The 144,179-nt window shown below is 37.2% G+C and overlaps 2 protein-coding genes across 7 annotated transcripts; one reads left to right on the top strand and one right to left on the bottom strand.

The window, feature by feature from the left end:
- Window positions 1–16,321: 16,321 nt before the first annotated feature.
- LOC311187408 (protein SET-like) lies at window positions 16,322–17,101 on the bottom strand (the record flags this gene model as incomplete). Its single annotated transcript, XM_084258786.1, has 1 exon — window positions 16,322–17,101. The coding sequence occupies one exon, from the start codon at window positions 17,099–17,101 to the stop codon at window positions 16,322–16,324; it is 780 nt and encodes a 259-aa protein (XP_084114912.1).
- A 21,973-nt stretch (window positions 17,102–39,074) lies between these two features.
- LRCH2 (leucine rich repeats and calponin homology domain containing 2) lies at window positions 39,075–114,128 on the top strand (the record flags this gene model as incomplete). Of its 6 annotated transcripts, XM_084258324.1 has the most annotated exons (22): window positions 39,075–39,438; window positions 63,193–63,337; window positions 64,084–64,210; window positions 69,301–69,406; window positions 69,490–69,626; window positions 78,402–78,535; window positions 82,944–83,031; window positions 83,327–83,438; window positions 83,642–83,739; window positions 83,834–83,892; window positions 85,480–85,587; window positions 89,469–89,546; window positions 91,058–91,123; window positions 97,949–97,997; window positions 98,076–98,192; window positions 101,463–101,507; window positions 103,514–103,564; window positions 106,200–106,257; window positions 107,017–107,129; window positions 107,311–107,448; window positions 107,603–107,680; window positions 113,796–114,128. In XM_084258324.1, the coding sequence occupies 22 exons, from the start codon at window positions 39,090–39,092 to the stop codon at window positions 113,913–113,915; spliced, it is 2,376 nt and encodes a 791-aa protein (XP_084114450.1). In that variant the 3' UTR covers window positions 113,916–114,128. The 6 variants fall into 6 exon arrangements, with proteins under 6 accessions (XP_084114450.1, XP_084114452.1, XP_084114451.1 ...); XM_084258326.1 differs by lacking the exon at window positions 89,469–89,546 and having other exon boundaries at window positions 39,090–39,438; XM_084258325.1 differs by lacking the exon at window positions 103,514–103,564 and having other exon boundaries at window positions 39,090–39,438.
- Between the last annotated feature and the right edge of the window lie 30,051 nt (window positions 114,129–144,179).

The following is a 144,179-nucleotide window of genomic DNA, read 5'->3' as shown; positions in this document are numbered from 1 at the left end:
AATTATGACTCAGCAGGACTGAAGAATTCAAGTCTATATTTTTTTAAAAGTTCTCCAAGTAACTGATGTTTACCGGTCAAGATTGCAAATAACTCCTATGGGCAACAGAGAAACTTCAAAGAACAAAGAAGTGAGATTATGAAATTGATGGTTTGGGGAAATATCAACCTGTGATTGCTAGTTCATTGCAGAAAAAAAGTGAGATTACAAAAAGGAAGACTATTTGGGGGTAGACACAGGAATTCCAAGAGTCCAAGCATGAAGAGATGAAAGTTTATATTAGTGATATCACGTAAAATATAAAAGACAAAGCTCAGCTCCAATGGGAACACTGACTGCAGGAGACTTCAGAGCCTTCCCCTCTTGCTTTTCCTCCACAGCTCATAGTATTCTCAGTGAAGCACTACTTATCAAAGACACTTATCCCCAAGTCACTAAGGAAATGAGACCAAACAGAGGAGGAGCAAAAATGCTTAGAAAGATGTTCTTAAAATTATAGTAGGGGAAAAAAAATTATAGTAGGGGAGGGCATCCCTGGTGGTGCAAGGGGTTCAGATGCAGCACTATGAAGCTATATGCAGCCACTTCAGTGCGAGTCTGATCCCCAGACATGGAGGTGACCCAAATGGTGCAGCAGACCTCTCCTGTCTCCTGCCTGCTGCTCCCCTCAGCAGTGTATTTCAGTAGATCTGCCTGTTCTGTTCCCCACTCTGTCTCGGGTGAAACCTCTCACCTCCCCCCGCCCGCATCTCTGGCCTGCACCCCAGCTCTTGTATGCATAAATAGATAAATCTTTAAAAAATTATAGTAAGGGAGATGCCATTCCTAGAATTCTCAGTTTGATCCTTGAAATATATTATTGCATAAAATATTATAACAGTCATTATAAATAGTAGTTGCAATCCAAATTTCAGTAAACCAAATAGACTTTTTTGCATTGCCCTAGAAACCTATTCAACCTTAACAATGTTTCTAAGGTGGACATATTTTTTTGCATCCAGCAAGTGGCATACAAATGAACTAACCGAACTTTCATCAGTTTTTCAACTATGATTTGATTCAGTCTTTTTCAAACCAGTCTCTCCAATATCTCCCTACCTATAATCATCTTCTTAAACAACAGTGCTTCCTACATCACTAAATCTCCTATTGTCCAAGTTACACAAATAATTACTTCCCTCAGTGTCCAAGAACTTGACATTATCTACTGTTTACCCCACCTTTCACTTCATTGCACTCAAAAGTATATAGGAGGTAGATAAACTTCTTCAACTTCTACAAAAACCCCACAAAAGGTATCTACAAAAACCCCACAACTAAAATGGTGATCAAGTAGTGAAAGACTGAACTCCTTCCTCCTAAGATCACAAACAAGTTAAGGCTATCCACTATCAACACATTGATTTAATAATACACTAGAAATTTTAGTTGGGACAATTATTCAAGAAAAAAAAAGCAATCTGACTTTGAAATGAGTAAAATTATCTCTTTTCTCAGATGCCATGATCCCTAAGGACACGCACACACAAATTAAAGCTAATAACAAGTTTATAAGATTGCAGGATACAAGATCAATACAGAAAAATAAATTCTATTTCTAAGCACTAGCAATGAAATATTCAAAAATGCAAGATCAGGAAATAATTCCACCAAGAAGACCATTCAATAGGGAAAAGCATAGTCTTTTTAATAATGTTGGAATAACTGGCCAGATATATACATGTGAAAGAATGAAGTGGGATTCTACCTCATACCATATGCAAGAAATTAACTCAAAATAGATCAAAGATGCAATAATAAGTTAAAACTAGAAAACTCTTAGAAATGGGTAAATCTTGGTATCTTAGATAACACACCAAAAGTGAGCAAAAGAGAAAATGATAAATTGTACTTCATCAAATTTTAAAACATTTGTGCTTCAAAGGACACTATCTAGAAAATGAACAAACCCACAGAATAGGAGAAAATATTTGTAATTTTTATATCTGAGAAGGGTCCAATAGTTGAAATATATACAACTCAACAATAAAAAGAACCCCCTTGCATTTCAAAAATCCACCCTCCCAGCTCTGAATCCTCACCCTCATTTCTCAAGTCCATTCTCCTTACTCCATACTGCATTTAAGGTCCTCCCTAGCTGCAATGTTCTGCTCATTTCTGAGGTCTGCCCTTCCTGCTTGCTCTCATTTCCAGGTTTCGCTCTCCCTGCTTTCCCTATGCCCCACTTCTAATCATTTCCCTTACTTCCGCTCCAGGTCACAAATATAAGGAGCAAGCCCCTGCTACTCTCTCATTTCTAAAGTCTGTGTCCTTCCTCTCCCTTCCCATTTATAATTTCAACCCTCAAATGCTCTGTGCCCTTCCATTTCTAGGTTCCTGTATTCATGCACCCCCTCATTCCTAAGGTCCTCCATCCCTACACGACTTCCATTTTTGTCTTGGGTCCTTGCTTCTCTTCACCCTGCATTTCTAATGTCTGGTTACCTTACTCTTTTCCTCCATCGCTAAGGTTCACCTTCTGTGCTCTACTTCCCTCCTACATTTTTATTTATGTATTTTTAAGATTTATTTATTTATGCATACAAGAACTGGGGTACAGGCCAGAGGTGGGGGGGTGAGAAGATTCACCAGAGACAGAGCGGGGAACAGAACAGGTAGAGTGATGAAATACACTGCTGAGGGGAGCAGCGGGCGAGACAGGAGAGGTCTGCCGCGCCATGTGGGTTGCTCCCTGGCCGGGGATTGAACTCGTGCTGCAGAGGCTGTGGATTGCTTCATAGTGCTGTACTTAGCCCCTCGAGCCACCAGGGAGGCCCTCCCTCCTACATTTTTAAAGTCTGGTCCCCTGCCCTCCTACCCTACCCCTTCATTTCTAAAGCCCGCTCCCCCCTCCCTCCACCTGCTCTGTTCTTATTTCGGTTCTGGCTCAGCTCCTCCCCCTCAGTTCTCCTCTCTATTTCATAGGTATGATCTCCCTGTTCCTCCCCACCTTACGTCTATTTCTGCACCCCAGCCCCCGCGGTGTTTCTAAGTTGGGCTTTCCGGCCGTCATCTCAAGGTGTGAGCTCTTGGCACTGCTCTTCCCATGCCAAGTAGCACCGTGCTACTTCCGGTCCCGCCAATCGAAAGTCGTTGTCGTTTCTCTGTTCCTCCCTCTCATTTCTAACGTCAATCGTGCAGTTTTGCTCTTTCCCCCTCTTCTAAAAATTTCTTCTTCCGGCCTCTCCTGGTCTTCCCCGCCCCCACCATTTTGAAAATTGCCCACTCACGCGCCCCTCCCCCTCTCGTACTTAAAAAGTCAGCCCCTTGGGCCTCTCCCCTCCTGTTTATTTCTTAAACCGATGATAATCAGCCAAGCGATCAGTCCAAGAAAAATCCACTTCTTCTGGGCGTGGTGGCAGGTAAGGATCTTGGCTTATTTTTGCTAAGGTTCCGCTCCTACTCGCTTCCGGATGGCTCCGTGTGCGGGTCTGAGGTAAAGGGACCAGCGGGCGCCCCCCGGAGTGGGGGTGGGGGAAAGGTGGTCTAGAGGGCATAAGAGCCCACCCACAAGCAAGCCAAACCCCTCATAGTTCAGTTTCGATGCGGATTACCAACTACTGTCCCCCGAACAGGCGCAGGCTCACGACTCTACCTCAGCCGAGCCCTTCACATCTCGCGCCCACTCTGCGGGGATCAGCGGCTGAGGGGCGATGATGGCACCAAACATGTGGCTCCACGTGTGAGGAGGTGCCAGGACTGGCAGTTAGTACTCGCCAGGATGAAAAACAGGGCGATCGCAGGCCTATTCCCCCCACCCGCCCCTCTCGGCAGCCCTTCCTCCCCATTCATTTAGGTGGGCGGGGGCCATTCCCACCTCAGAGGGCCGGGAACATGGGGGCAAAGGGCCCGGCCCCAGCCTAACTAACCCCTGTTGGGGGGGCGGTGGGCGCGGAGCCCAGATTGGGAGCGTCCCCGCCCCGGCGCCTCACAGCGCCGGTGCCCCAGGCTGCCGCGGGGTGGGAATCGGGATCTACATACCTAGAGACATATCTAGAAAGGTCACCTTTGCCCCAGTCTTAGGATCTGTCATCACTTTTCCAGAAACTGCGCCGCTGGAAGACGAAGCCATTTTGTCAGGGTCCCTGCACCATGCCCGACCTAGACTCGAGTGGCGCCCCTCACCGCTCTCCAGGGTGCCAAAGTAACTCGTCACCCAATCACAGCCTTTCCCTTAATCCCGGTGGGCGGCGCTTGGCATGATCCCCCAATCAGAGACTCGGCTGCACACGCAAAGTCAACAGCGATTCACGCACGTCTTTCCCGCTTTTTCTTAAAAAAAAAAAAAAAAAAAAAAGTGTCTCTTCCCCAGCGCAACCCCACCCGGTCAGTCACAGCGTTCTTTCTGTGACCATTTGGACCCGTGCCTTTCAAGAGCTCTTAAAGACACCCATTTCTCTTCTTTGTTGTGGGCAATGCTGGCTAATAAAAACCTCATGTTCTTGATATTGTGGACTGGTTCTCTGCTGCCCTCAATTTTGAAGAATTACCAGAAATCGAGCAGTTAGGGTCTGCCCACGGCTTGCAGTGCCACATGCTTTTCTGGTCAAATCCCTAAAAGATATGTCCAAGACATTTCTCAAGAAAAATGTAAGCCATCCTGTAATGGCCTCAATATTGCTTGGTTTATTCTTCTTTAAAATATTAGAGGAATTCTATGTGCCGCTCATTCTCCAGAGGAATTACAAATCAAATTAATAAATTTTGAAAGCTGAAAACGTGTTCAAGTTGTCACAGAAATCACAACATAAATGCTAGAAGAAATTTTAAAATACAAATTATTTAAGTATTGGTTATATTTACATCATTGCTTAGTAGCAGGGACCAAAAGATTAATAAATAAATTCTTCTCTCAAAGAGCTTCCCCGGTAGCACAGGGGCTAAAGTCTCAGCTATGGCCAGCCACTGTGGCATAAGTTCAGTCTTGCCTGCTGCTCCCCTCAGCAGTGTATTTCATCAGTCTGCCTGTTTTGTTCCCCACTCTGTCTCTGGTGAATCCTCTCACTCAATCCCCAACTCTGACCTACACCCCAGTTCTTTTTTTTTTTAAGATTTATTTATTTATTCATACAAGAGCTGGGTTACAGACCAGAGGTGTGGGGGTGGGGGTGAGAGGATTCACTGGAGACAGAGTGGGGAACAGAACAAGCAGATTGACTGAAATACACTGCTGAGCAGCGGCCATGACAGGAGAGGTCTGCTGTGCCAAGTGTGTTAGTTTCCTGGCGGGGGATGGACCTCATACACAGTGGATGGCAATAGCTTGGTAGCGCTAAGAGTTTAACCCCGGCGCCACCAGGGAGGTCACCACAGCAGTTCTTACATGCATAAATAAATGAAAATAAATCTTAAAAAAAATCTTTTCTCAAGACAGTTGCCTGAAGACAAAAAAATACATGCAAAATATTAATTTACATAGTATAATTCTTTCCATCAAGGAATACTGAGCTCCCTATTTTGTTATACACACACACACATACTCACACACACATATACTCACACACACAAATACACACACAGATGCATTATATATGAAACTTAAAGGAGAATATCCATCCAAGGCATCAAGAAAAAATTCACTTAAGTCTTGATAAATCAGGGAACAATTGTAGGGGTAGTTAGGATATTTCCTGGCAGAGTTATCAGCACTGCCAGCTTACTCAGGAAAATTCAAGCCATTCTGTGTGCTGGAATAATAAAAGAGATGTCTAAAGAGACCAGCAGAGATTATAGAGGGACTTTTATATTATGTGAAGGGTTTGAAGCATTTTTTTTTCCTATTAGATTTGCTGACTTATGGAGTGAGAAGGGAAGAGAATCAAAGACAAAACTCCAAAGAAATTACATAGGAAATTGAGTAAAAAGTATTTGCAACAGAGAACTATGGAAAGCACCAGGAAAGTGGTATTCAGGAAAGAAAGGGAAAAGTCCAAGAGAAATCTACTTGCAAACATTGTCAAATATTACTGTAGTGTCAAATTAGCTAAGAACTGAATAATTCATTAAATTTAGTAATTAAGAATTGTTTACTTTTCAACCTTTAGCAGAGTTGCAATATACCATAAATAGAGCATTGATCAATCAATTTTTATTTAACAAACATATATAGCATTTACTATGTTAGGCACTGTCCTCAGAACTTTACACATATTTACTCATTTAATCCCCACAACAACAGCTCCATTAAATAAGAACTAGTATCATTTCCTTTTCACATATAAGGAAATAAAGGCACAGAATCATTAGAAAATTTGGTCAAAGACACAGCTTATAAATTGTGGAGCTAGTACACACAAACCAAACCAGTCTATTTCTAGAAATCATGCTTTTAACCACGATTTACACAAGGCAGAATAGAGTGGGGTTTGTTTTTAATGGAAAGGATTCAATTAAACACATGTGTAGGTAATGGGAAAGGAGGTAGGGAAAAGGGAGGCATTAAGTATAAAGGAAAGAGAATAGGAAATAATCAATGGACACAGTCCCTATCTTAGAGGAGATGGCAAGGAAGGAATTGAGAGTGCAATAGGAAGAACTAACGTGGAATAGGGGAGGAAATAAAAGTATAACCAAGGTAGAATCTTCATAAATGAAAAATTTCCTATGTATTACACAAGCTTTCCCAGGCCTCACCTTCAGCTTGTGAGTAGTAACAGGAGTTACCCTGATAGCAAATTTCAGTGGTTTCTAGTTCCATATATTTTTTTTAAGATTTATTTATTTGTTTGTTTGTTTATACAAGCACTGGGTACAGTCAGAAGCGGGGAAGGGTGAGAGAACTCACCAGAGCCAGGGCAGGGAGCAGAGCAGGAAGAAGGACCGAAGTACACTGCTGAGGGGAGCAGCAGGCGCCTCAGGAGAGGTCTGCGCGCCACGTGGAACCCTCGCAGGTGGCCTGGGATCGAACCGGCGCTGCAGAGGCTGCAGGCAGCTTCGCCGCCCAGCGCTCAAACTCTGCGCCATCAGGGAGGCCCTATATATATATTTTTTAAGATTTATTTATTTATGCATACAAGAGCTGGGGTACAGGCCAGAGATGGGGGGGGTGAGAGGACTCACCAGAGACAGAGTGGGGAACAGAACAGGCAGATTAACCGAAGTACACTGCTGCCCTCAGCAGTGAGCGAGTCAGGAGAGGTCTGCTGTGCCATGTGGGTTGCTCCCTGGCTGGCTGGGGATCAAGGCTGCAGATTGCTTCATAGTGCAGTGCTTAACCCCTTAAGCCACCAGGGAGGCCCTCCATATATTCTGAGGTATATCCAGCTCTCTAAAAAATGTTTCCCCTAATAAATTCTAGGGGTCTTTCATATATGTACCCACAAACAATCCAGATAACTTCCATATATAATTGGCTATTTTTCCCCTTTTTCTTCCTCCTTTTGTTGTTACCATAATGTCTTCCAGACTCCACATCTCCTGCTGCAAATAGGGGATGGGAACCCTCAAAGAAATCAAAACCACATGCTGAAGTAGAAAAGAGCCCCAATCTCGGGCCTCCCTGGTGGCATAAGGGGTTAGGCACAGTGCTATGAAGCTTTCCACAGCCACTGCAGCACGAGTTCGATCCCCAGCCAGGGAGATACCCACATGACACAGCAGACATCTCCTGTCTCGCCCGCTGCTCACCTCAGCAGTGTATTTCAATCTGCCTGTTCTGTTCCCCACTCTGTCTCTGGCCTGTACCCCAGTTCTTGTATGCATAAATAAATCTTAAAAAAAATCCTTTGGGTCACATCTATCAATATTAGAGAGAAAACAAAGTGGTGCTTCTAGGCCCGCATCTCAAAGAGTTTTACAGGAATACTTTTTCTTTTTTTTAAATTTTTGTATAGAAGAACTGGGGTGTAAGTCAGAGGTGTGAGGGGAGGGGGGCAGATCACAGTATTCACCAGAGACAGAGTAGGGAGCAGAACAGGTGGATTTACCAAAATACACTGCTGAGGGGAGCAGGGATGAAACAGGAGAGGTCTGCTATGCCATATGTGGGTCAGCTTCCTGGAAGGGGATCAAACTCAGGCCAAAGCAGTGATAGCGCTGAGACTTAACCCCGAGGCCACCAGGGAGACCCCCCCTTCTCTTTTTTTTAATTTGCAGCTTCCCTTTCCCCTAGGTTTCAGAACTAGTTGTAATAGCAACTGGATCAGAAGACAACTTTGAGACTGAGACCTCGCTCTCTAAAATTGCTTTGCATATAAAACTGCTGCTCTTCTCTGACAAATAAGATTTTGTTATTTAATGAGGCTGGCTTTTCATAATTTTTTTGTTTTGTAGGAAAAGTTGTCTGCCTTCATTCAAAAGGCTTGATTTAGGGTTAGAGTCCCCTGGTACGTAAACATTAATGTACAGCTCAAAATGTTGTTTCTCCAAATCAGCTGCAGAACAAATCGATATATTTCAGTCCAGGATATTTTGGTTGGAAATACCAGAAGCCCATTCTAACTAGGTTAAACAGAAAGGAGGAATTTAGTAAAATGCAGTGCAGGAAGACAGTATAAAGTATAGTTTACTCTCTAACAGACTAGAACTGACTGATTTGTTAGATATACTATACTAGCAGCACGGGGGTTAAAGTCTCAGCATTATCAAGCTATTTCCAGCCACTGCAACATGAGTTTGACCTCCAGCCAAGGAGCTAACCCACATGGTGCAGCAGACCTCTCCTGTCTTGCTCACTGCTCCCCTCAGCAGTGTATTTTAGTAGATTGGCCTGTTCTGCTCCCCACTCTGTCTCTGGTGAATCTGCTCACCCCACACACCTCTGGCCTACACCCCAATTCTTGCATACTTAAATAAATAAGTCTTTAAAAAATATATTTTCTTCCTCCGACTGCTAAGACACCAGCTTTCCTTCTACCTACTGACAGCTATATGTTCCTCATTTCCCTGACCTCTAATTGGTACTCAGACTTTAGCAAATACCAGTCATCTGGAGGACTTATTAAAACACAGCTTGCTGGGCTTCACCCATGGAATCTCTGATTCAGTAATCAGGAAGGGATAATGCACAAAAATGTACACTCCAACAAGCTGATGTTGCTAAGCTAAGGGAACCACACTTTGAGAACTTTAAACTTCTGAGCTAAAACCCAGTCTTTAAACAATTTCACCTTTTGTACACACTGCCTATTTAATCTCATTCAATTTTTTTGTTTGTTTGTTTTTAATTCAGGTAACATTGGTTTACAAACAACAATGACAACAACAACAAAAAAACTTATGGGTTGGCATAGTTACTCTTTTCACAATCTGCTTTAACTAAATACATCTAACTACATGAGTCTTGTTAGGAGGCACAGCTTGTTACCCACTACAGATAAAAAAACAGGCCCAAATATGCAAAAACATATGACCTTGACTTGACCAGTCAGACATACTCACCCTACATGGAATCTGCCATGAGCAAATTCCTCAGCAGATTCCCTGACAGAGCAGGGACAGTGTAGAGTTCATTCTAGACAAAATAATCAGTTTCTAGGGGCAGCAATTACAGTGGTGCAAATTTCAGTATCAGTGTATGGCTGTGGTGTCAGAATAATTTTGAGATGTGATTTTAGCTGCAATTCTGAATTTCTACCGTCTCTTGGTTTCTGCCCTTTATCTTGAGCATGATTCTCTAGAGTCCATAGCTATTCCTTGAGCTACCCAAGAGAATTTCAACAAATTCCTTCCATACTTAAAACAACTAGAGTTTGACACATTCAATTGAGAACCCTGTTCCTACTGGTATCAATAGAAGTATCCAGTATAAGGGAAAAACATTAAGATTTACTTCAGTATTAAGCACCATGTGTTGACTAATGAACTAATTGAAACCAGGGAAAGTCAACTAAATTTCTGAGGAGCTTTAATGATGTCGTGTAAAACATGATTGTAGAAATTGTGGATATGAACAGAAATAAAGAGACCACAATTGTTTTCAAACAATCCTATGGAAGAGAATGAATTTATTATTTGGTCTGGCACTAGAGGGCAGCACTATCCCAAGTGGATGGAGTTACAGGAAAAGATTTCTGCACTATACATTCTAATAATTAAAAGTGTAATAATGGGACAAAAATATAACAACAGAATAAATTGTCTTAAATTGATGTACTTGACAGTGGAAATATTTAAAAAGAAACTAGGTTATTTCAATGGGTTAGATTGTATGGGTGAGATTCAGTGACCTCTAAAGTAAATTCCTTCTATGGGCCTCCCTGGTGGCGCAAGTGGTTAAGACGCAACCTGTGAAGCTGTCCGCAGCCACTGCAGCAAGAGTTCAATGCCCGGCCAGGGAGCTACCCACATGGCGCAGCAGACCTCTCCTGTCTCGCCCGCTGCTCCCCTCAGCAGTGTATTTCAGTCAATCCGCCTGTTCTGTTCCCCACTCTGTCTTTGGTGAATCCTCTCACCTCCCCGCATCTCTGGCCTGTACCCCAGCTCTTGTTTGCATAAATAAATAAATCTTTAAAAAAAAATAAAAAAAAATAAAGTAAATTCCTTCTAAAGCTGAGATGATAGGAAAAACAAATACATGATGATTCTGGCCAGTTACTTCAGTAACACGACATATAAACCATTTTAAGTCTCTCAGACTTTTAAAATAGTAATTAGGCATGATAATAACAGAATAAAAAGGTAATCATGCTCACTGAGAGGTGATAACAACACAGATTTTTGTACTTAGAATGAAGATTAGGCACTATATTTCATTTTTAAAAACTTACATATAGTTAGCTATCATTTCCTCAGAAGATTTCCCTGGCAAAGTAAAATAACAAATTGCTTTGACTTAAGGTTAAGTTCCTTAGGGAAAGAGCTGTTAGTTTGTTCTTAACAGATTTTTTTTTTAAGATTATTTATTTATTCATTTATTTATTTATTTATACAAGAACTGGGCTGTAGGCCAGAGGAGCGGGTGGGCGGGGGTAATTCACCAGACAGAGAGTGGAGTAAAACAGATAGACCTACTGAAATACACAGCTGAGAGGAGCAGAGCGCCAGACAGGAGAGGTCTGCTGTGCCATGTGGGTCAGCTCCCTGGCTGGGGATCAAACTCATGCTGTAGTGGTTGGTGATAGCGTGACAGTGCTGAGACTTTAAACCCTGCACCACTAGGGAAGCCCATGACAGATTTTTGACTACCATTTATTGATATTATCGTGTGATTTTATTTTTTTTAAGATATATTTCATTTATACATACAAGAGCTGGGGTATAGGCCAGAGGTGCGGGGGGTGAGAGGATTGACCAGAGACAGAGTGGGGAGCAGAACAGGCAGGCTGACTGAAATACACTGCTGAGCAGTGGGCAAGACTGGAGAGGTTTGCTGTACCACGTGGGTCACCTCCCTGGCTGGGGATCGAACTCAAGTTGCAGTGGCTGCAGATAGCTTCATAGCGCTAAGACTTAATCACTTGCACCACTAGGGAGACCCCATCGTGTGATTTTGAATCCTTCAGTCTTAGATTTGGTGGGTTACATTGATTTTTAAACCACCCTATTTAATAGAACACAATTCAAACATTTTAATTCCTTGAAATGATTTCCTTAGAAATTAGTTGCTGAATTTTCTCCAAGAAAAAATGTGAATTGTGATAATGTAGAAATTATGTTTGTATATACATTTCAAATGAGGTTTTTAAGGAGATTTGTTTAAAGGCTAATATTTCCAAAAATATTACTAGTTATATTGTTAGGGTTTTTTTTTAGTTTTTTCTCTGAAGTAATCTTTTTTTTTGTGTGTGTGTATTAAGTAGCCAAACACATTTCCAAATATTTTACAATATGAACATATAGTCATATAGAGGCTTAGTAACTTTTAAAGAGACAAATATAAATTTTATAGTAAAGTCTCTTAACTTTTATCAAAACCCATGTTCTAAATTACACAATGAGTGTTTCTGTAGAAAGTAAATTATCAATTACTTCCTCTGACAGATTCTACATCCTGTTACAATTCTAGGTTACAGACCTGGCTAAGGGTAGATAGCAAACAGAATAGAAATAAATGGTGCAAACATTTAATACTTTTGTAGATTTCTGCATTCCAGTTTTTTTTTTTTTTTATTTCTTAAGACATCTCCCTTAGAACATTAGTGGTATGGGAATTTAAACCAAAAAATCAAGAGAAATAATCTAGAAAACCTAAATGAGGGACCAGGAAAAAGAATAACTGTAAGAAAGAAAAAAATCAAAATCAACAAACAACTATAAACCAGACACACACTATGGGGGGGCGGGGAAAGGAGGGATTGGGGTCAAAATAAGGGGGTGCAATTTGTATGGGGAATATAAAAATAAAAAGAAAAATAAAAGAATTGGGTCATTAATGGTTACTGTGGCTACTAGGGAACACACTTGAATTTCCAGAACTTTTCTTTATGTGCTTGTAACAGGGTCCCCAGGAAAAGGGGAGGTTCCAGGTTCCCTGCCCCACCCAAGGGAGGGTGTGCTGAGCAGGGAGAAGCAGCTGGAGAGAAGACTGGGAAGGGAAGGAAGGAGTATAAGGAGACCTGGAGGAGGCACATGGAGCAGAGAGACATGTAAAGAAGCTGCAGTTGCTTTTTGGTCTTGGACTGGTTGAAAGAGACGTGGGTGAGAGACCCATGGGGAGGTTAACAATGGCAGTGCTGATCTTGATTTTGATTTTGCTCTTTTCCTTCCAGACTTGTCTGGCTGTTTCTGACCCTTTTCTATGGGTGCCTACCACAAGGTGCTTTAGATTTGTGGCGGCAGGCTTTCGGGCCTTGGAGGTCCTACTTTGGGCCAACCCTGTGTGGCTGGGCATTTACCCACGAGGGGATGGGTAACTTTGGGTGCTTGATTTGGAAACCCTATTCATCCCCATTCTTCCCCTTTTCTGTATTGCACACTAATTGTCTTCAAGTTCCTTTCCATTGAAGGTCTTATGCACTGGAGTATAGTTTGTCTTGATGCAGGGAATGACAGAACCAATTTAGAGCGGGCAGGTTTGGGGGTTTTGGGGTGTCCCTCTCCCTATCCTGTAACATGCTAAATTCAAAACTAAATTTAAAGAAAGCTTCTTTTTAGGGTCAATGAACAGCAAAGCAAAAGCTACTATCTCTGTCTATTTGTGTGTCTTTCCTTTTAAGTGGTAATATTGGAATATATAAATTGTAACTATATAATTTCTAAATTTGGAAATTAACCCAGAGATTTTTTTTTAAAGATTTACTTATTTATGCATATGCATACAAGATCTGGGGCACAGGCCAGAGGTGGGGTGGTGGTGGTGGTGGTGGTGCTAAGAGGATTCCCCAGAGACAGAGTGGGGAACAGAACAGGCAGATGTACTGAAATACACTGCTCAGAGGAGCAGTGGGCGAAACAGGAGAGGTGTTTCACCATGTGGGTCACCTCTCTGGCTGTGGCTGGCTATAGCATGATAGAGGTGTCTTTAACCCCTGCACCACCAGGGAGGCCCCAACCAATGTAATTTTTAATGACTTTTTGTTTGAAAAATTGCTGTTTTTGTTTTGCTTCTCCAGACTTAAGCCTTTTTTGAGCCAATTATGACCTGCAGCAATGGTAAATTTCATCTTTTTGTGAGCAGAACTGAAACATTTGCTTTTCTGACACTCCCAAAAATGTGAAAACTTTTAGTATTTCTTCTCATGGCAATGCTTACATGCTTAAATTCAATAACTTTGTCTATAATAGACTATTGGAAACATGGCAATATATCATATTTGATACCAGATTGCCTGCAAAAATTCAGACTGAGCCTTCAAAGACAAGATAGCTTTTATGCCTGGTTTTCAGGGTTCCAGGTCTATCAGGAAAGGGTTAAAAAGGTCACCCCTTGGCATACTCAGAAAACTTCAGGACATTTTGGGCACCTTGAGGAGAGGAACTTACCAAGACAGTAATTATAGGCAATGTCTGATGATGAGAAAGGACATTAAGAGCTCAATCTTAGATTCCTTATGAAAAGTTTCAGCAAAACAAATTTTTCAAAGTACATGATTGTATTTTGTTCCTACTGTGCTTATGCAAAAAAAAAAAAAAAGGGCCAGATTTATTGGAACTAGGCTTAGCTTACTTAATAATTTACTGTAATTATTTGGTAGAAGTGCAGTGAAAGTGAAAAAAAAATACTCCAGTAATATCTTTGTGGGCACCAGATTCTATTCCTTAAATTATTTTTTGAGGCTTTTTATTTGTGAACTGGACTGAATCCTGAATTTTTCCAATATCTGGCTTTGATTTTCTGAACTACCATTTTCCAGTTTTTCCTCCAATGTTTTTGGCTTGGATTGATTGAAAACTAAAATTGTGTTTTCCAGAAATTTATGAGCTGCAAAGGGAACTTTTATTAACCTCAGAGAGATCACTGAGATAGCTGTTTCTAACTATTGCTATTTTCCTAAATACTTGATGGCATCACACTGCCAACAGGAAATCACTGCTGTCACTTCACCCCATCTTCACTCTGGCATCTAGAACTTTCAACTGGTTGCCCTCAGAACTCCTGACTGGACTTGGGTTTGTTTCAATCTTTAACCTTTATTCATTTCCTTAGAAATGCCTCATTATGCTTGCCAAAAAATAGATACAGCTCTTTAATTGGATGCTCTCAACTATCTAACACAGTGATGATAGGTAAAAATCACTATAACTGACTGAGACTGAATTAAAACTTTTTGAAAAAAATGTTTGCGCAGAAACCCAACAGTACCAGAAGGGCAACAAGTTAAAGATTGAGATCATAAGAGGGAGAAAAGTAGGCATGATATGACACACCTCTTTAGGTAAAGTACAGGTAAAAGATGTAAGCATTACCCTCACATTGGACAGAAGTTGCAACACTGGAAGAACGCAATATATTGTAAAATTTTCTGGGATTGCCTCACCTACCCCCACCCATCCAGTAGGCAGTACGCAAAACTATCTTCACAGGCTCCATCTGGTATGCAGGTAATCTGCTGCCTGGAGGTAGAGCCAGGCTCTTCACCTCCACTGATGATCAAGGAATTCATAAAGATTCAATAGCAGTACCCAGCCTTTGAGTCCCTGCAGTGTGTTCTTTAGGAAAGGAATTGTTCCTGCATTGCCTTCCTCTAGCATCAGCATTTATCTTTATATTGGCACATCTTAGAACTAGAAGCCCCTCCTGTCAAGAATTTACATTCTTAATGTCAGTGACTCTGTTCTTACCTATATAAAATTCAAACTTGTGTTTATTGGAACAGCTCTCACAGGGTATTAGATGATCTCAGAGATTATCTAATAAACTACTTGTTGAACAATCATTAAGACTTTTATATCCAGTTAATAATTGTATGATATGTGAATGACATCTACAATCTTTCTTAAAAAGGCGTGGAAGTGTTTTGGTAGGGAAGACTTCATAGGACAAATGTGAATCTAAAAATAACAGTTTTTCTGATTAAGTAAAGAAGTATCACCCACATTTTTAAAATAATAAAATATATATTTATCCCTTCCATTATCCAGTGAGATATATATATATTTTAAACACTTGTTAATATTTAACATTCCTGGTTTTTTGTGTACACATTTAATTTTATTGAAACAAATCAACATGTACATTTTTAACATTTAAAACTGAGCATCATCTTTCCTTTCCAGTGAAACAGAAAGAAAATTTAAAAATAAACAAGAACAAAATTACAACAGAGAATGTCAATTCCAAAGACAATCCTATGGGTTCTGCTGATTCTCCCATTGAGAGGCAGGGCCAAAGTCATTGAGACAGTTTACTTTTAAAAGTATCATCTTAAATCGCAATGGTATCTGTTAAACATCACAATTAAACATGCCAAAGGAGAAGCCATGTTGTCAAAATGCCCACTTACCCACCCAGCTATCTCAAAACAACCCTTTGCTGACCTTCTAGAATCCCATTTTTTTAAGTTTTTTTTTTTTTTTTGAAACTAGACTGATACATGTTGGTAAATGCTAACTGTCCATATTCACATATAAGCAATGTACTCAATATACAGACAAAGGAGGGGAAAGCATAGCATCATCCGGCTACCAAAAGTTTGGGAGGATTTTCTTTTTTTTCCCACAGAGAATGGTGTTGCTGATTCCATAAAGTTTTTGCTGAGACAGGAAGGGATAAAAATGAATTGAGAACAGATACAAGTAGAGATTATTTTCCCACTGTATTCTGCACCCCCCCACCCCAATTGAGAACCATGGTATAAAGGAGTGAAAAGAGACTTCAAAAACAGGGCAACTGAGCACAATGAGGGGGGTGAAGGGGAGAGAATGTAACTTATGAATTAAAAAAGGTTGGAATCTATGTGTTCCATTAGTCATCTTCTCCTTCCTCCCCCTCATTGTCTTCTTCATCCTCATCCCTTTCTTCATCAGTGTCTTCCAATCCTTCCTCATCATCTTCTCCTTCTTCATCCATATCAGGAACCAAGTAGTATGGTAATGGATTTGGCCAAATATCATCTTTGATAATTTCTCCTAACTCATCTGCACCTGCATCAGAATGGTCAGTAAACCAAGTAAAGAAGCTCTCTGGTTCCTCATGCTGTCTCTTTCTGCTGGCTTTATTCTGCATTTGACTTGAACGTTTCGTCAAATCTTTTCCCGATTTCCACTTGATTTCACTAGACTTTGAACATGGATCACCACTGTCATTCAGATAAAATTCTTTGAAGAGGACTTTATTTTTGAAGTAAGGATTTTCATCAAAATAAAAATCTACTCTGTAACCTGACTTAATATCTTCAAATTCTGTCACTTCAACTCTGGCTAAATAATACAGCACCTCTTCATCCTCTTCTCCAAGCAGTGCAGATACTTGTGGATGATTGACAAATGTTGTTACCCAAAAATTTGGGATTCTGGTGACCAATTCTGACCTCTTCTTTAAAAATGGCTGGCGGAGTTTGTTATATTTCTGTTCTATTTTCAAAATCTCCTCACTAGCTTGTTCATTAAGTCTGTCTATTTCATTTTGTACTTCATCAATAATATGCTCAATTGCTTCTTGCTGCTCTTTTTCTGTGGTCTTGCCAGTACCCTCATGGTTGGAACTGAGCTCCTTTTTACTGACTTTGGCTGATGGTGCCCACATGGTGCTGCTAGGAGGTCAGAGTGGGAGCAGGGAGGAGAGAAGAGAAGGCAAAGGTGGCAGATAGCAGCTTTTGCTTACCCCACATAGCTGGTATTCCCTCTCCCTCCACCCCACACACTGTCCAAGAGGCCTGGTGACAAGGAAGGGGCTGAGTGGTATGCTTACTGAGGGCAGGCAACAGGCAGGTGTGCTGGCAGGGTCTGCAGGCTGGAGGTGGTTGACAGGTTGACAAGTTGGTTGACAGGCTGGCTGGCAGGCAGGTTGGTAGCAGCTAACAGGCAAAGGGGGGGACAGGCAGGTAGGTGATTTGGTTGGCAGCTGAGTGGCCTCACTCACTCTCTGGGCTGGTGGGGCCCCTCCCTCCCTCACACTGGGCTGTCTGGCAGGCACCCTCACTCATGCTGGGCTGGTTGACTGGTACCTCCTATCACGCTAGAGGTCTGGCTGCTAGCGACTGCAGGCTGGACAGCGGGCAGGCAGGTGGGCAAGCGAGCAGGCAGGTAGGCTGGCAGGCAGGCAGGTGTATAAGCAGGCAGGATGGTGTCCTCACACACGAGCTTGGGCTGTTGGGACCCCTTTCTCCCTCCCTCCCCCTGGTTAGGCTAGCAGGCACCCTAACTCTGGCTGCCTCCCTCAGTGATCTACCAGCAGGCAGGCAGGCGATGCCCTCACTCACGCTCCCTGGGCTGGTGGGGCCCCTCCCCACCCTCCCGCTCCACGGGCAGGCGGGCTCCCTCCCTCCCGCCCGCGGGGCGAGCTGGCTGTGCCCTCACTCACGCTGGCGGTCTGGCCGCTCGCGACGACCGGCAGGCGGGCTCCCTCACCCTCCCCTCCGGCCGGGATGGCGGGCTCCCTAGCTCTCGAGCGCTCGCCGAGCTGGCGGGCTCTCTCCCTCACGCCGGGCGGGCAGGCGGGCTCTCTCCCTCACGCTCGCGGGGCTGCCCGCGCCCCCGCCCCCGCCCCGTGCCCGCTCGCCCGTTGGGCGGGCTCCCTCCTTCCCGCCCGCTCGCCCGTTGGGCGGGCTCCCTCCTTCCCACCCGCTCGCCCGGCGGGCGGGCTCCCTCCCTCACGCGGGGCGGGCCGGCGGGCTCCCTCATCAACTCACGCCGGGCGGGCGGGCGGCCGGCTCCTTCGCTGGGCGCTGCGCTCGCGGACCGGCGCTCTAGCTCGCGGCTCGGCGCTCGAACTCGCTGCTCGGCGCTCCAACTCGCTGCCGGCGCTCTAGCTGGCCGCTGGGCGCTCCAGCTCGCTGCTCCGGCGCTCTAGCCGCCCGCTCCGCGCCCCAGCCCCAACTCGCTGCTCGCCGCCCCGCCGCCTCGCCCTCCGCCCCGGCGCCTCGCCGCCGCCTGCGTCTTTTGATGTATAGATTATTTTTGGTTAAAAAATACTTCTTTTTAAGTAGCGTGAAACAGATTGCGTAGATCCTTTCTAAATCTTGATCGTTTGCTCTTTATTTTATTTTTTTAATTACATTTTTTTGGAAGACACCTAGGTTTCTAGCACTGTATGTGATTCAGAGGAGCAGGGTCACCACTCCTGGGGTGTATGTCACCCCACCCCACCCCAGCCCACCCCACCCCCAAGGCACCCAGGGTCCTCCACCTTGGGCCTTTGGGCCCCTCGCCCACGTAGCTTCCCTCCCCGCCCCCCACTTCCCTTCTGGTAGCCCCTAGTCCATATTCAGATTTCAAGGGATTGTGTTGGTTTAGTTTTGTCTGTTCCTTTGTTTTGTTTCTCCCTGTATAAGTCACACCATCTGGTATTTGTCTTTCTCCCTCTGACTTATTTTCTTAGCATATGCCATTAAATAGTCTTTTAGAGCTGCAGAGTGTTTCATTGCATAAGCATTTCATAATTTATTTAGCCATTCTCTTTTTATTGGTCATTTAGGCTCATTTCAATTTCATGCGACACAAGAAATAATGCTGTGATGAACATATGCATACAACATTTTTATGCACTTCTCTGATTATTTTTTAGGATCAATTTCATAAATTGGGGCAACCATGTCAGAAAATATCCAATATTGTGAAAGTATTAGGGGGAAAAGGATGTCCTAAAGCTAATTCCATACAGGCTTTGTGGACTCCACCCCCACCCCAGGCCAAAGCCAAAGACACTGGGAACTCCAAATCCCATCACCACCAAAGGGAAGGTGGCTGGAACCTGAGGGTGGGGTTAAGTAGCCAGGTGTTGTATAAAGGCAGACACGTGGGCTTTAGAGGGGTTCCCCCATTTTGGCTCCCCACCAGCTCGCAGCATCCGGCCAGCTCTGAGAGTGCCTTTGGGATTCCACGTCAGCGGATCGGGTAGGACGCATTAAAGACTTTATTTCCCTATTTTCACCCTGAGTTGTACATTTCCTTAATTCCCTTTCCCTTGTAAATAAACCTTTTATTAACTTTTTGTGTGTGTCTGTAGTGGAGTATTAATAAGTCCCTTTTAAGCGCGCGGGTGAGGACCCACAGCCAGACAACCTGTTTTATTTTATATCGGGGTTGCCCTATAACAAAAGTACTTTAAAATACTTTCACCAAAATATGCTTAAGTAAGTATAAACCGCTGCGCCACCGGGGAGGCCCAATAAATCTGTTTTTAACAAAGTAAAAACTAAATATGTAGAACACACCATTTGCAAATTAGTGAAATCTGCATACCAGTAGAAAATCAGTATCAGTAATTGTTTTGCCATGACATTAATTTAAAAAGTAATGCCACTGAGTTAGAAAATCCTGCATTCAAAATACAGAGAATGATGTACAAATGGCCAATTAGCACAGGAGACAGTGAACATCACTAATGATCAGATAAATGCAAATAGGGGCCTCCCTGGTGGTACAAGGGGTTAAGCAACAACACTATGAAGCAATCTGCAGCCACTGCAGCACGAGTTTGATCTCTGCCCAGGGAGCTAACCCACTTGGCACAGCAGACCTCTCCTGTCTTGCCCACTGCTCCCCTCAGCAGTGTATTTCAGTAAGTCCGCCTGTTCTGCTCCCCACTCTGTCTCTGGTGAAACCTCTCATCTACCCCCCCACCCCTGCACCTCTGCCTTGCACCCCAGCTCTTATATGCATAAATAAATAAATCTTTAAAAAAGACAAACGCAGATAAAAATTACTGAGATATTACCGCATATCCATTAGGACAGTACTTTTTAAAAACGCGTTGGTGAAGTTGTAGAGAAATTGTAACTCTTATGCATTGTTGTGATTGTAAAATGGACAATTGTTATGCAAAACAGCACAGATTAAAGATCAAACTACTATATGATCCAGCAATGCCACTTCTGTGTATATAACCAAAAGAATTAAAAGTAGAGTTTTGAAGAAATATTTGCATTTCCATGTTCATAGTGGCACTATTTATTATAACCAGGAGGTGGAGGCAACCCAAAAGTCCATCAACAGATAAATGGATAAACAAATGTCATATATTGGGCATCCCTGGTGGCCTAGGTGTTAAGTCTCAGCGCTATGTCACTTCAGCCTGTGTTCGATCCCCCGCCAGGGAGCTAACCCACATATGGTACAGCAGACTTCTCTTGTCTTGCCCACTGCTCCCCTCAGCAGTGTATTTCAGTAGAGCCACCTGTTCTGCTCCCCACTCTGTCTCTGGTGAATCCTCTTATACCACCCCCACCTCTGGCCTGTGCCCCAGTTCTTCAACGTAAAATTTTAAAAAAATGTGGTATATACATACAATGGAATGTCATTCTGCCTTAAAAAGGAAGGAAGTTCTGTTACATGCTACAATGTAAATCAGCTATGAGGGTATTATGCTAAGTGAAATTAACCAGTCACGAAAGGACAAATACTGTATGATTCTACTTATATGAGATACCTAGAGTAGTTGATTCATAGAGACAGTAGAATGGTGGCAATCAGAGAGTGGTGGGGAGAGAGTAAAGGGGAGTAGTTTAACAAGTATGTAATGTTACAGATTTGAAAATGAAAAAGTTCTGGATATCTGTTGCATAACAATGGGTAGCCAGAATTGTTTGGGACAGTTCTTCCCACTGGAAACAGAAGAAAGACTTTATATAAAGAAAGTTTGGAGGCAAACAAATTGATATTTTCTATCTTATAAATTTTTGATATCTATAGCCTAGAACTTAATTGCTGTGATTGGTTGTCCTTAGCATATTTTTTTTAAGATTTATTTATTCATGCATACAAGAGCTGGGGCATAGGCCAGAGATTCAGGGGGGTGAGAAGATTCACCAGAGACACAGTAGGAAACAGAACAGGTAGAATGACTGAAATACACTGCTGAGCAGAGCAGTGGGCGAGCAGGAGAGGTCTGCTGCGCCATGTGGGTTTCTCTCTGGCCAGGATCGAACTCATGCTGCAGAGCCTGCGGATTGCTTCACAGTGCTGTGCTTAACCCCTTGCGCCACCAGGGAGGCCCTGTCCTTAGCATTTTGACTTCCTAACCTTGAGGAATTTATAAGCTCACATTTTGGTTTGCTTCGGAAGAGAAGGCTAGGCTTCCCCAAGATGTTCAGAGCAGTGAGCTGTGTGCAGAGAGGGCAGTGAGTTGTTAGCAGTGTGCAGAGAGCAATGTGCAGTGTGCTGTGAGTTGTGTGCAGTGCAAGTGAGCTGTGTGCAGTGCACAGTGAGTTTGTACAGTGCAAGTGAGTAGTATGCATTGTGCAGTGATCTATGTGGGGTGTGCAGTGCACCGTTAATTGTGTGCAGTGCACAGTGAATTGTGTGCAGAGATCTGTTTGCAGTGCAGAGTGACCTATCGGTGCTCTGTGAGCTATGTGCAGTGCTGTGTGCAGTGGTTATTTGATGGTCATGCTAAAGTGTGACCGTCATTTGGTGGTCATGCTAATGTCTCTTGTATTTTATTCATATTATGTTTGCTGGAACAATCCGCACATCTTAAAGTCATAATGGCTTTTCATGAGCAACATTCTTCACAGGTTCTCATCTGTTTAAAGGTACTATCAAAAAATAAAAATAAAGGTATTTTCTTAGCTTCTTTTCTCTTTCAACTACATTGGACATGGTGCCTGTCCCCCCCCCACCCCCCCACCTCTGGCATTTTTTTTTTATCATTAGTTTTGAAGGTTCATGAATTCCATTATTTTATTTATTTATTTTAAAATTTATTTTTATGTATTTATGCATATAAGAACTGGCGTGCAGGCCAGAGTTACAGGTGTGAGAGGATTCACCAGAGACAGAGTGGGGAGTGGAACAGGTGGATCTACTGAAATACACTGCTGAGAGCAGCAGGTGAGACAGGAGGGTTAGCTCCCTGGCTGGAGATTGAACTCATGCCTCAATGGCTGGGGATAGCTTGATAGTGCTGAGACTTTAACCCCTGTGTCACCAGGGAGGCCCCAAGTTTCATTATTTTATATAGTTCAAGCAGAGAGAAGATAATTGAGTTCCTTCCTATAAAGTCCAGAAAAATATGCATTTCTTTTGTTTTCTTTCTTTTTTGGTCCCTGTCTTCACTGTGGTGAGCAGGAATCGTTTGTGGAAGATCCCCCTGTGCTCACACACTCTGACATGCAGGTGGTGAATTGTTTAGCATTTGTCATGTAGCCTGACCTGCACCAACACCCAGTGTTGGGACCAGGGCACATTTCTTCTGTCATAACTGTGTGGAGAAAGAGCACAAAACTGAATTTGGAAAGTGAAAAAAATAATAAAAATGTCTAAGTATCACATATTTAGATTCTTTTCAATCTACTTCGCTTATTGGAAATCTTACCACTTCAACCCAGCTTCCATTGTGTAATTGGGATATTTGTTGTCTTGCACTTAGAATTAAAAAAATGAAACATCACAATAGACCTGTTGTCAGAGATTTTTTTCTATTTGTTGACAACACAAACACACATGTTCACTTCCTATAAGGAGACTATGGAAGAGTGATAATTGTTCAAAATGATAATTGAAAAAAATGTACCACGTATGTTCAAGTATAAAAACAGATTAAATTTAGGTTTTTGTTAATCCAATTCCATTGAATTTGTTTTTATCAATTCAGTCAAGGAAACCAGTATATATATATATATATTTTTTTTTTTTTAAAAAAGGTTTATTTTACTTACGCAAACAAGAGCTGGGGTATAGGCCAGAGGTGGGGGCTGGAGGGGGGCTGGGGTGGATTCACCAGAGACAGAGGGGGGAGCAGAACAGCCAGTTTGACTGAAATACACTGCTGAGGGGAGCAGCGGACAAGACGGGAGAGGTGTGCCATGCCATGTGGGTTAGCTCCCTGGCTGGAAATCTAAATGTGCTGCTGTAGCTGCTGCTAATATCATGTCATAGTGCTGAGACTTAACCCCTTGTGCTACCAGGGAGCCCCAAGAAAACCAATATCCTTTTATTTTTAAAGATTTATTTATTGATGCATACAAGAACTGGGGTACAAGCCAGAGATGTGGGGGGTGAGAAGATTCACCAGAGACAGGGTGGGGAACAGAACAGGCAGATGTACTGAAATACGCTGCTCAGGGGAGCAGGGGTGAGATGGGAGAAGTCTGCTGCGGGAGAAGTCTGCTGCGCCATGTGGTTTAGCTCCCTGGCCTGGATTGAGAGCTTCCCTCAGTGGCTGGTTATAGCTTGATAGTGCTGAGACTTTAACCCCTGAGGCCCCAACATCTATTCTTTAAAATGTACACAATACATTTCAAAAACCCTAAAGAACTAAGAGTTTCATAGTCTTAATTTTAACTAAATATATCCTGAGTTTCTGATAGGTCTTACCCACACTAAGGTATATTCAAAAGCTGGTTCTCAGGGATTAGTTATGTTTCACTGATTTCACCCACTGATTAATGTACCAAATAAAGGTCATTTGCTTTCAAGCAGGGCAATGAAGTATTTCCATGCTTTTAACCAATTTTTCAAATTGTAATATGAAACCTGCCAGGAAAGGATTGTAAGTGGGAACCAACACAGATTTCTTTAGTTTCAACCCACTGCATTAAATCTTCCTTTACCTCAATTGAGTTAGCTTGTTAATGCTCAAAGGATAACCAAAAAAATGTCATAAGTTTGAAGTTAAAAATGCAGCCACTTTTTATTTCTCTAAAATAAACAATACAAATAAATGGCGTTTGAGGATATCAATAGAAGTTTTTTCCCTTATTCTTTTATTAACATTTCTATGATTTGTATATACTCCTTGCATTTTGAAAGACTTTTAAATTTTCCATGCTATACTATAACCACTAGCTATGTTTTTTAATACTTAAAAAAATTGGACTGCTGTTTATTAAAACAAATTGGTTAGTGTGTGTGTGTTCATATATAAAAATGTATAGCATATGTATATATATATATACACATATATTCATCTGATAACATGTTCCTAACAGCATAGAATGGTTTAACCTTGTTTTGAAGTTCAGAAACTGAACATTACCTATGTACTGTGGCTGATATTTTAATGTGTAAGCCTTTTAATGAATTTCCAAACCACTCTATGGGTGTTACCATGGACACTAAGAGGCACTCCACTGCCAAATCAGATGGATAGAAAATGGTTCTTTTTATATATTTCAGGTATCTGCAGACTTCCAGAACTAGCTCTGTCACACATAAGTGGGACTTAGCCTTAATATATCAGAGATTTTCTGACAGCATTTCAGCTACACATTTTTGTTTCATTCTTTTGTATTCTGCATCAGTTAGTATTTTGTCTTTGTGAAAGATGTTACAGTGAAGACATATGATAATTCCCTAAATGTTAGTTACTTCTGACAATAAGGCCTGTATTCAGGATTGGACTGGCAGGCAGATAAAGGAAGGAGAGAATTGCTCTGTGCGTCCCCTCCACAAGAAGACCTATTAAGTATTGGGAAGAAAGACTTATTTCTGCTTATACTCTTTCACTTGGTAAGTATATTCTTGTATTTTTGTTGGTATTGCTATACATATCCTAAAATAATGAATTTAAAATCTATTTATATTCATGGGAGGGTAGTTTCTGGTAGGGATTCATTATATAATTCAGTTGATGGACTTATGAAACCTATTCTTCTATGAAGAGATTTGATATAATTATGTTATTATTTTTACCATAACATGTATTTTGCCTTCCAGAATCTCCTTTAATTAAATTCTATGGAATGAACTTGGAACAAAATAAGGTTACCTCTCTACTTATTATACAGTAATAACATACTTCCATATATAACCAACTATTTTCCAAATATTTAAAACATTTGTATTTATGAATTACAATTTTACATCTGTAATAGCGCTCTAAAACTGATGTGTGGTGTTCAAGTAACCAAGATACTATAAAAAATGTGTGTCTTTTTCTCATTCTAGTCATTTAACTATTTTTAATTTTGGACATATGAAAAATTTATTTCTATTAGGCCTACACTAATTTAAATCCCCTTTCTTTGAACTACTCTACATCTCTTGAGAGACCAAGCCATTAAATAATTCAATGAAATGTTATATAACATTATTCTATGTCTTCTCATATCAATTATCTTAGGTCACTTGCTCAGAATTTCACCTACATTGGCAAGACCATTGTTTGTTTTCATCTCTGTAGCAAATGCCCAACAGATACATTAGGAAAATAGGAAGACAGCTGGTAAACAGACTCATTCCCTGCCCCAGGGCTAACAAAGCAATTCAGCAAATCCATCTTTCCCTAGTTCATTTCACATTATCACTATTTCCAAATCTGCTTTTTGCCCTCTAAAGATTTGAGCATGTCTAGTACATAAAAGAAGCTGAAACCAAACTTTTACTTTATCAAGTTGGATATTAGTTGACAGGGTTTTGTTACTAAATTCTGCAATATGCTTTCCTATTTTTGATTAGTTCATCTTCCTTTTCTTTTTAGTTATATCCTACAACTCCACTTTCAAAAGCTATTATTTTAAAGGTTGTAGACAATGTATTGCCTGATACTCTGAATTATACATTTATACATTCTAAGCATTTAATTTTGATACAACATTAGACTTTTTAAATGACATTTTCATGATTCTTTTTCATTTGGATAATCAGAATCACTGTTACAGAAATACAAAGAATGTTGAGATCATTAGTAAGTGTTAGATTAACTGGCAATCTCCTGCAAAAGAAGAGAAAAGCCAGGGTTAGTGGTGTCCAGCCAGGACTGTAAATTACATTGAACAGGGAGATAATGTGAAGCTCTAGAAGCAAGAACAAGTCATCAGGATAATAATGACAGCCATAATTTGTGTACCTTCACTATGCTCTAGGAATTATACTTGTTACATAATTATTCCTTTCAGTACTAATAACAACACTAGGGTAGTTATGTGCCAGAGTCCCTATTTTAATGGATTTATTATTCAATCACAAATATTAATGGAGTGATTAATAATAATGCACCATGCCCTAAGTATATCATAGTTAACAAGACTCTTATCCTCATGGACCTTACGATCTTGTAGTGATAAATCACTGAGTATTATAAAGGTTGTATAATTAGCTCCATATCAGTCTATGTGAGGCTGCATCCACTTCTTTACCTTCTACTTTATATTAATGCTGTCTATGGCATCATCAGATAGTCACAGGTTGTTCCTGTTCAAAATCAACTTGCCATGTTCGCATTCCCCCATAAAGCCTACTGGTCTTGTTTCCTCTCTCAGCCATCCAACTCCTCAAGCCATAAATCTAAAAGTCACCTTTGACTCTTGCCTCTCCTTAACTCTTGCATCCTACCTATCATCAATATCTATCAATGATATGTTTTGATTACTTTAAGATTTATTTTATTTATTTATGCAAACAAGAGCTGAGGTGTAGGCTAGAGGTGCTGGGGGTGAGAGGATTCACCAGAGACAGTGGGGAGCAGAATGGGCGGATTGAATGAAATACACGGCTAAGGGGAGCAACGTGTGAGACAAGAGATATCTGCTGTACCATGTGGGTCAGCTACCTGGCTGGGGATGGAACTTGTGCTGCAGTGGCTGCAGATAGCTTCATAGTGCTGAGACTAAGCCCCTTATGCCACCAGGGAGGCCCTGCTTTAATTTTTTTTTAAAGATTTATTTATTTATGCATACAAGAACAGGGATACAGGCCAGGGGTGTGGGGGGTGAGAGGATTCACCAGAGACAGAGTGGGGAACAGAACAGACAGATTGACTGAAATACACTGCTGAGGGGAGCAGTGGAAGAGTCAGGAGGAGTCTGCTGCTCCATGTGGGCCACCTCCCTGGCCGGGAATCCAACTCGTGCTGCAGTAGCTGCCGATAACTTCATAGTACTGGGTCTTAACCCCTTGCACCACCAGGGAGGCCCCTAACAATTTACTTCTCTTCATTTCCAATATCAGTAAACTGGTCTTAGCAATATTTCCTTCTTCTGGACTCTTGATAAAGGCCTTTGTTACTGGTATCTGGACCTCTAGTCTTACCTCCTCTTCAATACTTTCTATGCACTAAAGATTGTTTGTTTACTTTTGCATACTGAAATTTTGATCCTATTACTCTCTTTCTCAAAACCTTTCAATGGTTTAATGTTGCTTTGGGGATAAAATATAAACTCCTTATTATGAGCTACATGTCCTAGAGAATAGGACATTTGAACCCTGTATGCCATTTCATTCTCATCTTATGCATCCTGGCATTTTTTCCCCAGCCATTTTGACCTAGCTTCATTTTCCTAAAATGAGAGTGGACATGGTGTCTTTTGCCTTGCACACTTTGCACAAGCTCCTCTCTTTGCCTTGTTAATTCCTGCTAATCTAATCTCTGTGTTCTCAGCTTAGACATACTTTCTCCAGAATGCTTTCCCTGACTCCCAGATCCATTTAGGTAACACTTGTCTACGTTCTCTCAGCACCCTTTATTTCCTCCACCACAGCACTCTGTAAGTGTACTTTTACTTTTTCCTCATTACACTATAAATTACATGAAGTCAAGGACATTGCTGCCTGTGGACCATTGTCAATCTACAAACTAACACTTTTCAGCATACAGTAGTTGCCTACTAAATAAAGTAAAGTGCTAAATGAAAAATAAATGAAGAAAAGATCAAAGAGTCCAGGACTATCAACTTTGGAAGTCATGGCATAATTTGATTGGTGTGAAGTTTTTTTCATATAAACTCATCAAATGTATGAATTCAAAGAGATTCAAATTTACTGTGTTCAACCTCCCACTCAATATAAGAATTCCTGCAGCATAATTCCTTAAAGAGTCCTCTATTCTCTTTATACAAACACTCCATGGGGTGGAATATTCTCTATTTTGCAAGACAAGTACCCCTATTTCTGACTGTGTTCAATTTTTTTTAAGTCTTCTAGTATTTGAACATTTTTCTGCTATAGCTTTCATCCATAGTTAACAATCAGCTTCCTTGAGCAACACAAAATTAGTCTTCCTTTTTCCATATAAGAAATCTTCCAAATAGTTGAAGCCATTATTATGTACTTTCTAAAGCATTAGCTTTCAGGCTTTAATGTCCAACAGAATTTCCTAAGGGAACATGTTTAACAAGTAGTTTTCCTGGTCCTATCCCCCTGAGAGTGATTCACTAGGTCTAGGATGGGTCTCAATAATCTGAAACTTTAACAAGTTCCAGATAAATCTGATGCAGGTAGGCCATAGGCTACTTGTGAAGAAACACTGCCCATGCAAACATATTTTTAAGTTGTCCCTCTAAACGGTGTTTATAAAACTCGATCTTCAAAATTGCTGTATATTTGTATCTGTTCTCTTCAAGTATAGACCCCACACTAAAACCAACATTCAGGTGCATTTTGACTAACAAAAAATGATATTATTTCCTTTAATCTGATTTATGTACTTCTACTGAAGTTGCACACATTTTTGCCATCAATTTTTAGTAGCTGTGTCACATTATTGATTCTGTAATTTTGTTGTTAACAAAAGCCTTTTAGGACAGGAATGAATTACAGAGAACAGATGATCCAAAGGTCACAGATAAGCAAGCAAGCAAGAGGAAATCAGATGAGGTGACAGTAAAAGTAGACATATCTTGAATAGGGGTCACAACGTGTAGTACTCCCACCAAAAGAGGCACACAGACTTCTCAACAACTAAGTTCTCTTTTCCCACAGAGCATGAAAATCCTCACTGCCAACCATTTGCAAGAACTGCTGCTCACAGTCACTCATCCTCCCCCTAAAGTCAGCAGATTAAAAATCTGTTCTGCCTCTTATTAGAAAGCTGGTAGACCTACTGCCCCTCCTCTTAACCCACACTAAGAATCAACATTTTGTAATTAGCCTTTCCCACCACAACCACTGCCACATCAGAAGGAGGTAAAACCTTGGCACGCTCATTTAGAAACATTTTTGATGTCTTAGAGACTATTGAGGGTACCTTGGCATATTTGTGAAAGATGACCTAAAACCCTAAAAATAGCTGTGAGTAAAAGTCTCCCACATGCACACAATTTGAATAGGTCTGGCAAGATGCTTTTAAGCTCATAAAAGTGTCATAGAAAGTTATGAATTGGTTTTACATGCTTCAATACACCCGGTATACAGATTAGTACTTTCTGTTATGACATCAGGCTTTGTGCCCTCTACTCCAAACAGCAGGAAAAATTTATGAGCCAGAAAACCTTCCTTGAATTTGGCCTTAGGGCACCAAGCAGTGGAATTTAATTGCTCACATGGCTGGAGTGTGAGGCTCCCAGAAATCAGGAGGTTGGCAGTGGTCACATTGAGAGAAATTAGTTGTGTCTTCCGATGGAACTCAGGGTAAGTCTGAAAGGGACTCAGGGCTGCAAATAAAATTTTGAAACATGTATTTTGTGTTAAGTGCAAGTATGGAGAGATGATCCCAACAATGTTGCAGAAAAAGGAGAATTTAAGAAGTGATTCTGAGAAAAAAGGATCATGCTATTGCAGATGTTAGAATTAAATGATTTCAATTCTCACATATATGTGTGTCTCAAAAGAAGTTGGAACCAGAGTCTTATAGGTGGTACCCAGGAGCCAAATAAAAGGGGTAAGCCCGAGGCTTATTTGGTAGTTATCTTTATGTTCCTGTATTCATAGAATAAATATTTTGAGTACCTACTAAGTGGAAGAACACAAATGTGGGGGCCTGCCTGGTGGCACAAGGGGTTAAGATACAGCCTATGAAGCTATCTGCAGCCACTACAGCACGAGTTCAATCCCCAGCCAGCCAGGGAGCAACCCACATGGCACAGCAGACCTCTCCGGTCTCGCCTGCTACTCCCCTCAGCAGTGTACTTCGGTCAATCGGCCTGTTCTGTTCTCCAATTGGTCTCTGGTGAATCCTCTCACCCCTCACACCTCTGGCCTGTACCCCAGCTCTTGTATATATAAATAAATAAATCTTTAAAAAAAAAGAACACAAATGTGAATTTGGCAGTCCCTGCCTTTTAGGAGTTCATATCTGAGTGAAAGGAAAAAAGAGGAAAGGTGATAATGTACTATAATAACAACTATAGATCTATAAGCAGAGAGTATTCTGAGAACATAGTGAACTAGAACGAAGTCAACAGATGAGAAGTTGAAGAAAGATTTTTTTTTAAAGATTTATTTATTTATTTATGCACACAAGGGCTGGGGTACAGGCCAGAGATACAAGGGGGGAGGGGTGAGAGGGTTCACCAGAGACAGAGGGGGGAGCAGAACAGGCAGACGGACTGAAATACACTGCTGAGGGGAGCAGTGGGCAAGGCAGGAGAGGTCTGCTGTGTCATGTGTGTAGCTCCCTGGCCAGGGATCGAACTCGAGCTGCAGTGGCTGCGGATAGCTTCATGGGTTGCATCTTAACCCTTTGCACCACCAGGGAGGCCCTGAAGAAAGAATTTTTTAACTAAAATTTTTTTTTAAATTGAGGTAACATTAGTATCCTCCCCATTCAGTATCACCACCATAGGGCAACCACCACCAAATCACCCATAGTAGGTCTCCATAGTCCACTGTACTTCCTTTCCTCTTTGTTCCTATCCCTTCCCTAACCCCTTCCCCCTCTGGCTGCTTCAGTTCTATAGTCAGCTTTCAAGGATTAGTTTTTAAGTTTTTCTTTATGTGGCCCTTAGTTTGGTTTCTCTATATGCCACATATTAATGGCACCATCCGGTAATTAAAAGAAGGAATTTTTTGGAAAATAGATGCTTGAACTGAATCCTGAAGGATGAGTAGGAGTTACCCAGAGGAAAGGATTTGGAGACAGTCAACAGGAACAGGATGATATGTGGCAGGAAATGTAAGTAGCTCAGTAAGCTGAGACTAGAGCAACAAGTACAAATCAAGCTAATGGTGAGAAAGGAGACCAGAGAAATAGACAGGAAACAAATCATCAAAGGCCCTGTATGCCATGCTAAGGCAGCTGGACTTTTGCAAGAAACTGGGAAACTGAAAAGTAACCACTTTTGAATGGTCACTCTGGTAGCAGCATGGAGAATAGAAAGGATCATAGGCAAGAGCAGAAGCAGGGAGACCAATTAGGGGGGCATTATTATAGTCTAAGAGAGATCACTAGGATCTGAAGAAAAGGGATGCATTGGAGATGGCAGGAAGTGGATGGATTTGAGATTGTTGGGGAAGAATTTTCCTGTTTTGATTTGCTATAAGACATAGTTTGACCTTGACTTCACAATGGTTGGTGTGGTGGCAGCAGAAAAAGGGCAATGGGATGGTGTGATGCAGCATTATAAAAGCTTATTTTAGATAAGGTATTTGTTGAATTTCTTTCTGAAAATGTTTTTTTTTCCCCCACAAAATACTTTTTCTTTTTAGTTTGCAGGAGTTACCATTTACTAGAGATTGGTTACTTAGGGTTAGTTAATAACTCATGTTAAGTTTGCTCTAGGCAACTGTGCAGTGGAAATGAAGCAAGTTAGGGTAAGGGGAGGGAAAAAACTCTGCCAGCTGTCTCTTTTTCCTGTCTCCAAATGCACAAATACCCTCTAAGCAATCCTACACACAAAAAAGCTTTCTGTGCCAGAAATCTGTTTATTTTGCAAAAGAAGACCATATGGAATACAATTGATGCTGACATTCAGTTCAGAGTGTATAAGAACAATAAGAATTAACAAGAATAAATGTGAAATTATTTGTGCATAGTACTGAATCACAGCAAATTAGGTTTAAATATTAAAGAAAGTTTTAAATGTTACAGATTGATGTAGTCATTTAGAAATGAATCTGGTGTAAAAAGAAAACCAGAAGAAGCAGTATATCAGATTATGAAATGAGGTTATAATAGAGCACAATCATACAAAGCACAATAATGAAATGGAACTTAGAATTCTCAATACTGAAAATCGATCAGGAATAATTAGATGATACATTATGGTTGAATAAGAATAGAAAAGATTCCAGGTTTCAATTATATTAATGTGACAATGTAATTATTCTTAAATGTGGATGTGAAAAGAGACTTAAATGTTAAATTAATACTAGATATCAATCAAATGTCAGGGAAACAAGGAATAGAACTAGTGACTTTGAGGGAAATAAATGTCTAATCTCTTTCCAAGTCTTATCGAGTTCTCCTATAAAATCTCTCTTAAATTTATCTCTTAAACATTTCTAATACTATTATCTCAGTCTATAATAGCAGCTAATCTACCCTACTCTAGTTTCCCTCTGCTTAAAAATCATTGAGTGTAGGGCCTCCCCGGTGGCGCAGCGGTTGAGCGCTGGGTTGCGAAGCTACCTGCGGCCTCTGCGGCCCCGGTTCGATCCCCGGTTGCTCCCCAGCCACCGGAGGAGGGTCCCGCATGGCGCGCAGACCTCTCCTGCCGCCCGCTGCTCCCCTCAGCAGTGTACTTCGGTCCTTCTGCCTGCTCTGCTCCCCGCTCTGGCTCTGGTGAATTCTCTCACCCTCCCACGCTTCTGACTCTACCCAGTGCATGTATAAACAAACAAATAAACAAAAACAAATAAATAAAATAAAAATATATGCCTCTTTAAAAAAAAAAAGAAACTACCTTTTAAAAATCATTGAGTGTAATGATGCCAAATTCTCTCTGAGAATTTGTCTCTTGAATCAAAACACCATCGTTCCTGACATCAAGACCTTCCATTACCCAGTTCCATGTTGCCTGTGTAAGCTTAATCTCCATCCACCGTCCTTCCCCACCCTGGTCCATTAACTTCCTTTTGCTCTGGCCAGGTTATGTTACATACTCTCCCTGAAATACTACATGCTCCTTTTTGTCTTTGTACCTTCCTGAGGTGTCTCATACTTCCTGTTCTGTCTGCCACATTATCTACCCTTTGAGACTCAGATCTATTTCTAACCCCTCCGTAAAGATTCCCCTAACTCTCTTACCTTTCTTTTTTTTTTTTTTTTAAAAAGATTTATTTATGCACACAAGAACTGGGGTATAGGCCAGAGGTGTAGGAGGTGAGAGGAATCATCAGCTACAGAGCCGGGAACAGAACAGGCAGATAGACTGAAGTACACTGCTGAAGGGAGCAGCAGGTGAAGCAGGAGAGGTCTGCTGCACCATGTGGGTCATCTCCCTGTCTGGGGATTGAACTCCTGCTGCAGTGGCTGCAAGAGGATAGCTTCATAGTGCTGTGCTTAACCTTTTGTGCCACCAGGGAGGCCCTATTCTAACATTTTAACCCGTTTTGATATAGTAGATATCTGGACACTAAGGACATATTAACTTCATGTTTAAGTGTACAAATTCAGAATTACATTTCACTGACTCATTTTGTTGAGAAAGCATATTGAATGAACTCAGATCACCCAATTTATTTTTCTATTAAGTACTGTTAAAATATTTTAACATTTTCTGTATAAATTTTTATTTTGCAAAATTTTAATCTAAACAATCTGCATTTTCATTTTGAATGAGTATGTATGAATTTTAACTTTTTGTGGAAGTATAATAAATTATATCTATTGAAATTATACAATTTGATCAATTTTTGGTGTGTTTATACACCCATGCAACCATTGCCAAGTTTAAGATAGTGAATATACCCTTCCTATAAAACCCCAAAGTTTCCTTGTGTCTCTTTGTAGTTTCTCTTCCTAAACTCCCACATGACCCTCAGGAAGCCCCTAACTTGCTTCTAGTCTATAAAGATTAGTTTACATTTTTTAAAGATTTATTTATTTATGTATACAAGAGCTGGGGTTTAGCCAGAGGTTGGGGTGGGGTGGGGAAGAGGATTCACCAGAGACAAAGTGGGGAGCAGAATAGGCAGATCGACTGAAATACACAGCTGAGGGGAGCAGTAGGCGGGACAAGAGAGGTCTGCTGTGCCAAGTGGGTTAGCTCCCTGGGCGGGGATCATTGCTTCATAATGCTGAGACTTAATGCCTTGCGCCACCAGGAAGGCCGAAGTCTACATTTTTTAAAGAACTTTGTATCCATGGAAGGATATACCATATGCTCTTTTCTGCTTTTTTTCCCCTCTGCATATTTGAGATTTTCCATGTTGTTATGTTGTATCAATATTTGGTTCCTTTTATTACTGAAAAGTATTCCATTATGTGGACATTTTCCAGTTTGTTTATTGATGGACATTTTAATTCTTTTCATGTTTTTGCTATTCCAAATATATGTACTATTAATATTCACATGTAAGTCTTAGTATATAAGTGATCTTACTATGTACATGAGTAAATACCTTGGAGTAGAATAGCTGGATCATGTGGTGATGTGTGTTGAATATTTTAAGGAATCCCCGTGCTGTTTTCTGAGTGGTATTATCATTTTACATTCCCAAAAGCAATGGATGAGGGTTGATGGTTATTGTAAATAGTGCTGCAATAAAGATGGGTGTACATATATCTCTTTGAATTAATATTTTGTATTTTTTCAGGTAAATACCCAGAAGTGAGATAACTCAATTATGTGAAATTTGTATTTTTACTGCTTTGAGGAATCTCCATACTGCTTTCCATAATGACTGCACCAATGTACAATCCCGTCTACATTGCAAAAGTGTTTCCTTCTCCCCACATCTACTCCAAAACTTTTTGTTTCTCACCTTATGGATAATAGTCATTCTCACAGACGTGAAGTAATATTTCAGTGTTGTTTCGGTTTGCATTTCTCTGTTAATAGGAGATGATGAGAAATGTTATTATCAATTTAAAAATGACAAAGAACCTTGCAATTTGAGTACACTCTTACTAAGTGATATTTCAGTTACAATCCCACAGAGATTTATCTATACTTTTATTTAACTGAGACAAGGAAACCAAAAAACATAACCCTGTAAACCAGCCACCATTTCGTGAAATAAATTCTGTGTAAAATGATTAAGATGTAAAGCAAATTTTAATGTAAAATAAATATCATGTTTTGGTAGATGCTCAACTTGATTATTCATCCTTTTATTCCAACCTTCAATTTACACACAGACTGCGATCCCAATCTCATTGTGCTTAAGGAGATATGAAGTTTAATTCTTTCTGAGGCTTAAATTTTCTATAGGGTTTAAGTCAAATTTTATGTCATAATTCCTTTAAGATATGTACTGAAATCCCATGGAAGCCTATTTATTTCTTTCAAAGGTATACCCTCCTTTAACATACCAAAAGAGTAGCCTGGTTTTTCCATTCAGGTATTTGGATTTTGCTTGAAAAGTCCCCATTTCATCATTCTCTCTCACATGCTGCAAGAAGAGGAAGATAAATATAGACGTCAAGATTGCCCAAAAGGCATATGGCATGTTTCCATGTTTATATATAGGGAGGAGACTTTCTAATGTAATACCGAAGAACAATGAAAGATCTTCCTCAACCTGATGTTTTCTAATTGGACATAACACATTTAATAATTTTACTTGCTTTTATTTTGGCCAAGTTAAACTAGCAAAATTCAACAATTTGCATCTTTTGCATAATACTCTTCAGGATTTTAACATACCGATGCTGCTTAAACAAAGCGGAACATTTAAGATACATTTTAAAAGAGGAATTGGGACAGATACTTAAATGGTTTATGACATCAGGTTTACATACTAGAAACACAGAGTACGAAATTTGAAGTTGAAGATAGTAAGCAGCAATTGGAGTCAGGTACATAGTGTAAAAATAGAAGATGAGTTTTCCTTCTATAATTTTTGCTATTGTATTGTCCTTATTTTGTAAATTTGGTTTGGATACTTCTGAGTGACTATAATTTAACCAATTATCAATGTGTCCATATCAGGAATAAATTGAAGTGTTAATCACTTCACGATCAATTCAATTTCCTTTGGTATAGACTGAAGCAAAATTCATGTGGTATGTCAGATATTTTTTGTCCATGATTATGCAGGAATTAACTGACATCTCCCTTGATTCTTCCATTTTGTATATTCTTATTATTGTATTTTCTTCCTTGAAGAAGGCAACAGTAAAGAGATTAACATTTATGGATCACTTAATGCTATGCTATTACTCATACTGAAAATAGTTACTGGCAAGGAGTAATCACTCAATAAATATTTATTAAATGAATGAATAAGTGTCACATATTGTATCACTTTACATGTGTGTACTTATTTATTCTTACAACAATTTATGTCAGCTATGTACTTTTTTCCTTATCTATATAATTGAGAAATAATTGTATGTATTTTATAGGATCCTTACGAGGGCTGAGTGAGTTATGAGCAAAGCAATTAGAACAGTTCCTGGTAAATAATAAGCATTATTTTAATATTATTAAATATTATTGTTATTTTCCAGTATTACCTATGGGGAAACTGAAGTACAAAGATTTTAAGCCACTTTTCTATAGGCATAACATATAGGTATAACATAGGCATGTAAAGGGTTGGAAAAAAAATTATATTTCATGTCTATCTTCTAAACTTTTCTTCTAAATTTCCTGCTAAACTAATTAAGCAAGGAGGCCATTAGACTGAGCTGGCTCTAATGCAAAGATGACCTGGTAATCTGCAACTATAAATGCCTCAATTTTAGGAAATCAAATGCTAAGGACAATCAATGACAAAGAGTATACAAGGGTTTAAAGCTATAGCCAATCAAATATTTTCCTTTATTTACTTCCCTGCTTTCTCTAAGTTTTTCCCCTGGTTCCTGTGGGTGGTACTCTTATAACCACTTAAGTGCAAGTGGTTCCAACAGATAAATGCTTAAACAAACTCTTTAAATTTTAATATGCCTCAGTTTATCTTTTAATACTCTTTACCGCCTTAGTGTTCTTGTTAAAGAGCTCCAGGATGTCTTATTTTGCTTGATTTTCATGCATACCTTGTTTACTTTGTAGTCTTCCCATTTTTTCTTACTTGAATGATTTTGTAATTCTTTGAAAGATTATGTTCCTTCTTCAGTCTGGTTGTACATTACTTTTTTTCCCTTGACAGTACTCGGATCCTGAGGACATATTTTACTTGGAGTCCAAAAAAAAAAAAAGTTATTTTTTTTCAAAACAGTGTTTTCAATAATTGCAAATGCTATTGGGTAATGATAAAATAGTTCCTTTTCTAGTTTTTTCTTTAACTAATGAATTTAGATTCTCTTTCATTCCACTTGAGTCTGGAAGTTCTCAATATTTGATTTGGGATGGGGGTGGGAAGCAAATGGGGTATGGGCGCCATTGGTTGGTAGGGGGTAGGTGGAACATATGAACATACGAAAAAGCAAAAAATATAACCCTCCAAAATTAAAATAATAATTAAAATTACACTTGACTTGCCATATAAGGAAGATAAGATATAAAGCACAACGTTTCTTTCTGACACCAGTGGGTTTAAATAATTTGACTTAACTTGCTTTCTAATTCATTATAGAGTTTGATTCTCATTTGTTTCTTCTGTGGGTCATGAATATGATAAATGTAATTTCTGGCCACATAATCATTTTTGTTAACTTATATAGCTACAAAACAATTTAGAGAAATTATAAGTCCTGAATTTTACTTTTTTTCAAGTAGAGCTTATTGGAGATAGATATCTCTAAGATTTAGTTAAGAAAATGAGCCTCTAGACAAATTGCTCATCTTAAAATGAATGTAAATGTGGTGCATAAGAGTGAAATTAGTGATAACTGAATATATGCAAGCATTCTGAGTTCTATTCTGTAACTTTGCTGATTAACGTAAACGATTTGAATACCTCTGAGTGGGGGTGTGTAGGGTACTGCGTGGAGGGGTGCCAGTGACCTGAATGGTTGGGCTCAGGTTCTGAGAATTAACTCCTAATAACGGGAGATCGATTAGTTTCATATCCCCAGTGTCAAACATTGAGAATTCCACCTTAATCAAAACCTCTTAAAAAGTACAACAAAAAACCTTTAAGGCTATTTCATGATCAAAGAGTTTTCCATCAGTCATCCTGACATGATGAGAAGAAACGAGATATTCTGGAGATCTTGGCACAACTTCAAAGAGTGATAGAGCAGAATGCAGAGAACTTTTCCAAGTTTTGGAAGGCAGCAGTTTGGCCAGGACTCACATGCACTGCAACGAGAGCTTTTCTTGAAAACATTTAAAAATTCTTTTCCTATTTTGGAATTGTAAAGTCGAACAAAATTCAGTTATGCTTAAAACTCAATTGTGCACCAATATTCCGCGCAAACGACTCCCCAACGTTTTTCCCGTGTTAACACTGGGAAACGATTCCTGAGGCATGTGCGGCAAGAGTTTCAATCAGACATGATAGTCCTTCTAAATGCTGTTTTAATGTATTCTGAAACGAATCCCTTTCATCCCTATCGAATGGCTTTGCCTTTGTTTTGCAGAACGTAGAAGGTGCATCAACTTAGAGATTTGGGGACTCATCGCCACACAAGCGAGAATCCAGCTGGTGTCGCTTCGCAAGATTTTGGTACCCAAGGCAGCGGAACCGGGATTCAGCATCCTTCCTCTGACCATACATTTTTTAAAAGCAAGCGTTCTGCACGTTGGAACCTCTGCTCTGCTCTGCTCAACACCTCCTCCCAGCCCGCTCCCCCCCGCCCCCCACCGCGGTTCCTTCCCACCCTTTACCTCCCCCCACCCCCCAGCCTGCGCATGCGTCCTAAGAACCCCCTACACTCGCGGCTCAAGCTGAGAGTATTGTCGGGGGCTATTCTCTCTCCTAGGAACATGGCGGCGAGTCAGGGAGGTAGTGGTAACAGTGGGGGCGGTGGCTGTGGTGGAGGTGGAAGCAGCGGTGGCGGAGGCGCGGCCGCAGGGGGAGGTGGCGGAGCCGGAGGGGGAGGCGGCGGGGGTGGCGGGACCCTGGTGGTGCCCATCCCGGTACCGACACTTTTCGGTCAGCCGTTCCCCAACGGGCCGCAGTGGAACCCGGGGAGCCTGCAGCCTCAGCACACCGTGAGGAGCCTGGACCGGGCCCTGGAGGAGGCGGGCAACTCCGGCATCCTGAGCCTCAGTGGTAGGAAACTCCGAGAGTTCCCGGGCAGCGGCTACGACCTGACGGACACCACCCAAGCAGGTGACAGGACGTGGCGGGGGAGGGGAAGCGGGGTTCGGAAAGCGGAGGTGGGGGGAGTGGGTGGCTGCGTGGCTGCGTGGTTGGACTCCGCTGGTCTGGGCGGGTGCGCGGGGGCGGCGAGACTGACAAAGTCTGAGCAGCCTGTTCTGTTGAGTGTGAGGGGCAGAGAAGGGAATGGCGGGTGCGCTGGCGGGGGCGGGGGGTGTGGAATGGTGATTGAAAGATGTGTGGAAACTGGGTGGGCTGTGAGGGCTGAAAACCTTGTTGTGAAAGCGAGTTACCCTTGCGAGGGCTGGGGAAGAAGGTATTGACACCTTAATGCACTTCTTCCAACTCTCCTGGACGTTTCCATCTTTCCCGAAGGCGGTGTGTGTGTGTGTGTGTGTGTGTGTGTGTGTTTGGGGGGGGGGGGCAGGAAAGACAATCCATGAAATCATAATTATACATACTCCTGAAAGGCATACGTGCCTGCGGGAATAGCATATCCCCTTCTCATAGTACAACAGCTATTTGCCACGATTTTTCTGTGTTCTTATTTGCTCTGCGTGTTTTAATCATCCTGGAATATTCTTGCCTGCTTGTCACGTATGCTTTTAAAGACAGATTTTTCCTTTTCCTCTGTTAGAAGGTAGTGGTGCTTAAATTAGTATTTGCTGCAGTGGCAGATTAAATCATCAATCACTTACGTGTCTGGTTGCTAGGGCAAAGAATCCTTGTTTTGAGTTATTTTAGAGTCTTAATCTTTATAGTAGAAATAGCCAAAAAATTTCAGGGCATTTTTTGAGAAAAAAAAAAATTAACTCCATCTTAATGGAGTTGTGGGTTAATGGTTTATTCTTTTGGATGAAGAAATCGGCTATTGTAATGTTCTTCATATACTCTCTGGTAGTCTTTGTTGTGGATGGCATTTTTTGTTCTGAGCACACTCTTCTTTCCCTTCTGCCAGTCTGATTATTTTAGGTGTGTTTGGGTGTGGGGAAAGTATTGTTTCTTTCCAAAATCTTTAAATCTGGTATTTATGTGTGTGTTTTCATCAGCTTTCCTGAAAGAAATGGACAAAATTATTTTAATAGACACAATAATTTTAAAGCAATATATTAAGTAAATACATCCATAAAGAAATAACAAAAGATTTATTTTCAGAATAACACTTTCAACATTTTAAATTTCTGGATATTAAATCAAGGTTTGTATTTGCAGGAGGGTGCACAGAGGAGGAAAAATCTAAAATTGAAGACCAATTTTTCTTAAGAATTGTCCTAAGAACTTTGAACGTGTAGTAATCACTGATTTTCTGTTTTGGAAAGCATGTTTCAGTATTTATGCCTTCACTCAACAAATTTTCTAAACAATATATTCACATATTCATGAATATATTGGCAACATATTATGCTACTTGGTATGTTCTTCAAAAGCTTCAAGAAAATTGGTGTCAGATAACATCATCTTGGGGATATATTGTCTTATTTATTGTCTTTTATGTCCTATAAAAGATCTCTCTATCTGTAAAACAAAGTTTGAGCATCCTAGGTGGCATTCAGGGCGTACACACTGCCTCCAATTTATTATTGCAACCTTACCTCCCCAAAGCTCCTACATAGAACCCTGTCTTCCAACTAGGTCAGCTCTCTGTTCCTCAAGTATATTTTATGAATTTCTGTCTCAACTTTGTAGAAGGTCGTGGATATGCTTGAGATTTCCTTCTTCTCTCCATCTATTTCATTTTGTCCAAACCCTAGCTTTTCTAAGAAGCCTTCTCCAGTTCTTAGTCCACAGCAGTCTTCTGCGTCTTTGAATTCCCTTGGTACTTACTGATCTTTACCACTTGCTTGCTGGCTTTATTTTCTTTTTATGTTTGTGTCTTCCCATCCCAATAGATGGAAAACTCCTTAAAGGCAGGGAATAAATCATATACTTGTTCAGTTTTCTTATTATATATTGCTTATATTGTGTGTGATAATATTTTTCATAAATGTGAATCTCATGTGATTATAACCTTTGACTTTTCAGTTTTCAGAAGTATTTGTTCTTGGTAAACATTCATTTATCATAAACTTAGTCAGCATCTGCAATAACACAGGACTTTTTGAGATAATTTTACCTCATTTTACTTTTTTTCCAGTTGAATATATTTTCCTTGTGAGGAAACGTCAAATTTTGAATAAGAAATCTTACCATACATTTTTAACAAAATTTAGCCATGAGTTTTGTTAAAAGAAACAGTGGCAAGCTTTTTGTATATGACGAAACTAATATCCATTATGTATAAATGGAGGTAGGAACACTGTGGCTGAAGAAAAATAGAGCATGTTTGAAACTATATGTGTACATAGATACATACACACACACTCACACTAGTGTACACATGTGTATATGCACAGAGTATCCTCCAATGAAAACAGTTCTATTGTTTGTGTTATACTTAAAATGACTCTCGGTGGGATAAGGTTTCCGAACCAAACTGATTAGTTAGACAAGCATATCACCGTTTATTGGACTGGGAAGAAATTGGAAGAAGAGAAAATAGGTAGTAAACTAGGAAGCTTTTTTAAATGTAGATGTAAGCTGGTGAGAATCTCACTTGAAAGAATTGCATAAGAAAGGGAGATTGATAAATTTCAAAGGGAGGAGATAGATAGGGCTTTTATAATTATCTTGCTGTTTCTAACATATGTATACAGTCAAATAGACCAGTGGTTCTCCACCTTGGTTGCACATTGAAATCACAAGGGATTTTTTTTTTTTCCAAATGTATGCCTCGGCCCCACCCCAGACCAATTAAATCAGAATCTCTGGGGCCAAGAGACTTGGTGGTATTTTTTTTTTTTTAAATCTTCCCAGGTAATCTAATGTGTAGTCACTGCTGAGAAACTCTAAAATACCTTATTTTTAGGAACACAAGTTTTAGTTCAATAATCTTTTTAATAATGTGTGAAACAGACTCATTCCCCCCCCCCATCATATTATGTTTGGAGTGAATAGAAACTTAAGAGGAGGCTATAGTTACTTCACGTCCCATGCTTAACACTGGTTTACAGTTAATATCAGAGTTAATTTAATAATAGATTTGCATTAAGAGAATAGTGCTTTCAGAATATAAAGCAGGTCTTGTTTTTGTTATTAACAGTGTTGCTATGATGGAAAATATGTAATAGATAGCTGTTGGCAAAGTTTATCTGTCTTTTTACCTCTTTATTTCTCATGTCTGTTCTTCACCTGCCTCTTCCTTCCCCTTACGTCTATGCAGCAGCCCTCCCTGTTTCTTTTTCCCTCTTTAACTTCATCCCCACCCCCATCCTTTGCTGGGATAGAGCCCAAAGCTTTCCAGGAGATTTAGCTCTAAGCTTTCCAGGGAACTTTAAAAGGGAGAGTTTACTCATTTACTTGAATCTCCGATTAGTGGTTTGTGCTCATATATATTTGAATAGATTTGCCTTCCAAATACTCAATTAAAATCCACATCCATAAAAAGATATAAAAACAGGAATCAGGCAGTTGGTAACCCATTTCAGAAAAGTAGCTGACTCTTGTAATGTCTTTGATAGTCTGTAGGTAGACTTGACAAAAGGGAAATTGCCTGTAACTTTTTAGTAGGTCTGGATACCATGATAATTTGTTGACTTTAAGAGAGCTTGAAAATGATTTTAATGGTTACCTAAACAAATCCTGAAACCTCATATTTGACTTTGTCAGTGCTACAAATAAATCTCAGCTTACTTGCAGCTGCTCCCTGTGCTGCTTTATATCTCTTTATGTCCATAAACAATAGGTCTGTGAAACACATTTAGGAATTCTTACATACATCAGATTGTGCTATGTCCTGGTTAATCACATGTTTTCCTGTAAACCTGGGGTCAAATCTAGTATTTCCTAAATGTGCTGGTTCACTTCTTCAACGTGGGGCATAGCAATTGCATTGTATGAGGTTGTAAAATGGAGCCTGATAAACTGCAGAGTCTGATTTGTTACATAGGTGAAGGCACTCTCCTTGCATTCAGTGGAATGAATTTGTGATTATGATTTTGTGGCCTGATTGAAATATATACTTTAATGTAAAAATGTCTTCCTGATAAATTGAATGTGAAGCATTTGTTGATTCGTATTTTAACTCTTCTAGATTTATTTTTGAGTTGCTGAACCTTGTAGTGACTAATTTTATTCATGATGTGTTCTTCTGTAGCATAGATCGTTGTTCCTTAATTTCTTTCTTTTGCAAGTTCACATTTTAAAATTAAATATTATCTTAAATTGGAGGGTATGTTCATCATGAAAATAATACCATTTATAAAGCTCTTTATAAATTTCTAAGCACTTTCATATGTATTATCCTATTGTATCCTAATAATAACCCTGTGAGCTTGGCAGAGTACATAGTAATTACTCCTTGTTGTTGAGAGAGGTTAAGTGATTTGCCCATAGTTAAATGGCTAGTGTATAACAGTGGGTCAGAGCCTAAATTTTCCAACTCTAGCACTATTCTGGGGTTATTTCCATTATAGCACATTCCATATAACAAAGCTATTAAAATAAACACTATGCTAAATAAGTTATTCTGAAAAATAAGTGCTGTTTAACTTCACAGGTTATGTAATTTTTGTTTATGGTGCAGTGTGTTTTATTTGTGCATGCTATTTGCATAACTTGTCTTCACTGATATCTTTTTTTTCAAGATTCATTTATTTATACATACAAGAACTGGGGTACAGGCCAGACTTGTGGGGGGTGAGAGGATTCACCAGAGACAGGGTAGGGAACAGAACAGGAATAATTGACTGAAATATACTGCTGAGGGGAGCAGCGGGCAAGACAGGAGAGGTCTGCTGGGCCATGTGGGAGTCTCGCCGGCTGGCCAGGATCGAACCCACACTGCAGAAGCTGCCTTCAGCTTCATAGCACTGCGATCAACCACCTGTGCCACCAGGGGAGGCCCTGATACCTTTTTTGATGATTTTAGAGTAGATGAATTAAAAGCAAGCTTTTATGAACACAAACTTTGGAAATGATTATGGCCACTAGGAAAGAAAAAGACAGGGTTCTTGTCCTTGGAGGGTTTATAAAATAGTTGAATGTGTATAGTACATATCTAATTGTACATATGTGTAACAAGTAGAAAAGAATTATAACATGCTGTAGATATACGTGACATGAAACTGTGATATATAAGGCTTAATTTGATTGTGGTTTTTTGAAATAGCTTCCTGTAAAGTTAGGTATGTGCTGAATCTTGATATAAATGATCCTATGGGATCAAATTGTGATTTGGCAGGGAGAACAGTTGCAGAATTTCAGGGGAGAAATTGCATGGATATGAAGTAGAGGTGACATTGGATCTTAATGACAGATGTTAACTGAATGTTTACTGAGAGGTGGGAACTGGTGGCGAGTTCAGTGTTAAAATGTAAGAGTAGGAGGGAAGACCTTCATTTGAGGACAGGGGAGGAAGGACAGGGTGAGGAGCAGTTAGCCATTGGAAGGGAGGAGTAACCTGACTTTTGCTAAGTCAGCCGAAGGTGAAGGTGCATGTCTGGGGACATTAATGTCTTAAATTTTAATCTTAAAGGAGTGAGGGAAAAGAAGGTTGATAAGCAGAGGAAAAGTTATTCAGTAAAATCACTAAGGAGAATAAGCCATAGTTTAGAAGAACTAGGGTTGTGTAGCAAGCAGTTAAAGTAATAGTGTTTAGAAAATAAGAACTTACCATGTTTGGGGCCTCCCTGGTGGTGCAGCGGTTAAGTCTCAACACTATCAAGCTATCACCAGCTACTGTGGCATGAGTTTGATCCCTGGCCAGAGAGGTGACCCACATGGTGCAGCAGACCTCTCCTGTGTCGCCTGCTGCTCCGCTCAGCAGTGTATTTCAGTAGATCTACCTGTTTTCTTCCCCACTCTGTTTCTGGGAATCCTCTCACTCCCTACCCCCGTCCCTCCCCCTGTACTTCTGGCCTACACCCCAACTCTTGTATGCATAAATAAATAAAATTAATCTTAAAAAATAAGAATAGACAAAATCCAGAATCTTATTGGCAGCATAACAGATGATGTGAGGGACACGTCACAAATAAAAGTAATTGAAGACTTAGAGCATATTGATTTCCTGGGAGGTGGTGTTTAAGTTCCAAGGCACACAGTGAAACTTTGCAAAAGGGCATATTACTCTCTTACCCATCTCAGCAGCCCACTTTCAGGTATGCTTAAACTGTGTGATACCCGGCTCTATTTTATAGAGACTATTTATCATCATGACCTAGAAGGGGAAATAGTTTAGTTTTCTCTTTTTCTCTACACTCTGGTTGTATTTGGGTCCTTTTTAAAGCATTGTAATGCTTTTATAATGAGTTCCTTAAATGTTTCGGAAATATTTGTTTGCCACCTCTTTGTGGAAAAAAATACCTTACACTGCAGGAAACCATTTAATGTAATAGAAAATGGTACAAGTGATTTTATAACAATTTAAGTTTGTGTTTAGTTTCATTTTATATTAGTACACTAAGTCTGCTGAAGGTCACACTTCAACAGATTTCTTCTGTTTCAAATAAAGGTACTACATGATAGTAGTCAGTGGACTGTAATGGGTATTTTCTAATTTTATTTTTATTGTGAAATTTTTTTTTAAGCAGAGTTAGAATAAAGTTTAATTTTCCACATATATTTCCTCCCTGGAAGTATAGATAACAACCACCAACTCTGAGAGAACAACAGGGGAAGTTTTGATACCTCAGAACCTACTAATGAAAACTAGAAACTCTTGTCAAAATTTAATGTATTGTTTATCCTTTTTGATCCCTGATCAACAAGTATTCCATTGTGCACATATACCAATTCTCCTTGATCCACTCATCTGTTTCGGGGCACTTAGACTGTTTCCTGATCCAATAAAATGGGAATACGAGTTTCCTTTCAAATGAATGTTTTTGTGCTCTTTGGATAGATACCTAGGAGTGAAACTTCTGGGTCATGTGACGGATCCATTTTTGGTCTTTTAAGAAAACTCCATACTGCTTTCTCTAGGGGCAGGACAGTCTACATTCCCACCAACAGTATAAAAGTGTTCGTTTTCTCCACACCTTTGCCATTTAATGTGAAATTTTGTAAAGAAAAGATTACTCCCCCCCCCAACCCCAATAGCCAAGTAAGTTGTTTCTTATTTGTGGACACTGTTAATTTTTGTGTACTCTCCTGTAAGTTGTGACAGAGATTGTTGTCACTTTACTTTTAAACTAATTACTTCAGGGCCTCCCTGGTGGCGCAAGGGGGTAAGCACAGCACTGTGAAGCTATCTGCAGCCACTGCAGCACAAGTTTGATCCCAGGCTGGCCAGGGAGCTACCCACATGGCGCAGCAGACCTCTCCTGTCTCTCCTGCTGCTTCCCTCAGCAGTGTATTTCTGTCAGTCTGGCTATTCTGTTCCCCACTCTGTCTCTGGTGAATCCGCTCAACCCCGTGCCTCTGGCCTGTACCCCAGTTCTTCTATGCATAAATAAATAAATTAAAAAAAAAACCTAATGACTTCAGTCTCCTTCAATAGAATTTTATGTATAATAGGGATTTAAGGTTCAGGAGAAATTAATAAGTATGGCATAACTTTTATTTGAACTTTTTGGAGACTAACCATTTGTAGATCATTTGTGAATTTGAATTTCACTCAAAAATGACTTTGTTAAATGATTATGTCCCTCAGAGACTCTAGAATGTGTAGCCTACAATTTTTCCCCTCTGTAAAGAGTAATTACAATATGTAAATCCTCAATACTTTGACCTAATTGGTTGGGGATGTCTGCCTCTATTAGTGGGAAATCAATTACTTTTAAAGGTAGTTATCAATTAAAAGTAGTAAATTAAACATAGATAACTGTCTCCTTAACCTACCTTAATAACTATGTAAGAATGAATTTGTCATACTGTTTTATGTAAATAGACAGGGTTGTAAACTTCTTGCCTCTGAGGAGTTTATGATTTCATAGTGGTACAAAATAAGTACTCACATGTCCATTATATAGGTTAGGTCAACTGGGGTTGTTTGGTCTAACCCCAACTGATTTTTTTTTTTAATTTTTTTTTTAATGGAGGCATGTTTTATTTATTTATTTATTTGTTTGTTTGTTTGTTTTGTTTATACAAGCACTGGGTACAGTCAGAAGCACGGGAGGGTGAGAGAATTCACCAGAGCCAGAGCGGGGAGCAGAGCAGGCAGAAGGACGGAAGTACACTGCTGAGGGGAGCAGCGGGCGGCAGGAGAGGTCTGCGCGCCATGTGGGACCCTCCTCTGGTGGCCGGGGAGCAGCCGGGGATCGAACCGGCGCCGCAGAGGCCACGGGCAGCTTCGCAACCCAACGCTCAACCACTGTGCCACCGGGGAGGCCCTAACCCCAACTGATTTTTAATTACTCCCAGATTTTACTCCTAAGGGATATTTGACACTGTCTGGAGACACTTTTGATTGTTACAACTTGGTGGGGGGTTACTATTTACTAGTGGGTAGATGTCAGGGATGCTGCTAAGCATCTGAGAGTGAACAAGACTGCCCCACACAAAAAAGACTTATTGCTCCAAAGTTTCAGTGATGCTAACATTGAGAAATGCTGGTCTACGGGAAGGTAAATGTTGTAAGAGAAAAAATAAAGTGCTGTGTGGATTCAAAAGAGGGAGCGATGACTTCTGATTGTGTTGGTAGGTCATCAGAGATGGTATGAAGGAGAGGGAGGGTGAACCTTGAAAGGGACGGGTCAGTTTTTTTAATAAAGATTTATTTATTTATCCATACAAGAATTGAGGTACAGGCCAGAGGTGTGGACGGGGGGTAGGATTCACCAGAGAGAGTGGGGAGCAGAACAGGCTGATCTACTGAAATACACTGCTGAGGGGAGCAACAGGTGAGGCAGGAGAGGTCTGCTGTGCCATGTGGGTTGCTCCCTGGCTGGCTGGGGATGGAACTCTTGCTGCAGTGGCTGGCAATTGCTTGACAGCCCTCTCTGTAACCCCTGCATCACCAGGAGGGCCCAGAAGGGTCAAATTTTATAGTTACTAATAAAGGGGGTAAACTACATTTTCCATATATAGATATATAAATAATTCAAAATACATTAAAAAATTTCAAATTTTGTTATTGACCCTATGCCCCCTGCTCACCCAGACCAGAAGCTTGGGAGTTATTTTCTACTCTTCCCCTTCTCTTAATTTCTGTACTGTTTGGCCATAACTCTTTGAATAGCTTTCAGATCTGTTTACTTCCTGTCTGTTCTCACTACCATTGTTTAGGTCCTCTTCTCATCATCTCTAACTGGACCAATACTTTTCCTAAATTGATCCCTCTGCTTCAAATTTGTTTCAGTTATAGTTAGTTCTTTATATTGTAGCCAGAGTACTATTTCTAATCTGCAAGTTTGACTGTCACTTGTCACTATTAAAACACCTGCTGGTGGCTATATGGTGTGGGGACATGCATCTGAGGAGGTGTGATCCTATGACTCTGAGTCACATACAGTGTTGTAAACAAGTATTACCTCAAAAAAGAATCACCTTCAAGCCAGTAACAAAAGGATGCAATTCATGCAATGATACAATACAGCTCCTTAACAATACACTTCAAAGTCCTACTTCTTTATTCCTTGTTTTGAAAAATTTTAAGTGTAAGAAAAAGCTTATACAGTATGCCTTATATAACTGGTAATTTTTGTGTATTATGTTAAGTTGCTAAGATTCATCCAAATTTTTGTGAAGCTGTAGTTCATTCCTTTTGATGATTGCATTGTCTTTTATTGTGTGATTGTACCATGTTTTATCCACTTTCTCAATGATGACCATTTGGATTGTTTCTGTGTTTTTGCTGTATAAGCATTATTAGACATGTCTCCCATTGTAAGAGTGCAAGATTTTCTCTAATGTGTATACTTGAGAGTGGAATTGCTGCGTTACTCTGCACGTCTATTTTCTTTTTTTTTTTAAGTTTTTTATTTATTTACGCATGCAAGAACTGGGGTGTAGGCCAGAGGTGCAGGGAATGACAGGATTCACTAGAGACAGAATTGGGAGCAGAACAGGCAGATCCACTGAAATACACTGCTGAGGGGAGCAGCGGGCGAGACAGAAGAGGTCTGCTGCGCCACATGAGTCAGCTCCCTGGCCAGAGGTTGAAGTCACAACGCAATGGCTGGCAATAGCTTGATAGTGCTGAGACTTTAATCCCTGTGCCACTAGGGAGGCCCACACATGTCTATTTTCAACTTGGAGTGATAATACCAAACTTTAAAACTCTTAGTAGAAAAAAATGCAGCTGAATATATCTTACGTGTTCTTTTTTTGAAAAGATTTATTTTTATTTATTTATGCATACAAGACCTGGGGTATAGGCAGAGGTGCAGAGGTGGAGGGAGGGCCGTGAGAGGATTCACCAGAGAGAGTGGGGAGCAGAACAGATGGATTTACCTAAATACACTGCTGAGGGGAGCATCGGGCAAGACAGGAGAAGTCTGCTGCACTATGTGGGTAGCTCCTTGGCCAGGGATCTAACTTCATAGTGCTGAGACTTAACCCTTTGCGCCACCAGGTAGGCCCTATCTTACATATTCTTTTTTTTTTGTTTTTTTTTTTTTTGTTTTTTTTTATAGAGGCATGCTTTATTTATTTGTTTTTGCTGGTTTTGTTTGTTTGTTTTGTTTATACATGCACTGGGTACAGTCAGAAGTGCGGGAGGGTGAGAGAATTCACCAGAGCCAGAGCAGGGAGCAGAGCAGGCAGAAGGACCGAAGTACACTGCTGAGGGGAGCAGCGGGCGGCAGGAGAGGTCTGCACGCCATGTGGGACCCTCCTCTGGTGGCTGGGGAGCAGCCGGGGATCGAACCGGCGCCGCAGAGGCCGCGCGCAGTTTCGCAACCCAGCGCTCAACCGCTGCGCCACCGGGGAGGCCCCTATCTTACATATTCTTAAACAAGACACAAGAAGCAGTGACAATAAAAGATTGATAGATTGTATGAAAATATAGAATATTTATTCATTAAGACGCCCTAAAAAAACCAGTAAGACAAATTATAAACTAGCAAAAGATATTTATAGTATACAGAACTGACAGGATTAGTATAAGGAATTCTATAAGAATAGGACAAACAACTAATAAAAGTTGGACAAAATAAGTGAAGTTATTTCACAGTAAAGGAAATAACATATGGCCAACAGTTATTGAAGATATATTAATATCACTGGTGATCAGGATATAAATATAAATATAAAATATAAATATAAATCAAGAAAGACTTTAGTGGATACCATTTTAAAATCATTTAGCCCATTTAAATCATGTTGGAGATATAGATTTCTAAAATCTCTTATACATGTAGATGGAAATATACATTGTACATTTCTTTTATCAATTCCAATTGTTGGACAGTTTGGTTTTTTGTACTCTGGCTATTATAAATAATGCTGCTATGATTATTAATATACAGATTTTTAACTGTGAATTTTCATTTTTCTTGTGTATGTATGTAGGAGTGGAATTGCTGGGTCATATGCATTTCTATGTTTAACATTTTGAAGAAATGCTAAATTGTCTTCCAAAGCAGTTCCTGCATTTTACATTCCCTTTAGTAGTGTGTGAGGATTCCATGTGCTCCTTATCTTATTATTATCCATTTTTGTTTATAGCCATCATAGTGGGTGTGAAGTATCATGTCATTATTTTGATTTGCATACCCCAATGACTAGTAAAGTCATTAGCATCTTTTCATATGTTTATTGACCATTTGTGTAACTTCCTAAGAAAAATGTCTAATCAGACTTCGCCATTTTCTAATTGGGTTGTCTTTTCATTACTGAGTTCTAAGATTTTTTTTTAAACTTTGTACATAGAAGTACCTTATCAACTATATGGGTTGTAAATACTTCTCTATTCTATGGGTTGTCTTCTTTCAAACACAAACATTTTAAAATTTTGACAAAACCCATCTTACCTATTTTTTCTTATGTTGCTTGTGCCTTTGGTATTGTGTCTAAGAAACCATTGCCTAACCCAGGGTTATGAAGTTTTATTCTTGTGATTTCTTTTGAGTTTGTAGTTTTAACACTTACATTTGTATGTATTACCCATTTTGAATTGTTTTTTGTGAATGATGTGAGATCAGGGTCCAACTTCATTCTTTTTTATGTGGATATCCAGTTGTCTACTTATGTGTGAGTATCCATTTCTTGAAAATAATTATTCTTTGTTCAACTGTATTGTCACCTTTGTTGAGAATTGACCACAAATATATTTATTTCTGGACTCCCAATTTGATTTCTTAGATCGGTATGTTTAATCTCCCCCCATCTTCCAGTTTGTTTATTTTCCTCCAGTTTTATTGAGAAATAGTTGACATACTACATATCTATTCTTATCCCACAACCACACTGTCTTGATTTCTATAGCTGTATAGTAAGTTAGTATTAAATTTTATAATTGGGAGGTGTGACTTTTCTAAGGTTGTTCTTTTTCAAAATAACTGGCTATTATAGGACCTTTGCATTCCCATTTGAATTGTAGCATAAGCTTGTCAGTTTCTTCAAGAAATTCAAATTGGGATATTCAATTTGTAAATCATTTTGGGGAGTTTTGCCATCTTAACAATATTAAGTTGTCAATTCATGGTTATGAGCTTTCTTTGAATTGATTTGTCTTTAATTTTGTTCAAAAATATATTGTAGTTTTTCTAATTTTTTTGAGGTGATATTGGTTTATAGCATAATTTAAATTTCAGATATGCAGCTTTATGTGTTGATGTCTGTATATTACGTTATGACCACCACCAATAGTCTTAAGTTTATGGTTTTTGATACATGATTCTAAGTGGAATTTTTTTTCTTAATTTCATTTCTGTGATGTTTATTGCTGGTTTATAGAAATATAATAGATTTTTATATGGTAATCTTTAATCTTGCAACTTCCTGAACGTGTTTATTCATTCTATTAGTTTTTAAATGGATTCATTAGGACTTTCTGTATATGGGATCATGTGTTCTACAGATACAGTTTTACTCCTTCTTGAGTCTGGATGCCTTTTTCTGTTTCTTGCCTAATTACTCTTGCTAGAACTTTTAGTACAATATTGAATAGATGCAATGAGGGTGGACATGCTTATATTGTCATTGAATCTAGGGGAAATCCATTCATTCTTTCACTGTTAAATATAGTAATAGCTCTGGATTTTTCATAGATGCTTTTATCAGGTTGTAGGAATTCCCTTTTATAACTAGTTATTTAATATTTTAACAATCAAAATAGGGTATCGGGTTTTGTCAGCTGCCTTTTCTATTGAGATGGTTACGTGGGTTTTGTCCCTTATGGTATATTACATTGATTGGTTCTTGGGTGTTAAATTTACCTTGCAGTCCTGGCCTTCTTGCTCTTTAGTTTAATCTCATACTGCCTCCAAATTCTACATTCTGGCCTACTAAATTACATACTGTTCTTTCTTGAAAGTATGATGCTATTCCATGTCTCTTCTTTTTTTCAATTAAAAAAAATTTTCCATCCTACTGTTAAAGTCTTCCTTTCTATCTTGTAAGCTCTGATTGATCTTTTGTATCCCATATTAGGCTATTCGTTTTATCTTTTGCCTTTTTTGTCTTTCACATACAGTGATAACTCTTTGTTATAGCAACTGTGATCTTTTATTGCAATTAATTTATTATTATCATTCACCATCAATTCAATAACTTTTGTGGAAAAAAACAACTAATCCCACAATAAGTGCATACATGGATTTCAGAAACATTAGCATTAGAAGAAAACTGTGCATTGTAAAATAAAGGAAATATGGTATATGTTTACATTTCTTTTTTATTTATTTTGGAGTTCTTTGAGTGTAGTTACTCTAACACAGGGTATAGTTTGGTGCATTCAAATGTTTAACACAAAAAAGTCAGCTGCTTAACCGTTGGAGACCTCTTTAGGTTCATCCACAATTCGTCTTTTTTTCTTTTCCTGTGTTTTCTTATGTTTCTCATATATGTGCACCATTCTCCAGTTAGATTAGATTTGTCATAGTTACTCTGATTTTTGTTTTTATTGCTCTTGTCTTGTGAGACTAGAGACATGGGAACTGTTTCCATACTTAATCATGCTTTCTCTGAAACTATTTTGTCTTATTCGTAGATGCTAGTGTGCTGGTGTGTAGGGAACCACTTGGCCACTTAAAACATAGACTAGGGGCCTCCCTGGTGGAACAGCGGGTTAAGTTGCAGCACTGTGAAGCTATTTGAAGCCTCTGCAGCATGAGTTCGATCCCTGGCCATGGAGGTGACCCACATGGTGTAGCAGACCTCTCCTGTCTCGCCCTCTGCTCCCCTCAGCAGTGTATTTCAGTCAATCCTCTTGTTCTGCTCCCCACTCTGTTTCTGGTGAATCCTCTCACCCCCCGCATCTCTGGCCTGCACCCCAGCTCTTGTATGCATAAATAAATAAATCTTGAAAAAATATTAAAACATAGACTAATGGAATTGCTTTGGCTTGGTTTGTGGAATTTGTCATTGCTTTGTGATTAGTTTCTTGTAACTTGTCTACTATACCATCCTGAACATGCTCTATCTCATCTGATCTCAGAAGCTAGGCAAGATCTAGTTAGTACTTGGATGTAGTTTTACTGTAATTTGCTTTGAATTTCAGCATCCAGTATTTATTTAGTGCTTTGTTGTTAAAAAACCCAATTAAGGTCCTTGCTCTCTAAACATAGTATTTTTTTTAAGGAGCACACAGTGTTGTAGCTATAAAATTGGTCTTAATAGGGATAAATCAAAGATGAAGCAGTTAGTTTTGTTTAGCAAAGGAACTTGCACTTGGGTTATTTTTTAACTCTCCTCAAGGACCTTTTTTGTTTTGGAATCTAAAACCTACTAGAGTTTCCAAGGGTGTCACTTTGATGGACACTGTTTTTATATTAATCTTTCTTATTCAGTGAAACAAGTACTAAAAGGTCTTTGCTTTTAAGATTTATTTTTATTTATGCACCCAAGAACTGGGGTGTAGGCCAGAGGTGTGGATTGGGTGAGAAGATTCACCAGAGACAGAGTGGGATGTAGAACAGGAGGATCTACTGAAATACACTGCTGAAGGTAGCAGCTGGTGAATCAGGAGAGGTCTGCTGTGCCATCTGGGTTATCTCCCTGGCTGGGGATTGAACTCGCGCTGCAGTGGCTGTAGATAGCTTCATTGTGCTGCATCTTAACCCCTTAGGCCACCAGGGAGGTGCTCATTTTGCTTTTTGATGCACTGTGGTTTTCCACCCTTTTCATTTGTGAACTATTTCTTAATTTGATGCCTTGAAAGTCCTACCTCATTCCAGAATTAAGTGACTATTCACTGAAATATTTTTCTTTTTTTTTCCTGGTTCATTTCCATGTTTATCTTTTTCATCCATCTGGAATTTATTTTAGTAAAAGTTATGCAATGAGGCTATAACATTTGTCTTTTGAAAATAAGTTTTTAAAGAATTGTTTAATAAATAATACACTGATTCAAAACACCAGACTTACAGTATAAAACTTTATAAGGGTGGAAGTATAGTGTCATTCTGAAACATCACTGATGTTTGAATCTCATTACTCTGTTCATTAGTCGTTTCTCATTGAAGCCAAAACACTTTATAAAATTTCTTACAGGCAACTATGCATAGAGCTACCCTTCCCCCTTTTTAATGTTTTAAAAAAATCTTGTCCTTCTATGTGGCTTATTAGCTATATGACTCATAGGCCTTTTCTCGCTGAACATGCATGTAATCTACCCTTTGACTAGCAGCTGTGGTTTCTCCTTTGCAGTTTCTTTTTGTTTGCATCCTTGTTTCTCAGAGTACCTATGCTCAAAAAGATCCTTCCATTATTGCTGCAGGAATAGCAGCACAGCATCATTCTGGGGAATACAGGATTAAGAAATCACCTGTCTTTGCAGAGGGTATCTGTTTAAAGCAGATGCCAGAGCCATGGGCTTGTCATTTTCCATCAGGCTGCAACATCAGAGTCTCTTATACTTTAAAGATACTTTCCATTTTTGAATCGATAGACAACCGTGGTGCCTCCTGTTTTCTTGATTTTGTTTCTAGTCCTGACATTTCTTTTAGATGGAAAAATAGATAAGGTGGCATTAATATTTAAGAACATATTAATCAGATTTTACATACTGTAACAACTCACGTTTGAGTAATATGTTATTAAAGTGCACAGAAAATTTAGTTTTTTCATTTTCTTATTATGTAATAAGTTTGTGAGTTGGCTGATTTTATGCACTCTCCTAAAGACATACTTCTGGTATATGTTTACCATGTCATAAGAACTGAATATAGTAATCAATTTCCATCATTTTATTTTGTATCTTTATGAGCATTATATATTTTTGTGCAAGTTGGTAATTTTTTCTTCATGTCTATTGCTTCTAGGGATTTAAGTTGTTGCAGAATATTTACTCATTCCCAGTAGCTCTGAATTTGGCAATACTTTATAGGTAGTAATCCATAGAATACTAACACAGTACAGATCTAGTTTAGTGCTCATCTCCTAAATAACAGTTACCCCTGCATTTTCAGTCTATAAGACTTTTGTGAACTTTGAGATACACCCCATGGTTGATGTATTTTTCTTATAACAGAAGCAATGCTTACTTATTATAGAAAATTTGGAAAATAAAAGCATAGAGGAGAAGTATATAAATCACTTCTCATTCCACTAATCTTCAATACAATTTTACTAGAACTAAGTGGTGGTGATTCTTTTTCCATAGTTCCTTTAGCTGAACTATTATTATCTAAACAGATAGTATTTGATGCTAGAGGGGAACAATAATTAGGATTTTTTAGGGTTGATGTCTGACTGGGCTTTTTTTTATCTCCCCTAACACCTAGTGTCTAATTCATAGTGCTTAACGGAATTTGGTTTGAGTGAATGGCACAGTCTGTGAGTCAAGTCAGGATGCTGTCTCAGAAATAAGGAGAATGAGGCTTGGCAGGTGATGGTCAGAATTTGTCTGACTCTCTCCCAGACACCTAAGTACTGGATTGGAAATGATTTTACATTTAAGGTATTTAGTTATGTTCCTGTATATCCTTCTCTGGGAGGTTACAGTTCATAATCCTTGCTCACAAGGAATGTACACATTACTATTGATAGATAATTTTCATGGGTCTTATGTTTCTGTACATTTCATGAGTGAGGTACTAACTGCCCTTTTTTTAGGGCTGTCTTTTAGAAGAATGAGACAGCTTCTCTCTCCAAAGCAAAGGACAGTCGTGCTTGCTGTCCTGTAAAATAAAGATTATGCCCCCCTTTGAGTACAGTGCAGGTATGTTTGCTGTCTATTATAAAATATTTGAATTCTTTCAGTTCAGAGTTCCTGTCCTGTAATAAATGTGATGTACTGTATGTGCAGGCATCCATCCGTCTCTGTTGCCTAGTGAGATTAGGGGGCAAGGGGAACTGATAACAAATTTTTGCTCTTGTTACTTGCCATTCTGTGAATAATAAAGTCCTTTGTCTCTCACATAGGGCTGTTAGATCTTCTCCCAAGTGTTGGGATAACTTGGCTTGTAAGTAGGGTAAATTCTCAGGTGCTTCAGAGTTCATGATGGGTACTCAGTGCAACAATTTTGCCTATAAGATATTACCACCATTTTTGGGAGTACGAACTGGTCCAACCACTATGGAGAGCTGTGTGGAGATTTCTGGACCTACTAAACATAGAGCTTCCATATGATCCAGCAATTCCAATCCTAGGTATTTGCCCAAATGACACAGAAACATCAATTCCAAAGAGCACCTGCACCCCTATGTTTATAGCAGCACTATTTACAATAGCTAAGCTTTGGAAACAACCCAAATACCCAAAAATAGATGACTGGATCAAGAAGATGTGGTACATATATACCATGGAATATTACTCAGCATTCAAAAAAGATAAACACATGCAATTTGCAGCAACATGGATGGCGCTGGAAGGGATCATGCTCAGTGAAATAAGCCAGAAAGAAAAAGAAAAATACCGGATGGTCCCACTCATAGCAGGAATCTAGGAAACTTAAATAAGAGACCAGGAAAAAGAATAACTATAAGAAAGTAAAAATCAAAATCAACAAACAACTATGAACCAGAGACACTCTGTGGGGGTTGGGGGTCGGGGAAAGGAGGGATTGGGGTCAAAATAAGGGGGTTGCAATTGTATGGGGAATATAAAAATAAAATTTAAATAAAAAAAGATATTACCACCATTTTGACCAAACGTCTTTAATTGATTTCCTTTTAAAATTGTTAAAAAATTAATAAGACTCCATTCTTTAAGGAGCCAAGAAAGCTGTGTTGGCTCAGACAAAATCGTTCTGAAATGATAAATTTAGCTGAGAGTTGGTTTAGCTCCTCATTACTTTCCTATCCAAAAACTGGGACTTGAAATAAGATTTTGTTCTGTTTCCTATTGCAGGAAACAACCTGGGATAGAAGTATGATTAAAAAATTAGAATTCTCTAACCCTGCTTTGTGGTTCCAGTGGAACAGAATATTTGAAATCTGGTTGAGGAGGTCACAGTAGAGTGTTGGAAAAGCATACATAAAGCATGGGCTTTGCATTTCATCTGTGTGTAGAACCCCAGTGCTGTCAGTAATTACTAGTTTTTTAACTTTGGGCATGTCATTCAATCTGTTTTGTTTCATATGTATATTAAAGAATAGTAGCTACCTCACGCGTTTGTTATGATGATTGAAATATGCAAAGCCTATAGCATTCTGAGCTAGCATATATAGTATAGCATTATGTATATGTGAGGGAGAGATGGTTTCCTCACTTCCACTTAGGTTATAGTTTATGTGAATTTAGAATTGTAATTTAAATTTTATTTCTCCATTAAGCCCTCATATTTCTTTAAGTTGAAAATTATGTGTTGATATCTGTTCATGATGATGTGTTCTAACAACAAACTTCATTATTGGAAATTTTTCTAGAGATAAAAATGTGTCAGAATTTCAAAATTGTCTAGGAATTATTTTAAATAAGAGGGTCTCTGACAATCTCTATTATTAAAGAGTAACTAAAGAAGATCCGTGTATTTTCTTAGTTTAATAATTTGTGGCCAAAACTGCATATCTTTTTGAGCAGTGAATAAGGTAAAACTATAATTAGTATACGTAGCATTATAATAGTATAATTTGTGAGTCATTTTCTATATCCTGGCAGAAACGCTAATAACTATAGGGCCAGGAATTGCACTGGGCAGCAGATGGACCCATCTGCAGCTCTCTGGCTGCAGCTTGTGAGGCAACAAAACAGATACTCTATTCCATCTGACTATTTTCCTCCCTTCCTAACTTCCTTGACCTCTGAGGCTGAAGCATGATGCAGAACATAATTTAGATAAGATTATTTAAAATTATTTATTACATGTTTAATAAGTTCCCATCAGTTTTACAAGGTGCTTTTTGAAGAAAAGCATGAAACAGTACACAGCAGTCTGTCTACTATTGCTTTATTGCCAATATTGCAGGATAATGATTTATTATTAAAAATAAGACAATAGAAAAATAGTTCAGTGGTAATATAGGTGAGTATTTCCAAGGGTAGTAATTAACATTACTGCGTGAGGAACGAACAAACAAATACACTGCTATTTAATGAAAAAGTCTTTTGTAGGTATTTTCTCTTTCATTGAGAAAAACTACTTTTGAGATATGTGTTAGTTTCCTGTGGCTGTTGCAACACATTATCACAAACTTAGTGGTTTAAAACAACAGATATTTATTTTCTTATAGTTCTAGAGATCAGAATTATGAAATGGGGCTAAAAAAACCCCCAAGATTTCCAGGGGGCAGCATACTTTAGGGAAGCTGTAGGGGAGAATCACTTCCTTGCCTCTTTCAGTTGATAGTGACTGCTGGCATGCTTTGGCCACTTGACTCTGTGGCATCCTGGGGGCTTTTGTCTAATCTTCCTCTGTCTTCCTCTTGTAATGATACATGTGATGGCATTTAGGGCCCCCTTGAATGATACAGGATAATCTCCTCCTTGCAGGATTCTTAAATTACATTTGTAGAAATTTTACCATGTAAACTAACATTTACAGTTTCCAGGAATTAGGACCTGATATTTTTGAGGACCACCATTCACTATCAAAAGATAAGGAACAGGGTCTCCCCGTGGTGCAGCGGGTTGAGCACCGCGCTGTGAAGCTGTTTGTAGCCTCTTTAGGGCGGGTTCGATCCCGGCCGGCCAGGGAGATTCCCTTTTGGCGCGGCAGATCTCTCCTGTCTGGCCCGCTGCTCCCCTCAGCAGTGTCTTGGGTCCATTTGCCTGTTTTGTTCCCCACTCTGTCTCTGGTGAATTCTCTCACCCTCCTGCTCCTCTGACTGTACCCCAGTTCTTGTATAAATAAATCTTTTTTAAAAAAACCAAAAAATAAGGAACATTTTTAAATCTCCTTTTGTATGTGAGAAAGGTGAAACACCTTTATAATTGACTTTTTCTAGATCCTCCCTGGTGGCGCAAGGGTAGTTAAGTCTCAGCACAATGAAGCTGTCCCGCAGCCACTGCAGCAAGAGGTGACCCACATGGCACAGCAGACCTCTCCTGTCTCTCCCGCTGCTCCCCTCAGCAGTGTATTTCAGTAGATCTGCCTGTTCTGCTCCCCACTCTGTCTCTGGTGAATCCTCTCACCCCCTACACTTCTGGCCTGTACCTCAGTTCTTGTATGCATAAATAAATAAATATTTTTTTTTTTTAAAAAAGGCAGGCTTTGTTGCTTGTTGGGAAACGAATCTCCATAAGGTATGAAATAAGTCCCCCCCCCATGTTTAGAGGGAACAATATTAAATATCAATTTTGCATGTATTTCTTGAGTATAGTATGTTCATTATTAGTCATATTATTCTAGTTGCCCTAGGATACATGTTGATTCAATGATTTTTAATGTTATAAAAACTCCTTTATGTCACAAGATAAAAGATTTATGTGAGAGTAATTTTTATTCATTATAATTATATAAAATTTAATTTTTTAAGTTTTTTGTTGGAAAAGGATATAGGGTGACATAGTTCAAGAAATTAAGATACAAATTGTTTTGTGTTACTTTCTATCTTTCCTTCTACGTTGCATTTTTCATTTTGAACAATTATTCTGTGTACTCAATTCTTAGGATGTGCATACAAATTTAAAATCTGAGAAACACTAGAAGATTTCCTTAATTAGAGAGTTTATAATAGCTTCAGTTTATTTTGATTTTATTATACTTTATTTGATTTAAGTCAATTAAACTAGGATAATCATTAATTGTAATTTTAAGTCATGTTTACTAAATAAATATATTTACTCATCCAGAAAATAGTTTATAATGCAAATTTAATTAAATTCCCTAAGGAAACGCATAATAAAGTAATTTAACTAAATAATCTCTTTATTTGAGGAAGAACAAAGCATCACACAATAATATGTAAGTTATTAAAATAATGTCTTGTATTATTTAAGTTATTAAATCACTCTTGTTAGCAGTGATGTCTTGATTTTTCTCCTTTCACTTCTTTGAAAACTATGTGGTTATTGTGTGTGTGTTTTTAAAATATTTTATTTTATTTAATTTATGCATAGAAAAACTGGGATGTAGGCCAGAGGTGCAGGGGGTAAGAGGATTCACCAGAGACAGAGTGGGAGCAAAACAGGCTGATCGAATGAATTATACTGCTGAAGGGAGCAGCAGGCTAGACAGGAGAGGTCTGCTGCGCCATGTGGGCTAGCTCCCTGGCTTGGGATCGAACTCATCATGCTGCGGTGGTTGGTGACAGCTTGATAGCACAGAGACTTTTACCCCTGCACCACCAGGAAGGCCCGTGGTTATTGTGTTTTTGCTAGACCATTTATTTCACTTTATACTGCCTGTTGTGTTTTCTCTGTTTAGCTTGTAAATATTGACCTTCCTGAAAGCCTATTCTTGTACCCTCTTTCTATAACTCAATACTCTGATGTAAGATGATATCTTTCATTTTTATAATTTCATAGTAGTAAACATATTTCCACAGCTTTCAGCTTTATATAATCTATTCCAGACCTCACTTCTGAGACACAGAAGCATCTGTTTAACTGCCCATTTAATAACTAGTTGGATCTCTGTCAGATGTCTCAGTTTATACACATAAAAATTTGAACCCATGATTCTGACCTCTCTTCAAAAAAACAAAGCAAATGCATACCAGTAATAGCAGCAAAACCCTTTCCACACTCATTGTTCTATTAAGTAGCATTAGTTATGAGCATAGGCTAGAATCCTGGATGCCATCCTTGATAAGTATATCTTAAGTATTTTGCTTAGACAGTTCCTTGCTGGTACCTGTAAATACTAATATCAAAATATATTTTATATTCTATCTACTTTCTTTTATCATTTTTCTTGCAATCATAATTCAAGATACCACTATTTATCTCTATGACCAGTTATTATTTAGATAGTATACAGAATAACAAGCTGGGCATGATTTTGTTTTAGTATTTCTAATTAATTGTAAGTAATATTCAAGTGCCAGGGTTTTAAAGTTTTAAGAGGTATAACCCTAAATGTAGAAGAAACATCCTAAACTAAAAACAGTGACTTAATTTTTCTCCTTCAATAAAATTGCATGATGCTTGGGTATCTCAAGCCAGGATATTGAGACATTTATATTTGAAGTTCAGATTTTGGTTTTTAGCAAGTCTGTCTAAATTTTTTTATTAAGTAATTCAGAATTTTGTAGTATGATTAAAAAAATGATTAAAGGAGACAATTTAAGTGATACAAATAAGCTTCAGCACTTCATGAAGCAGTTTCCTTTCAGAGAACTGTAAAATGGGGCAGAAGGCAGAAAGCTTTTATAGGATACAGAATAAAGAACAAGGAAGAGAAAAATAGAAAACATCTGATGGGCTGGGGCCACATAGTCAAACCTATTTGGGGTGAGAAAGCCTAGAGTTGGCTTTGTGTTTGGGCATTGACTAACTGAATATAGTCAAGGGGAGCATTTACAGAAAGTTATCTTTCAGTTCATTGACATGCTGTACTAGGCAGGAGTGGCTCCATATTGGGCCTAGAAGTTTATTTCAACAGGAAAGAGGAAGACTTCATATTAATTTTCATATTATATAATTTTTCATTGTGAAAATTTGTGTTAGGTGAATATATGCATACATATAACATATTAATACATGTACCTTAATGTTCTGAATAGAGAATTTACTTTATTGATAAATAAATAGATCTCAGAGTGATGAACATTGGTAGGAGGGTCTTCCTGTGAGGGCAGTATACATAGAAGAAATGGGGTGTAGGCCAGAGGTGTGGGAGGTGAGAAGATTCACTAATGACAGAGTGGGGAACAGAACAGGCAGATCTACTGAAATACACTGCTAAGGGGAGCAGAGGGTAAGACAGGAGTGGTCTGCTGCACCATATGTGGCTTAGCTCCCTGGCTGGAGATCAAACTCAGGCTGTAGCCGTGATAGAGCTGAGACTTAACCCATAGGCCACCAGGGAGGCCCCCCTCATTGGTATTTTAAAAGATAAATAGCATATTTGTGTTTTAAAGATAGTGAGACATGTCAAGCATAATTTGTTAGTAAACAAACTTTCTATATTTCTATATGATAATTTTTTTTGCCTTCAAGGTCATGGTAGATAATATTTTATATTTTTTTTATATAGTTGCTTGGACTCTAAGTGATTCAACAAGTATGAATAGTTCTGTTGAAGGTATATGTTACAGGTATATGTTTGACATCTAAATATTACTTTTGTTTTTCAGATCTTTCCAGAAATCGTTTTACAGAAATTCCATCTGATGTCTGGTTATTTGCACCTCTTGAAACATTAAATTTATATCATAATTGCATCAAAACCATTCCTGAAGCTATTAAAAACCTGCAGATGTTAACATACCTTAACATTAGGTAAGGAAACACTTTTTTTGCTAATTTTCATTTTTTAAAGTACAATTCTAATACTCTTTAGTAGCAAAGAAATGTGTTTAATTTTGGTAGCCTCTATAGGTAAATATGTAGCCTGTATTTATCTCAATGGTTTCTTATTTTTTTCATGTCTACATTATTCTATAGTCTTTGGTTTTTTCTTGAAGGCAATGCTTCTCAAACTTGAATGTGCACAGGAATCATCTGGGTATTAAAATGCATGTTCTGGTTCCATAGTTCTGCACTTAGATCATTTTAAATAGTAAGGGATAAATCAGAAATATTTCAGTAAAATCACAGCCTTTTCCTAGTTACAGGCATGGAGGCATTGAACAGAGTGAAATTGTATCAGATGGCAAGGTCCTGGCTTTCTGTAGCTCAGAAGAGTGATTCTGATTTTTTGAGAACTGGTGGTGTGTAGCACAGTATCATAGATAACAGCACAGTCTGCTGTGCCTGGGTGAACTACTTAACCAGTTTTAACCTTTGATTTCATATTTGTATAATGAAGATAATACTACCTATCTTGTAGGGTTCACTGAGATAGTGCATGTAAGGATTTTAAGAATAACCACTGATTAAATGACAATTACTATTACTGAAAGCTTCTTATTTATTTATATGATGATCTGTTCTTTTTTAAATTGACATATCAGGTTTCAGATGTTTATATTTTTAGTTGAAATATTTTATCAACTTTGCCAATCAGAATCTCTTATTCTTTTCAGTCGAAATCTTTTATCAACATTGCCAAAATACTTATTTGACCTTCCCCTTAAAGTTCTGGTCGTCAGTAATAATAAACTGGTATCCATTCCAGAAGAAATTGGGAAGTTAAAAGATTTAATGGAATTGGTGAGTAAAATAGTTGTATTGATTGTATATAATATGCATAATATATACTTTTACATTTTGGAATATTACTGATTCCTTTATGGAATGTCACTGTAATTAAGAATAAAAAGCTCACTTATGTAAAGTTTTGAGATACCATTGTTTATGTCAGATTTTAGCTGATAGCCAGTTGTTCATTAGTCCAGTGGGACCAGAATGCTTGCTTACAAGTATTAAGGAATGCTCGTCAAATGGATAAACATTTGCCTATTCAGTTGTGGATGGTAAACAGGTCTTAGACCAGCAAAAGAAAAGTTGTTTTTTTTTTTAAGGTTTTACAGGGCACTTTGGAAGCATCAGAGAAAGGGGGTAAAAGAAGAGAGTACATTGTGTGAAAATAATTGATTGGAAAAAAAAATAGCCTTTCCTCATGTGCTTTTATAATAGTTTTGGAAACTTTGGTTCTGCTTGACTTAAGCGACCTGTTCGGCCACCATTTTTATTACCTGCAGTTTAGCATTTCTATACAAGGTCAGAACTGTCCAGTGAATCAGTTATAGCAACCCAACCTTACAAGGTGCCTTTCAAATCAACCAAGAGTAGAAAGCTTGATCACCTTGGGAAGGGTATGCATCATGAGGTATTACTGGGAATGATTGGGGGCCCATTGACAAGGGACTCCAGAAGATGATCAGTGGAATGCCTTGTTGATAAGATTGGAACCATGGCCGGGGATCCTGGGTATGGTTTTGATTATAACACTTGGTCATCAAGCAGATAAGAATTTTCTGGTCAGCAGACTCATATTCCCCTGAAACCCTAGATGATATAAGCACATTTTTCAGTTTCACCCATCTTTTTCTCTTTGTCCTCCTACCCCATGTAACTGATTGATTATTGATAATTGATTGATTATTCTATCAATAAAAAGGCCACGATCTTGCTCATTCAGCAGCATCTTACACTGTGCAGCCTGCTCCATGACGCCCGTTTATCAGTGTGGACGCCACAGGAAACAAGATAAATGGAAAGGGGCTATTCTTTATAATTGATTGTGTAAATATAGGATAATTTAAAGTGTAATTTATTTTGAACATAACATTGTAGGTATATAGAAGACATTGCACTCTGAAAGAAACAATCAGATGCTGAAACATTGAGCTATTTTCACATCTTTCTATTACTTGTACCTCTCACAGTATATGATGTTGTTTATTTTCTGTTTTATCTTGAGTGATTCTTTCCCATACCTAGATATTTTAAAAGTAGTCTTAAGTATGATTTTATTATGTGTAGAGAACCAAAAATTTTCTGTGGAAACTTAAATACAGTTTTGTAATGGGAAATTAATGTGCAGATAGAATCTAATGAACAATCATTCATTAAAGAATACCTGCATGTGCATTTATAGCACAAGGGAACTTCCTTAAATATACCTAGGCCATTGGGCACTCTTCATCTTTGTTCCTAGCCCTAATCCTCCTCCCGCTGTAGTTGTCTCAATTCTGTATTCTTATTTCTAAGATTTGTTTTGGTTTAGTTTTCTCTGTTCCTTTGTTTTATTTCTTTATTTTCCACATATGAGCAAAATCATCTGGTATTGGTCTTTTTCCTTCAATGGTAGTATGTCTGAAGCAGCCCTAATTCTCTTTTGAAAAACTGCTTGTGGGCCTCCCCTGGTGGCGCAGAGGTTGAGCGCTGGGCTGTGAAGCTGCCCACAGCCTCTGCAGCGCCGGTTTGATCCCTGGCCACCAGCGAGGGTCCCATATGGTGCGCAGACCTCTCCTGTTGCGCCCATTGCTCCCCTCAGCAGTGTATTTCGTCAGTCTGCCTGTTCAGTTCCCCGCTCTGGCTCTGGTGAATCCTCTCACCCTCCCGCACTTCTGACTGTACCCAGTGCTTGTATAAATAAATAAATCTCTAAAAAAACCCTGCTTGTTATTGTTTTTATTTTGAACTAAAATACACGCCCTTATTATATTTATCCATTGGTCCTAGGACTGCCATGTGAAGAAGTATAGATAGTGCTAACTCTTCATTCTTTCTGATATTTGTACTACTGTCCATTTTACCAAATTCTAGTACTTGCTTTTCTGTTGTTTAAAAACATTTCTTTTATTCCTTACTATGATTTTTTATTCATGGCTATTTCTGTCTTGGGTATTACCTGTCATTAGAATACTTTCCCATGTTGCTATTCCACAAGAACATGATAACCAATACAATAAAATTCTGTCACTAGAAATCCAGGCAATACTTTCAGTTTTCTAATACCCACTAGTTTATAAAGTACCCATTGGTGAGTGGGTCAGTTTTCTGTGTCAAGATATATTTCTTCAAGGAAAAGGCAACTTTCTGTCAAATTTCTGTAGTTTTTTTATGTGGAAATGTTGAGTATTAGACACCTCTGAAAGAAGTAATAGTATTTACTATGAAAGGGCAATTTCCCAAATTTTATTACCCATCATTTGGATAATATCCTATTCTCAATATAGCAACTAAGGTGCTCCTGTCAAAATGTAAGTCACATCATATTATATCTGTTTACAAGTTTTTGGTACCTTCCCACATCTCTTAGAGTAAAAGTCAGTTTTACCCCTTTCCTTCAACATGTTTCCCCTCCCCCACTTCCTATTGTTACAGGGCAGGGAGAGGGGCACCCCAATCCCTCAAACCTGCCTACTCTAAATGGGTTCTGCCATCCACCGTATCAACACAAAACATAGGAAACTTTAATGGGAAGGGACTTTAATACAATTAGGAAACAATACAGGAAAGGCAAAGAATATAGTTTCTAAATCAAGCACCCAAAGTTACCCATCCCCTCATGGGTAAAAGTCCACCCAAGCAGGATTGGCCCAGAACAAGGCCCCAAAGCCTGCCCCAAGTCTAAAGCATCTTGCAGTGGGGACCCACAGAAAAGGATAAGAAACAACCAGACAAGTCTGGAAGGAAAAGAGCAAAATCAAAATCAAGACAAAAACCGCCATTGTCACCTCCCCACGGGTCTCTCACCCACATCTGTTTCAACCAGTCCACGACCAAAAGGCAAGTGTAGTTTCTTCACATGTCTCTTGTCTCCATATGCCTCCTCCAGGGTTCCTTCTGGCTCTCTATCCTGCTTCCTTCCTTCCTCAGTCTCCTCTGTAGCTTCCTCTCTCCCTACTCAGCTCCACCCTCCTTTTGGGTGGGGCAGGGAACCTGGAACTTCCCCCTTTCGTAGGGACCACCCTGTTACACTATTCCTTGTTATTCTTAGCCCATGTCAGGCAGGCTTTGGCCAAGGCCTTTATATATGTTGTTCCTTCTGTCTGGAATGTTCCTTCCTTATATATTGACATGTCTCATTCTCTTAGCTTTAATAACGCTGCTCAAATATCAGCTTCTCCATGAGACAGTTTAAATTGCTAATTCCTTCCCTACTACAAACTATCAATAGAACTGCATTTTCCTTTACACTGCTGTGTTTGTTTCATAGCACTTACCACCTTCTAGTATGCTACATAATCTGCTCCCATGCTAGAGCCTAAACCCATGAGGAGTTATGAGGACAAGGATTTTTGTTTTATTCCTTGATGCATCCCGGCACCTAGAACAGTGCCTAGCAATTAATTGGTATTTGATAATTATTTGTTGTGTGAAGATGTCTTATTTATAATTTGCAAGATGTATGTAGGATACATTTTTCTAATCATTTGTGGCTTTATTGGATTCTTCCCTATATAGCTTTAATATTCTTTTGAAATTGTTACAGGGCAGGGAGAGGGACACCTCAAAGGCAACGCATTTTATATCGAGGTTGCCCTGTAACAAAATTACTTTCCTGCTTTTTAAATTTTTGATAAGGTTGAATGTATGTGTAACTCCCCTTCCTCGAAGCTAATTCATATCCAGTGAAAGCTGGAAATTGGGACACTTGCAATATAATATGAGTTTCATTTGCTGTGTGTTTGTTATGAGTGTTGTATGAGATCTTTCCTTTTTGTTGTGGTAATAAAAAAGGGGAAGGAGAGGAGAGCACAGTTAAACTATTCTTTATTCCAATGTCATGCAAATGTGATTTCCTTTACCTTTAAATCAGGGCTTACATTTTAATTTAAACCTGAAAGATTTCCAATTCAGATCTCCTAGAATGTCTTTGCATTATAATACGTGCCACAAAATGTTGCTCTTTTGTAACCTTTCATAACCCTTTAGATAAAGAGGTTTAGTCCAGTGGATTCTGATCATCTATTGTCTTTGGTTCTCCAACCCTTATCTGCAAATCCTTAACTTTCTCAGCCTTTGCCCAAGCAAGTGCCTCAAAACAATTAGTATAATTGATAGATTATCATAATGATTAATAGTTGTCTTTGATTTTTATCTCGAATGAAGATAACCTAGATCATCTATACTTCTGGTTTTAGTTGGCACTAGTTGGTGTTTTGTGAGATTTTTGTTACAGAGCAACCCCGATATTAAACGGGTTCCTGGCTGTGGGTCCTCACCCGCGTGCTTTAAAGGGACTTATGAATACTCTACTACAGACACACACAAAAAGGTTAATAAAAGGTTTATTTACAAGAGGAAAGGAAATAAGGAAAATGTACAACTCAGGGAGAAAATAGGGAAATAAAGACTTCAATGTGTCCTACCCGATCCGACGACCTGGAAACCCAAAGTCACTCTCAGAGCAGGCCGGACGCTGCGAGCTGGTGGAGAGCCCAAAATGGGATCCCCCAAAGCTCACGTGTCTGCCTTTTCTATCCACCTGGCTGCTTAACCCCACCCTCAGGTCCCAGCCACCTTCCCTTTGGTGGTGATGGGATTTGGAGTTCCCAGTGTCTTTGGCTTTGACCTGGGGTGTGGGTGAAGTCCACAAAGCCTATATGGAAATAGCTTTGGGACATCCTTTCCCCCTAACATTTTCAAAAGGCTGACTTAAAGTATCAATGGTACTGAGAACTTCATATTTTTGCACAAAAAATTTCTTAACTATGTTGCCAGATAATTCATCTTCAGGAAAATGACAAAAATTGCTAGCTATTAGCTATATGATTTAACTGAAAAAAAATGGAAATATATTTGCATTTTTCAGTAAGCTATAATTTTTATTTTCTTGTTTTCCTTAGGATATCAGCTGCAATGAGATTCAGGTCCTTCCCCAACAAATGGGAAAGTTACATTCACTTAGAGAGCTAAATATAAGAAGAAATAATCTCCATGTGTTGCCAGATGGTAAGATGTATGCTATTTTTACTGACATGAGTAAGAGAGTAACTATGTAAAACTTAACTTTATTATTTTTCATTTCTGAACAGAATTAGGAGATCTTCCCTTAGTCAAGCTGGATTTCTCTTGTAATAAAGTGACCGAAATTCCAGTTTGTTATAGGAAGCTGCATCATTTACAAGTAATAATTTTGGATAACAATCCACTGCAAGTACCACCAGCACAGGTTTGTAATCAAAATATAGTATTTATTTAATTCATACTTATAGCTATTACTGGTAAATTAAGAAGCATCAGATTTAGGAGTTAATTTGTTGTTATAGTATTATTGCCTAAAAGAAGTTTTTCCGAGGAATGACTTTTTCACATTGGTAGGAATTTTAGCATAACGTGTAAAGACCAGGATTTGGAAACCCCGGATACCAACTTTTTGCTTGTGAACTTACAATTTTGGTTGTCAATGTTATTTTAAAAGGACAGACTATATGGAGTGTGTAGAAGAAAAATTATTTCCCCTCTACCCTTCTAGGTTCTGACTGAAATACCATCTGTAATAAAAGACAGATTAGCAGAAAACAGATTAAGAGATACTCAAACTAGTTCAATAACATGTATACCTTATATGTGCATAGGAGATAACCAGGAAAATGGAGTAACTCCCTGAAGTGGCACAAGCTATCACCTTAAATAACATCTTCAGTTAAATACAAAGGCTATTGGGAGAGGGAAGCCAGTTTTTGGAGGTTATCAGACAAAGCACAGTAAATGAAAGTATGGTTATTATACAGATTTAAGTGGATGCCTTCTCCACTGTTAAGAGTTTCTAGGGGGCCTCCCTGGTGGCGCAGCGGTTGAGTGCTGGGTTGCGAAGCTGTCCGCAGCCTCTGCAGCGCCGGTTCCATCCCCGGCTGCTCCCCGGCCACCAGAGGCGGGTCCCACATGGCGCGCAGACCTCTCCAGCCGCCCACTGCTCCCCTCAGCAGTGTACTTAGGTCCTTCTGCCTGCTCTGTTCCCCGCTCTGGCTCTGGTGATTATTACATGTGTTTGTTGTCAATTTATATGTCTTCTTTGACATATGCCTTTTTAGCTTTTCTGTCAATTTTTTGATTGGGTTATTTGTTTTCTTTTTGTTGAATTGTATGAATTCTCTGTAGATCTCGATTATCAGCCCCTTGTCAGATGTATGATGTACAGATATTTTCTCCCATTCAGAAGGGTGTCCTTTTGTTTTTGTGATAGTTTCCTTCACTGTGCAGAAGCTTTTTAGTTGATGTAGTCACAGTTGTTTATATTCATGTGCTTTTCTCGCTATTGGAGACAAATCCACAAAGACAAAACTAAAGCCTGTGTCATGGTGCTTTTTGCCTGTTTTCTTCTGTTGGTTTTATGGTTTCAGGTATTATATCCAACTGTTATCCATTTTGAGTTAATTGTTGTGTATGATGTGAATGAATGGTCTAGTTTCATTCGTATGTATGTGGCTGTCCCATTTTCCCAACACAGCTTATTGAAGAGACTTCCCTTTCTCCAGTGCATATTCTTGGGTCCTTTCTCATAGATTACTGTTCACATAGGTACAGGTTTATTTCTGGGCTCTCAATTCTATTCTATTGGTCTGTGTGTCTGTGTTCGTTCAAATACCTTACTGTTTTGATTATTATGGCACTGTAGTAATGTTTGATATCTGGGGGTGTGATACCACCATTTCTCCCTCTTTTTTTGTCAGGATTGCTTTGGCTCTTTGGGGTGTTTTATAGTTTCTTATGTATTTCAGTAATGTCTGTTCTCTTTCTTTAAAGAATGTCATTGAAACTTTGATAGTGATTGCAATGAATATATATATTGTTTGGGTAAGATGGCATTTTATCGATAACATGCTAATGTTACAATCCATGAGCAGGAAATACCTTTCCATTTCTTTGTGTCTTCTTTTGTTTCTTTTAACAATTTTCATTGTATAGGTCCTTGTCCTACTTTTTAGGTTTATTCCTAGATGATTGTTTCATTTTTTGAAAAGATTTATTTATTTTGCATATAAGATCTGGGGTATAGGCCAGAGGTGTGGGAGAGTGAGAAGATTCACCAGAGACAGTGGGGAGCAGAACAGGTGGAACCACTGAAATACACTGCTGAGAGGAGTAGTGGGCAAGTCAGGAGAGGTCTGCTGTGCCATGTGGGTAGCTCCCTGGCCAGCCAGGGATCGAACTTGTGATAGCTTCACAGTGCTGTGCCTAACTCCTTTTTGCCACCAGGGAGGCCCAGTGGAAATACTTTCACTGTTTCACCATATATAACCTTTATTATTTGGGGACATGTTCCATCAATCCCGTTTTTTTGCAGGTTTTATAATAAGTGAATATTGGATAGTGTTAGATTCTTTTACAGCATCCATTGATATGATCATATGATTTTTATTTTTCCTTTTGTTGATGAGGTGAATTGTGATTGATTTTTGGATGTTGAACCATCCTGTGTCACTGAAATAAAATCTACTTGGTTATGGTTTATGATCCTTTTAATACATTGTTGAAGATTTTTGCATCTATGTTCATCATGGAGATTGGTCTGTAGTTTTCTTTTTTGGTGGTATGGGAATGTGGGAGGGGGAACTTCGTCTAGTGCCGTCATTTTCACTGTGAACCCTGCCTGCTTGGCTCACCCCATCACCTTCTCAAGTACCTTCCCTAGTGAAGGGCATACTTCCACACCAATCAGCTGTCCCCACCCTAGGGCTGCCAGCCAAGCATTGGAGCACAGGTTTTCTCCACTGGCGCTGTGGTCTTTAGGCACCTCTCTCCACCCACCTTACATTATGTAGTTTTGAGTTTTCTCTGTATCTTTCCTATCACGGGTGGTGCCTGCCTCTGATGGCCAGGAGGTGATCTAGTTTTTTCCCAAGACTCAAGGTCCTCTGGGTCCAGCGCCCCTCTGGATCACCTTACATCATTCTCCCAAGAGTTATGCAGGCAATGTCTTATGCCATCTTTCCCCAGTATCATTTATTACAGAGACTGTCTTTTCCCCATTTTATGGTCTTAGGTGCTGATATGTACACAGATTTATTTCTGAGGTTTTGATTCTCTTCCATCAGTCCATGTATCTGTTTTGTACTAATACCATATTACCATATTGTTTTTTAATACTGTTTTTTTGTTTTGTTTTGTTTTTTTGTTTTTTGGTAAAGTATGAAGTTAGGTAACGAGATACGGCCACTTCTTTTCTTTTTAGAATTGCTTTTGCAATTCGAGGCCTTTTGTGGTTCCATATAAATTTCAGTATTTTTTTGTTCAGTTTCTTTGAAAAATATTACATGTGTTTTGGTGGGGATTGCATTAAATTTTTATATGATTTCAGGCAGGATAGTCATTTTTTTATATAGATTTCTCCCCATCTGTGAGCATTGGATATCTATCTCCTTATGTGCCTAAGTCCTTTAAGAACAAGATACAAGTAGAAAAGTATTAATTCAGACTTAGTTTACATCTACATGGAATCTATAAAAGTGATAGTAAAGGGATGCACTAAGAAACCCCTAAGGACAAAGACTGTGAGAAGAAGAGGACAGTAAGGGAGAGTAGACAACAGAGTATTGGTAACTAGCATCTCTAATTACACTGAAGAATATCTGGCTGGGGAGGCACATGGCAGTGAAATGCCAGCCTACATACAATTTCTAAGCTATGTATCCTGGCACAGGGTTTGCATATATTCAGAGGAAGGGTTGTTTTTTTTTTTTTTTCCTTGCTCCAATAGTACATTCCACGCATTCTAAAGAAAGTGCCTTTTATAACTCAAAGTCTGTCTGGACTCCTGGCAGTAGCTGCCTTAGCAGAACAGGAAAAGCTGAAACTTTTGTCTGCTGTTGGAGAGGGCAATACAAATACAAAGCAAGTTGATTTACTGTGTCAAACCTGGGAATGGCTTGGATATTGAAGAAAATGTAGTTCTGAATATAAGGAAGAAAGAACAAAAGCGTAAAGGTCTGTGGGATGTTTATGGCAGTGCTGTCCAGTCGAACTTTCTGAATGTTGGGAATGGTCCATATTCTGTGCTCTCCAATATCATAGCAACTTGCCACACGTGCCTATTGAGTGCTTAAAATATGACTAGTATAACTAAGGAAGCAACTTAAGTATAATTTTATTTTGATAAATTTTCATTTAAATAGCTATATGTGACTAGTGGCTACAGTGGCTGTTGAGCACTTAGAAGTGTATAATGTGACTGAGGAATTGAATTTTAAGTTTTACTTGGATTAAATTAAATTAAATTTATATGGCCACATGAGGCTAGTGGCCTACTGTATTGGACAGCACAACTGCAAGAGAGACTGAACTAGAGTCATGGCTCAAGTTACAGCTATGTGTGGGCTAAGACCCCATACTGATATCAGTGAATGCTTACATACTGAATGTTGGGCCTCTCCAGTAAACCTCTCTTGATTGGTTCCAGAATTCTTGCAACTTCTGTTATATATTTCAGGCGGGATTGGTGTAGTTATTCCTTGGTAAACTCATTGAACTAGGAGAAAGGACCTCTATATCCCTGTGGAAATTATCAGTCCTTGTCTGATCACTACCTAAGCGAAGCCCACCATTGGTAAACTTCCCTCACGTATGCTGAGCTTCCCATTAGCTTCTTACTGTTTTACTATGGAAAATGAGTATAAAACTAGACATTCTATAACATGAAAGTCAGAGACTAAAATACTGAAGGCTTTGATCAAAACAGAATGGGTCACAGAATAATTTTTCAGTGGCAGAACGGGAATTTACACAATGTCAGAATGATGCCTTCCACAACTGAGAGAATATAACTGTATACTCACACTATAAGTCAGTTGTGACATAGAAAAAAGATAGTTTCAAATACTCAAGGTCTCAGAAATTTTAACTCTCCTGTACCTTTATTAGGAAGCTAGCAGAGGGTGTGCTATTATCAACATGAGGGAATAAATTAAGAGGAATTCTTCATGTCTAAGACGGACAGGTGTAGGTGGAGTCAGTTAGATAGGTTTTTCTTAATATGCTCAGAGTAGGCCTCTTCCAGTAAGTATAACCTTGATATGAACCAAAAGTCAGTTGAGACCCTGTGAACCTTGGGAAAGTCTATTGCCATTACTTAAAGAGTGCAGATTATTTTAAGAGCAGTATAGGCTTTAGGAGCTTTTTGACCTTTGCTCTTTTTTCTAATTGAGGAAGCAGTCACTGCTCCTCCTTTTATGGCCTAGAAGAAAGTAGTTTATACAGATGTCCATTTATCAGTGAATATGTTCTATCTGTTTAAGAGTGAAGATGAAATTACCCCTTTTTGTCTGTCATGGGAAGGCTCACTTCTCTCCTCCATGCCCCAGGTTCTTAAACACAAAATAAGTATCCTCACTCCTCTCCATTATTCTTTATAAAATATAACCAAGTAAATTCTCCATACGTATATTATTAAATTTTGGCCTTCTCTCCTACTCATCTGTCTGATATTAATTTGTTCATCCATCTAGTCTCAAAAGAACCACAGCTGGGATAGGGGAATTTTCCCCTGTGCCCTGGCATATGCATAGGCATAGAGCGCAATCAATTTGGATTAGGGGAGTTGTTTCCAAAAAAGAAAAAAGGAAAAAGAAGAAAGGAAGTGATAGATGACTCGAGGTGTTTGTCAACATGGAGAGATGTTTTATAGTTCTGTCAAAGCAGAGGAATAAAATGGGGCAATTAGTTACTTTCGGAAAAGCAAAACTTCGAGGAGAAAAGAAATGTAATCAAAACACTCTGTGTGGTTCATCTGTGAATATTTTCTTTGTGATAAGAATGCAAATACTGTATTTTGATTTAATGAAAAATAGTTGTCTGGATGGAGGGGAAAACGTCCCCTCTACTCTGAGTCTTCTCTTCTTGGTCATCAAAGAAATTAACATTAGATTAGTAGGAGAAAAAGAACACATTTAGTTATGTGCATATGAAATATTTGCATAGCTGTAAATTTCAGAGTAAATGAGACAGGCTGATGTTTTATGTTTTGAGGTAAGGAATGGGATAAGGGCCTGATGCATTAAGGAGGGTTTCTCGTATGACAAGGAGGAGGTCACTCATTTGACAAAATCATATACTTTAGATGTCTGCCTTGTCACAAGATAGTTTTCTCTGATAAAAAGCTTATTTCTGGAGGTCATCCTAAATCTGGGTAGTCATCAGTTTTTTGGTACCTGTTTCTTCTGAGGCCCACAGGGTCTCTATTGACCTGAGCTTTACATACCAAAGTAACATATATTAGAAAAAGTCTGATCTGGACATCTTGGAAAAAGCCTATCTGAATATTTTTGGATAGGTGTATCCTTTACAGTTATAATAATAGCACAGATTTATGTAGTGTTTACCATGCTGCAGGCACTGTTGAAAATGCTTTACAAGCATTAATTCATTTAATTCTTATGATAACCCTGTAAAGCAGATACTGTGTCACACCTCATTGTATATATGAAGAAAAAGAGGCATAGAAGTTAAATGAGTTGTCCAAGGTCACATCATTAGCATTCAAATCAAGAAGTCTGACTCCAGAGTCCGTGCTCTAACCATTATGCTGTACTCCTTAAGAGGGAGGAAGATATATGTTTATGTGAGTTGGTGGGGATTGGGAATGGGGGATGGTAGTGTTGCTCCTGATGATAGATGATGGTGGTGGTAGTGGTAATGTGAGAAATCTAAATCTTCATCTTTCTTAGTAAGACTTTATAAATGAAATATAAAATTCAGGAAAAAATTAGCAGAACCATTTTATTTATTAATCTGTAGTTAAATAGCAGAAAACCAGCTTAAAAGATTTGAATGTAGGTAGTCAGTCTTAGAGGTTGAAGGGGGTAGAAAGGAGGATTAAATTTTTGTTACCAATTTCATAATTTTCTCATTTAAAATCTATTTACATGAATTACTGTTATGAAAATCAAATTTATAAAAGAAAAGAATTCAGAAGTATTTGATAAAGAAAGATTTTTATTTTTACTTTGGACAACTAATAGAATACATTTCAGTTGGTAATACATACGCTAGCAGTGCAAAAAAATTTTTTTTTCCTAATTCAATAGTTTAATATATGAAGGGACAAAGGCCCAGCAGTGGGGATGTAGCAGCAATGCTGACATACAAAGTACATATTCTTGTCCATTGCTCTTTCTACATCACTAAGTTTCTCCAGTTCTTTCCAGTCTTGCTTGAGAAGGGGACTTGGCCATCAATCTTGAGATGAAAGACAGGGATAAGTCGACTTCTTTTTTTGTGCTTTCAGGAACCATAAGGTTATTATTCTGTTTTTAGATTTTCTGGAATGCCAACACCATTGAAATTCACTTGCCAAAGTGACTTACTCCTCAAATGCATGGGTCAAGTTCAGGTGGCTTAAGAAGGCAACCACTGCTGCTAGACCTCTGGGGCTCTGAGTAAATGCCAGGGTCTTTGTAGGCCCCATGGAAAGGAGGTGCCTTTTCCTTGTCAAGAATAGTCAGGTGTTAATTGACAGCTGTGGGCCAGTCCAGCGTTGCCCGCACATTCAACGTGCGGACTCGAGACACACCTTCTCCAATCAGGGCCCCCCTCCAGCAGCGTGACAGTGTTCCTGCAGTTGTGCAGGCGCGTGGTGAAGCTGGACATGGTGGGCGAGTTGTAGTTCTCAGTGGTCTCGGCGATGAACTCGGAGATGGAGATCTGGTCCGGCATCCGATTCTATAGTGAATCTCTCGACGAAAAACTGGAGAGCCTGGAGGCTGAAGATCTCATGTCTCAGCCGTCACATAAGAAAATTACCCGGACCGGGCTGGCCGCTGGGCATTATTCCATGCGGTCGCGGCGCCGGCTCGGCTCTCAGGGAGACGCAGAGCTTGCGCCCCGGCACCCCTGGGCGCAGAGATCACGGCTCTCGTGGAGGCTCCCGCGGCCTGGAGCTGGTCGGGAGGCGCAGGCCGGGTGCCCGAGCGCAGTCGCTGTGCAAAATTTTTAATTTCTTTTTAAATGACATTTTTCAGTGGTCAGATCAGACCTGATATCTCTTGGAATTATATAAGAAACATTCTTCCTTTATACTAGTACCGATGGGTACCAAAAAGTACCTATAATTACTTTTTAGTTTATTGTTCTCTTTGTTTTTATTTATTTTCTTACATTGTTTTTAATTTTTGTACAGTATTTGACTTTTCGCCCCAGGTGTAGTCCCTGTAGTTCTTCATCACCATCGCACCCTTGATCCATCACCACAGTCCCTTATGCTCTTCCCTCCCCTGTTTTGACCCCTCTCCTTCCCCCTCTGCTGTAGGACTCAGATCTATGGTCAGCTACCTGAGTTTGACTTCTCTATATTTTGCATATAAGTGAAACCACCTAATATTTATCCTTTTCCTTTTGAAATGAGTTAACTTTTGTAAATCTGAGCTATCATTCCCCTCTGCTCTTTTTTTATTTATATCTTTACCCTCCTGCATAGCATTTTACCTCCTTTTATTCTTTCTCCATCACCAGTGAAAACATTATTATGTTACTTGAATTGACCAGTATTTTCTTTTATTATTTAATATTTTATTCTAACTAGCTGACCATCACACCTTTCAATTTTCTTTTTCCCACATTTATATTCTTTTGGCTAACATTCTTCTACTGTGTAGACCAAACAACATAGTGGTTCCAAGGCAACTTTAAAGGCAACTTTCATGAATTATACATTTTACATTGTATGGTTATTTATATGTTTTGCTTTTAACAAGGAAATATCTGTGAAGTACAGAAAAATAAATGTACATTTTTCTAATAAAAATATTGAAGGCCATCGAATTTCAGTTGGTATCATTTTGTGAGACTTTTTTAACCTGGTGTCAGAAGTGCAGATTATTTAAATATTCAAAGTATCATATTGTGATATCTCAAAGTAATTTAAGATTATTAAAATGTTTAAATATATTGGTAGATGAAATTTATATTTGGACCTATATAGTTAAGTCTATTTTCTTCATGTATTTATTAACAGATATGTTTAAAAGGTAAAGTACACATATTTAAATACTTAAATATCCAAGCATGTTGCAGATTGGATAAGAAACCAGATTCTTTGGACCTTCCATCGTTGAGTAAAAGAATGCCCTCCCAGCCTCTCACAGACAGGTAATTTTACAATGATCTGGCGTCCTCTATCAGTATAAAAAGTTTTTAATCTTGATTGTCCTGAATATATTTAGACTGATTGTTTAATGTATTAAAATCATTAATTGGCTGAAGTAAAATCTCAACATCATAGAATGAACTTTTGTGATACTAGGATAAATTTGGGATTTTGTCAAAAACTGAATTATTATTAAACCTTTAGTAGTAAAGTGTAAACATTTGACATTATAGTGCATAAACACTAATTTCTTAGCAATTGACTAGTGAATTTCCTTTTTTGATCAAGTTATGTGCATTTCTATTAACAAATAGAATTTGGCTTTGATCCAGGATTAGTGGAAGAGCAAGACATTTTGGGGTGCCTTCCTTACTTCATATCCCTTATCTTTTTTATGTCTGAATCAAAGATGATTTATTATTGTTGTTCTATATGTTGATTTATTCTTCTCCTGATATTTTGAAATGGTAGATTTGCTATTTTGTTTTTAAGTCATCCATTCAAGATGTAGATTTGGTTTGATAGATTTTATGAAAACTTAGTTCTCCTTAGTGGTAAGGAAAATAATTTGAATGGGGTGAGACTATAGACTGTGCCCCTGCCTAAAATATTTTAAGGGTTGTGATTGTATTTATGACAAAGTTTAGACTAGTTGGAAATGTATTATCGTAGGTACTATTGTTAACTTAGTTAACAGTGCAAGTTCTTGAATTCCAAAACAGAACATTTTCCTGAATATTTCTGTTGCCCAAGTAGAATTAAATACATCTAAACTTTAAAATTAGGTCCTAAAGATTATTTTATTTAATATTATGAGTGATAGTAGGCCAAACAATTCTGTAAAAATTAGACTCGATCAGTGTTCTAATCTGTTAGTCTGCTTTATATTTATTTTAAAATGAATATACTTTAGTAACAGCATCCATTATATTAGTCATTTATTTAACTTACAAATAACAGTAGAATGCCTGCTGATTGACTCAGTACATTTTATTGAATGATATACATGATATACATGTTGAATGAGATACATGAGCAAACAATCGAGTGGAAGAGTAAGTCAGTGAACAAAGCTAGGAAACAGAATAAACGTGCCATATACACACACATTCATAATTTCAAATTGGGTAAGTGCTGTGAAGGAAAGGAATATCTTTCAATAGTGTGGTTATGGAATATCTTTGGAAAGGTGAAGTTTTAAGTCACGACCTGAAAGAGAAAACCTAGTTGTGTAAAGAGTGAGGGGAAGAGCATTTCGGCAGGAGACCTTAAGTTCAGAAGAAACCTAGTGTATTTAAAAAAAAAAAAAAAAACACTGAAAGGAGGTTAGCATGGTTGGAGCAGAGTGACTGAGGTGTAGAATGATACAAGCCCATTTTGGAGAGGTAGTTAGGACCCAATTCATGTGGGGACTTTGGAGGCTGTGGTAAAAAGTTTGAATTTATTTATTTATTTATTTTTTAAAGATTTATTTATTTATGCATACAAGAGCTGGGGTACAGGCCAGAGGTGTAGGGGGGCGGGGGTGAAACGACTCACCAGAGACAGAGTGGGGGACAGAACAGCCAGACTGACTGAAATACACTGCTTGAGGGGAGCAATGGGCGAGACAGGAGAGGTCTGCTCCGCCATGGGGTTGCTCCCTGGCCGGCCAGGGATGGAACTCATGCTGCAGAGGCTGTGGATTGCTTCATAGTGCGGTGCTTAACCCCTTGCGCCACCAGGGAGCCCCCAAAAGTTTGAATTTAATTGGAAGTACCAGTGGGAAGTCACTGGACAGTTTAAGCAAGGGAATAACATCAGATTTATGTTTTAAGAAACTATTTTGACTCTTCAACATGTTAGAATTAAACAAAAGTGAAAACACGTAGACTAGTTTCCCGCAGTACTGCTGAGATCAAGGGGTCTTGCATAGGATGACTGCAATAGAGATGAGAAAAATGAACAGTATTGAGATTTATTTTGGAAATGGTCTATAGCAATGTCATCTAATAGAAATGTAATGTGAGTTACGTATGTAATTTTAAATTTTCTTGTAACCAATTAATAAAAAGAAAAAGAAACAGATATTAATTTTAACAATACATATTATTTAACCCAGCATATTCAAATATTATATCAGCATGTAATTAATATGAAAACTTAGTGAGATATTTCACAATATTTTTCTTCCTATTGTCTTTGAAATCTGGTGTAGTCATTATATTTACAGCATGTCTGAATTTGCACTAACCATAATTCAAGTGCTCGGTAGCCATATATATCTAGTGGCTACTCTGTTAGACAATAAAGGTCTGTAGAGTTTGTTTCTGAGTTGGTTGTCCAGTGTGCTCTTCTTCTACTCACAACCCATATTGAAATTCTTAGAAAGTTTTTATGTGTACTTTTTACTTTCACAAACATGCCCTTGGTTACGTACTTGGTTCTTACTACCTAGAGTACTCTTCTATGTATTGAATATTTTGTAATCGTTTTATCCTACATATATTTTCATTATAGTAAGTAGTTAGGCATATCAACATTTAGAGTTAACATAATATGGCCTTGAAACCCTTTTCTGACTCTTAATAATGTACTTGTTTCATAGTGTCTCTGGTTCTCAATTTTCTTATATGTAAAAAGGAAAAATAATCACAGGGATGCTGTCAATTAAATGAAATAACATGGAGTATTTAATACCTTATCTATACTAAATACTCAACAAATAGCTTATTGTTATCATTTCATCAATTACAAATACCCAGATGTGTTTAGTAAATGTATTTATTGTGTAGTGGAGTCAGACGGATTTCAGCTCTAATCATGGTTTAACCTCTTAATTCCTGTGTGTCCTTTGTAAGTTTTATTTAACTCTCTGAACTGGTTTCTTTATTTAAAATGTTAGTAAATCTCCATTCGTTTGTGATAATTGAATGTGTGTGTGACAACTGGTTCAGTAAATGATATTCAATAATTACTATAATTTTCTCCTTGGGAAGTTAACTTTTGTAAGTTTTATTATCCTCATTTGTAAAAAAAGAGAAATAGTAATATGTAAATTGAATAATATAAATATTATAAATAATATGTAGCAGAGCACTTAACACAAAATAAATGCTAGCAGTTGTTTCTTTTCATCCTACAAGACTAAGTTCAAATGCCACTTTTTCGGGTGGGGTCTTTTCTAACCTTACCAAGGAGAATTATTTGATGTCTCTTTTCCTATTATATTTACCTTTGTATAGTCATCAAAATTTATAACTTGCTTAAAGTAAAAATCAAAATCAACAAGCAACTATAGACCAGAGACACACTACAGTGGGGGTGGGGTGGGGGGAGGAAAAGAGGGATTAGGGTCAGAAAAGGGGGGTGGGAATTGTATGGGGAATGTAACCCAAATGAAAATGCATACATTATGCAAAAATGAAAAATGATGTAAGAATTATATAAAATAAAATAATTTGTTAAAGACTTTATAACTTGCTTTCCTTGTGGGCTGAGAGGACATTATTTTTTATTTCTTTTTAACTGAGGTGTTCAGCATAGTGTCTGACACTTAGTAATGACTTCCCTAAGTTCATTGATATGCTCCTGAAAGGGATAAAAATCAGTAATTGGAGAGGAAATAGAGTATGGTGGTTAAGATCATGGGCTTTAGTGTTAGATCATCTTGGTATCAATTTAGACTGCTATTTGCAAGTTGAGTATCCTTGGGTAAATTGTTCAACCCCACCCAGCCTTAGTTTCCTCATCTGTAAAATGAGAAAACATCACAAACCTGCTAGATTTTTCACAAGGAATGTATAGGGCAATGTATTTAAACCACTTAGCCAAATTCCTGGTACGTACGTGATTAATGTAGAGTATGCAGTAAATTTGTAAATTAAAGTGGAAAATACTTTGCAACTGGAATGGTATACTGTGTAATTCAGAGATTTGCAAGGAGAGCTCTATAATAAAACAATTATTTATTCAGTGCTTTCAGACTTTTTTGTGTGTGTTCTCTTCATAATCGTTAGATGGACATTATTTATAATGCTGAAGAATATTTTTGTAGCTAATGAAGAAAACCTTAATTAAAGTTAAATACTGTTTCAAAGTCCTATGGTGATTTTGTCAAACCAATAGAAAAAGTACAAAGGTTAGACGGTTTTCCACTCGGGTAATCTGCCTTTCTGAATTTCTGAGGGGAAAGAGTGGGTTATTGTTAACAATGGACACTTTACAACAGAGCATATTAAGGAAAATATATTACATGAGGGATATGAACATAGTTGTTGTGTGGAAGATTTCTAATATTTACCCCCTCATGTCTTTAAGACCCTTATTCATCAAAAGTATATATTCTGTATTATCTAGGAAAATTTTAGGTTAGTTCTGTATTTTCTAAGAAGAAAACCCTAACTACCCTTGGAATTTCTGTTTTCATAGTATGGAAGATTTTTATCCAAATAAAAATCATGGCCCTGACTCTGGAATTGGAAGTGATAATGGAGAGAAACGATTATCTACAACGGAAGTGAGCCCTTTCTATTGCTGACACTTTCTATTTAAAAATTTATTAGAGCTTTGAGAGAGACATTTGCACACACTTGATTTTTTATTTTGCTTTAAAATATGACCATCCTTACATTTTATGACCTCGAGTGAAAATGGACATGTATATTTTTAATAGCACATCAGTAAACTTCCACATACTAATTTTTGCCTTGAATATTGGACATACAAAATAGATATTCTTTACTTTATATGTGAAATTGAAGCAACTTAATGTCTTTAAAATACCTTGTTTTCACTTTGATTTTTCATTTCAGCCTTCAGATGATGATACAATCAGCCTTCACTCTCAAGTTTCAGAATCAAATAGAGAGCATACATCAAGAAATGACAGTCACTCTATAGGAAATAAACCTGATTTTCAGAAAGGTAATTCATACGGTGTCTGCCGTTTTTATTTCATATACATAGCCCTCATTGTGATTGGATCTTTTATTAAAAAATGGGCTTTGAAAAACTACAATATCTGCAGCCAGCTCTTACATTGAGAAAATAGACTTTTATTTTAAGCATTACAGTGTCAGAGCACACTGCTTACCATTCATATTTTCTAATAAGTAATCTATACTTAGACCAGGAGGTGTATGATTTTATTGACCCCAACACGGAAGATGTAGCAGTTCCTGAACAAGGAGATGCACATATTGGACCATTTGTCTCTTTCCTTAAGGTAAAGACAACTTTGAACAAATATTAGTAACATGTTCTTGATCTCACAAATGTGTGGACCATGCCATTTTAATGCTAACTTTCTTTTATATAAGGGAAAAGAAAAAGTTCCTGAAAAATCTCAGAAAAATGAAGAATTGGGAGATGAAAAAAGGTAAGCACACATGAATTTCAAACTGAAATTTTACTTATTAATAATTGACATATTAGTTAGATATTCCTACTTGAAAGAGTACTTGAAAGAATGTATTGTTTTGTTTATTTACCTGTCATGTTTAGAGAGTTAATTCATAAGTACTTCATCTGTCTATAATCCTTAGTTAAATTGAAAATTCTAGTAAAAATTTAAAGTTGAATGTAATGCGTACATTATTTTTGCCCTAAAAGTATAATACCTCCTATTGTTATTACTGAGGAGGACCGTACCTTCACATACATTGATTCATTTGAGCTCTTCAATAGGCCTGGAATTTCACATATCTGAGACTCAGGTATTCTGACTCTTGGTCTGATACATTTTCCATTTTGTTAGACTGGTGATGGAAATTTTGAAGGTATTTATTTCTCTGTTTTATTAAAATAATTGTGTTTTGGAACTTTTCAGTATTATTTATCATACAAAGTGATGGACTGTGATCTATCACATATTTCTATCTCTCATTCAATTTAATTCTTAGGTGAAACTTTTTTAATACCTACCAAGTACCATGATAAGTGCTATGTGCTTTTCCATGCTTCTAATTTAATCTTCACTAAATCCTGAAGGGTAGATATTGTCTTCACTTTTACAGATGAGGAAGGTGAAGTTCAGAGGCTCTACAAAGTTTCTTTCCTAGAACTACTTAGGTATTGTGTGCTAAACCTAGGGTGTAACCCTAGCTCTCTCTGGTACTCAAGCTTTTATCTACATTATGCTTCCTCCAAATGACCTTATTGGTAACTTTTTAAGGAATCATTAGTTCATCATCTCTGGTATCCCATAAAGAGGTACATTGCTTTGTCTTTTACAGTTTATATTTCATTCTTCTTTACTTTCTAACTTTTCTAACTAAGCATAGTTGTCTAAACTTGAGAGTGAAATTACCAGTGGCATGCAAGATATGGTAAGGATGCAATATCTTAGGGTTTGATACTGTTTTTTTTTTTAAAAAAAATAAATGTAATACCTTGGGATAAAATTATTGGAGTTTAGAAAACAATTTGTTTTAAAATTTCTTTTGTCTCTTTGAATAAGAATTACATATTTTTATTGACATTTTTAGGGCAAATTTGTTGATCTTACTGAACCTATTTTGCACTTCCTCTACTTAAGCATTTTACATAGAGGATTTTTAAAATCAAAATGAATAAAGTGGTAAAAGAAGGGTAGTTTAACAAAATGAAAAATTTTTAAAATATTATATTTATTTGTAACAATAGGCCATTTAGAACTCTGTAGTCCTTATTGTACTCAAGACTGGGGAACAAGCATTGTTAATTTATTGTGGCTATTCCACATTTCAGAAATTACAAAATGGTAATGCAGTTCATTTTGCATAAATATAACTATTTTGCCATATTTCCTGTTGCGTAGTGAGGTTAGTTATTATATGTTTCTTATAATTTTAATGTTCTAAATACAAGGACATTAGGATTTTAGATTTCATGTGGTATTAAAAAACAAAAGTGATTTCTACTTCTGGAAGCTGATATAAAATATCATGTTTATATTTTGGATAACCATGCTTATATTATCTTTTAGACTTGAAAAAGAACAGTTTCTTGCAGAGGAAGAAGATGACGATTTGAAGGAAGTAACTGATTTGAGAAAAATAGCTGCCCAATTATTGCAGCAAGAGCAAAAGAACAGGTATTTTTTTCAGTAATGAGATTTAAGTAGGTGTGTTTTATAATCATTAAATCCGATTATTTAAAAAGTATCAAAAAATATGAAGGTTCTATTTAAACAATAGGACCATTCTTAAAATCTATCTCAAGGAACTGACTACTAAAAGACACTAGGAAATACTTAGGAGAGAAATGTAAAGTTATATTTGCTATTAGTAGAATACTTACACTCACACAGGCATTGTATTTAATTATTACTTAGCTATCACTTTTTTATTCCTGTGTGCCAAATAATAGTAACTGACTTGCTGATATTCACCTTAGCTTACTACTATTAGATACATCATAAACATTTTTTCCAAGTACATGTCATGTATATAATGTGTTTTATATCAGATTCCAAATTACTTGGTATATCTATAAACTCCTTAGAGTTGAATTGAATTATATAACAATTGATTAAATTATTGTGATGCTATAAGACACAGGTTTATACTGGTCTTTTTCTTGGTTAACCAGCAAATTCAAATCACTGGCACAGAGGAGTGTAAATGAGCATAAAATCAGTGCAAGTCCATTTTTTCCTTCTACTTCTGCCCTTCATGGCTTAATTTTTAAAATTAATTTGTCAGTCATTCACATGTATATATAACTTTGGGCTTACATTTTTATCCCTCCATATATGCACATGCTTCACTCACTCACCCTCCACCAAACTTCCGTGACATCGCCTATCTCCTTTCTTCGCTATCCCTTCCTACCTCCTACTCCCTTTGCTTATAAAATCAGTGCAAATTCATTTTTAGTAAGGAAAATTTCTATGTGCTTCTAAGGCTCAGCTATTAGTGCCTCATCCTGTATTGAGAATAACTCATTTATCATTTTGAAATGTTTTGTCTGAGGTGTTTTGGTTTGAGAAAATTTAAAGAATAATTTTGCTACATTTAACATGTTTAATTAGTAAGTATTTTATTCAATTTATTCAAAGCAATAAATGTTTGAATCACAATAAATGCTTGAATTACATTAGGTTTTGGCATGCTTAAAATTTAAATATCCTGGCATTTGCTTAAATATGTTTTGAGATATAATTACTATTAAAACTTACCAAATGAAAAATGTGTGTATTTAGTGGCCACTATTTTTTTTTAATAGTCACTGTCTTTTTTGCTTAGCTACTACATTTACAGAATTTTTAAAAATACTGGAAAATGTCACTCATCTTTATCCCTTCTATACCTATTTTAATCTCATTCCTAGTTCATACTTTTCTTCTTTCATATAGCTCAGCCACCTTTTTCTGATATTTATCTTCTAATCTTTTCCTATGCTTCATTTTTTAAAAAAATAGATTTATTTATTTATTTATGCATGCATACAAGACCTGGGGTGTAGGTCAGAAGTGTGGTGGGTGAGAGGATTCAACCAGAGACAGAGTAGAGAGCAGAACAGGCATATGTACTGAGGCATATGAACAGGCATATGAACAGGCATATACACTGCTGAGGGGAGCAGTGGGCGCCACAGGAGAGGTCTGCTGTGCCATGTGGGTTGGCTCCCTGGCTGGGGATCCAACTCATGTTGCAGTGGCTGCTGATAGCTTGATAGTGCTGTGTCTTTAACCCCTGCACCACCAGGGTGGCGCCCCTATGCTTCATTTTGAATGGGTCTTTTTTAAATTGACTTCTTATGATGTTTTATATGTTTTTCTCCACCAATATAATCAAACTATGGATTGCTTTCATGTTTTAAGAGATTTGATGAAGCAAGCCACCAGCTGCTCTTAGTAGCTTGAAAAATAATTGCTTTTCTATCGCCCCTATCTGGCAGGTATAAGAATTTATAATTACAGGGAGAGAATAGTGACTTTAAAAGAGCTTACAATATCCATTTCTCTCATTGTGTTAAGAATAACATTTGAGTGCCTAAGTTTAGATTTTAATAATGCCTATATAACATTTCTATATTTTTAATTTCACTGTTGTCTTACTAGCTTACTGTCTAACCACTGTGATTGAATTATAGTTTTTAGTCTAGATACAAGAGCAGATGACTAATTATCTCTCATAAGTCTTGTTTTTGTGATCAATTTGTAATCAATACAGATAGCACCTAACAGTTTGCCTTGTATGCAGTAGGTACTCAGTAATACTGCCGTTGATTAGTTGATTGCTTGAAAATTTAATCAACAAATTTAAAGTTAATAGGATCCATTTATTTGATTAATATGTTCTCTTTAAATAGCTTCTGTTATTTTTCAAGATTTATGTTAAAGTAATTTGCTTTCTATTTTTCATCCTCATTCATATATGGATATGAGGTCTCTTTATTAAATATCACTATACAGTAATGTTAATGTAATAATTATGTCTCATTTTTGAAGGCATTAAAATAGTTATGATAATCTGGTGTTGGGGAGGGAAATTTTTCTCTGACCTTGGTTCTTTTGGTTGACAAACAAATAAATTGATACAAGAAATATTAATCAAAAAAAGACAAATTTTGTATTATAGAAGTTCCATAGAATATAAGACCCACAAAATGACCAAAGCATAAGGTTTATATATATTTTAGACAATCAAACAATAAATTTGTGAAGAACTAAGAAGACAAAGGACTTTTAGGTTTGGACGCTTAGTTTAGTGAGGAGCTAAGCAGAATTTATTTGCATGGCTATATAGGCTCTAAATACCTTGTCTATAGCAATAAAAATCTCTTTTTACCTCTTACTGCAGTGAGGGAGCCTTCACATGGGAGATTTATTTCCTGCTTTTAGGGAGGCAGAATTCAGAGTATCATTCTTGCATTGGCTGTTTGTCAAGTAATTCTAATTCAAAATAATCAGTATGCCACTTTGCACATCTTGGGGTACCCTACCCTGGATCATAACAATGGTCATAAAATGAGTACATTTTGCCTTGAAGATTTTTAATCTATAGAAAATTTAGATTCCCTAGCCAATTCTGTTAACATTTTTTAAATGTTGAAAAACGTTAACATTTTGGGTCTCCCCTGGTGGCGCAGTGGTTGAGCGCTGGGCTGCGAGGCTGCCCGCAGCCTCTGCAGCACCGGTTCGTTACCCGGCTGCTGGCGAGGGTCCCCCCCCCAAAAAAAAAAGTTAACATTTTTAAAATGTTGAACCTAGTATTTCCTCCATTATGTCATCTTTTTCTTTTTTTCTAAAAGAAAAATCATGTTAAAAATATTGTTGCTCTGTATATTATTTGGCCAGTTTTTCAAATTGCCACACATACTATTCATGAACTAAAGAAGTGGTTACTTCTCTATTTTCTTATATGGATTTTCTTAATCTGTGGCTTTATAAGTAGATGATTAGCTGGATTCTTAAAATTCATTTGGTTAATTATCCTAAGGACAGAATTAAAATAAATGTGACTTTTGCAATGAATAACTCTAGTTGACTAGGTTTTTATTACAGTTTCATTCCTACTAACTTACCCTATAGTATTTTCTATTATGTCTTTCCTCTTAATGATTATTTGCTTTCAGGTGTGTCTTCAGTTTTTTACTTATTGGGGAAAGATGTGCTTCATATAGCAAAATTTTAAAATGTAATTATTAAAAGTTACAATTAAAGTATGATTAAGGATCATAGAAGCAAAATTAGATTTTGGGAAGTTTATTATTTTGGTTTAGAATTATAGAAATCATGTACATCATCCGTTTCATGTGATTTTTTTCTGTTCATGTGAACCTTCCAATATGAGGAGTATTATTTTAATTTCTAGTTTGTTAAAACTAACTAGGTAGTTCTCTAAACTCTTGAAGTGTATCCATTCTTTCTTTTCTGCTTGCTTTACTAATGACTTCCCTGTCCTCTCCCAAAACATCTTACTCCCCCCATCTTTTGGTTTGGTTGATGTACGTGAAATGTGAATACAGACGGAGGCCTTTATGTTATAGAGCATCATTCAGTGAAAAACTCTTCCAGAGGACCAGAGCAGCAGGACGTGCATCAAGGTATCTAGAGTTTGTGGAAGCCTTAAGTATTAAGGGGCTAGGTTGATGCAGCTAAATTGTATAGTCTTTTATTGGTAACTGGATTAAGGAAGTGTGTTAATTCAGAATAGGTGATTAAATAAAATAGATGTTAATTTTGACTTTCAGTATCAGACAGTAACCTATCAAATATCAATGTATACACAAAAATTTTACATAGGAGAAATCCCAAATACATAAAATATATTTTATAGGTAAGTGAATCTCAACTTTTTCTTTCTGCTCCAAGGTATCAGTAATCACAATGCTAGTAAATGTGGTGTGGGAATAATTCATAATTTACCATGGTGAAGAGCATTGTAGTTTGCTTCCCTGTAGTAATTCAGGTACCCCTCCAGTGTAGTACTCACTGCTATATCTCCTTTTTGAATGTCACTTTTTAAAGGTGTATTTTATTCCTAATAATCTTAGATATTTTATTACCTCAAGTCTGCATTTGGGATTCAGTGCAGTTTTAGTGTCTGCCCATACAAAGAAGAATAAAGGTGTAATTAATCTTGAAATTGTTTCATGCAAAACTGTGCTTCTTTGCCTATGATATTGTCCTTTGCCTCCTCACTGCGACTCCCTCCTAGTAATGCTCTACTGCATCCAAAATAGTGTAGTAACTGGGATAACTGAAATTGCTTTCTTTATGTTACCTGCCTTTCTATAGTTAATAGCATATATTTATTTCATTATGTATTTTATTAGTCAATATGTAACTCTAAATTGAAAGTCCTTTCTCATCTATCTTTTGGTAGTTGACATTTGAAGATCTTTATTTTGAATAAAAGTGAGATATTTTACTTTTTATAAAACTAAATTTTAATTATGAAAATTAAGTTACATTTCTGAATAAATATTAAGAATTCATAAATGTTAGTTGCTTATTTTAAAGAAAGTTAATTCATTACTTTTGTCTTTGATATTAGTACTTAGTATTATAAAATTATGGACAAACAGTTCTCGTATTTTAATTTATTCTTTTTCTGGATCGGAGGGTTCTTCCAGTACCATTTCATTTGGTTACTAAAAGTTTAATATACTTGGGTTTTCTCTTTTTTAAAAGAAATGAATTTTATCACTGGGTTTACATTTAGATTTAAGGTTTATTATTTGGCTTTTAGCAAAATGGTTATGTACTCCATCAATATAACCCTGTATCATTTGCCATGCTGGGAAATCTAAATCAGTCATGATTGTACCTAAACAATCTGCTAAAATTAGATATGCACAGGGTGAGAGCATGACTAGAATATATCCAAGACTCCAGAAAGATTTTATAAAAGAAGATGCATGGAAGTTGGTGAGCTTCATTCTGCCATCATAGTCAGTGTGCTTATGGGCATCTGATCTAAATATTATTTAAATATTATTTTCTAGCAGAGATCTTCATGGACCAGATGCAATTTATTATGGAGATCTTTTATATCTTGTGTGAACTATTCTCTTAAATATATATTTCAATTAATGTGTTGATTTGCTTCTAGGATTCTTAACCACTCAACTTCTGTCACAAGAAACAAGCCAAAACAAACTATGGAGTGTGAAAAGAGGTATAAAGATATCTTAGTCCTTTAATTTAATATTTTATAAAGAGATTTGATGTTCTGATACATAGATACTAACTGAATAAATTCAATATAACTAGATAAGGAGGGATTGCATTATACTATGAGTTAAGTTTACTTTTGATATGAAGAAATAAAAAGTGCTGATTTGATCTTTTTGTGCTTGTACCTAGATTTTTTCTCAATGATAGAGTCATTTTATTCATTTATTAATTCAAAAGGCATTTGCTGTATTTCTGTTGCTATCAGGGATAATGTGTTTCTTCAGCATTGTGTCTATATTATTATTCACGTTTTGATTTCTTTTCAATTGGGTTTTACTGAATTGTTTGATATGCATAATTGGTCTAAGTATATGTATATAAATTCCAGAGAATTAGAAGACCTTCAAAGCTTAATTTATCTTTTTGATAGCTTGAAATTTGAATGAGATTAAACTCCTGAGTCATTCCTCTGGGAGTGTAAGGCTCCAAAGCTGGTTTATGGGTATAGAAGTATCCATACAGAATGAATAACATTTGTTAAATGGTTGTTATATGTATTCTGTTTTTTATTCATATTTATTTATTTATGCATACAAGAGCTGAGGTGTGGGTGGGGTGGAGGGGGTGGAGAAGATTGACCAGAGACAGAGTGGGGAACAGAACAGGCTGATCTACTGAAATACACTGCTAAGGGGAGCAGCGGGGAGACGAGAGGTCTGCTCTGCCATGTGGGTTAGCTCCCTGGCCTGGGATTGAACTCATGCTGCAGTGGCTGCTGATAGCTTGATAGTGCTGAGACTTAAACCCCTTACACCACCAGGGAGGCCCTATATTCTGTTTCGAGTGCTTTAGATGTATTATTTTTCCTATTTCAGTTCCAAAGCAAATAATTTTATTTACTTTTGTATTAAATTTGTCAGTCAATTACTATTCTGTGTAACTTTGGGGGTACATTTTTATTCCTCCATATATATATGTATGTGTGTGTGTGTGTGTGTGTGTGTGTGTATATATATATATATATATATATATACACTTGCTTCACTCACCCTCCATTTGATCTCCCTTGCTAATGTCCTGTTCCTTTCTTCTCCTGTCCCATCCTCCATGCTCCCTGTTCCCTCTGGCAAACAGCATATTTTTCACAAAGTCTAAGAATTATTTTTGCTGTGCTTTGTCAGGATATGTTTTTTGATTATTTGTATTCTGTGGATAAGTTGGACCATACGATTTATGTTTTTTACTTTCTAATTTATTTAGGTATTGTGTTGAATCTTTAAATTGTTTGAGGTGATAAGGTCATTTTTATTAACTTTTGCATTTTTAGTATGGCCATTTTAATGATGTTTATTTTTCCAATCCATGAGCATGGGATGTCTTTCCATTTCTTTGTGTCTTCTTATATTTCCTTTATCAGAGTCTTGTAGTTTTCAATGTATGTAAGTTTGTAAACTTAATTTCTTTGTTAAGTTAACTCCCAGGTATTTCATTCTTTTTGGTGCAATTGTATATTGGATTTTTTTTTAAATTTCTCTTTCTTCTGGTTCATTGTTTTTGATATATTCATTGACCCAGGAGTTTTTCAGAAACCTTTTGTTTAATATGCAAATGTTTTGGGTTATTCTGGGATTCTTTTTGTGATTAATTTCTAGATTTATACCATTATGATCTGAGGATATGCTATAATTGTTATAATTTCTGTTAACGTATATTTTTTTTGACATCTTTTCTGTTCCAGCATGATCTATGCTTGAGAATGTCCCACATGCACTTAAGAATGTGTATTCTTTTTTAATACTTTCTTTTGGGATAAAAGACTCTATAAATGTCTATTAAGCCTATCTGGTGCACTATTTCATTTAAGACCTTCATTAAGGCCTAACTTTCTGTCTGGTTGATATATCCCTGGTGTGAGTGGTGTGATGAGGTTTCTGGCAATAACTGTGTGGTTGTCATTATTTTTTTAGGTCTATTATTATTTGCTTTATTAAATTAGGTGCCCCTGTATTAGGTGCATAAATATTAATGACAATTATATCTTATTGTTGAATTGTTCCGTGATCATTATGCAGTATCCATCTTTGTACCTGATTACCTTTTTGGACTCAAGGTCTGGTTCATCAGATATTAGAATAGTATTTTCTGCTTTTCTTTCTACATTATTAGCTTGTAATAACTTGCTACAACCTTTCATTTTGTTTTTTTGTCTTCAGATTTTAAGTGCATTTCTTATAAATAGTGTATAGATGGCTGAAACTTTTTAATCCAGTTTTCCATTCTGTAACTTTTAATTGGTGAGTTCAGGCCATTCATAAGTAGGGTGACTATTGATATGTAGGGATTATATACTATCATTGTGTTTTTGATTATTTTATTTTTCTGTTGTTTCTTTCATTTGGGTGGCTTTCTCTGGCGATTCTCTTAGTCTAGATTTTTGCTTAGGAATTCCTATCATGGTTATAACAAGCTTACTACTTCTAAAAGAGTCCTTTATGAACTGGTAATTGACTTGCTGACCTTTAACTATAAAGGATATGACCTGTTCTTCCTCTCTTTAGTCTTTTGCTGTTGACTCATGATATTCTTGTTCATACATTTGATTTTGTGTTCCTGTTGTCGCTTTGCTCAGGGTTTTATATTTTGTTTTTTTCTTTTCTGGTGGAACTTCTTTCAACATTTCTTGTAGGGCAGGTTTGGTGGTGATAAACTCCATTAGCTTCTGCTCCTCTGGGAAAGTCTTTATTTCCCTTTCATATATGAATGATAAGTTCTTAGGACAGAGTATTCTTGGATCGCAGTTCTTGTTTTTTTTTTTTTTGAATTGTGAACTCTTCCTTCTAATCTGTTCTTGCCTGGATGGTAACTGGAGCAAAATCTGAGGAAAGCCTGATTTGGATTCCTTTGTTAATTATCTTCTTTTTTTTTCTTAGCTGCCTTTAACATTTTTTCTTTATCTTTGACTTTTGATTATTTAACAAAGATGTGTCTAAGTATACGTCATTTTGCGTTCGAATTCTGTCCCCTACTCCAAATTCTGAAATACCCATTATCCTTGTTTCTTCTTGTAATTAAGTCTGTGTGCCTCCCATTTGTTATCTTCAAACAGTTCTTTATAACTTTTTGTATAAAACTTGAAATGTTTGGCTTAACCTAGAAGATTGACGTGAGTCTCTGTTTACCTTGAGAGCCTGATTTCCTAAGTCTTCCACTGGTACCTTTTGTGGCTAGGAGCAGCATTCTTTATTCCAGCATGGTTTCACGTTACTCTCTTCTATTTCCTGGTCTCAGTGCTCAGATTGCCCTTTTTCTTTTTTCATATTTCATTTTGATTTTCAAAATTCAGTTCAAGCACAAGGTGACTTTTCATATCCAGGTTTCAAACTTTCCTCTATCTCAAATTTTATTTAATTCGATTTAATCCCCTCTCCGTTTTTGAATACTGATCTGTTATGTTACATATTTGCCATCTCTTGCTTCATCGTCACCATCTAGACCATTATCCCCTCCGTTCCTTTCATTCCTATCTTGAGCCTACTCCCAAATTTTTAACATTCTCATGAGAAAGTCTCAGTTACCTAAACCTCAAAACTTAGGATATCCAATCATGACCTTTCCTTCATAGAACAGTTGCTTCTGCTTTTCTTACTTTCTGCACAGTTATCCAATTCCTTCTTTAAAGTCACATTTAAAATTCTTTACTTTTTTCTGATTATAAGGAAATATGGCTTTATTGTTGAAGAATTGGAAAATTTAGTACACACAAAATAAATGCCATCTGTTATCCCACAAATCATAATATTTTAGTATTTTTCCCTTTGGACTTTTTTCCTATATGTATGCATGAATATGTGTATGTGCATGTGTGGTGTGGAATATGTATACATTAACATACACTACACAGTACACATTCATAACACTGAGTGATGCCTAATCAGCACCTCCGCTTAGATGTAACTTTCTGCCACCACACACATACCTCCTTGCACCTATAAACATGTTTTTCCTGCATTTTTCTCCATTTCAAAAACTGTGCACTCCATCCTTCTGGTTGTTCAGGTCAGAAACCTCAGTCATCCTTGTCAAATCTTGTTGACTTTATCTTCAAAATATACGCAGAATCTGATCATACCTTACCAACTCTACATCTACCACTCTAGGCCTATCCATCTCTTACTGCAATTATTAAGATACCTCCTAAAAGGTCTCCTTTCTGCCATTGCTTCCCTTTAGTTTATTTTCCAAAGAGCATCAGATTGATATTTTTTAATTCATAAGTCAAATCATGTCATTTTTCAGAATTCTCTAAATGGCTTCCAATCTCATTCAGAATAAAAGCTCATGTTCCTTGAGGACTTGTAAACCTCAACATTATTTGGCTCCCTACTGTCTTCCTCTCCTCCTGGTTAGTTCTCAAGCAGTACTGGTCCCTATTGAATCTTAATACAGCAGGCATTTCTTACCTACCCCTTTCAAGTCTTTTGCCTATGTCTAGAATGATTTCACCCAGATAACCATATAGTTTATTCCCTGGCCTTTCAGGTTTTTCCTTAAATGTCACTTCATCACCTAGGAGTTGCCTGAACAACTTACACGCCTCACCCATGCTTTTTCCCCCTTTTCTCATACTTTGTTATGTTTTTCTTCACAGAACTTAATACTATCTGATATTTTTTAAAAAATTTTTTTAAAGAGACTCCATTTATGCATACAAGAGCTGGGGTACAGGCCAGAGGCACTGGTGGGGGGCGTAGAGGATTCACCAGAGACAGAGTGGGGAACAGAACAGGCAGATTGACCGAAGTACACTGCTGAGGGGAGCAGCGGGCGAGTCAGGAGAGGTCTGCTGTATTCTGTGGGCTGTTCCCTGGCAGGCCAGGAATCGAACTCCTGCTGCAGTGGCTGTGGACAGCTTCATAGGTTGTGCCTTAACCATTGTGCCACCAGAGAGGCCCCTGTCTGATGTTTGAAATGTATAATTTTGAATGTATTCCTCCTTAGGCTTATTGTTTATCATTACCTTCCTTCCACTCCCTGCACACACCACAATTTTGGTGTTCTCAATTATTAAGAAAAGGCATTTGAAATCTCCAATGCTAATTGTGAATTTGTATTTTACCTTAAAGTTCTGTGAATTTTCTTTCATTTACTCTGGAAGCATTCTGTCATTTTTCCTTCATGTAATTTGAAGGTTTTATTAGGTACATAAATTTTTAGGGTTTTAAATTTCCTCTTGGTGATTGTATACTGTTGTCATTAGGAAATGACTTTTTTATATTCCTAGCAATTTTTATATTTGTGTTCTTTGTCAAAATTTGATTTTGGTAGTTTTTTCCGTACATTCTCCCTACCTACCATTTAAAAAATTGCTGCTCATATTTTCCAAACATTTATGTGATTTCAATTTTATTTATATTTAAAATTTTCAACCCATTATTCTTGATATTTGACATGAGGTAAGGAATCTAGTTTTTTCCTCCCTCTCTTCTTCTCTTTCTTATTGTTGTTCCCCCTCCATCTCTTTTTCTTTCTATGTGTACTTTATTCTTGGTTATCTAGTTATTCCAACATTGTTTGTTATATAATCTGTCTTGTCCACATTGAGTTTAATTTCATTTTCATCATAAATCGTTATACTTATAATACTGTATTCCTTTCCGACTAAACAGTCTAGAAATTCTGGAGCTAGTTCTCTTTTACTGCTATAATTTTTATATAACATATCTTAATTATATATTAAGACATTTTTTAGTGAGGCAGTCCCATGTATTATATAACTATTCTTGATTATCCATTCTCCCAAATTAATTTTGAAACATATCAAATTTCTAAAACCCCAAAGTACTTCTTGGGTTTTAAATATATATATATATATATATATATATATATATATATAGAGAGAGAGAGAGAGAGAGAGAGAGAGAGAGAGAGTTCATTTTATCTATAAATTAATTTGAAGAAGTTAGACCTGTAATATTTAGTCTAATATTTAGTCTATCCTAGTTATTCAGGTCCCTTTCTATACATTTATAGTTTTTTTCACATAGATCTTGTACATGTTTGGTTAAGTTTCTTCCTAGATAATTTTATATTTCCTTCCTTTTATGAATGAGATTTTTCCTAATATATTTTTAATTTGTTAGGAAAGCTACTAACATTTTAACCTTTTCTATAACTAGTAACCTTAATTCTTCATAATAATAGATATTGATATTTCCATGATTTTTCTTGTTTAATCATTATTTTCTATAAATTTTGAAAATTTGTTTCTCTAATTAAAAAAATTTTCATTGGAGTAATATTGGTTTAAAACATTATGTAGGTATTACATATACAGCATTATAATTCAGCATCTGTATGTACTATATTATAATCATCACCAAAGGTCTAGTGTCCATTCCACCACCATACAATTAATGTCCTTTACCAGATTCACTAAACCCTTTTATCTTTACCTTGTAATAACTGCCATTTTGCTCTTTTAATCTAAGAGTTGGTTTTCATTTTTTGTTTTGTTTCTTTATCTTCTACATATGAATGAAATCATATGGCATTTGTCTTTATCAATCTGAGTTATTTCACTTAATGTAATATGGTCTAGGTCCATTCATGTTGTCAGAAATGGCGAAATTTCATAATTTTTATAGCTGAGTAGTTATTGCCTTATATGTATATGTATACACATATACACATATCTATGTACATATAGATAAATGTAGACATATGTATAAAAACACGTGTGTATATATATATCTTTATAATGTTCATAATGTATACCTTAAAGTAGTTTTAACTATTTTAACATATTAAAACATCTTTTAATTTTTAGTATATCAGCGGATGAAATTAATTCACCGTTATCACCTCTTGCATGGCAGGTAAGAAGAAGTTAAATTATTGTTATATCAAATATTTTGTACTCATTTATTTAGTGAGAAAGAATTGCTTCATTACAGCCCTTTGAAAATCAGAAGGATCAGATGGATGAACAGCAGTGGCCAGAATCTCAACCTATAATCTGGCAGTGTGAGGAAAGGAGGAGGAGCAAACAGATTAGAAAAGAATATTTCAAGGTACTTTATTAAATTTATAAATATACTTTATAATTACTTGTTTTGATTTTATTGCTTTTGTTTTACATTAAAAAGGTAGAATATAACTAGTGCAATATAATAAATGTGTTATTTTGTCTTGATTGCCCATATCTATGTGGTATAGATACACAATCCGTTTATATCCTTAAAAGTTCAGTAAATTCAGGATAATTAAGAATGAGTAGATAAATCTGAATTGTGATTTACCAAATAGTTTACAGCAAAGATGAATATATGCTGGTAGTTATAATGTTTATTTCCCAGAAAAGGTTTTTTTTTTATTCGTCTTAATAAATAGTTGATAGTTATTTACAATCGGCATTTATCTATTTCTATGTGAATAAATGCTATATTTGCAGAATCTAGACAAGAATACTAGTCAGAATTCATTACTGTATATGAATAGTACAAACAACTCCTGTTGTATGAATAGCCAATTCTGTTTGTTTGTACACCTTTTCTATTTACCAAAGCCTAATTTTTATCTAATAGTAATAAAAATAATAATTTACTTAAATATATATTCATAAGCTAAATTGTAGATAATTTGAAATTTATATTTCTAATAAATACGATTATATTTCACAGTTTAGTGGAAGTGGGTAACTAGGTACATTGATCTTGCCTTTTATGTGAGTATAGCATGTATTTGAAAGTTGTATCATATGAAGAAATATAAAAATGCTGTATAATTTGGCAAGTATATGAAAAGTTTAATCCTTCAACAAATATTTACTGAATCTTTTTAATAACCATCATGTTAACTGGTCAATATGAGAGATAAAGAAGGACTAAAAGAAATAGAAAAAAATGGGAAGGACTGTGTAGGCAGAACTCTGGTTAGTAATAGTGAAAAATCTATTTATCCCAACCTTTTACACATCTGCAGTTATATTTACATTCTGGCATTTATATTTGTTTCCCTTTTTAATTTATTAGACCTTGGGCAAAAGCATTCACTAACATTTGTCAGTAGATTAAACTTAATGAATGTTTGATGATGTGGGGAAAATTGAGTAATTCTAACTAGTAAAAGATATTTGAAATTTATTTGATCTATTATTATAATAAAAATACATATTCTGACTATCAAAGCAGTCACATGGCACTTATTAAATTCCAGACACTGGTCTAAGTTCTTTACAAATATCAGTTCATTTACTGTTCAAAACAACCCAATGAAATAGTACATTTATTATTCCTGTTTTACAGATGGGGAAATTAAGGCACAGAGAGGCTGAGTAATATGCTCCAGATAACTTAGCTAATAAGCAGCCAGACTGAGATAGGAACCCAGAGCCTAGCTATGGTGTTTATTTATCTATTGCGAATAGTCTAGTATCAAATGAAAAACACAAATAAATACAACTTTATTGATTTTTTACAATGTTTTATGTAACTTAGGTTAGTTTCTCAATAAAGTCTTAGAGACATAAGGGAACCTTTCAAAAATATTTTTTTGAACAAAATTGTTCTTTGATTTATAGCATCATTGATAATAAGTATTATATTTTTATGACTTAAATATACAATTTATAATATGGCTATTTTATAAATTGCTAAGATAGCAAATGAGATAACATTTGAAGTGTCCATTGCATAAACCTCATTCAGTAATGTTAATTTCTTTCATACTTAAAAGTAGATGTAAAAATAAGCATTAGTCATTGAGAAATATTTTAAGGAGATATGTAGTTCTACTCAATTGTCAGAAGATGTCAGTGTTAGGACACCAAATAAACTGTACATGTAAACAATTTTTTCCCATGACGTAAAAAAAATTATAAAGCTGAAAGACTATTCTCTAAGTATTAAAGTCAAAACTATTATTCAGAATTGCCAGTATTTTCATGATTAAAACATTACTGATTTCTATGAAGTGCCTATCTCTTAAAAAGATAATTACTCTTACTCATATATTTCCTGAGAGGCATACTGAATCTGATTTTATAGTTTATTAGACATTAAAAATATACTACTTTAGAGATTTATATTAAAAGTATCACTGAGCTTACTCAGTGGTTATTCCTTTAGTTATGAAACATATGGAGCTTTTGTGCAACTTTATCCTGTCACATATAAATGACAGTCGTGAAATTCTCTTGTTTGTGTCCCATGGTAAATTATTTATGATGCTGTTTATTTAATATATTTACACAATATGTCTATGTGGTGTGTGTGTGAACCTCTACAGTTCAGATTATATGATTAAATAAATCACTGTTTATATGATTCTGAATACAAGTACTTTTTCACATGCTAATATTTTTGATACTGAGCATATTACCTCTGTGCTTCAGTATAAAATGGAGCTAGTAGCATTTACTTCAGGGTTGTTAGGAAGATTAAATGGATTAGTACATGTAACACATTTCAATCAGTGCCTGGAATATAGCAAGCACTAGTGTAAATGTTAGCTATTATCACTGTTAATTTATTGTATTGGTAATATGTACATTTAAGGTAGGATTTGCTTTTTACCTGAAATCAGTAGATTACTTAACAATACATCACAGACTTGGTATGAGATATTGGAGGCCTAGGATAGGGTGGTAGTTGTGAGAATTCCGAAGTTATTCTGAACAAGATTACAAAAAGAATTGGCCTGATGATGTTTTGGATATGGTGGATTAAAAAAAAGGACTTAAGACAGTTTTTGGATAGCAAATATTTTTTTTTAAAAGATTTATTTATTTATACAAGAACTGGGGTACAGGCCAGATGCGCTGGAAGGTGAGAGGATTCACCGGAGACAGAGCAGGGAACAGAACAGGCAGACTGATGAAATACACTGCTGAGGGGAGTAGCGGGAGCAGCGGGTAAAATAGGAGAGGTCTGCTTCTCCATGTGGGATTCTCGCCGGCTGGCTGGGATCGAACCCAAGCTGCAGAGGCTGCGGACAGCTTCACGGTGCAGCGCTCAACTGCCTGCGCCACCAGGGAGGCCCCCTGGATAGCAAATCTTAATGAATGGGAAATGGGTTGGTTTAGATTGGAAATGTTGCTTGATATATATAAAGTGCTTAGATAATGACTTGCACATAGAAAACACTATATGTGTTAGCTATTAGTAAATAGTAAAGACTATTTAAACTGGTTATATAGTTAAGCTTATTATCAGCTAATTTAATAAAGCTACCAAATATGATATAAACCTCACTTATAATATTCTAGTTGAGAATTTTTATCTTCAAGGAAGATATAAAGTATGTATAGGAAAAATGAAATATGTGTTTTGAATATTTTTCAGTATAAATCCTCAAGGAAGAGTTCAAGTGGAAATGAAAATGATGAGGTGAGAAAAGAGGGTAATGATAGCAATTATTTAATATACTTACTTTGCATATGTAGTTGGCTCAATCAGAGTCGAATGCAATCTGTCTTTTAGTTTCTTTGTTAATGATTTGGTGCATGGATTTTCTTCAATAATAAAAACTGAGCATCATACAGTTATTAATGTAATCATGTAATTTGCATATCTTATTTAGAATAGAATTTCTGAGAGCTCAATTTGTTTTGTTAACATGTTTTGTTAACATTCATCTTGAAACATAATTCACGGATTTAAAATATTTAGTTTTCCATCTTTTATCATCCTAGATTAATCTGATGTAAGTTGAGATTTTTTAAAAATTAATTTCTTTCCATTAATTCTGTGTACTATTTTAACATTTAAAATTACATTTTTACAGTTTTTGTATTACTATAAACTTTTCAACCCCATATTTTAAGCTACATAGCAGCCTAGCCTTTTTGAAATGCTACCGTTTTATTACCATCAATACTTAAGTGTGTTTTTGTTTGGAGAGATTGATAGTTAATTTGATGTTGGATGCTTTTGAAACACCTTCTTTGATTTAAGGAGTGGAATGACACAGTAAACGTTTGCTGAACTCTAAGCTACAGGTCAACTTGGCAGCTCTCCTTGTCCCTTTATATTTTATATCCACTTTTGTCCTTGCCACAATATCTAATCAGTTACCAAGACCTACTTTTTTTTTGATACTGAAATATTTTGAATACATTCTCCATCTACATTTCTATTCTTTCTGCCTCGGCAAACTCTTGCTTGTACTATTGTAATAGCTTCCTTACTTTTCTCCCTTTCTCCAGTCTGTTCTTCTCTCTGCAGCCAGAGTGATTGCTTCAAATAACACAAATGTGACTAAGTCATTCCCTTGCCTAGAAACTTTTAATGTCTCCCCATCACCTAGCAGGTCTTTCTTGCTCTAACCCCTGCTTACTACATAAGCCTCAACTCATGACTTAATCTTCTTTCGCTCTAATCCCCAACAATATGGAATTGCACAAAGGTTTTATATACTCATCCTTCCATTTATTGCTGCTATTTCTTTTTTTTAATTGTCCTCTCATCTTGAACTGTTATTCCCTTCTTGCTTTTTCTGGTGAATATCTACTTAATTTTTTACTTTCTTGGTGGAAGATGCCCTTATCACTCACATCATTTCCCCGAGTCCCCCCTTATCTGCGCATCATGATATGCCATGCACAGCTCTATCATTGTACTAAAACAGTTGTAATACCTATATAAATTAATCTATTTCCACCCTAACCCGATAGATTCTTGAGAGGATGATATTTGTTAAATTTCAATATTCACAGTGTCAATCACAGGGGTCTGACATCTAATAAGTAGTCAGTAACATTTATTAATGATGAACAAATGTCCTATGTGGTATGCAGATTTAAGTTTAAATGTTAAGATTTTTGATTATTGTTGGTAGTACTCATTAAGAAAGTACGGACCTTTTAATGTTTTATACAGTTAAATTATAATTATTTCTAAGTTTATATTCTATACACATTTTTCTGATAAACATTTGGGATGGTGGAATTTTTTGCATGCCTCCATGTACCTATCTCAGATTGCAAGATATTGCTGCCGTTTTCCCTCAGGAATTGATCTTACATGGATTTTTTTTTTCTAGGAAATATGAAAAAAGTTTTCGTTTGTGATATTCAAAGAAAATAGATTTATAGGAAAACAGTTCATCTGAGTAGATAGTATTTCTGAAATTTCAAAGTACTTATGAGTCACCTAGAGATTTTATAGAATCTGATTCAGTAGGTCTTAGGGTCTGAATTCTGCTTTTAGAACAAGCTCCCAGAGGATAATGACACTGCTGATTCACAGACCACATTTTGAGAGGCAAGATGGTAGATGGTGTTTTCCATATTCTTTCCTAGCAGTTTAGCAAAACAATTTCCAGTTTTCCTATATGTCTAAATCATCATTCATGTTTTAATTTCATTTTTCATCTTTTTATTTTTATATTTTAGCAAGACTGTGATAATGCTAATATGTCACCACAATCTCCAGTATCATCTGAGGTACAAATTCTGTTCTAATATGTGTTTACATAATTTCTTCTTTGTCTGTTTTCTCTAATCTCATCATTTTTAAGAAACAATGTAATTTGTTCATCCATATTCTAAGTAGGTTAATTTGTATAGGTATAACCTATAAAAAATTCTATGAACAACATATTTTATAAATACTCCTAATAAATGTGACCTAAATTACTTATTAGAAAATGCCTATGTAGCTCAGAAAAGAATTTATAAAATGTTTTTGTGTTTTATAATTCATCCATGTTTTAAAGTAAATAAAAACAGCTTTAAAATTTTAAAGTTGAAAAATATGCTTCAGCATTGTACAATGACCTTTGGTTTTTCTTGTAACCAATTAGGTCTGAAAGCAATGCAAGAGAAACTTCCTTTTTCCACGAGAAACATCCCTGCAGTGGGTTGTTCCTATCGACTAGAGGTTACATATTTCTTGGCATTTTAGACCTAGAAGGATGGGGAAGTCCTTGGGGAAAAGGGTAGATGAAAATTAGTTTGTCCAAAAATAGATGACTAGATCAAGAAGATGTGGTACATATACACAATGGAATACACTCAGCAATCAAAAAAGATAAACACATGCAATTTGCAGCAACACGGATGGAGCTGGAAGGGGTCATGCTCAGCAAAATAAGCCAGAAAGAAAAAGAAAAATACCGGATGGTCTCACTCATAACAGGAATCTAGAAAACCTAAATAAGGGACCAGTAAAAAGAATAACTATAAGAAAGAAAAAATCAAAGTCAACAACTATGAACCAGAGACACACTATGGGGGTGGGGGGGCGGGAAAGGAGGGATTGGGGTCAAAATAAGGGGGTTGCAATTGTATGGGGAATATAAAAATAAAATTAAAATTAAATTAGCTTGTTATATCTCAAGCAAATACTGTAGTCGTTTGAATGCATGATTCTTCTAATTTAGTTAAGTGCTCATTTGGTGAGTTAGGACTTAGTCTAAATGTTTGGATCATCCAAATTTACTATGTAACTGGTGAACTCGATAGTTTTTCACCATAAAGGTGATGTTAAAAAAAAAAAGCTGAGATTGTTTATTTTTTGGGTGAGTTATAAAACTTTCATTTTATTTTTAAAGATTTATTTATTTATGCATACAAGAGCTGGGGTACAGGCCAGAGATGGGGGGGGTGAGAGGATTCACCAGAGACAGAGTGGGGAACAGAACAGGCAGATTAACCGAAGTACACTGCTGAGGGGAGCAGTGGGCCTGTCAGGAGAGGTTTGCTGTGCCATGTGGGTTGCTCCCTGCTTCATAGGTTTCGTCTTAACCCCTTGCGCCACCAGGGAGGCCCATAAAACTTTTAAATGTAGTTGACGATTAGCTGTGTAAACACATCTCTAAATTATATAGCAACTGAAATGGTTCACATTCTTCTTGAAAATAATATAAATTAGGGTATCCTAAAATTAGGCTTTGTCACATACTTTTGTAAATCTTTTTGTTATAACAAATACAGGCATGTAAGTGATTATTTACCTATTTGATGATTTGATGGTCTGTGTACATGGGGAGAATATTAGTTTTCTTAAATAAGTTACATTGCTTTTGGATTAATGATTTTTTTTCTGAAATTCATAGCAGTTTAACCAACTATGAAGACAAAACTGTGATACTTGTGGACTGATAGTGGGTGAGCCTGTGGTTTGGTAGCTCAGTCAGCATTCAAATTGAACTGCATAACACATGTTAATCAGCAGAAATTTTAGAGAATAGAATTTTGATTGCTTCAGTTTCATCTGTAAATGGAAAACAATTTGAAATGTTTTACTATTAACACAGTGCTTATTTATATATAAGAGCAGTCCCATGAAATGGGCAATATCCTCATCATTTTACAATGGAAAGATTGATAACTTTCCCAAAGACCCCCATCAATAATTGGTAGAGAAGTTACTGAAACCCAGACTCTACTTCACAGTTGTTGCACAACTATAATTACATTATTATAAAATTACATTATTTTACAATGCTACAATTTACAGAGTGGTTATTTCAGGTTATCTTCACAACAACCTCCTTTTAAAGATGAAGAAATAATCACAGAGAAATTTAATGTTTTTCTGAAGACTTAGGCTATAGTGTCTGACTGTAAATTCAGATATGTTGATAAACACCTTTTATTTGTATAGCACACCACTGTGTGAAAGGAATTTTAAGAAATATGTATTCAAATAGACGAGATAATTGTCATCTATCATTCTGCAGGCACAATTAGTATGAATGTAGCTATTTGCCTCAGATTTTGTACCGTGTGTTAAGTTCTCAGTAGATGCTGAATGAATGTCACTAAATTTCAATTTCCTTTTCATTGAAACCCACTTTATTCTTTTTTGGAGACTTTAATCTGGTTCTTCATTTAAGAATATTTATTTTACACAATTTAATAATTTTCCTTATACTGTGAGAGAAGTATGTAGAGGCTTTTGTAAATATTTATAGACCTTTTAGAAAGTGAAATGTATCAATTTGAATTGAAATACAATTTCTTTCTCTACTAGGCATGGAAAAAATAAATGCTTCTCAATTGGAATGGATGTGAATAGCTAATCACCTTTATTATTTTGAAAGAAAAACTATTTCATTTGTTTTTCTGTTTTTAGGAATATGATAGAACTGATGTTTTTTCACATGGTCCCTTTGGATTGAAGCCTAGATCAGGTAAATATATATTCTGCAACTAAATTTTACTGGTTATCTATGAAACTAGATTTTCCCAACTTAAATGGAATTGTTCCATAGTTTTAAGTACACATCCCCTCTCCTAAAAGTAATTTTTTCTTAACCTTATTTGTCTTTCCAATTCCCATTCCCCATTTCTTTCTTCCTCTTTACCTTCAAGCTCCTGAAACCTCAGCTTTTTGCCTTAGATATACTGCAGTCTTATTTCTACTCTACTGTGACTGCTATTAGAATGACCACACTGCCAGCAGACCAAACACTGTTTGAAATTATAGCACTCCATTATATTGTGGTTTTAAAAAGGGATCTTTTCGCATTTGGCAAGCCCAAAAGAAAATGGATCCATGTTACTTGGCAAGGTATTGAATTATAGTTTTTATTCCTGAATAACTGTATTGACCTTCAAGAATAATTTCCTTTTTTTAAAAAAAGATAATAAAGGCTTATTTATGTTCAATTATAATTCTTAATCTGGATAATAAGTTTCTAATAACATATGTTTAAATAAGAACATGTATAGGTGGTGGTAAAAATTCTTACCCTCATCTTCCCTGTTGCTTTCACTTATGCAGATAAGTAGATTTCAATTATAGTCTGTAAAAATATTTAGAAACTATTAGAAAGTAATAGTGTGTTATGTAGTTTTGTACTGATTCTTTTTATCATGCCTCTTTTCCCACCAATGGTTGATCCTTCCGATTATCTCTGTAATAAGCGAGAAAATTTCTGTTTTTGTAGCTTTTAGCCGTTCCCCTCGTCAAGAATATGGAGCAGCAGATCCAGGATTTACAATGAGAAGAAAGATGGAACATCTAAGGGAAGAACGAGAGCAAATACGACAACTTCGCAGTGTAAGTCACGTTAACTTTCAGATTGACTTTGTAGAAATTGGTTTGACTTGGAAAATTAATGAGGTATGTGGATATTATTGTCAACGCTCTGTAAAATATTGGATTATATAATAATTAGTAATATAAATATTTAACATATATTTAGACAGAATATCTGTGATTTATCCCCATTTCTTTATAGAATCTGGAAACCAGGTTAAAAGTAATTTTACCTGATGACATTGGAGCTGCACTGATGGATGGGGTTGTTCTTTGTCATTTAGCCAATCATATAAGGCCACGTTCTGTAGCTAGCATTCATGTACCATCACCAGCAGTGGTAAGTTTTTTCTATAATTCGTTCATTCTCTAAAGAAAAAGCTTCTTGAAACTGTCTTTAAGTAATGGACCGTAACAAATTCAATTTTCAGTTTTGATTAATTTCTGTATAATTATGTCTGAAAATGCATCTTTTTCCCCCCCTTACTTTACAGCCTAAACTGAGCATGGCAAAATGTCGAAGAAATGTAGAAAATTTTCTTGATGCTTGTAAAAAGTTGGGTGTCTCACAGGTAATTGTAGTTATTCTAACAAAATGATCAGTCAGATATTAATTTATTACATGCATGCGAGGGCTCTTCTTCACAGTGAGAATGAAGAATACTTTCTGAACATGAAAAGGAATACTTTTCTTTCATACCTTTTACTGACTTCCAGCTTAAACTACAGTAGCTACCTAATGAATTTTTAAATTACTTTTAAAGTCGTTTATAAAACATACATATATGTATAACATACATAGATGTGTATATCTCTATATGTGAAAATATATGGGAAAATTTGCTAATCATACACACCATTGAATAACTTAGCTAGTTATTGCAACTTGATTGTGAGGCTGTTGCTACTCATGTTTTCTGGTAATGTACTTTTGGGCTCTTCTATAAATGCATGGATAGATTCTGATTGATTTGTATTCCTGGGGAACAGAATTTAAAATTTTATTTTTGAAGGTCAAATTGGAAATCTTACTACCATATCTGACTGGAAATTTTGTTTTTATTTTCTTACGTCGTTGTTCATTTTTGTACAGTATAGTGTAGTCCCCATAGTTCTCCTACCTCTCATGAACTCTCACCATAGTCCCTTGTGCTTTTCCCTGCCCTGTTTTGACTCCTGTGTCTCCCCCTCCCTTGCTGCATGTCTCAGATATATGGTTAGCTAGCACATTTATTATCTTTTTACCAGAAAATTTTTGTCTGAAATTTTTAGGAGTCATCTTATGTTTTATGTAATAACTGCAATATTATAAAATTAGCATCTATAACAATGTTGTAAATGTATAATGAAAATGAATAATCAGAAACTGCTTTTGGGGAAAACATTAGCTTAACATCAACATGGCAGACTATTGAGAGGACATGACATACTTAGCAGATCACAGTCAAGTTGTGCTTTTTTTCCCTTTAATGTTATTTAAAAAGTTGACTTTTTTGAGATATACTTGACATAAAACATTGTATAAGATTAAAGTATGCAATACGTTGATTTAATACACTTAGGTATTAAGTTGTGCTTGTAAAAGCTCTCTTCAACAGTGGCATAATTTTCTGCTCTACAGATTCCACTTTAAACTCTTTGTTCAAATGAATAAATTTAATTAATAAAGAGGAAATCAGTTGAATTACTGTGCAATTTGGAGACTACATGCTGTTCTGCTCTCATTTCCTGTTCTCTGTGCTTGAGCTGATGTTTTAAACATTTTTATATTCTTTTTTGTTCTCTGTCTCTTAGTGAGAAAACAGAAAAATAATATTTTATAGGTATTATTGCATTATATACATTTTCCTATTTTGCTTTTTAAGTTTATTTTTCTTTATTAATGAAATACCATTGTTTTACAACTTTGTTATATTTGACAATGCAGGATTTCTCCACTTAGGTGTTGTAATCATAACTGTCCCACCACCAAAGCAGCCACAGTCCTCCATAGTCCGTTGTGCTCTCCCTGCCCCTTCCTCATCTCTCCCCTTCTTCTTCTGTCTCCTCCTCCCCTCTTGGATGCCTTAACATCTGTGGTCAGTTTTCAAGGTTTGGTTTTATACTTTGTCTTTGTTTAACCCTTTGTTTGGTTTCTCTATATTCTACATGTAAGTGACATGATCCTTTCTCCTTATGGCTTATTTCACTTAGCATAATCCCTTCCAGATCCATCCATGTTGCCATAAATGGCATGAGTTTATTTCTTTGATTGCTGGGTAATATTCCATTGTGTATGTGTACCATATCTTCTTGACCCACTCTTCTATTTTTGGGCATTTAGTTTGTTTCCATATCTTGGCTATTGTAAATTGTGCAGCAGTAAACATAGAAGTGCATGCTTCCTTTCAAGTTAGTGTTTTTGTGTCCTCTGGGTAGATACCTAGGAGTGGAATTGCTGAATTGTATGGCAGATACATTTTTAGTGTTTTGAGGAACCACCACACTGCTTTCCTATGGGGGAGACTGGTCTACATTCCCACTAACAGTGTAAGGGTTTTTCTCTACATCCTTGCCAGCATTTGTTGTTTCTGCTTTTTTTTTTTAAAAAAAAAAAGATTTATTTATTTATGTATATAAGAACTGTGGTACAGGCCAGAGGTAGGGGGTGGTGAGAGGATTCACCAGAGACAGAGTGGGGAACAGACCAGGCAGATCAACTAAAATACACTGCTGAGGGGAGCAGCAGGTGAGACAGGAGAGGTCTGCTGTGCAATGTGGGTAGCTCCCTGGCCAGCTGGGGGATCAAACTTGTGCTGTAGTGGCTACTGGTAGCTTTATAGGTTGCGTCTTAACCCCTTGCAACACCAGGGAGGCCCTGTTTCTGCTTTTTTAAATATTGGTCATTCTCACAAGTGTAAGGTGGTATCTCATTTGTGATTTTGATTTGCATTTTCCTGATGATAAGTGATTAACACTTTTTCATGTGCCCATTGGCCATCTGTAGATCGTTTTTGAAGAAGTGCCTATTTAACTCTTCTACCCATTTTTTGAGCTGTTTTCCTTTTGTTGAGTTATATGAGCTCTTTGTAGATCTTTAGTATCAGTCCCTTATCAGATATATAGTGTGCAAATATTTTCTCCCATTTTCTGGGCTGTTTCTTCTTTTTGGTTGCTGTCCAGAAGCTTTTCACTTTGATGTAGTCCCAGTTGTTTATATTGTCCTTTGTTTTCCTTGCTGATGGGGATGAATTTGCAAAGGTATTTCTGAAGTTGATGGCATCCCTGTTTTCCTCTGTATTTTATGGTTTCAGGTCTTATATCTGTGTCTATCCAGTTTGAGTTGATTTTATTTAAGAATATTTTTGCGGGAGAGGGTTTTCAAGAAATATTGAATGAATGAATGAATGAATGAATACAGATGAAGAAACTGAGGCCCAGAGTGATTAGGGTATTTGTCCAACATCGTACCTTTTATAAATGGTGGGTCCCAGCTATGAGCCCAGGTGGCCTAACCTGGCAACGTACCTCTAACTAGAGGTTAGATAGATACTTTCTATTTCTGTTCTTTTACCTGACAGTAAAGACAGTTCAACTCTCCAGGCACTTTATTGATACAGTAGGCAGGGAGAATAAATGGGTGGAAGGTCTTATGAAAACTATTCTGTTTAGATATTCTTGTCTTCTCTCCCCAGCTCGTTCTAGGGCAGGGTTAGTGCTCCATTCTCACCATAGGGAGGGGTGCTGGAGGGACCAGTCATCACCTGCCATTATCAAAATTCTCTAGCTACAGGCAGTGAGGAAGAATTTTATTTTTAGCTTTATTTTGTTTTGCCCTGATTTGGAAGTAGTGTCTTTATTGAGGTATAATTAATGTACAATAAAGTGTACATAAATAAAGTGTATAATTTGATATGTTTTGACATGAGTATAACTCCATGAAATTGTTGTAACAGTTGACATAATGAACATGTCCATTGCACCCAAATATGTCTTAATGTACCTTCGCAACTCTTCCTTCCCCAGGCAACAAGTCATCTTCTTTCTGTTATTATAGATTAGTTTGCTTTCTATTTAGATAGAAATTGATAATTACTGATAATTATCAACCCAATATAAATTGATACTTTATATATATAAACATATATACAATATTTTTTCTAGTTTCCTTTCACTCAGTATAGTTATTTTGACTCATCAGTGTTGCTTATATAAATAGCTAATTCCTTTTTGTTTCTGAATGATCATTAAATTTATTCACATCTCAACATGTGTCAGAGCCTCTTGAACACTTTAGAGTGTTTAAGGTTACTGGATTATATGGAACTCTGTATTTAACTATATATTTAACTTTTTCAAGAGGTACCAAATTGTTTTTCAAAGTCGCTGTACAATTTTATATCCTACCAGAAATATATAAGGGCTTTGATTACCCACATTCCTCACCAACATGATTATTGTCTGCCTTTTTAATTGTAGTCATCCTATTGGGTATGAAGTGGTATCTCATTGTGGTTTGGTTTGCATTTCCCTAATGGCTAATGACTTGGGGCCTTTTTTCTTGTATTAATTTTATTGAAGTCACATTGGTATACAACCCTGTGTATGATTCAGTTGTATAGGTTCATACCTGATCACATTTTTGTTACCATACCACACCACACCCACTACCAAGGCACCCATAGTCCTCCAACATAGTCCATAGGGTACCCTCCCCATCCCATTCTGGTAGCAGCAAATCTGTAGATATCTAGGGTTTGTTTTTGGTTTGGATTTGTCTGACCCTTTGGTTTGTTTCTCTGTATTCCATATATGAGTGAAATCATCCAGTACTTTCTTTCTCCTAACTTACTTCACTTAGCACAATCCTCTGTAGTTCCATCCATGTTGTTGCGGATGGCAAGAGTTCGTCATTTTTTATAGCTGAGTAGTATTCCACTGTACATGTATACCTACCACAACTTCTTAATCTGCTCATCTGTCATTAGACACTTAGGTTGTTTCTATAGCTTAGCTATTGTAAATAGTGCTACAGTGCACACAGAAGTGCACATATCCCTTCAAATTAGTGGTTTTACATATTTCAGGTAGATACGTAGGAGTGGGATTGGCTGGATCATATGATATATCTATTTTAATATTTGGAGAAACCTCCTTACTGTTTTCCATAGGTACTGGACCAGTTCACTTTCCCACTTACAGTGTGTGGGGTTTCTTTTTTTCCATACCTCACCAATACTTTTTTTAAAAAAGATTTATTTATCTATGCATACAAGAACTGGGGTACAGGCCAGAGGTGGGGGGGTGAGAGGATTAACCAGAGACAGAGTGGGGAACAGAACAGGAGGACTAACTGAAATACACTGCTGAGGGGAGCAGCTGGTGAGACAGGAGAGGTCTGCTGCGCCATGTGGGATAGCTCCCTGGCCGGTGGGGTAGCTCCCTGGCTGGTGGGCTGCAGCTCGAACTCGTGCTGTAGAGGCTGCGGATAGCTTCATAGTGCTGTGCTTAATCCCCTGCTCCACCAGGAAGACCGCAAGAGTTTATATGTTTTTTATAGCTGAATAGTATTCTGTTGAGCATGTATACCAACCACATCTTCCTGATTGATTCATATCATTGGGTATTGAGATTGTTTCCATAGTTTGGCTATTGCAAATATGCTGCAATGAATATAAAGTGGGATGTTATCAATAGTATTGGGTAAATGAGTTATAGGCGGGAGAAAGAGAAGATTATGATTCCTAGTTTTATGTTGAAAGACATTGAATAGGACATTACTAATTGAGGTATAGGATATAAAAGGACAAGTAAATTTAGTGAGTAAACAGTTCTGTTGTGGATGCATTTATTTTGATATGTCTGTTGGACATCCTTTGGCTGTATCCAATTAACATTTACATCTGGACCACAGTAAAGAGTCCTTGGCAGGAAATAAAGATTTGAAAGTCATCAGAATGGAGTATATATTTATATTTTGTAGGAGTAGATGTGAATACCAAGAGGAGGAAATAGTGTAAAAAGAAAAGACAGTAAGGATAGAACCTTTGGAAACATTAAGAGTGTTCGAAGATCAGTGAAGACTAATGAAGCCTAATGCACCATTGCTATCGGAGAAGTTAAAGAAATAGAGATAGTGTTATCACAGAAGTCAAGGTCTGGGGAAAAGGCTTTCAGGAATGGCTTCATATGACATATAGCAGCGAGTAGATAGGCATAGATAGCATTTGGCATCTAAAAAGGCATTGGTGATTTTTACTAGAGCAATTTTATGGCAGTTACTTTAGCGACATTTGTAAGATAGCTGTTATTAAAAGAATAAGAATTGCAGAATTTTTGTTGTGTAGAGAAAGGTTCAGGTGTAAAGTAGGGAGGGAATTGGTATGATATTGTTTCATGTAAGGCCAACTGTAACTCTTTCCTAATATAAGCTAAGAATCTAAACACATATAGATTATATTTACAAAAGAAAACTTAAATTTTGTAATTTTTTCCTGAAGTTTTATATAAAGGATGTATGGTGAAGGATAGAACTAGACTTAGTGGTAAACTAAATGCTGTATGTATAAATGTTGATTGTTTAATGATGTATCTCTGAAACATACAATTTTATACTGTAGTATCAATAAAAAAATAAAATATTATTTAGACTTAACTGCACTAGTTAAAAAAAAAACATGTTCAGATGTCGTTTATTTTGTTTTTCAGGAAAGACTCTGTTTGCCTCATCATATTTTGGAAGAAAGAGGTCTCGTGAAAGTTGGTGTCACAGTTCAGGCTCTTCTTGAATTACCTACAAACAAAGCATCTCAGCTTTCTACAGCTTGATACAACATTCAAAAATCATAAATGTGTAGTATAATTTATTTGAAATGATTTCAAATATCTCAAATTCATGAATAAGAATTTCTAACCAAGACTTAATCTAACAAACTTTGTTATATCAAGCCTTTGGTTTTTTTTAAATTATTTTAAAACATCAAACTTAAATTTTGAATTTCCCAAAACTTCTATTGGAGTGGAAACTAGATTAATAAGAGTTTTTGATAAATTCAAATTCTCTTTTTACTAAGTCAGTTGATAAACTTGATTAATTTTCATAAGTCAGATTGATACTAAATTGAAAATTTGCTTTCAATTTAATAATCACATTGTGTTTAATTTTATATCGTAGCATACTAGTATACATCTGGATAATTTTTTTTTACTGATTTAAAACAATTCTACATTTGAGTTATTTAATACACTTCTAATTCTAGTTTATACAAAATTTCTTCAATCTTTGGTCTTAGTTTTCTAGAGAAAAGTGGGTAGGAAATCCAGAACTCTGGCTTTATATTGAATTCTTTTAGTATTATAGGTTGGTGCCAAAATATTTTCAGTTGTACTGTAGATTGTTTACATGTGAAGTGCCTGTGTAATGATGACTCTGATATAGTCTTAAGCATTTTTGCAATTTCATTATGTATCAATGGAATCAATGAATTTCAATTTTTTGGGTAGATTTTGTAAGGTCAGTAATATGTGAGGATTTAAATGTTCCTCACATTGTGACATTGTGGTTTTTTATTTAGTTCATTGCAATTTTCCTCAAATTGGTTATTTCATGTTGTCAAAAAATGTTAATATGCTTAATTTATGCTATTTAATTTTGCAAAACTTAATCATCTTTTAAAATGTATTATTTGAAGAGTATTTTATTTCTGTATTAAAAATGTTACACAAAACGGTAAAGTTTTTGAGAACTAGCAAAATACTAATTATCAATGACATTTTGATATAACTGCCAAAGTTTGGGTTTGTCTTCACTTTTATGAACATTACATCAGTACGCTACCTTTACTTGTATTCAGAGAGCAGCAATTGAGGAATGGATTTTTATTTGATATCTGGCCATTTGGAGATCCTGTAGATCTGTGATTCTCAATTAGCATGATGTTAAATTAAACACAGACCGTTCTATAAATATTTTCATTAGTATACTATGTTGCATAAAGTCATTTTTAAATTTTGAAATGGCTAAATTTATGTTGGTTGTAATGCAGGAATCTTTCAAAAATATTACTGTGATGAATAACTTGGTTTCCTATAGAAGCATCTTAGTATAATTACTTTTATAGTAGGCAGGCAATTATATCTTAAATATGTGATTATTTGCACTTGTTACCTCTGAATGTGGATGCAACTTATTAAAAATGTTGGCTTGGATATTTCAAAGGGCATATATAAAAGGTAAAAATTAGTGTGCCAAATGGTATGGGGAGGGTTGGTCAGTTTAGAAATAACTACTTTTTTTGACCAGTTAGCATGAAGCCATATAATTAAAATCTGATTTTGGTATACAGCTGTGTTTTTTACATTCCACAAGGGTCAAATTTGGAGCTTTTAAAGAATTGAAGCTTTTTATGACTATAAGTTTTAAAATTAAATTATTAGTAATTTATTACTTGAAATACCTGAGCTAATTAGTTAATCTTTTTCAGTCATATCTAAACAATCCTTTTTGATATAATCAATCTCCCTAGTGGAAACTTGAATAATATAGGTAATAAATGGCAAATAAGTACCCCAGGTGTTAGTTTTTAATGTGAAAATTTGACAATATTACAAAAAGTGACCAAAAGCTACAACAATCATTCATTCTTTCATAGTTATCATGCTATGAGAGTCCTCTTATTAATTAGTCTAGTTTTTACATATTATAAAATATTGTTTTATATCATTGAAATATTAGTGACATTATAGGCCATTTCCTTACTGCGTTTTATTTATCAGTTCATTATTACTTTAGAAATATAACAGAACCTCACTGTAGCATTCTTTACTGAGAAGCAAAATTCCATTTAAGATGAGTCCATCTTAAGCCATCCCATGGCAGTTTATTTTCTATAGTGCCAAAAGGCAACACCACTTTAGTATAGTCCCCAAGGATACACTATATCAAAGTTCCCATGTATTTCTTTTAGTAGTTTTCAAATAAGTGTAAAGTTTATTCTAAATGGTTTTGTGTTTATATATTTACTTCAGTTATTGAATTAAGAATGATTATCATTATTTGAATTGGATTTGTGATTTGAAGAGGGTTAAATAACCAAACTAACATTTTATTAGGCCCTGAAATGCAGTAGATAGCTACTTCCGCAAAATTTTATTACTATATGGCACAAGAAAGAACTGATGTTGAATATGTTAGAATTGAAGTAAGGAGTAAAAATGCATTGCCATTTGTTTAATTATCGTTACAGAATACTAGTTTAATGACTTTTCTAACTGATTTTTTTGAAGAATCAGAAATATTTGTATTAGTCACAGATCTATCATGATTGATTTTCTGATGCATTTAATAATAAATGGAACACTAAATGTATATTACCGATGCAAACTGTGGATAAAGTTGAATTAAAAATATTAAAGTCTGAGATTTCTTTTCTCCCTCTCTACCTCTTCTCTCAGCATCACAGCATCTGGTTTTTGTCAGTGCTTGATAGCTTATAACTATGTTCTCTAGTATGCAAAAATAGAGAGGATATTCAAAGTAAGCTATTTAAGAGTCCAGATCCTCTTTACATTATTGTTTGTTTTCAATAGGAAATATCTTCTTTAAAGAATATAATTACCTAGGATATCATCACAAAATATATATGGTAGACTTTGTATAAGATACACTTTTTATATGACATAAATATCAGGTAGACCATTACATAAAAGGAAGAATAGGTTAAATTATGATTATTTTTAGTGTAGATTTAAGTGCAAGGTATATGATTTAATTACCCTTAAGCTATTTGATAAGAAATTAAAATAATAGGTGAATACCACATATTTTATTAATTTGCTTATTCATAATTGTTCATCCTAAAAGTAGAAAGTTATTTGGGTAAATATTAAAGGTAATTTTGATTCTGTTTTATAGTCACATTAAAGTCTCAGACTTTTAAATGTTCTTAATCAGACTTTTAAATATTCTTAAGTAAATATTTGGCAGAAATTGAAGGGTGTTCTAAGTTCATCATGCAATTTTAAACTGTCTTTAGAGAATGATACTAAGCTTTTTTTGTTTGTTTGTTTTAGTAAATTCTGATACTCTGCGTAGGCTGGGGCTCTGGTTTTCAGGAGCCTATGCCTTCAACCAGAGAACTCCAAGGGACTGAATTCCCTTTAATACATTAGTAAATATCAGATTGATTTGGAAATGCCTAGCTAGCTTTTGTTCCTTTATCTTTCGTATTCTTGCATTTTAAAACTTGGGGGGGTGGAAATCACACTCTACATGAGGTATTTAAATAACTTAGATTTCCTATGGGGGTGTGTGTGTGTGTGTGTGTGTGTGTGTGTGTGTGTGTGTGAGATGCAAGACTTTAGCAGTTTTAGCAAAGGAGAGTCTGACTGTATTAGAAAACCAGAATTTAGAAGTTGTAAGAATTATGATATAAGTAATTTGTGATAGAAAGTTACTGATGGAATCTTTTGAAAGTTACCAAAATTTGTAGAGATGACTGCTTAAAATGTGATCTTTTAAAACTTTTAAGAAATTATTACTATTTTCTTGGATCCTAAAAAGGTTAATTTTGATTACCTCACAATTTAAAGTTAGGAAAAATAAATTATTTTTGCTGTACCCATTAATATGTATCAAGTATCTACCTAAATAAGTGAGAAATAATTTAGGTGAGTACATAAGTAAATACAGGTATTCTCTGCTTTTTGAAAGTTTGGATTATACCACTTCACTTCTACAAAAGACCTACATTAGTACCTGTTTTTGCTAACAAAAATTCAAAGAGGATTTTCTCTTTCACAACAAAGCCTTTATAAAACTGATGGACACCAAGAGCAGCAAGAGTGGCAAACTCCTCCCCTGGCAACTACTATACACAGGCTGTGTATCATATAATTCCTTCCTTTACTAGATGTTTGTGTTATTGCAGCGTTTGTGTGTAATCTGGGATGATTTTTGTAGGTAATTTTTTTGAATCTGAAATGCTAAGAAATTTTTCATATTAGTGGTAATTGCTTATCTTTTTTAGGCCATTTTGGATTATGAAAGGCTTCGTAGGAATGCTCTACTTTTGGATAACAGCAGAAACCTATCCATAAAAAGAAATGAATATTTCAAATAGCAAATTGAATATACTGAAACTTTGTGTAGGTATCTCAGTTTCTTGTAATGTAAAAATATATGAAGTTGTGCTCTTTAATTTATATGATTAAAATGCTACCCTGTGGAAGTGATTTTTTTTAAAAGATTTATTTATTTATTTATTTATTTGTACAAGATTGATTGATTGATTGATTTATACAGGTACTGGGTACAGTCAGAAGCGTGGGGGGGGTGAGAGAACTCACCAGAGCCAGAGCGGGGAGCAGAGCAGGCAGAAGGACCAAAGTACACTGCAGAGGGGAGCAGCGGGCGGCAGGAGAGGTCTGCGTGCCATGTAGGACCCTCCTCAGGTGGCCGGGGAGCAGCCGGGGATCGAACCGGCGCCGCAGAGGCTGCGGGCAGCTTCGCAACCCAGCACTCAACTGCTGCGCCATCCGGGGAGGCCCCCTGTGGAAGTGATTTTTAAAAAATATTTGTACATATGTATTTTTTACATCATTGTTCATTTTTGTGCAATGTTTGCTTTCTCCTCTCAGGTTTAGTCCTCGTAAAATTCCCACCATCAGTTCACCCGTGAACCATCTTCAGCTTTCATAGATTTCATCTGGGGATCTTATTAACAAATACCAGTTAATTCAAAAGTACAGGGATAAGTTTGTGATTCTGCATTTCTAACAAGTTCCTAAGTGCTGCTGATACTGCTGGTCCAATGACAAACTTGAGGAATAGACTTCATGGGCATGCAAGCTTCAGTTTACTGTGTAACAGTAGATTTATATTTTACGTGATGCTTCAAGGTCTTTACAACTGATTCTTAATATCTTTTACTAGGACTCTATTCTTATGTGTTCTACTTTATTAAGAACTTTGGAATTTTCTTTATAGATTTAAAAGATATGCCTAATGCTGGGCCTCCCCGGTGGCGCAGCGGTTGAGCGCTGGGTTGCGAAGCTGCCCGCAGCCTCTGCAGCGCCGGTTCGATCCCCGGCTGCTCCCCGGCCACCGGAGGAGGGTCCCGCATGGCGCGCAGACCTCTCCTGCCGCCTGCTGCTCCCCTCAGCAGTGTACTTCGGTCCTTCTGCCTGCTCTGCTCCCCACTCTGGCTCTGGTGAATTCTCTCACCCTCCCGCGCTTCTGACTGTACCCAGTGCATGTATAAACAAAACAAAAAACAAACAAACAAATAAATAAAATAAAACATGCCTCTATTAAAAAAAAATAAAAGATATGCCTATTGCTCTCATGAGCAATAGTTCATATTTTTATTTTCTTTTAAAAACTTTTAAACACATATGGACATATAATTTTAAAGATAAAAGAAATTAATCACATGAATAAGATAATGTGATTATAAAATGGCCATATATAGCCACACAAGTTAATGTGATGTTCAGTTAGTAAATATTAATGGCTAGCATCTTTCTCTTTTGGAATCCTTAGAAAACTATATTAATTTTTCATGGTTTCCCTGTCAGTCTGTTCCTTTGCTAGTCAACAACCTTGGTTTTTGATTTCAGAGCATACTCATTTGCAGATTACCATGATTAATGTAAAATTTAGGCCATATGCAATTATATATTTAATTCTAAATACTTATGATTTGATGTCAGAGCTCAAACTTTCAAGTATAGGTTGTCACCCTTCTCCCCAACAAAAGAAAACATTTGTTCTTACAGGTCCCATTTGGTTTTTTGTAAATTGTTAATGGATTCATTTACTTATTTTAATAACTTTCCAAAGCATGTCATATATTGCTAGTAAAAAACAAATTAACAGATTGAAATATCAAATTAGCTTGAAATACCAAGAACAGGCAAATAATGTGTTCAGTTTCAAGAGGACTCCTTTACTTTTATTAAAATATAGGAAAGTAGTTAATTAAATATAAAAAGGAGGGAAATCATAGGAAATATTGAACTAGATGCTTTTTTTGATAGTTGAATTATAAGTAATACAATTGATAGAGTTTTACTTATGTTTACTCTTATTCATAATCTTTAAAATCCATGATTTACCAACTCAGAAGAAATTGGTATTGTGCCGTAACCCAAATTATATAGTTATGTTTAGTTGGATCTAGTCATGCTTATTAGTGAACAAAATATCGGTATAAAATACACATTTTTTAAAAAGATTTATTTATGCATACAAGAACTGAAGTAAAGGCCAGATGTGTGGGGGGTGAGAAGATTGACCAGAGACAGAGTGGGAAACGGAACAGGGGGATTGACTGAAATGCACTGCTGAGGGGAGCAGCAGGTGAGATGGAAGATATCTGCTGTACCATGTGGGTCATCTCCCCGGCCAGGGATTGAACTCATGCTGATTTAACCCCTTGCGGCACCAGGGAGGCTCTAAAAGATAAATTTTAAAATGTGGGTATAATCTTATTTTGTACCACCAAAATTTGGGGGTTTTCTCTATAAGATAGGGAGGAATTCATAATATATGTCTAGGTTTAATCATAGAAAAATTTAAAGCCATAAAAGAGTTCAGAACTTGTGCATTTTAACTCTCATTTTTCAGACTACGAAGCTGAGGTCTGGAATTACAGTCGGAACAAATATTTGAGCACTTTGAACTTCTTGGTAACTACACCTGGATCATTTACCTATTGTAGTAAGACCTGTATATATATTATTTTGTTTTCTTCTCAATCCTTTTGAAAATAGTTATAAATGAGATAATTTGAGCACACACTACATACCACATACTGTCATAGCAGGTACTAGTGGAATGGAGATCATTGAGGTGATCTTTTTTTTCAGAGCTTTATAAAGTAAATCTGTTGCTGTTTTCTGGCTTTTGCAATAAAATAGGTATTTACCCTAAATAATGTTAAATTTTTGCTGTTTAAAATTCATTACTCTCATGATCATTATTTTGCAAACTGAATTTTAAAGTTCATCTCTCAGTACTGCTGTTATAGGGCAGCCCCGAGATTGAACGGGTTGCCTGGCTGTGGATCCTCACCTGCATGCTTAAAAGGGACTTATTAGTACTTCACTACAGGCATACACAAAAGGTTAATAAAAGGTTTATTTACAAGGGAAAGGGAAATAAGGAAAATGTACAACTCAGGGAGAAAATAGGGAAATAAAGTCTTTAATGCATCCTACCCGATCCGCCGACCTGGAAACCCAAAGGCACTCTCAGAGCTGGCCCAACACTGCGAGCTGGTGGGGAGCCAAAATGGGAGAACCCCTCCAAAGCCCATGTGTCTGGCTTTATACCAACCTGGCTGCTTAACCCCACACTCAGGTCCCAGCCACCTTCCCTTTGGTGGTGATGGGATTTGGGGTTCCCAGTGTCTTTGGCTTTGGCCTGGGGTGGGGGTGGAGTCCACAAAGCCTGTATGGAATTAGCTTTAGGACATCCTTTTCCCCCTAACACTACATTTGTCATTGAATATGCTATTGGTCTCAACAGATCATCCTATTTATTTTGAATGATTGTTCCTTATATTTGCATGAAGACAATTAGTATACTACACAGATTTATGCAATTTTCTATATGTAAAATGTGTTTCATAAAATTTGTATTTTGTTATAATTTATTTCTAAAGGAATTATTTTTGAAACCTTTCTCAATGTGAAGTTTCAGAATGCGTCATGTTAGCTTAAGTGCAATGCTTTCATGTTTTTGTCTTGTAGGTATGACATTAATAAAACACTGAAGCTCCGGTGTTTTGGTCTTTGGAAATGTTAATGAAAAGGATTATTTTAAAACAAATGATAAAGTATTAGGAGAAATTTCACTATTTCTATTATGTTTCTAGGTACTTTTGACATTATTTGAATACCATATTAGTGAGATCTATGTCAGTAGGAATCTGATTTTTTAATTGATCTTTTATTCATTTGGCTTATCAGTTATTTCCAAATTGTTTTCTCCTTCTTCCTATGGCAACATTGCAGCAGATGAATGCAAATGGAAATGTTTTCCTTTTTTCTAGATCTTTTTATAAACCAAGGTGTCTGTTTAAAGTTGCGTCTGTATTTTCAGGCTGGTAAATCCATAGCAATGAAAGACAAGAAAACCACAAATGATCTGTGGCCTAGGTCCAAAATTGATAAAATAAGGTATTGTTGAAGAAAGGAGGAGGTGGGACTACTAAATAATATCTAGTATTTATTGAGGTCTTACTAAGTGCATAGCATTATACTATATTTTAAAAGCATTAGCTAATGTAATCCTTAGAAAAACCTTGAGATGGATATGTAATTATCCTACTTTTATGGATGAGGAAAATTAGACCATAGATCAAATAATTTGCAAAAATATATCCATGTCATAAAAAATCTAGCATTCTAGTCTATCTAACATCAAGGAATGCTTATTTTATACTTCACCTGTGGCAAATAACCGTCATTGTTTCACCTAAGGAATTGTTATGCAGTCTTCACTTGCTTAGTTTTGTAATTTAAACTGTAAATGCTTCGTGGCATGTTTATGTTTTTTCCATGTATATCTACACAGGTATATACAACTTGAATTTTCATTATTTTTCTTGTATTCAGAAATCTGATTGAGAGTTTTGAAATCATAAACATTAGGCACCATGGAGTCTCAACGCTTAAGTTATACATCATTTAGGAAATACTCAGTATCAGTAATTTGGCAAACATTGTGTCCTGCATGCTAGATATACGCTGTTGAGTAAGACAGATGTGCTTACCCTCAGGGAACTCACAATCATTGCAGTATTTCATAGACAATGTCTTGAAGCTTTCTATGACTTAAAAATGTGAAGACTTTGCAGAATTTATTACTTACTATTTGATTTATATATAACCTAATCTTAAAAATAATGTGGTTTGCAATAAAAGTAATCAATTAAAAAAAACCCTCATAAATCCATTTGCTAAAGAACAAGAACCAAGTAATGAAGGGAATGGAGAAACAGTCTTAACAGAAAACTCAAGACTCAACTCAGTTACTACAGTTTATTCAAAACATAACTCTGAGACTGCTGGCAGGTAAAGAATACGTTGATACACTAAGATCATTGTTTGGGTTTGTTTTGGAAATCATTCAACACTGCATTCACTAAACTTCAAGTACAGTAATATCTGTTATGCACTGTACATAGAGTACAGTCTTTGTGGGACATACTCATTACCTATTCCTTTTTTTTTTTTTTAGAGGCATGCTTTATTTATTTGTTTGCTGGTTTGTTTGTTTGTTTTGTTTATACATGCACTGGGTACAGTCAGAAGTGCGGGAGGGTGAGAGAATTCACCAGGGCCAGAGCGGGGAGCAGAGCAGGCAGAAGGACCGAAGTACACTGCTGAGGGGAGCAGCGGGCGGCAGGAGAGGTCTGCACGCCATGTAGGACCCTCCTCCGGTGGCCGGGGAGCAGCCGGGGATCGAACCGGCGCCGCAGAGGCCGCGTGCAGTTTCGCAACCCAGTGCTCAACCGCTGCGCCACCGGGGAGGCCCCCCCTATTCCTTTTCTAGCTGTGAAACTTCATGTGCTAACTTGACCTGTATGGCTACCACATAGTATTAAGTAGATGAAATGGGAATTGTGTAGATTGCTTAGAAAAGTACCTCAGGTCTCCATTTGGATACTGTCAATTGCCAGAGATACATTGTGGTGAAAATTATATCTTTTTTGTTTTAGATTTATTTATTTATTTATACAAGCACTGGGTACAGTCAGAAGTGCAGGAGGATGAAAGAATTAACCAGAGCCAGAGCGGGGAACAGAACAGGCAGACCGACGAAATACACTGTTGAGGGGAACAGTGGGCATGGCAGGAGAGGTCTGCGTGCCATGTGGGACCCTCCCCAGCGGCCTGGGATCGTACCGGTGCTGCAGAGGCTGCAGGCAGCTTCGCAGCCCAGTGCTCAACCGCTGCACCAGCAGGGGAGGCCCCCCAAAATTAATCCTTATGTTGGTTGACAGCAGAATTTTATCTGTAGGTACCAAAGTTCTTCATGAACGAGTATTGTCTATTTAAAAGTCTGTAACAGTTGCTCAGTTGAAATTCCAGATTTACACAATAATACAGAAGAGATGGCTTTAAGCCAGTATATACCAAGTATCTTTCTTGGCAAAAAAATAACTTCACTGTGGTTTGCACAGAACAATTGAGTTCTGAGAGCTTGTTTGGGGGTTCTGGCAGGGGAATGGACCAAAGAAGGGTCTGTTTCTTCAGGGAAGGTCATCTTCCTCATCCTCTTTGACCAAGCATGCAGCTTGCAGAGGCATGCACATGAAGCAGTGAGGGAGGAAGTGGATTTGGCCAGCCAGATCAGCCAGATCAACCTCATGGTCAATGGGGTGACTGATGTTGCAGCCAGATCACCCTCACATCCACACTTGAATTTTGAACTGGAGTGTTTTCTCAAGGGGCAACCAGAAGTAGTGCATAGCCTTTCTTCAAATGGATCCCCACATTCTCACAGTTGATGAATTTGCTTTATACTTGATTGAGAAGATAGAAACAAACAATCCATTTGTAAACTTAACTATCTTTACACCTATTGGATTGGTCAGTGCTTTTACAAAAGGGAATATGTGTTTTTCTACTTAGTCAAAAGCCACGTATTCTTTGGAGGAAAGCCCTCCTATGTACTTAACTTTTTTTGGTTGACTTCTTCCTGGATCTTTGATTTTTGCCACTGTACCTAGATTGTTACCATCAACATAAAAGTATATATTTAATAGTATTTCACATTTGATAAAAATCACAAAACTTCCACAATACTTCAAGGAATTGGTCAGTTTTTATGATTGTGTACAGATCCAAATCTCTTAGAATAGGATTCTGTGTATGCTGTCTCTACTTCTTCACCTCCCACTTAATTCTTCAAGCTACCCTATTCTACTTTCTGATCTCATCTCTTCACTGGCACTGATTATTCTTTTAAAAATCACCATGATCTCTATGTTGCTATTGTCAGATCTTTGTTCTCAACTCTTAAGCTCTCAGCCACTTTCATCATAGTTGACGCCTCCCTCTTTGAAACAGTGGCCTCTCAGCTTTTTATGATACTGTATTTTCCCAGTTTGCCTTCTTATCCACTTCTGGCTACTCCTACTCCACTTTCTTGGGCCTCATTCTCAGAATGTCTTGATTTAATAACTCTGAATTGAGTATAAGAATCTGTATTTTGGGCCTCCCTGGTGGTGCAAGGGGTTAAGCACAGCACTATGAAGCTATCCACTGCAGTACGAATTCCATCCCCCAACTGGAAGGTGTAGGTTTCATTATATTCAGATAACTGGGAGGGGTAGGCAGAGGGGGAGGACTGAGAACAGGGTGCAGCAGGGGAAAGAGCACAGTGGACAGTGATGGACTATGGGTGTTTACGTGATGGGAGAACTTTGATGACCACACCTGAGGGGAGAAATCCTATATTGTCAAAAAAATTAACAAGGATATAAGACAAAGGTACTTCTTTAAGAAATTAATTTAAAATATTAGCTTTCCCTGTTAATTTTCTTATTTAAAATTTCAGTTTTGATCTTCTGTTCATTCATTTTATTTATCAGTGTTGATTTGTTTTTCTGAATTTTCTTGTATACCTTTGATGAACTTCACTGTGCTTTCTTACATTTCTTTGAATTTCTTTATCATGGCAATTTTGAACTCTCTATATTAAATGAAGAAAAGTTCTTCTATGTCTTTTTTTTTAAAAGATTTATTTATGCAAGAATTGGAGTACAGGGAAGAGGCGCCGGAGGGTGAGAGAATTCACCAGAAACAGAGTGGGGAAAAGAGCAGGCAAATGACTGAAATACACTGCTGAGGGGAGCAGCGGGCCATGTGGGTAGCGGCCTGGCCCGGGATCGAACTCGTGCTGCAGTGGCTGTGGGTAGCTTCGTGGGCGGCTACTTAAGCCCTTGCGCCCCCAGGGAGGCCCTATTGTACTTTAATGTCTGCCCACTTGGGTATTTTTTGCGTGTCCTCTGGATGCTGAACTTACACTTTTACAGCAGATGGCGCTATTGGTTTTGTTTTTCATTTGGTTTTTGTTTTTCATTTTTTTCTGGCTTGATAGTTCAGTAAGTTGCATTTGGGGGTGGGGGTTTGATCTGCATCTGCAGAGTAGGGGGCTGGGGAGTGGTCTGGAGGGGTCCTGTCACTGTTGAATATGGTGTGTGCTGGTGACTGGTATTTGTGGTACAGCTTGACAGCTCTCCTCTTTGGGTTTTCAGAGGAACATCTTTATATTCCGAAGGTCTGATTTAAGTGCTGCTTCACAGGATCAGCTTAAGAGTGTGGAGAGGGGAGTGCCATTCTGAGCTGTGTTCTGGCCCACCTGTCTCACCCCAATATGTGTACATGTATCCCCCCACCCCCATTTAAGGATGTGTCTCCAAACTAATCAGCTCTCTCCTCCCCAAAGCCACCAGCCGAACACAGGAGCACTAGTTTGCAGCACCAATTCCTGTCTGGCTTCAGTCTCTAAGCACCTCCTTCTACCCACCTTTTGTTGTATAGTGTTGAATTTCCTCAGTGCCTCTTCTGTCTAGGTCAATATTGATATCCTTCACAGGAGATTTTCAGGGATTTTTTTTCATTAATGTTTTGAGGTCAGCGTTTCCCTCTACAATTTCTCCATAATGATTTCAGGGAGGAAGGTGATAATTTTGCTAGTTTTCCATCATTGGTAGGATCTTTGGATGGCTTATTTACATATTTTATCTATGAACTGCAGTTGAGCTAGATTCTCCTCTTCTGTATTGTATAGTTTTGTTTTTGAACCTATCCAGTTTTTCTCAGTACTTTTACCCTATTAGTTGTCAGACCTTTACAAGTATTTTTAAATCTTGATTCTGGCATGTAATATAATAGAAATACATCATATTTATCACATCAAAATCTCATAAGCACACCATTATGTCTTCATCTAAATCTGTATACTATAGGGGCCTCCCTTGTGGCTCAAGGGGTTAAGCACAGCACTGTGAAGCTATCCGCAGCCTCTGCAGCACTGGCCAAGGAGGGGACCCACATGGCGCAGCAAACCTCTCCTGACTTGCCTGCTGCTCCCCTCAGCAGTGTATGTCAGACAGTCTGCCTGTTCTGTTCCCCACTCTGTCTCTGGTGAATCCTCTCACCTGGCCTGTACCTCAGTTCTTGTATGCATAAAAAAATAAAAAATAAATCTGTATTCTATAGATTGTGCTGTTCTGCATTTTATCAATGAACTATTTTAGTTAAGTCCCTATTTGTCATTGATAATAACACTGTGAATGTAGTCAACTAGCTAGGAACCTCTGAAAATCATTTAGGTCAGTGCTTCTCAAAAGTTAATGTGCATCCAGATTTAATGGAGATCTTGTTAAAATGCAGGTTTTAACTCAGTGGGTCTGTAGTAGGTGTTGAGATATTTGCATTTCTAAGAAGATTTTCTGTGAGGTTAATGGTGATGGCTCATGGAGCACACTGAGTAGGGAAAACCTAATCACATTTCTTAATCTCAAATAATCAGGAACATCTTTATATATAAAATTTTCAGGAATAAGGAGAATAAGGAGTTTCCCCTTGATTTATCTACCTGGTAACCCCAATAAAATGAAATTAAATTCTCTCTATAAACTCCCACATCTTGCTGCCTGTTGAGACAGCATGAGACAGAGACAGAGTGGGGAACAGAACAGGCAGATCTACTGAAATACCCTGCTGAGGGGAGCAGTGGGCGAGACAGGAGAGGTCCCCTGGCAGGCCAGGGATCTTACTTGTGCTGCAGAGGCTGCAGATAGTTTCACAGTGCTGTGCTTAACCCCTTGCGCCACCAGGGAGACCCTGCAGATGTGATTTTTGATCAAAATCATGCTAGTAATAAGTTCTAATTTGGGACCAGCTATGTTTCTGCCATTTCTTAGACAAATTCAGACAAACTGAATGATTTTGCAATACTTAGAAATTCTCACACACTTCTTTTTTCAAAAAAATTTTTGTAGTTGATTTCTAGCTTTATGACATTACAATCAGAAAGAGTACTTGGTATGATTTCAATCTTGGATAGCTTTGAGAAATGTGAGTGTTAGGATGATTTATAACTAGAAAAACTGCAACTTAGCAGATATTAAAGGGGATAGACTGGCAGTTCCCTGGAAAATCCCCATTATCAGGAATGGTCTTTATTTGATCCAATGTTATGACTTCCTCAATGAGGAAAACCCAATTCTCAGCATAGTTTTCATTAAAAAAAAATTGGAGGGATTTTTTTTTTAAGATTTATTTATTTATTTATACAAGCACTGGGTGCAGTCAGAAATGTGGGAGGGTGAGAGAATTCACCAGAGCCAGAGCAGGGAACAGAACAGGCAGAGTGATACAATACATTGCAGAGGTGAGCAGCGGGCACTGCAGGAGAGGTCTGTCGTGCCATGTGGGACGCTCGCTGGTGGCCGGGGATTGAACCGGCACTGCAGAGACTGCGGGCAGCTTTGCAGCCCAGCACTCAACCGCTGCACCACCAGGGGAGGCCCTAGAGGGATTTATTTAACATCACAGTTTCAAGGGTGGCAATGACAGTTGGAGCAGAGCACCTCAGCAAAAGGTATGAGGCTTAGTTCTTTGAATCACTTAAGGTAATTTCTGGTCAATCATAGCGTATCACAAAACTTCAGTTACCTCAAAAGTCATTAGACAAAAGGGTCTCCCTGGTGGCTCAAGGGGTTGGGCACAGCACTGTGAAGCTGTCCATAGTCTCTGCAGCTTGAGTTCGATCCCTGGCCAGCCAGGGAGCTACCCACATGACACAGCAGACCTCTCCTGGCTTGCCTGCTGCTCCCTGCAGTAGTGTATTTCGGTCAGTCTGCCTGTTCTGTTCCCTGCTTTGTCTCTGGTGGATTCTCTTACCCTCTACACCTCTGGCCTGTATCCCAGTTCTTCTGTGCATAAATAAATAAATCTTTAATAACATCATTAGACAAAAAAAAATTATTTCAGGGAATTCACTAAATAAACAGTAACAATATTGATACCAGCAAACCCCTAGGAAGATATGTCTAATTTCCAGAGTTGTCACTTATATTATTTAAATGTCTAGTTTCAACAAAAATATTACAAGACTCACAAAGAAACTGGAAAATATGGTACATAGCAAAAAAAAATAGACACTATCATTGAGGAAGTCCAGATGTTTGGTATACTACACAAAAAAGGCTATAAATAAGCAATTATAACTATTTTCAAAGAACTAAGGGAAAATATATCCCAGGAGCTGCAGAATGTAGGAGAATGGTGTCACCAAATATAGGCTATCAAGATAGAATTTATAAGGCAGATGGGCCTCCCCATTGTCACAGCAGGTTGAGTGCAGTGCTGTGAAGCTGTCTGCAGCCTCTGTAGGTTGAGTTTGATCCATGGCCGGCCAGGGAGCAACCCACATGGCACAGGAAGACCTCTCTTGACTCGCCCGCTGCTTCCCTCAGCATTGTACTTTAGTCTATCTGCCTGTTCTGTTCCCTGTTCTGTCTTTAGTGGATCCTCTCACTTCCCACATCTCTGGCCTGTACCCTAGTTCTTGTATGCATAAATAAATGAATCTTTAATAAAAAGGATTTATAAGCCAGAAGCAAGTAGAAATTTTATAGCTTAAAAGTGTAATTTATTAGGGGGTGGCACAAAAGCAGAAAATAAATTTTGGTGCAGATATGGAGAAATTGAAACCCCTATGTATTGCTGCTGGGACTGTATATGATTCAGATGCTTTAGAAAACAGTTCTTGAGGGTCTCCCTGGTGGAGCAAGGGGTTAAGATGCAACCTATGAAGCTATCCGCAGCCACTACAGCATGAGTTCAATCCCCGGCCAGGGAGCTACCTACATGGCACAGCAGACCTGTCCTGACTCCCCTGCTGCTCCCCTCAGCAGCATATTTCAGTCAATCCACCTGTTCTGCTCCCCACTCTGTCTCTGGTGAATCCTCTCACCCCTCACACCTCTGGCCTGTACCCCAGTTCCTGTATGCATAAATAAATAAATCTTAGGGGGGAAAAAGACCTTTAAAAAATATGCAATGAAGCTCAATAGACACTTCCCTAAAAGAGACATTCAGATGGCCTACAGACATAAGAAAAATTGTTCAACATCACTTATAAGAGAAATATAAATTAAAGCCACACTGAGATCTATCACCTCACCCCTCTGAGAATGGCCAATATAAAAAAGAATGGTACGTCCCCCATGGAAAACAGTATGGAGATTTCTCAAGAAAATAAAAATGGAAATTCCATATGACACAGAAATACCTCTATTAGGCAATTATCAAGTAACCTGAAAACTCCAATATGAAAAGATTTTTCCACACTTACGTACAAAGCAGCTCTGTTTACAATTGCCAATTTATTGAACCAACACATGTGCCCTTCAAAAAAGAATGGATGGAGAAAATGTGGAGCATTTATTCAGCTATGAAGAAAGATGAAATGATGGCATTTGGTACAAAATGGATGGACCTCAAGGTGATTATGCTTTATGAAGTCATTCAAATAGTGAAAGATAGATTTCAGATGGTTTCACTTATCTGTGGAATATAAATACCAAAAAAAATTATACACAAATGATAGAAAGAATAAAACTTGACTTGGCAAAAAGAAAATAATGGTTACCAGAGGGAGTGGGAAGGGGTGGAAGGGAGGGTGGAGGGAGGTTGACTGGGATGTGGGCAAAAGGGGAAGGGAAAATATTACAGAGAAAAAAATAAACTGGAGTGAAAAGAATAGCACAAGTTCAGATGAACATGACAGCAAAAAAGGTCCTTTGACCTAAAGATAACCAGGAATCAATTATTTGTTCCCTGTGTGGTACCCTGGCAGTCTAACTTGGTGATATCCAAACAAATTTGTATTAAAACTCTATGCGATATCTGTGTTCTCAAAGGATTTGTGTACTCACTGATATGCTATATGAAATAACTTGAGCCTTTTAATTTCTTCAGTCAAATGAGAATGATCAACCTGTAGATTGACACTTAAGGACTTGGAAAGGTTAATTAGATAAAATGTTTCTCTTTCCTTAAGAGTCAGGGATTTGTTATACTAGACCCAATCAAAATAAATCAACTATTTTCTTGAATTTCTTTGTTTTTTTTGACAAAGCTGTTTTGTTTATTGTATTCAATTCCACTGAACTCTCTAATTTCAATAAATGCTAAAAATAAATCCCCTGGAGGAAAAAAAATAATGAACAAAGAGTGAACAAAGAGTGAAAATAAGCCAACAACATGACATAGAGCTGCATACACAGTTGGCTATGCACTAATAAACAACATCTAAGAAGAATGGGTTCCTAAGAACATTTCCCTAATTACGGTCACAATCTGTGCCTTCCAAGAATAATATAATGTGTTCAGTGTTTTAACAAGGGTAGTGAAGACATTGATAAAAAATTATTCCATTAGAGTTTTTCAGGCCATGACATGTAAACAAAGATGTCTATCTTATATATTCCTAAGAAAGGAGATTAAGAAATCTTTAAGCTGTAAAAGCTTGATAATTTTGAGACTATTTTAAGTGAAAATGATAGCTTTATGATACTTTAAATAAAACTTAAAGATTTCTAAGCTGCTCAGGAATTTTAAGGCATGGGTGTTTTTTCCCCCTTTAATTCAGACCAAGTTCCTTCTTTTGAAAATTCTACTGTGAATTTCCTTTTTGTTTAATTTACGTTGTATTGTGCAATGGGAAGGGCTTATATAACTGTCTTCCCAGATGTATTTTGTTTTAATGTTCTCTCTGTGTCCTATCCTTTTTCCAGTCTAAAGATTGTCTAATGTAAATTTGGTGCTGAGTGTTACTTGGGGTGAGAAAACAAACTGAGATTGAAGTACTCTAAAGGGGTAAAGAGAAAGCCACAATACCTATTTGCCTATACTTAATATTTTCTTGATTATAACTTGGCTTTCTCCTCTTGCATACTTACTCTCTTTGTGCCTAGAAATTTCACACTTATTCTTTATATTCCAGTCTGCTCACTCATTTCTTTATTTTGCAGTCTGCTCTGTCTGGATTAGGGATTAGAGAATGGAGATTATAAAATGAAGGATAAAATTGAATGAAGAATCTTCAAGAAAAACAGAGGGAAGCAGATCTGGTGTTGAACCTAATCAAATCTGTAAAATAGATAAACTTACTCAAACTATTATCCTTGTTCAGTTTCTCTTGACACCTCTACCATTCTGCTTTTGTATTTTCTTTCCTGTCCTCCCTATTCTACTTGCCTGATATCCCTTTTGTTATGGGCTTGTCCTTCGCTAGCTTTTAAATTATTTGCTTCAACATGTTTAAGTGTTCTTTGTGTCCCTACTTCCATGATTTCCACTTTATATCTGCTTGCCTCCTGAACCTCATTTCTTCCAGCCACACTAGTCTCACCAGGTTTTCTCCATGTTCAATGTCCAGACAATATCAGTATTTTCACTAGGATAGTAAAAATGAAGAATGGTGCATATGTGTATGCAGAGAATGGACAATATCTAAATTTACATACACACACACACACACACACACACAACCAGGAACAGGTTTGCAAACTTTACTGAGAGCTATAATTCCAGTCTGAGGTATGAAGACTCTTAATCAATACAAACAATATAGAATCTCTCACAGGAGATATCTGCTTGACCACTGCTTTTGGGAAAAGATGATGCTATTTATTTCAGGAAACTCCTTTGATCTCTGATCCATTATTTGCTCGCTTATTCTTAGATTGTTTTCTAGTGAAATGTGATTATTAGATCCATGATACAGGCTTAAAAATAACCTTTATAGTTACTTGGAAACTATTTAGCATTTCTCACTATATATACACTTGCCCTTTCTCCCTTTCTGACCCTCTGTGTGTGTTTCCTTTGAATCAGCTTTTCTTATCTTTCCAGGGGAACACATGTATTTGTAGGGGCGATGGATCTGCCCCATTGTTCTAGGGAACTACAGGAAACAGACAAGATGGTTTGGGGGATATGGGCGGGAAAAGAGAATACATAGTCTTATTTTTTTTTAAGATTTATTTATTTTATACATACAAGAACTTGAGTACAAGGCAGAGGTGCGGGGGGTGTGAGGATTCACCAGAGACAGAATGGAGAACAGAACAGGCAGATTGACTGAAATACACTGCTGAGGGGAGTAGCGGGCAAGACAGGAAAGGTCTTGCTGTGCCATGTGGGTTGCTCCCCTGGCCAGCCAGGGATGGTGCTGCAGGCTGCAGATAGCTTTACAGTGCTGTGCTTAACCCCTTGAGCCACCAGGGAGGCCCGAGGCTTAATTTTTTTTTTAAGGCCACCTTGTTCTTAAAAATGGAATGGAAAAAAAATATATATATAAAAAATATATAAAATTTACCAGACCATGAGGAAATGATATAATTTAGCATGATCTTACAGGATTCCTTTGGAGAAGAACAAGTCCAGTCATTAAATACTGTAATAAATTGACTATAATAAATTGAAAGTTATGCATACAATTACAGTGAGCTGTGTTGTGAAACTTTTCTCCAATAACAAGAGTGTGAATATGTTCCCTCAGCCTTTATATAAACTCTGGTTTCCAAGGCATATGTACATTGTTAACTCTTTAAAAATCAATTGCAGACTGATAAATATTTACCAATCTCTGTTCTCCCCTTTTTCCTGTGCATAGACTAAATCTCCCACTTCCCTTCCAGTTAGGCTAGGCCATCTGATTAAGTTCTCTCCAGTGGAATGGGTGCATGTTACATATATCGATTCCATGACTTTGCTGTAGATCCTCCACATGTACTTCCAAACTTTATTTCTCTCGCTGTGAGAAGGAATGGTGGCAACCAACGGAACACTGGAAACCACGTGTTGAAAGAAAAGCTTCCCAGTGACCTGAAAACCCACTTTGGATTGTTATATGAATGAGAATTAAGACTTTGTTGCAGGGCCTTCCTGATGGTGCAAGGGGTTAAGACACAACCTATGAGCCACTACAGCACGAGTTTGATCACTGGCCAGGGAGCTACACACATGGCACAGCAGACCTTCCCTGACTTGCCCGCTGCTCCCCTCAGCAGTGTATTTCAGTCAGTCTGCCTGTTCTGTTCCCCACTCTGTCTCTGGTGAATCCTCTCATCCCCCGCACCTCTGGCCTGTACCCCAGGTCTTGTATGCGTAAATAAATAAATCTTTAAAAAAAAAAAGGACTTTGTTGCATTTGAACCATTACATGTTTGTATTATAGCAGTTTATCCTGCTCGATTGTGCAGCACCATGCTGAGCAGAGTAGGTACTCAATAAATGTTGAATGAATGTTGAATTAATTGTTGAATGTATAAGCCACTATATTAACCTAATAAATGAAGGATCTCCCAGAAGGTATAGTTACCATGGAACATAGAACTCCAAAATTTCCCATTTGCACATAGTTTCATTTATTTTAGGTGACAATTGATATTTGTATATTATGAATACTAAAAAAGAATTCATATGAGGGAGATGATATTACCTCCATTTAACATATCAGGAAACTGAGGTTCAGAGAATTAAGTCACTTTCCCAATACAACACGGCCAAAAATTGTCAAATAAGGATTCAAATTCAAACCTGTCTGACTTCAAAACCTACTGTATCATGCTTTCTTAAATATGTGTTTGGTTTAATACACCATGCTTTAATACGTAATTGTGTGATTCAGAGCTGAGTGTCATTACTTGGAACTTGTAAATTTCAAAATAAATAACATAAGCCATGTAATTTTAGCCAACTAATAGAATCATTTAATCAATTTGACTGTTTCTTAAGTTGTCCTTAAAATTATAAGGTGAATGCACAAACTCATCTGGAAGGCATGGTAATTGAATTTGAGATATCATGACTAGACAGTTTTCTGATTAGAGATCATAAAACAGCAAATAGCACTTGTATTTTATTCTACTTTTTGGAAAATAACAATTCAGAAATTCATTTTCTGATATTTCAGACTGGTGCTGTGATATCCCAATTTAAGAGAAATATATTGTAGGGTTGTTTTAGATGGATGCTGGAATGAGTTCACATGTAAGAATGTTTATTTAATGAATCTGTTTTATTATTTTATATGTAGTGACATTTTATACATGTCTTATATAAAATATAGTTTTATAATAATATTAAATACACATATAATCATACACAAACATAAACAATGTTGTCATCACTTGTTTGGCAACAGAAGGTCCCATGGGATGTCATATAATATTTATGAGGTATCATGTACTGAAGGAGTAGGGTTGTGGACAGGATCATTCATTTATTATTTTAATTTCACCATGGTACAAGATACTGTAGTTCATTTGTTCCCAGTTAGATTTTGCAACCACATTATCATGTGTTAAATAAACTAACCCACACAAAATGTCTAAAAGATCTTGCAAGGAATATTGAAAATATTGCTAATAATATAAGCACAAGGGAATAAGACCTGCCAAAATACCGGACTACCAAGTTCGAAGTTAACAAGAAAACTTTGACTTATGAATTTCTATCTTATATAGTAATGGTAAGCTTCACCCTAGATATTTCATGCCTTAAGATAGCTGCTAATTACGACACTTCATGTGTATAATTTATAAATATGCATACCTACTGAGATGATATATTCAGAATTAAAAAAACAATAGAATTTATCATCCACAGTTTGGAGACCACTCTTAATTTAACAAATCTTATCTTACTGTATTGCCAATGTTTATTTATATGTGTGTTTTATATACTAAACACTAATTTTCTTGAGGAGAGAGGGACTTTGTCTTCTGTTTGTATCTACAGTATGTAGCTCTTGGTCTTGCATTGATTGATTGGTGCTCAATTAATATCTGAAAAATGGAAATAAGGGACCTCCCTGGTGGCACAGGGGTTAAAGACACAGCACTATCAAGCTATCTCCAGCCACTGCAGCACAAGTTCGATCCCGGCTGGCCAGGGAGGTGACCCACATGGCGCAGCAGACCTCTCCTGTCTCGCCCTCTGCTCCCCTCAGCAGTGTATTTCTGTAGATCTGCCTGTTCTGCTCACCACTCACTCTGATGAAGCCTCTCACCCCCCATACCTCTGGCTTACATCCCAGTTCTTGTATGCATAAATAAATAAATAAATCTTTTTTAAAAATGGAAATAGTTCATGACCAACATTAAAAAATAACAAGGACTAAGACAATGAGTTCTACTACCAAATGGGCATTTTTTGATGCTGTAATCTTGAAGAAAGTACTTCTATTTTCCTCATCTAAAAATGGGGTGAATAATACTTATTCTACCCATGTCAGGGTTTCTTATGAAACACACATGTAGAAAATAAATATAAAATTTTAAGACATGTACAGCTCTGATGTGTGCAACTGTTTTTCAAATAAAAACTATTTTGGAAGCTTAGGGTCATGGAAAGCTAAGAAAAGAAAATTATAGAGAAGAAAAATGTTAACCATGATCTGAACATTAAAATAAATGCCTTCTGGGCCTCCCCGGTGGTGCAGCGGTTGAGCGCTGGGTTGCGAAGCTACCTGCGGCCTCTGCGGCGCCGGTTCGATCCCCGGCTGCTCCCCTGCCACCGGAGGAGGGTCCCACACGGTGTGCAGACCTCTCCTGCCGCCCGCTGCTCCCCTCAGCAGTGTACTTCGGTCCTTCTGCCTGCTCTGCTCCCTGCTCTGGCTCTGGTGAATTCTCTCACCCTCCCGAGCTTCTGACTGTACCCAGTGCATGTATAAACCAAACAAACAAACAAATAATAAATAAAAATAAATAAGACATGCCTCTAGAAAATTAAAAAAAAATAAAATAAAATAAATGCCTTCTGGTGTATATAGCCATTGAAATGCTTCCTCCAATTGTTTAAACAAATTGTTTTCATGAACATGTTGTAAATGTTACAGGAGTTTTTGAAGGTGAGAGAAAGGAAAATGTAAATATTGCTTACCACTTCCAAATATTTCCTATAGTCCTAGTGGTGTCAGTATTCCCTTTGCTCTTGTTTTAGTCAATTCTCCTTAGAAAGGAACTCTTAGAGATAAGAAATGAGAGTAGAAAATACAAAAGGAAACCATGCTGCAGCTTCTCTGTTTTGTCTGAGAACTCATTTCCTGTGAATTGTGAAGACTTACAATCACCTGAGAAGGCAGGCAAGTGTAACACTGCTTAATTTCTATTTTGTTAACTAAGGTCACCAAATGCTTTTTTAAAATGTGAATAAATGCACTATAGCAGTTTAATGAAACCAGGGAGATGTGGTGCCTTAGAAGAAAATAGGTATTAAAATTTAGGTGTTTCAAATATTGTGCAAAAATGAACAACAATGTAAGAAAATAAAAACATTTAATCAATAAAAAGTTTTAATAAATAAAATTTCAGGATTTTACTACGTAGGATCTCAGGAGCAGGAATAAAAGGAGTGAGATTTATGTGGAGTGATGCCTACCTGTCCTACCTGATTAAAGCTGAGGTTCACGAGAAATCCTTCCTGATTATGGTGAGATAGTTCCTCATTATGTTGAGACATTGCCTCTCGAGTTTTTCCTAAATATATTTGTATTCTCTTCAGCTCTTTACAGTCCACTTCTCCCCTACAGCTTCACAAATCAGCCCGTGCTTGTCTCCATTATACTTGCTATTTCTATTTTAACTTAATGATTTTACTGATAATTGATGCCCTCACTGTAACAGGGTGGTCTCCAGGAAAGGGGGAGGTTCCCTGCCCCACCCAAGGGAGGGTGGAGCTGAGCAGGAAGAGGAGAAGCTGCAGAAGAGACTGAGGAAGGAAGCCGGATGGAGCCAGGAGACCTGGAGGAGGCGCATGGAGCCTAGAGACACGTGAAGAAACTGCGCTTGTCTTTTGGTTGTGGACTGGGTGACACAGATGTGGGTGAGACCCGTGGCGAGGTGACAATGGCAGCTTTTATCTGGATGTTGATTTTGCTCTTTTCCTTCCGGGCTTGTCCGGTTGTTTGTGACCCTTTTCTGTGGGTCCCCACTGGAAGATGCTTTAGACTTGTGGCAGGCTTTGGGGCCTTGCTCTGGGCCGATCCCATTTGGATGGACTTTTACCCACGAGGGGACGGGTAACTTTGGGGGCTTCACTTAGAAACTAGACTCTTTGCCTTACCTGTATTGTTTCCTAATTTTATTAAAGTTCCTTCCCATTAAAGTCTCATATGTTTTGTGTTGATGCGGCGGATGGCAGAACCCATTTAGAATGGGCAGGTTTGCGGGGCTTGGGCTACCCCTCTCCCTGTCCTATAACATCACTAGCATATCAAAATAGGACATGTCTTAATCCCAATGTTCTTGACTAGCTATTCTTCAGAGAAATTATTCAACTCAATCATTCATTACTTAATGTGTATTAGATACTGTTTTAGGAGGCTGACTATCTCCAGTGGACAGAATAGATAAAAATACCTGCTCCATAGAGATAGGCAGTAAATGACAAAATAACAAATTAACTTGCTAATAAACTAACTAAATGATATGTATTAGAAGAAAACTAATGCTTTGAAAATGTAGAAATAGCAAGTCTTCTGTCTGTGTGTGAAGAACAGGGAGGAACTGGTACAAGTTGCAATTCTAAAATAGGGTGGCCACACTATACATCTTATTGAGAAGACATTTATTTGAGAACTCAAAGGAACAAGTCAGGTACTGAGCCAGACTGATCTTTTAGGACCCTTCAAATCTCACTATAAAGATGAAACCTAGTCTGCTTATGTGTAAAATTGATCCCAATTCTAAGCCATGTCTGAGTTAAATACAGAGGGCATCATTTCCTTCTCTTGATGAAAGTCTGATTCAGCAATAGAAGAGAGGCATTAGTTCTCATGCTGTAGTGTAATTTATGGGAAGACAGCTTTTAAGTTGACAATTCCGTCTATCCAAAAGTTCAAATTTCAAATACATAACGTATGCCAATTAGAACATAAAAATGCATCTTGGGATGCACTATGTAATTCTTCAAAGAATTTAACTTGACAACAGTAAGTGTCTGGAAATGAGACCAAGTACCTAGTGCTCAGCCAAAATATTTCTCTGGTGACATAACTATTAGGGAGCCAAGAACTGTATCACCCACTCCAGTTTTCTGGCTTCCTCCCAGGAGTCTAAACATTTATTTCCTGAGAAAAACCACTTGAATAATTTGGCCTCAGGACAGGTTACCACAAAGCTAAAACTTCATTGCCCTTATTTTGTGAATTGGAGCCAAGACATAACTTTTTTAAATTTGTACTTTTTTAAACCCTTTTGTAAAGCATCTATATTATAGATAATCTGAGCAATATTGCATATTATTCTAGGATGTAAAATATTAGGGAAGATGCAGATTCTATCAACTCCACAAAAATTAATATATTTTAAAGAGAAACTCAAATCTAGGCACACCTTACCAGATTCCTGGTAACAGAAGATAGGTAACAGGATATGAGATGTGCTCTGAGAATGTTGAAGGAACAGTATTCCTTAACCAAGAAGAATAGAAATCAAAGGGATAATTTGATAATTGTCTTAAATAACCAAAGACTCAGATGCAGAGAATAGTCAGTAAGTAATCACTTTTGGGCCTCCCTGGTGGCACAGGGGTTAAAGTCTCAGCGCTATCAATCTATCACCAGCCACTGCAGCTTGAGTTCAATCCCTGGCCAGGGAGCTACCCACACATCACAGCAAACCTCTCCTGTCTCACTGCTGCTCTCCTCATCTGCATATTTCAGTCAATCTGCCTGTTCTGCTCCACACTCTGTTTCTGGTAAAATCTCTCTCCCTCCCCCAATCCCCCCCCACCAACTGCATGTCTGGCCTACACCCCAGATCTCGTATGCATAAATAAATAAAAATAAATCTTTAAAAAAATAAGTAATCACTTTATTCTTGGATGATTAAATAGACTTAAGAGAGCCCATGGGAGGTTTTGGTTAGACGTAAGGAAGAATCTTGATTGTGAAACACTGGAAATAGTTCCTGTGGAAAGTTGTGGAATCTTTTCTCTAGAGAGGTTTATAAATAGGAGAAAGTCTCGTCTGTATGACGCTTTGAGTGTAGCAGCAAGACCTAACAACCCTAAGGTTTCTTCTGTAGTGCTACTTTTGGTTCACAAGCTCTTTTGGAATCATGTTGTCTTTATACAATATTGGAGTGTACTGGCATGATTTATATTTAAATTATTGGTTAAGTGATAGTTACCAAAAAAATCCTCTGTAAACAATGTATAAACTTTAGTAGCTTCCTCTCATCTTCAAACATAATTATTATGACAGTCTGAATAATATCTCAGTCTGTTTCTTTACTGTGTCAGTAATAATTATTTCATTGATGATGATTAGCATTAATATTACCTATTTCTCTTCAAAGAAGGGAAAATAATGTGAGCTATTATTCCCTTCTCTTCAAAGAAGGGAAAATAATGTGAGCTATGCCAGTCCACACAACTTCTGTTACCTTAAATATTTGTGAAAGAAAACTATTGTTTGAATGATTGCCTTTTGACAGATATTAGGATGTTAACAACATTTAAGGTTGCTTTCTTATGAGTTTACTTTTAACCCATTTTACTCTCATTGTATAGGGCTTGTAGAGACAATTCACATGAAGTGACTGGATCTATTTGGAAAGGTAAGTTTTTTTTTTTTTAATTTATGATGAAATTGTATAAGATAAGTAACAAAGCAAAAATTATTTTAAGTATCTGTTGGAGAATAATTAGAGTTGAATATGACTTTGAGGTTAATTAAACTTCTGTTACTGTTAAGGACATTAGTGTACTAATTTAAATGCAATGTAACAGTGGTAGTATTAAGGCCAAAACTCAGGTCCCATAACTTAGAGCCTGGACTGCTTTACAACACACATCACTAAATCTTTCTGTTTTTGGTGTTATTGTCTGGTGAAGTGGTACATGTATAAGTTTGTTAGGCCTAAGACTCTGCTGATCCATTATAGTTTGCACTCATATTAAAGTAAGAGATGGTTTAGAAGAGTATGTTCTTTAAAGAGGGACGTAGGAAGGGTAGCATAGAAGATATTTCTATTTTTAAAAAAAGTTTTATTTATTTATGCATACAAGAGCTGGGGTGTAGGATAAAGGTGCAGGGTGGGGGGTGAGAGGATTCACCAGAGACAGAGTGGGGAGCAGAATAGGCAGATTGACTGAAATACACTGCTGATGGGAGCAGTGGGTGAGACAGGCAGAGGTCTGCTGTGCCATGTGGGTCAGCTCCTTGGCCGGGGATCAAACTTGTGCTGCTGTGGCTGCCGATAGCTTCATAGTGCTGTACTTAAACCCCTTGCGCCACCAGGGCGGCCCCCATAGAAGATATTTTATGACTTTAGAGATGACCTTTTACTTTTGGGACTGTTTTAGAATAAAGAGTGAGGAAAAGAAGGGAGATACTATTTTACTGAAAGGGTTCCGAGTTGAAAAAGAAGCAACGAGAAGTGGATATGCAGTAAAAGAGGTTTTATTAGAGCAGAAAAGCAGAGGCTGCTGCGGTAGCCGGGCGAAACTCTGTGGGGACATGGTGTCACACAGAGAGAGTCGCGCCCGAGTTGGAGGGGACTGTCTCTTTTATCAACTCATTTTAGGTGGGGGGTGGGGGGGTTGGGGGGTTGGGGGGGTAGGAATGGAGAAATTTCTGGCGATTTCTAGCCCCACCACAAGATTTGGTAGTTAAACGTCCTGTGACCTGGATGATGAGACTGTTTGACACTGCGGAACTTCTTGCAGAAAAACGACCTGACCTCTGTATCAAGAAGGTCGCTGATGGGGGCTGGGTTAACCAGGAGATGGTTCATTTACCATGAATGAAAATATAAACAAATAGTTGGTATCATGGGAATTTACTTCCTATTAAATATCATAAATGCTGGGATATAAGCATCCCTCAGCAATGTACTCAATAAATCCACCTTTTCTGTCCTCCAAAAAAAATTTAAATATCATAAATGAAAGTTAAGAAATTAAGTATGTCATGTGTTGGCCAGAGCAAAACCCCACGACATCTAATAAAAATGAATGTTCTTTATTCATTTGAATTCTTCTGAAGTGTCCATAGTAAATAGCATCTCTGTAGCTTGGAATTAGAGAGTCTGCTTGTATCATTAAATATTTGGGTGACATAGCAAACGAATTTGTCAAACAGTGTGGCACTCTAAAAACTCAAGGTAGTGAGAAAGGTCAATATCACCTATAGAGTAAATTAAATAATAGACAAATATCCCAAATTTACACAAGATTAAGCTAGCTTGGCCAAAATAAAAACAATGTTTGCTAGACCCATCTCAAGTTCTGACTTCCCAGACAACTCAAAGCCTCCCTCGTATTTTTCCTCGCTCTGACACATTCTCTCTGATCCCACTGGATAGATATACACTGTGTACTAGACTCCAACAACTCAAAATCAATTAAAACATATATCCTTCCTTCAAGAAATCTATATTTCAGTCCAGGGAGGTAGAGAGGTGAAGAGATAAAAATGATTTAGTCTACTAAGCACTATGACAGCAGGAAGCATTATTCCATATGGGTCTATGGAAACTCAGACTATGGGTTTCAGCAAGGAAATAATGTTTGAGTGGAGTTTTGAATGTTAAATAGGAAAATTTCATAATCTTCTCCTCAGGTTAGAGTATGATCTAACTGGAATTCTTTTTTATTTTAAAGGTTTATTTATTTATGCATACAAGAACTGGGGTACAGGTCAGAGGTGTGGGATTGAGAGGATTCACCAGAGACAGAGTAGAGAGCAGAACAGGCAGATATACTGAAATACACTGCTGAGGGGAGCAGGGGGCAAGACAGGAGAGATCTGCTGCCATTTGGGTAGCTCCCTGGCCAGCCGGGGATCGAACTTGTGCTGCAGTGCCTGTGGATAGCTTCATAGCGCTGTGCTTAACCCCTTGCGCCACCAGGGAGGCCCCTAACTGGAATTCTTACTGACATGTTTACTACATTTTGAGGGAGCTTAAAATTCAGGGGCAATGATGCATAAGAATTTCAGTGGATATTTGGTGATATTCAAATTGTTTGGTGTGATTTTATTGAGGAATGAAGGGATCCAAGTAAAGATTATTAGTAGTCTAAATTATGAGGTGAATTTTATGCCATAAACCTTATCTTGTAGAAATTGAAGAATAGTAGAATATGTTGTAAGTGGAAGACTGATCCAGTCCAATTCATATTTTGATCTTGTGGCTCCTAAGTGGAAAGACAGGTTGGAGGATGGGAAGCATAATAGCAAAAGCTCAATTTTAGGGGTTTCATGAAGATGTCGACATCTTTACAAGAGCAGTGGTAGAGGGAATAGAGAGAGGTGAATTGATTCAAGAGGTAATTAAGAATTGGTAGTGGTAAGGCCTCAAGTTGAATTGATTGTGATGAATGAAATGGAGAGGAATGGAATATTTTGTTGGGTTATACAATTAGATAGCAATACCATTACCTGAAATTTGGAACACAGAAGAATCAGTTGTGGGTGGAGGAGGAAGATGTACAGTTCAGATTTAGACATGTTCAGTTTGACTTCCCTGTGAGACATTAGGTGAACATTTCTAGTAGGCAATTTGATATAATGATCTGGAACTCAAGATAATAGTATGTACTTTCTCTTTCGTGCTTCTTCCAAATGCATTTAGAGTCCATTCTCAATAGCTCAGCCCTTGATTTCATACTGTCCAATACCAGTCCTTCATTATCCTGGTTTCTTTATTCTTCCCAGAAGCAGACATTTTGTAACCCATCTGTACCACTGTGTAGTGTTTACTTGATTGTGGGCATGATGAGTGAGGGCTTTGTAAAGGATTCTGATGACTTGTATTTGGGCAACTCATCACTGATGTCATTCATGAAAAAATTATGCTGACATACTTATTAAAGGGTAGAAATGATATATATCATTTATTAATGGCTTAACCAATGTCATAAATAAGGCTTACATATGTGACCAATTTGACTTCAAAGAATTGTAGCATCGTCTCTATTACTTCATTCCCCTAATTTAGGTTTCCCAATCTTTTTTATTTTTTTTTTAACCAGAGTACATCATTT

This window comes from Talpa europaea (assembly GCF_964194135.1).
Source record: "Talpa europaea genome assembly, chromosome: X".
NCBI classification, from domain to species: Eukaryota; Metazoa; Chordata; class Mammalia; order Eulipotyphla; family Talpidae; genus Talpa; species Talpa europaea.
The sequence above is the reverse complement of the archived record's forward strand: the minus strand, read 5'-3'. Positions and strand labels throughout refer to the sequence as shown.